Below are 138,277 nucleotides of genomic sequence, written 5' to 3'. Positions count from 1 at the left end.
TTTAGATCGGGTCAAGTTGGATTTCAACTGCTCCATTTCATCTCCAACTCGGTTACAAGCCTACTCCTAGCCTTGAAAGAGTGGTTGTTATTTACTTGGAACACCCTACTATTATTAATGTGGATGAAACTACAGTGCCTAGGAGGGAGAAATTTCCTAGTGCAAGAATTCTAACTGGTGAATTTGAATACGAAGATGAGAGTGATGAACAGTCTAGTTATGAGGCTATAGAAATGAGGAGGTTGAGGTGTGGAGGTTGAAAGCGAAGAAGATGAGAATGAAGATAGTGAAGAAGATGAGGAAGACCCTGAATTTTATGATAGTGCTTATGAGCAAAGTGAAGATGAACAATGCTTCCTGGAGAATGATGATAAAGCATTTGACAACAATGTTGACTACAAAGCTCCAGATATTGACCCAATTGCAGATGAAGAAGAGAAGTCGGATGATATGACTGTAAGTGATGTTAATAGCTTGGATAGCATGTGATGAGGTTGATAGGCTTGTGAGAAAGTGGAAGTGAAAATTGCCTAAGTTTGATGATTTTAGGCCTGACACAGATTTGACTAACCCAATATTTAAGATTAGTCTAAGATTTCCCAATGTCTGTATTTAAGAAAATTGTGAGAAACTATTCAGCATTTAATTGAAGGAAGATTAGGTTATTCAAGAATAATAAAGAAAGGTGATGGTAGTTTGTGTTGGGATTGAGGATGGAAAATGCCCATGATTTGTTTATGCTTCAACTGTAAATGGAAGTAGCATGGTTCAAATTAAGAGTTATGAAAAGGAGCACATATGTGGGACTGTTGAACGCAATGTCCATGCTAACTCATCATGGTTAGGAGAGAGATATTCTACTCATCTTTCTAGAATAATCAATTGGGATGTAGGAGCTTTTAAAGATAGGGTGAATGAAAATTTAAGTGTCATAGGTTCAAGATCACAAATATACTGAGCAAGACAAAAGGCAACTGCTGTAAGTGAGGAGACTTACACAAAACAGTTCGAGTTTCTTTAGGATTATGCTGAGGAGCTAAAAGGACTAATGTGGGAAGTACTGTAATTATTAAGTCCAATTTAGGGGTTGAGAAATCCAGATTTCAAAGGATTTATACATGCTTGGAAGTTACAAAAAAATGGTTTATTGATAGTCTCAGGCCAGTTTTAGGTTTGGATGCTTGTCAATAAAGATATCAAAGGGCAACACCATGGTAAGGGTGATAAAAAAAAAGTAAAAAAATCATCTCAAGGGAGAGAGGGGGGAAGCGAGAGATGGGAGAGGGGAGGAAGGAGTGGAAAGGGCGGGATGGAAGTGAAGAAAGGATGGTGTGGGGAGGAGTAGGTCGGATGTTGGAGTTTTGGGAGGAAGTTGGGGTGACGGGAGTTTGAGATTGTTTTTTTACTCTTTTTTACATAAATATTTAGTATCTATTTAATTTGTTGTCCACTTGACACTATACAAGAAAATTCTTAATAGTATCACATGTATGAAAGTGATATAGAAACTCCAAAATTAACTAAAAAAAACCTTAGGAAATAAAGGCTTCAATCCAGTACACTTCAGGCCATTCCGGCCAGTAACGTGAAAAAAAATTACCATGAATAAACTGTACAAGAATAGGTGTTATCGTGTTTTGTGAATGAATACTAAACCGACCTGTTAGTTATCGTGCCAACCAGAGCCTATAAGAAACACTTTAGGGCCTATTTGGTATTGGATTTGAATCCAATTTTATAAACTCAAAAACAGATTTTAAGTTAAAAGCCAAAAAAACCCATTTGGTAGGTCCATTTTTAAAAATCAAACCCAAAATAAACTCAAAAACACAAAAAAATTAGTTATAAAAATAAAATAATAAGAGTATGAAAAGTACCACTGAATATTAAGAGTAGAATTGAATTTGCTCTTGTGATGTTTACATTGACAGAATTTCTCTCCACATATAGAACTCACTCTATTTTGTTTCCTCTCACTCTTCCTTTCTTCCCTTCCTTTCTTTCCTCTCTTCTCCTTAGTGTGTTCTACAATTGAATGAGCACGCCTATTTATAGGCAAATTGGATGGCTATATTACCCAACATTATCATTAAGCTTTTGACTATTATTTCCTTCTTTTCCTTTATGTGGGCTTCAACACCTTCTTTACAACACTCCCCCTTGGAGACCACATGTTCCTAGATTGGTTGCCTGATTAAAACCTTGCTTGGAAAACCCCAGTGGGAAAAAATCTAAGCGAAAGAAAAAGAGTACAACTTTATGTGGGACATAAGGGTAATGTTAAATGCGCTCATATTGCCTCGTTAAAACCTTGCTAGGAAAAACCCAGTGGGAAAAACCCTAGTCGAAGGAAAAAGAGTACAATGCTCATATGTCCTGTGTTAGAGGACTCTTGAATGCTCCCCCTAATTTTGCATGCTTCAATTTAATTGCTTGCAGAGTTGACGTAATCCGATACCATGCACTAGCTTTTGGAATGTACATTTTGGAAAAGACTTGGTGAAGAGATCTGCCAGGTTATCGCTTGAACGGATTTGTCTGACATTGATTTCTTGACTCTTGATGTGCTTGGTCTTGTCACCCTTGATGTATCCTCCTGTGATATGAGCAATACAAGTTGCATTGTCCTCATTCAGGATTGTTGGATTGTTCGTTTCTGAGGGTAGGGCACATGTGCTTCGGATGTGATGGATCACTGACCTTAACCAAACTCATTCACAACTGGCTTCATGGAGGGCAAGTATTTCTGAGTGATTGGAAGATGTGGCTACTAATGTTTGTTTCGTTAAGAGTCATGAGATTGTAGTTCCTCCACATGTAAACACATACCCAGTTTGTGAGTGTCCTACATATGGATCAGAGAGGTATCCTGCATCAGCATATCCAATAATACTCGGGGCATTAGTTGATTCATTGGAATAGAATAAGCCCATGTCTGCTGTCCCACGAAGATATCGTAGAATATGTTTGATGCTGGTCCAATGTCGGCTTGTTGGAGCAGAGCTGTACCTTGCTAACACTGAAAATGCTATGTCTAGTATGATACATTGTGCTAAGTACAATAAAGCCCTTATCGCACTAAGATATGGTACATCTGGGCCAAGAACCATTTCATCATCCCCTTTTGGACGGTATGGATCTTTCTTACTGTCAAGTGATCGAACGACCATTGGAATGCTAAGTGAATGGGCTTTATCCATGCCAAACCGCTTCAATACTTTTTCAATATAAGTTGATTGATGCACCAAAAATCCATTAGCATTGTGCTCAATCTATAAGCCAAGACAATATTTTGTCTTTCCAAGGTCTTTCATCTCAAATTCACGTTTCAAATCATCAGCAGTCTTTTGGAGCTCTTCAGAGTTCCAATTAGATTCATGTCGTCGACATATATTGCCACTATCGCAAATCTAGACTCTAATTTCTTAATAAACACACATGGGAAAATAGGGTCATTTGTGTATCATTCCTTTAGTAAATATTTACTGAGATGATTTTACCACATTCACCCAGATTGTTTTAGCCCATATAATGATCTTCTCAACTTAATTGAGAACATGCCCCATGGTTTATTCCTGGCTACTTCAAGCAGCTTAAGTCCTTTTAGGACTTTCTTGTATGCGGTAAGGACATCTATAAGTCTCATTTCAAGTTTTCCTAAAACCGTCAAACTTATTAAGTAACGGAACTTAATTGCGTCCATTACTGGAGAGTACGTTTCCACATAATCAATTCCAGGCCTTTGTGAAAAATCTTGCGCAACAAGTCGCGTATTATACCTCCTAATCTCATTTTTCTCATTGCGCTTCTTGTAACCTACAAGGTTCACATTCGGTGGAGTTGGGACAATAGGTCCAAAAACACTCCTTTTCCCAAAGAATTTAATTATGCCTGGATTGCATCTTTCTGCTTAGGCCAATCCTGTCTCTGTGTGCATTCATCAATGGAGCAAGGCTCAATATCATCATCTTTTATGATCTCAGCAGCCACTGAGAATGCAAATATATCATCGATGATCATCTCGTTTCTATTCTACAATTCATTAGTGGATGTTTAATTTATGGAGATTTCTTGAATTTCTGGCACTGCTGCCACTTCAGGGGCGCTTGTCTCACCAAGGAAATTTTCCTTTTTAGGAAGTACCTGTGCCTCTTCCGGGGCATTTGAATTATGAATTGCGGGCTCTCCATTTATTTCATTTGGATTCATTTTGGCCATCGACTTCCTCTGTCGAGGGATCAATGCTTTGAACCCAGTGGTCTACTATGCTTCAGGCGTGCAACGGATGAATCATTTGTTGGCACATTGTTTGTCCATTATGGACATCAATCCTTGCAGGTGCATTTGCAGCTAGGATATGTGATTTCATCACCTTTGTTGCATCATTAAATGCATCTGGCATCTTATTTGCAATACTTTGGAGGTGAACGATCCTTCTCACTTTGTTTTCACATTGAGCGGTATGAGGATCGAGATGAGACAAAATGGGTACATCCCACAATAATTCATGTCGTTCTTCAGGAACGAGTTTACCTTGTTGTTCTTTAGGAATAGATTTTTCTCCCCTTAATAGTGGGAAAATTGTCTCATCAAAATGACAATCCGCAAACCGTGCGGTAAAGATATAGCCCATCAGGAGCTCCAGATATCTGATAATAGATGGTGAATCAAAACCAACATAAATTCCCAATTTGCATTGAGGGCCCATCTTAGTACATTGCGGTGGTGCAATGAGCACATATACCGCATAACCAAAAACTCTTAAATGTGAAATGTTTGGTTGATTACCCAACACGAGTTGTATTTGAGAATACTGATTATTGGCAACAGGCCTCAACCGCACAAATGATGCTGCATATAAAATGACATGTCCCCAGGCAGAAACTGGCAACTTTTTCTTCATTAGCAAAGTGCGAGCTATCAATTGAACATGAGGAACATGATGTTCAATGTCAATGCCTAGTGACATACAGTAGTCATCAAAAGTCTACGATGTAAATTCACCAGCATTATCGAGTTTGATTGACTTAATTATCTGAGCCAAAAGCCTAGCAAATGCCATATTCCGAGTGGACAAAAGGCTAACATGTGACCATCGGGTAGATAACCAAGACCTTAAAGTATCGAAATGGTCCACAAGGAGGATGAATAGGCCCACAAATGTCCTCTTGGATTCTCTGTAAAAATGATGGGGACTCAACATCAACCTTTGGTTGTCATGGTCTGATCACCAACTTCCCCTGTGAATAGGCTTGGCAAGAGCTGTCACTTGATAACATAATGTGTTTTGTCAACAAAGGATGTCCTTTAGAGTTGGTGATGATCCTACACGTCATGGTGGATCCAGGATGACCTAACCGGTCATGCCAAAGCTTAAAAGTATTTGAGTCAATGGACTTCTGGCCCACGACATTATGTGCCTCAATTGTCCATATGGTTGTATAGTATAACCATGATAAAAGCGCACAAAGCTTCTCTAGTATACGCTTCTGGGCATCACAGGAGGTAATGCAAAGATATTCGATATTTTCCTCATTTTTTGTTTCAACATGGTAGCCATTCAAATGTATATCTTTAAAACTCAACAGATTCCTTATGGAGTTAGATGAATGTAAAGTATCTTGAATGGACAGTATTGTTCCATTTGGTAACACAATTTGGGCTATTCCTAAGCCTTCAATCAGATCTGCAGGACCTGATATGGTTGTTACCTTTGCATTTGTAAGCATCAAGTTTGAGAAATACTTTCAATCTCGAAGGATCGTATGAGTAGTCGCATGTCTGTGAGACAAATATCTTTGCTAGAGTTCTTGTTTTGGTAGCATGCATAATTTAAATCTATGCCTTCAAAAATAAGCTGGATCAATAAATAATTATTCAATGTAAAAGAAAGAACACTGCCACTTTTATTGAATGAAAATTAAAAACAGTACTTTAGATAATACAAATGGAACATAAAGGAATTTAGTCTAATTCGGACCTATAAACTCCATTCCCTCTTTCAATAACAAAATTGGAAACATCCAGATGCGTCATGTCCATTTGTGGCTGGCGGATGTGGTATAACATAATTTGTCTCCACTTTTCTGTTCTTAAGTGAAGATTGATAGAAATTCGCCAAATGCTTTGGCGTCCGGCATGTACGCGCCCAATGTCCCTTTGCGCCACATCTATGACAAGCGCCTTCAACATTTCTAGGCACATGGCTTGTCTGTGCTTTCCCCTTATTCAGGGATGCATTTTTGCCACTCGTGGATGGATTACTCCTTGGATCCAAACCATATGAATGGCACCACGATCTTTTCTATTTCCTTGCCAACGGCCACGCTAGCCTCCTCGTCCATGTCTGTGGATACTGCCAAGAGATGAGGTGGCATTCACTTCCTGAGATGCAGCATTTATTTCAGGAAGTGGTGTTGAGCCTATTGGGCGAGATTGGTGATTTTTCAATAAAAGCTCATTATTCTGCTTAGCCAACAAAAGGCAAGATACCAGTTCTGAGTACTTCAGTAAAACCACTATGTCTGTATTGCTGTTGCAGGAGCACATTTAAGGCATGAAAGGTACTTAGAGTTTTCTCAAGCATCCTCCTCAAAGATATTTTCACCACATAATTTCATCAGGAAGGTGATTCTGTGCATTACTGAGTTGTACTTAGACACTGACTTGAAATCTTGGAAACTCAAGTGTGTCCACTCATATTTGGCTCTTGGAAGGGTCACCGTCTTCTGGTGATTGTATCTTTCGCATAAGGCTTTCCATAGAACAAATGGTTCATCCACCACCACATATTCGCTTTTTAGCGCTTCATGAATGTGATGATGAAGAAAAATCATAGCCTTTGCATGTTGCTCAGGTAATGCGTCACTTCCATCTACAATTGTTTTTCCAAGGCCATTGGCACATAGATGGATCTTGGCATCCAGGACCCATGATAGATAGTTGTCCCTGGAAATGTCCAAGGCAGCAAATTCCAGTCTTGGCATCCATGTTCAGGCCCTATAATTGTTTGAGGAACTTCAAGCCCTCATTATTCATGAATATTAATTGATGATAAAAATAAAGTGCTATAAATAAATTTGCTGGTATGGACGATAAACCCGCACCATACTTTATATAAAAGTAAATGTGCGATAAAGTAAATTTCCACACCATACTTTAAATAAAAGTAAATATGCGATAAAGTAAATTGCTTGTTGTATGGACGTTAATTCCGCACCATACTGTAAATAAAAGTAAATGTGTGATAAAGTAAATGTGCTGGCATGTGTACTAATTATACTCCATATTTTAAATAAAAAGTAAAGTCAGTTATGTGGATGATAAACCCGCGCCACACTTTTAAATAAATACTGCCGTATAGGTAGCAAACCTACACCATACAATAAATAAAGTAAATGCTAAATGCAGCTGTGTGGACGATAAATCCACGCCACACTTTTAAATAAATATTGTTGTATAGGTAATAAACCTACACCATACAGTAAATAGGAGAGACTATAGTGCTGATAACGTGTTATAAAAATAAAATAATTAAAGTATGAAAAGTACCACTGAATATTGGGAGTAGAATTGTATTTGCTCTTCTGATGTTTACACTGACATAATTTCCTCCATAGATAGAACTCACTCCATTTTGTTTCCTTTCACTCTTCCTTTCTTTCCTCTCTTCTCGGTGTATTCTACAATTGAATGAGCAAGCCTATTTATAAGCAAATTGGATGGCTTCATTACCCAACATCATCATTAAGCTTTTGACTAAACTTCCAACATCATCATTAAGCTTTTGACTATTATTTCCTTATTTTCCTTTATGTGGGCTTCAACATTTTCTTTACAACAGAAAATAGAAAAAGTCTGTTATTTTCAAAAAAAACAATTATACTCATCTCATCGCTCGAGTGATGTTTGCTCTGAGCTCCTTCTGGTCGAGCTCAAGCTTCAAGCCCCATACCAGAAACTTGAAGCTCTCTTGCTCCCTCTCTCTCTCTCTCTCTCTCTTATTAGTAACTTTAGGGCTAGGCATCCTGAGCACCGCCCTCGTCGGCTCCTCTTGTAACTTGAAGTCTTGACGTCACACGCCACCGAACAGGCGCGCAGCATTGGCTCATCGTGAGCTGGAGTTGCTCATCTCCGATTACTACAATCAGGTAATCTTTAGTTTCATTTTTGTCCTTGTTACTGAATGTTATAACCCGGCCCTAAATAAATTTTTTATCATTAATTTTTTCAGGTAAAATACTATTTTTCCCCTGGAATATTTTATCGGGAGTTTCACTAAAACACCCAAAATGGGGGCTAAAATTATAAAAAAAACCCGACACCCAAAACACTTTATAAACACACTCAAAACCCATTTATAAACACACCCAAAAAATATACAATCGTTGATTTTGGGTGTGTTTCTATGTTTAAATAGTGTTTAGGTTTTTTTATAAATACATGTCTAGGATTGAGTTTATTTATAAATTTGTATATTTTATTAGTATAAAAGTTGACTTTTGATCAGGAAGAAATTTGGAAATTTCTATTGTATTGTTGTGTAGAGCACATCGAGAGGAGTCCGTAGATACGTAGTGGGATCCGAGTTGTAACGAGAGAGATACGATAAGAAATCAAGTATGGGCAAAATCGTAATTTTTTGAAATTGGTTTTTAAAACAAGAAGTTCTCTCTCGTTCCCTGCTAATCCGACCCCCCTCCCCTGACCAGATTTTGCAGCCACCACCTCCGATAGCCACCGCCATGAGACCGGTCCTAAAACAACCGGCTCGGCCCCGCCGCCCTACTCCCACCCTCGACGCCACTGCCCATTCCTCCAGCCACAATAAACATGAAATTTAAGGCCAGTGTTCACCCGATTTTCCTCCTTCGGCCACCGTTTCTAATTTTCCACTCATTGGATTCTCATCTTCTCTTCAAGCTCTACCTGATGGTTGGGTAGGATTTGATCAATTTCTAGCCTAGGTAACCCGATTTACAACCCAAATTTGGCTGGTTTTCAATTTGAATTTTTGGCCACTTACTGTCTGAATTGGACGTTGTCGTACTTGAAGAAAGTGTTCCACTCATCGAGTAGTAGCTATAGCCGGAAGGGTGGCCCATAGTTTGGAGTTTTTCTGGTCACCGGTATCGCTTAGGGCACTCATGCGCTGCCACTGCATGTGGCGGTGAATGGGCACTGTAGCAGAGGTACATTGTGTTCCAATCCAATCTTTCGGGTGTTACGAGCGCATAGGTGTGCTCGGATCTCAATGCGGATGTCGTTTGGCCATCGAATGGATTTACGCCTATTGTGCGTTATCTAGGTTCGATATGTTCGGACCGTTGGATCGGGTCCAAATTAAGATATGTTGGTCTAGGTACTTCTAGGATCGTGTAGGATTTTGTGGATCAAGAATTAGAGCCCCGGATGTCCCGATTCAATAAGTTAAATTTTGCTTTTTACGATAACCGTCCAATCATACGATCGTGAGTGATCCGATCGTTCGATTTGGACCAAACTTGCAGGGTAGGTTTATAAAAGTGTGTTGAACCTATAGGAACTCCCCGGATTGGTGATTGGAGGTCGCGGGCCCATTGACCAAGTCCTGGGCAGTCTGACCCCTTGGATGACCGTGAGTCTTCCGAGGTAGTTTTACCTTTCGAGAAGTATTAAAATGAGCTTGTGAACGAGTCTTGACCAGTAGTCGAGTTATTTTGATTATGTTTGAATTACGAGTTTATGTTATAATGTTTTAATGATATTTTGGGTGATATTGGATTATTCAAATGTTTGTAGGTTATTGGGTAACCACTTTTATTTTCTAAGGATTTTGGTGTGGACGAGGAATTAATTAAATGTTCATTATATGTTTAAATATATATATATATATGTATATAGTATTGTTCAGCCGTTTAATGTTTGCTCCTGTGATGGAAGGATAAAGTTCCCCATTGCCTCGAAAACCATTACTGATCAACAAGTCAACTTTCTTTAGTATGCGAGCGTGCCACTGCTAGCAATAAAAATCCTAGTAGACTTCTTTAAAAATGGATAACTTGCACCCCAAGTTACTGATTTCTAAATAAGCGATTGTGAATTTGGGTGAGGAATATCTCCCAAGTAAGTTATTTTCCTGCCTCAGACTGGTGAAGACTTCACAATTTATCTCAATATAAAATTGGTAGTTCTGGACATAATAGATGATAATAAAGTGGACTGTTCTTAGGCAGAATTGCCTTTTACAAGACTTAGAAGGGAAAAATCAACTTTAGAAAGACAAAAAAAAGGCTGGAATTCCATTTCTATTTGGATAGAAGCTTCGATTTGGGCCGGATCTGGGTGTACTGTCTTTGGATTGGACTGTTCTCAACTTCAATCTGCTAAGCTTCAGCTGCAAATCGATATCAAAGTTTGAGTTTGGCAGAGCTTTAATCTATCTCGAGCCCTGGGGCTTTTGAAGGGGCAGAATTATGGTGAACTTAATATTTACTGAGCTGGAACTGCACTGTGATATCTGTTCTGCTTGGTCAAGGCTTTCCATAAATTTGTTGAGGTTTTCATGTTTATAAAAACTCAAACTCTGCTTGCTTTGGCTTTTGCTGAACTAAATTTGTAACGAGAGAAATCTCTTTTGAATGACTTATTTCCTTGGGTCTGAACTGGAAGTTCTGATTTGTAGCTGGCTTCTTTTGTGGCTCAAATGAGCTTTTGGTTGCTTCAGTTTGTTTAAGGGTTCTCATAGGTCAAGTGATCATTTTGAGTTTTTGTCTTTGGTTGATTTTTGGTTATTTTTTGATTGTGTTTCTGCTCTGTTCACCCTCTCCTATATTTATATGAAATGCTTTGGAGTGGGGCTTCTTTCTTTTAATAATGGGAGGCAAAATTCTCAAAAGCTCTTTCATTTTTTTAAATGCAAAGAAAAAGGGGGTTTTATCAATTCTGGCAAATAAGCCCTCAATGGTTAGTTCTTAAGACAATCACTTCCCTGTTTTTTGAAAGAAAACCTAACCCTTCTTTAATTCCAACTGCCCCTTGTGAGAACTCAAACTGTGATAGTTAGTTTGATTTTTTTCAGTTTGAACAACTTCCTGTTTCCTGCTTATCCTTTTAGAAAACACATCTGCGTATCCCTTAAAAGATGTGCCCTCTTCGGAGTAGAAGCAATATCTCTGAATATATATAAAACGGATTTGATCTTCTGGTGGTAGAGATTCAGAGATGTCCCTTCTTTTCGTCTGCCTTTGTCAACTCCTTATTAACCCAGTTGAAATTGTTGACTTTTCAGAGAGAAAAAAGATTCACGTGGGTCTGTTTCCTTTTGGGCTTCTTCTTCTCCTTTAATCATGCTAAGCCCTTTTTGGAATTCTTCGAAGCCTAAGTCTTTCTTATGGTGGGATAGGTTCTAGGCTGGGCTTTGTTGGTTTTTGGGCCCTTGATTCCTGTTTATTTCGCAAAGCCCAGATTGCTTGGGCCCTGTGGTTTTATTCTGGGCTCTTCCGTGTTGGGCTGGGCGCGCAGAAATTTGACCTAAACAAGTATGTGGTGATAATTCAAAGGTAGTTGAGAACTAATTTTATGGAAGTTAAGAAAAAGGATTTAAAATATGGATTTGTGGAATATGATTTTCAAACCCACTATAGGAGTACCCCCCAAGTTGCCTTGAAACAGTTTGGTTATTTCTGATAATGCCCCACGAGTTTCGGGACGCCTTTGAACAGTGTGTTGCGAGGATTGCGGCTTGGGTTGACTTGTGAAACTGGTACTTAGGTGACGAGGGGTAAATTTAAAAGATATTCAACCAAGAACGCAACAAACTTCACACACTCTAGACTTTGACCAAATACTCTTATGACTAGTCAACTGTCAGATATGAATTATATCAAACAATAACATACACAGAGCATACCAAGATGTACCTGCAAGCCTAGAAAATTACTAGTGACAACCTAGGCACTCAGAAGGACCCATCAATCTAGGCATCCACTGTGCTAGCAACAACTATGGTGAAAGTGTGTGAAGACAGCATAATCAAGCAAACACCAAACAGCGGAAAAAGATGACTAGTCAACCGCACAAACCCAGATGACTAATCAACTATCAAGAACACAAACCCAGAAAATTTACAGAGATGGAAACCAGAAATTGTTCACCCAGAAACCCACCATTGGGAAAAATTGGGGGTCATCAACCAACCAGACAATCCACTAAGTAGAAAAAGCTTCTTACAAAGGAACACAAGCAAGCTCAAGAAAAACCTAGATCTATTTAGGAAGATGAGCTATACCTCATTTGTGTAATCTTCTTCTCCAACTTAGCAAAGCTTGAAGCTCAGTTCTTCATGGCAATGGTAGCTCCTTCTCCAGCTCATTCATCCCATGGCACCAGCTTGCAAGCTCTAACTCAGACAGAAATGAAATTTGGATTCATGGAGAAATGACCAATTTCTTTAAGAAACCATACTCTTGAAGAAATCAATCTTGAATCTGACCTAGATATATATGATAGAGTGTTTGACCTAGCCAGATGAAGTTTTCATATTTCAAATGCAGTTTTCAAAAAGAAACAATTTGGAAAACTCAAAAATGAAAAATATGAAGGTTACTCTTGAAGAAGAAGAAGCGAAAGTTTGCTATGAAACTTTCCAAAACTTGTCCCCCAAAGTGATGGCTACCAAATGAGGAATGCATGCGTTTTTACACAAAAATTCCTAGGTTGGAATTGCACAAGGCAGCAGAGGATTTCGCAGAATAGGACAAAAAAGTAGGTAGGATCCAGCTGGAAACAGTGACCTGGAAAATCTTACTAATGCAAAGGTTGACTAGTCATATGGAGAAAAGATGACTAGTCATAATCTTCAGGAATAGGTTAATGCAACGTGATGCAATGCAAAACATGTTAATGCAATGTGATGCAATGCAAAACATACCTTTGTCTTTGTCAAACACAATGTTGTCCATCATAATGTAGCCAGATAAGAACACACCTAGAGATGAAATTCTTAATCTAAACTTGAGCTTGAGAAAATACAATGATTGTCCTATTACAAACTTGTCAAGGGAAGCCAAAAGAAAATTACAAAATCCATATATTTACAGCTTGGTGTCTCCAAGGCCTATGAGGAATGCGGCTAAGTTAACTTTGTGTTTCCGAGGCCTGTGAGGATGGAATTGACGGAATGTTATTGGAATTGACGGAATGTTATCGAAATTGATGGAATATTAAAGGAATTGATGGAATATGGATGGGGGTGCGTCCAGGTGGAGAGTTTTCTAAGTTTTAAGGATTTTATATAGTTCACAATTAATTTCTTAAGCAATGAGTTTGTTTTATATGTAAAAGAGAAAAATATATGTTTCAGTTAAACTGTTGTTATTGACATTAAGATTTCATATGGTCAAAGTTATTTTAATAATTTTCTTGTTTTCCTACTTATTTGTAATAAATTAATTATAAATCTTTAAATATATATATATGTATGTATTTATAATTGGGTTTTATATGAGTTTCGAAGGAAAGGTTAAAAGTGTCTTCGGCGGTTGTTTGTTTTATTTTTAGTTTTATTTTCATCTTTATTTTTATTATATATATATATATATATATGTATACATATATATATATATTAATCTGAGCAAGTAATACACAATTGATTTATGAAGGAAGTTCAGTGAGTGGCCTACTTATGTTCTGAGTATGAACTGCTTTGAGAATTGGGAAAGTTGAAAGGTATATACTTTAGAGTTTGTGAATAATGGTGAGCATATCACTGACATGAGAACTAGAATTGTTTTCCAATCACATTGAAAGAAAGAACTACGTGTGGCTTGCCCTGGTTAAGGGTACGTAGGGAACCTAGAGTTATTAGGTGCAGCCACGAGTTCAAGTGATTGAAAAGTTATTCAATTAAGTCATTTTGGAAATCTATTGTTGTATTGATGTTGTTTTAAAAATTGGGATCAAATTCAGTTAGCAGAACGATTTATTTGAGTTAATGAGGCCTGAGGCCAAAATGATGTGATGTTTGGTTGCATGAACTCTATTTTTGTGCATGCTGAACGTTTGGGATTATAAAATCATGTTTTATATAGGTAAATTTTTTGGGAAACGAGCGAATTACAAAAGAGGCTCTGTCGAATTTTCGGCAGAAGTCAGACTTGAAGAAAAGAATTTAGGAAACTTAAAAGGGCATTTTGGTCAAGAGTGCCCGTCTGCCAGTGTCGAACACGCACGTGGTTCGCCTCAGATTCCAAAGTGGAATTTGGGTTGGGTTCTGTCACTACAGATTGGACTTTATTTTTCATTTGGGTTATGTTTGATTTATAGCTTATTTATATCTAATTCGATTTTATTTATATGAATTCTTGTGTGTAACCTGATTGATTATTTTTTTCATAGAAAGTGATGAAATGCTTTTAGATTTTGACATTATGGGTCCACTCTGTTTCCTATTCTGGTTATAGAATTCTTTGGTTTCAGTTTTTTCAGTTGTTTTTGTTTGTTTGTTTGTTTGTTTATTTTTATCTCATTTGAAGTCTCTAGTATTCAGAAGTCTGAATGATATTTGCTCAGTGATGCTATTCATATGGGTTACTTGTAATTTCTGAGATCCAGCTTATGTTGAATTGTTCATTTGATGCTTCTCTGCAATTTTTTTTTTCCATTGAAGGCTATTGAAAGTTGTTCTACTGTTATGAAAAATCAAGCTTTGAATAGAGTTGTCATGAGCTTGCCTAAATTAGGTTCTATGAAGGCTTGTTAGACAGAGTCTAAGAAGGAAATATGATAGTGCATACCTTTGAAAGATTTGATGATTGAATGATATTTTGCTTGATTGATTCATCTTCACATAGGAGGTATTTATACAAGATTGATAATAATAAACTAAGAGATAATACAAAGTGGTACATGGTGGATACAACTAATACAAAGATTAACAACATAAAGCTAAGATAGTGGTGGATAATGAGTTGGTGGATTGGTGGATAACATGTGTGGTAGCAATTTTGTATCTCAGGCTCAGCTATATCATGGAATTCTTTATCTGCTATTTCAGTTAGAGACTTGTGAAGATTTATTCTCATTCCAATTTTGCAATTTGGTTATATACATATATGACGGTGTCTGAAGTGACATTATTGGGGCCCTGGAATTTTACACAATTTCAATAATTTCAATAATGTTTATCAACTGTATAAAAATAGTAATGTTTATCAATATCTTAGCTATAAAAAATGAATTAAAAAAAGTTGTTTTCAAGAATTCAACCAAACAAGTTTCCAAATTTTTAAAAATTAAAAAAACTGTTCTTAAGTTGCATACTAAACAAGTTTTTGAATCTTAAAAAATAGATTTGAGAACTCTTTGTTTTTTAAAATAATCAAAGTTTTTGAATTCCCTATTTAGAATACCAAACGAGACCTTAATTTTTTGTACTGCTTTATGTCGAGTTATTGTGGGTCATCGGCCATCACAAACATTTCACTATTGAAGACATTTTCTCCAATTTTGAAAACGTTGTCTATTTTTGTTTTTTCTAAGACGAAATGGTTCTAAGTTATTTTCAAATCCCATTTTAAAAGGCAAAACGTCATTTTTGGTCCATGTAGTTTGACGATTTTACCATAGTTTTAATTGTCAATTTTTATCCTTGTAGTTTTTCCATTTTTTCAATTTTATCCTTGTATTTAGCAATTTAAGGTCACGTTTCAATTTTGGTCAGATTTTTTTCCAATTCCATTAAGGGCATGTTTACGTATCAGTAATGGGTATGGGAGGAAAGAGAATGATTTCCATTCCGACTTCTGCGTTTACTTGCAATTAGGAATGAAAAAATAAGTGGGCCCCACCTCAAAATTGTAATCACATTCCCTCAAACTGGGTATCGATCAACTAGGGGGAGTAGTCGATACGATTCCCATTCCTGTTTTCTCTTATTAACTTCCAAAAATACCCTTACTACTTTACTATAATTCCAAAACAACTCAAACCCTAAAATAAAAAAATAAAAAATTACACGCTAGAAGGAGAATACACGCCAGAAGGAGTTCAAACAACTCAAACCCTCAAGTGCCCAACAACGTGCCCAACAGAAGAGACCCGCACAAGATGTAGCAAGTGGTCCAAGTAATCCTCGTAGGAAGGTAAATGCTTTGAATGAAATGTCTAACAAATTTGGACTTATGGCTGAAGCTGTAGCAGGAATGGCACCTCAGCTTGCAAGCTTGGTTAATGTTCTTTCAACAGAGAAGGATCTTGCTGATATGCAAGCTAAACTTGGTGGTGAATTGAGGAAAATAGAATTCCTATCTCCTTTGCAAGTATTTCGTATCACCAATATTTTAGCCGAAGAGCACGATTTGCTGAGGGTCTTCTTTACCACGACCGATGAAGAAAAAAAAGATTATGTATTTAATCTTATGGAGCATGGCTTACAGTGATTGTTATTGATGAGTAATGGGCAAATGACTTACTAGGTTCATTATATATCTCTTCTTTTGGTAGTATAACTATTATGTATTTAATCGTATGAAGATTATGCAAGTTATTATTATTTGATTGTTTACTAGTTATGTAGGTGAAAGATATTTGTTTATTGGAGTTTATTTTTTCGTATGAAGATTTCTTTGATAACGGATTCCCTCTTACTGATAAATTCAAAACCCCCTTTCCAATAGTTTGGTCTATTCTTTGCATATTTATTGTGAATAGAGAATTGAGATAAATGAGAGAACAGAAAATAGAAAACAGAAAAGCAACACATGCAAATGCAATTCAAAACAGGAACTAGGCAAAGCATCAAAAACCCAAAACACAAATTAGCAAAATTACGATCCATTGATTAAATTAAAAACGAACATGGATGACACTTGACACTCACAGACAGCAACACAATGACACAAACTCACATGTAGAAATATATCCATCACTTTGACTTAGGCACTCTTTATTTATACTACATATGTTGTTGTTCTTTTCCTTCTTCTTTATGTTCATCTCCTCTCCAATGTCTCGAATCCTCAAAGCTTGGCTTGGTCTTCACCGAGGCTCTGCTGCTGCTTCCCCTTACTTCACTTGTCCAAATCATGTTTACACCGCATTATTGAGAATCATATATGTGTTGTAGTGAAAATGTGTAGGGCATTTTAGTAATCAAATTAATTTGGATTCTGATTCATGAAAATTAGTAAACAATAACAATAGGAATCAACCCCATTCCTTAACTAATTCCGTATGTTTAGTAAACAACGTAATGAGAATGATTCTTCCCATACCGATTCAGTAGTTCTCCGATTCCTAAATTCTCTGATTCCTTTCCATACCCTGATACGTAAACATGCCCTAAGTTTTGACCACATGCCCTTCACGTAGAGGGGAATTTTGGTTCACTTGAGCCAAATTCCTCCTAGTTTACCCAAATTTTGATTAGGAGATGTAAATTTTTCCGAAACCCAAAACCCAAAAATCATGCCTGAAGTGAATCAAAAGAACTTAGCTCGTATTTGATCGTTAGACGGGCTCAAGTGAACTGAAATACCCCTACACGTGAGGGGGTGAGGGGCATGTGTTTAAATTTGAACAAAATTTGAAGGAATTTAACAGAAATTTAAACTTGTCTATGAATTGTTCCAAATTAAAACTACAAGGATAAAATTGACAAATTGAAAATACAAGAACCAAAGCAATAAAACCGACAAACTAGAAGGACCAAAGTAAACTTTTACCTTTTAAAAACCATTCTGCCATACACCAATTTCGTTTTTAGAAAAAGAATGATTTGCCTATTCCGCTGCCTTGACAGCTATAAGCAAATAATGCTTGGCTTCTTGAATTCAACAAGACAGGTTGTTTACGAGCCCGAACGACTAAATCTCAAGCTCTGTGAACAAGCCACATTATAAACTAAATTCAGCTTGTCATAAATTAGTGCAAGCGACGTCTAGAGGAGAGAATCTTGTGCAGGACTATCAAGTTAAGGGTTTTTTTTTATAGTCAAGGTAACAAACAAGATTTAACCATAGAGGAAAGAACTCAATTCATCACAATTTGGCTCTAGCTCAATCTTACTCCAAGCTGAACTAAAATTCAATGGAGTTAGGGGCTAATCAGAATTCTATAACAAGCATTGCCTCGGCATTTGTAGGTTCATATACCTTGTATCTTAGGGCTTACCAGGATTTTATAACAAGCATGTGTAAGTTCATCAACATCCTTGTCGCCTTCTACCTCTACATTCAGGACTGAGTTCCATGAGATACAATAATGCGTAAAATTGCATAATCGCTTATGAATGTGAAGATGCACAAAACATATATGTCTGAGCCGATGCTATTTTTTCTTGTTTCCTTTTAACCATGATTGAAGACAATTACTCATCTTTCAACCTACTTCTAAAAATGAAAACGTGCTGAGGGAACCAACTACCGATGGGATTAATACGGATTTGCACCTATGGAATTGCTTACTAAGATATACATTATACAACAGTGCAAAAAAAAAATTATTGGCTAGAGTTGGCCGTTGCAGAATCAGTTACAGTTGGAATTTGATTTGTGTCTCACCCTTCTTCTGAAGGTGCACTCAAGCTGATTATGGATTCAATACCCAACCTGAAATGGAATACAGAATGGCAGATTCAGAATTATGAAATATTACATCTAATCATTTGGAAACTGGTGGGAATAGTTCAAGAAAAGCCAAAAAAACCCAGTGAATAAATTTGCAGAAAGTATGAATAAACGTTGAACATGATTTTGGGAAAGAGATATGTGGAACTAAAAAATCATTCAACAAAAAGAATATTTAAGATGAAAAGGGCATCCTATGGCCGTTGAATCATTAAAAATTCACGTTACTAGTTATCTTCAAATCACATGGGAAAATCCAAGCAACAATTGGTATGTAAAGAATTAGCCTCATATAAATTACGAAAATCGAGCGTCAACCCCTAAAAACTCATATTTATACTAAAGTGCTTGCATGCTATCAAGTGAATTTACCAAGATTAGTGAGTTGGGCGATGTCAGTTGATCCTATACATGATATAGACAGAGTGAATGGATCAGGCTGGTGGCAGTGGACGCCGACAGGTTGGGCACTCCATCTTTATATCCATCCACCTTTGTAAACAACCTGAATGAAAGAAATGGTCGCATGGTGTCACCTGCAAGTGAAATAGGATATTAGATCAAGTACGTATGTCTAGCAACTTGTTACCATATAAAATATCCCAACACTGTACCATGCAATCATTTGAACGCTGTGTGAGATCAACTGCAGTCATGCAAATGACACAGTCTGTGGTGTGATGTGTATCCTGATCGTACCTTCTAAAGTAGCTATATTTTTCAGGTAGAATCTGCAAACCATCAAACAGAATGATATGTACAAGTGACTTTGTCAAGGTAAAATACCAATTACACTTCCACAAGGAAACCTTGCTGCAATAATTGCACCTTAACGAAAGACAATTTAAGTTTAATATATATATATATTCAAACAGCCCTTGCAAACTTCAAATATCTTTGGAAAGAGCAGCAGAGAATCAGACATGTAAACCTCTATAAACACATGCACTGATATAGAAAGAATGCCAAGGTGCTACAAGCTGACATAAAGTATATTATTTTCAAAATACAAAAGAAATTCAAAACTTAATACAAAATTTGTATGTTAATAAAGGGTAGTCTACAGATCTTCAAGATGAAAATTCAAAAATAATTTGGTGACAATTCTTTTTGTAATCATATGTTAATATTCTTATGTGATAACAAGTTGACAACCATGCAACTGCAAGAAGAAATTTGCATTATAGTCCAAAAGAATAAATCTGCTCCTAGCTTGTGGAAGTTCCACAACATGTTAACCATATAATTAACATTCCTTATCAATGCAGCAATTAGCTTGTGAGTGTCATTATGACATAAAAAAGGATGTGAACAAGAATGAATTTCCACGAAAACATAAATGACCAGAGTTGCATCAAACCTGACGAGGAATGAACCACCGAGAGCCAAGATAGTGCTGAAGAAGAAGAATTGATGCTTGCAGTCCAATAAATACACCCAAACAAATACACCAACTCTTGTCAGGCTCAATACGCATGAAGTTGTTAGGGCAACCAAATATGTATAACGGGATTGCAAGCCGAGTAACAGTCATGCCTAAGATGTAATGAGGATGCAATGGTTTCCTCGAATCACGAATAACATTGGTGATTATTTGTGGTATCCAAAATGAGTACATAAGGAGAAGAATAGGTCTCAGGAAGTTATGGAACTCATACATGAACAGAATGCCTCCCAAAAGGATCCCATCTGCAAAATAGTTATACAGTTAGACAAAGCCTGAAGTTTGAAAAAATGAATCATATAATATGATTATTTCAGTCAACAGTTTAAACCTAAAATGGAAATCAGCGAGCACACATCAAGCATAGTGGATATCAATTCCATCTACGATCTATTTTTCTCCATCATGATACCCAAGATTAAGGATGATAACCACGTTATCAATTTAGATAGTATTTGTTCTAACTACATCAGTATCTCAAAGAACTGCATTGATACATTGGATGATAACGACATCATTAGGTATATCAAGTTAGATAGTATTTGTTCTAACTACATCAGTATCTCAGAGAACTGCATTGATACATTGAAAGAATTTATGATCAGTTCGTAAAGAACATCTTCAAGATGCACGGGGCTTGAGGGTTGCACATCTCCAAAGTCACCCCACTCATAGCCTAGGTTGATCATTGTTTCTTGCCATTAAATTAGTCAAGTTTATGAACCATTACATATTTCTTGAAATAACAAGAGATTTTATGAAAACCCTCACCCAATATCTTCCAGTCTCTTTTGGATGGAAAATTTCAACCTTATTATACTGGGTAAAAGTTACCAAACAACTTATCAAACGGCCTTAGAAAATCAGTTAATAAGGGTGTAAATAACCCTAAACCCTATCATTTTTTTCTTTCGAACTTTTGTTTTAAGCTACATACTTCTTCCTAGAGAATATAGAGAGATTTACTTCAAAAATTGGACATTAATGGATATGTAAAACCCATCTGTATATGTGCATCATTCCCAATAAATGCTATTAACTCAAAAGTTAAACCATAAGACGATGAAGTGGCATTCCAGATGAAAACAAAGCATACATTCCAGAATAGCACTTACAGAAACGGCTATATAAAACTGAAAGCTCACGCCTCATTGTCTCCCAACCTTCTCCACTATTTGTCGGCCTACTAGCTTTCCATATAGCAAGAAGATATCTCATCTCAAATATTGAGAAGACAACAAACTTGAAAAAAGCGGCAGTCGCAAAAGCATTAAATAAGGATTCTGTATGAACAAGAAATAAGGCAAAAAGGCACAGTTAATAGGGAGAAACAGGAAATTAAGGTTCAAAAAGACCATCCAATAGGTGAAATTTCAAGTGTCATGAATACATGAGATGACCATAAATGATGTGAGCACAATAACATTAAGCATATTAAGAGACAGCTGCTAAAATAAGAGATGTAGTTTATAAACCTAAGAAATAAAACACATGTATCAGGCTGTAACAAATTAATAATACACCAACGTATGTATTCGCAGTTGACACAAATATTATATGTATGACTTGGCATGGAAAAATAATTAATAATTGTATTTATGCCATGCATAAGTCAAAACGAGTGTCAACATCCACAAACATGTGCACACACAGGGAGGGAGGGAGGGTGAGAGAGATGGATACAATTGTCAGAAGAACTCACTCTCTTTTTGTACAGAAGGGGGAGACACAGAGAGATATAACCCAAAGTATACTTTCAGTTTGCATGCATAATTGAACGGATTCAGTCATTATTCTACTTTTTGTACGGATGGCCTACAGAAAGGGATACTGTCAGAAGGGTTCTGTTCACTCTCTTTGCTGCGAGCATGGTGCCAAGTGGTACCACAACTTTTGAAATGTACTGAAATATATGATGAAAGTGCTCTTCACACTATTTACAATATCAGACATGTTAATTTGCACAAAGTATTAAATATCCTACCCCACCTTCCTGAATAATAACACTAGAAAAAAATACAGAATGGTTAATAGTATCAGAAGGATATGCAAAAATCTTCTAATTCCTGACTCTGTCATGTACTCTTCCTTGGGGTCTTGAGAAAAATTTATTTACGTGAAATTTTGCACTTTGCAGTGCAATTTTAAAGTGCACATCAGGTATTTATGCCCTTCAGAAATCTAGTTTCCAAAAAGCTACTATAAATGAGTGAATTAACCCTTCAAAGTATCCAAAATGCTACTTCTTAGCTATCTGTTGATCCGAATGGCAACTGAGTACCTTAGATGATTACAACAACTTCACCTTGTGTAGTAAGTATAATTGCAACAGCTTCATTGCAACTGTCATACCAGAGTTACTTGGTTTTGCCCATATCCCTTATGACACCTGATCCAGATCGCACAACTCCAAACAGAATGCGTTCAGGACCCAGTTGGATAAGATGATGAAGTTGATGAAGTGTGGCAGGAATAGGAAGATGGTTACCAATCTGGTTGAGGAGTGGTGTGGGTTTGGTGTGAGTTAGATCAGTAAGATCCAAGGAAGAAGATGAAAGGTTGAAATTGAATAGCTCCAAGACTCGTTGAGAAGTGAATACACAGAGCCAGGTAGTATTATGTCTTATGACTATACTGTAACTTCTAAGATTGGAAACATTTACAAACAAGCTGGTAATGATAAATCACTAAACTTACCAACAAGTATTCCTGCGGTCAAATGTAGAAGGCAAAGATAAGCATCCATGATAGCCTGTTGGCCAATCATTAGAATTGAAACTTTGGCAGCCCCCTGCAAAAGGTCACCGTGATTACTTCTGTCAAGTAAGAAAACCGAACTGATAAATACCGTACTTATAATACTAATGACAGCATGAATTACTAAAATCCATATTTTTTCTTTCTGAAAGTATGTTTAGACAAAAATTCTTACCGACTGAGTGTTGCTATGTTCCATTTGGCGAATTAAGAGAAGAACTTGGAGAAAGGAGACCTGAGGAAATACGTTAAGGAATACTCCTACACAAAAATGGCATATAACATTGAAATCAACCTGAAAGACTGATGAATAAAGGATACAAAGGTGACCATCAAGGTATAGTTCACTGCTTTGTTGTAGTACACCTCAACATTGACAGAAGTAGCATTTAGTACCAAGGGTGAGAAGCAATCTCCATCATCATCCACTGCAGGACTCTCCATCAATGCTTCTATGTGGTAACGATCACGATCACCATCTAATGGAAGATATGTAGCCAATTAGTAATAAGTACGGAATTTTCAAAACAAGATAAGAATCAGAAGATGGACATACATGACGATCATAGTTAATTACATACTCTCCATTTGGCAAGCGGGATAGGATCGGATTAGACTAGAAGGATTGGATTATATTTTTAGCATGTTTACTTACTCGGAATGGGTATTGGCTCCCCCTGTGTTTAACACATGGGTAAATTATTCCAATTATTGGCATCCCATGCGCTTAACACATGAGGAATAAAAATTATGTGGGCTCCACATTAAAATCCATAATCCAATACCTGAAAAACCAGGAAATAGATTGATTAGGGTAGTTGATCCCATACCCATTCCTTCTCTCCCCTATTCTTGAATTCCCCGATTCATGATTCCCCCATTCCAAGTAAGTAAACATGTCATCATTGGGATTGATCAGATCTAGCCTTTCACTTGAGATGTGTTTAGATATGGGGGGCGGGGGAGAGGGGAAATTCCATAAGACATGCAATTTTATGCAAAGTAGCTTCTCAATTATCCAAAACTAAATTATTTCTTATCAAGTTGCCAAGAAGTGTGTAAGCACGTTTTACAGATACTGTATTTTTTAAAGTTCTCAGAAAAGGATGGTAAGGAAGCGCATAAAGGAAAGAAAGAATCCATACGCTGAGAAAACTCAAATACCATTATGGGGGGATGAGACGCGTGAAATTTGGCCCGCAATTTCTATATTACAATGTTTCTCCATTTCATAAATTGGAGCTGCAGTAAGAGCAAATGAAATTAATATAACATCATAAAAGCAATATGAAGGTGAGTTCATAGCAGAGTAGGAGAAATTACAATGCTTTTTCCTCCATATCTTATCTCGAGGAGATTCTTGGAAAACCTGGGAAGAGAAAACTCCAAGCTGTTCAAAGAAATCATGTATGTAGCATGTGAGAACTCAAAACCCTCATCAGTAGAAGTATCATGTATATCATACCAAAATCTAAAGTAGTGTAATTAATGGTAGCAGTCTTGGAACATGAAACCAAACCCAGGTGAAACATTCACTGCTTCTTTATTTTACAATATCTCTTTTGGCAATTAATATATGAATTACCATTTAATGAATCTAGTGAAACATTCACTGCTTCTTTATTTTACAATATCTCTTTTGGCAATTAATATATGAATTACCATTTAATGAATCTAGTGAAACATTTTATATTATGAATATATTAATTAAGGACAGCAGATCAAAATAACTTCTAGTTAAATCTAGTGCACTAACAATAAATAAAAATGGATTGATAGTGGGAGAGATTAGAGAATAGAGGAGTGTGGCCGTGTGGGGGATCTAAAATTCAAAGAAAAATACACTAGAATTAGGAAAATAAGATGGAACTCAACTGGATTCGGGAAGGCTGATAGAATAGGGCTTTTCTAAGCGTGTACATGTAATTTTTTTTTGAGAAGAAACGAAAATTATTAAGCAAAAGAACACGGAGGTGGATAAGGCAACCACCACTGAAGAAACAAAAACAAACACAGAGAGAAACAAAACAGCACCAAACCCTCCCAAACTAACAGGGAGGGACAAAACCGAAAAACCACAGAACACACCCCCCAATCTCATCAATTAGTTTTTTTTCCAGGAAAAAAAAAATTAAAGCTTGAGTACAACTCCCCTGGGGCACCATGTACCTCCACCCCTGCCTCTGGCATTCCGGATGACAAAATTCAAGATAAATGTAAACTAACAAGATATGACTAAGCACAGCAAGCTAGCACCATGACAGAATGCATCATAAGATGACAGAAAATCATGTAGAGTTATTAGCCTGCATAACAATGAGCAGAACAAAAGGTGCTACCATATGATACGGATTTGACAACATATAATCCTCTTCTTGACTGGACTCTCCCTCTTTTCCACTGCAAAATGAAAGAGAAAATATGTATAATGGAAAAATTTAATTTCAAACCAGGTGCAAACAACGAAATCAACAAAGAGGAGACGGACTTTGATTAAGAAAAACCATGAAAATTACCTGTTAGCTACCATTCGAAGTTGTCTAAACGGCCATATAAATACACCTTCCACTTTGATTTGAACACCACCAACATTGTGTTCATTGTCGAACACATCATGGAAAATAATTACACCCTGTTGTCAGCCAACAGAAGAAACAGAAATTATTTATTAAAAACCTATGATAATAACTCGAAAAAACAATGCGAAAAACAAATAATAAGAATAAACATCTAGAGGAAGAGTGCTATCAATTGTATATCCTACAATTGAACATGTTCCCAGGAACTACATCTAAATTAAATACTTGATGGCTTCAATATATCTATTAACTCATAAGGCATTGTAAAGCAGGTCATCAAGCTCGACAAGAAATGATAAAGTCCACATAAAGACTGAATCACAAATCAATAGCCACACTTGCTAAATCAAGTTCTAACACTACAAAAACATTTGACTGCTTAAATCATGGAGAACATGTCCCATGAGGAGAAAATTTAATCAGGTTAAAAAAGAATCCCGAGGCATTGCTGCATTGGCCTGTCCACAAGAGAAGGGCCCTCCTAGGTTCATGCCATTAGTGTATATGGAATCATCTGAATTTTAAAATTTTCATACACATACATTTATACAGAACTAAGTTCATTCATACATCAGACAAAAACTCACCCACCCATCACCTGCATGAAGTATGTACAGATGTCAAACTCATCAACAAACAGATAACATGGCGTCTTGCAAATATCATTCATAACAACGGGGACCTTTATCGATAAGCACCTTTTATCTCATGGACCAAGGCATGCTATTTACCACTTGCAGACGTTATTTTGATATGACCATCATTAAGGGTTCAAACTGCTCACCTGCACGTAATGTACGCCAGTTATTTTTGTTTGCGTGCTAACTAATTCGATGATAGAGTTGCCGTCGGATTTTCTAAAATCCGGAAATCTGGAAGAGCTATTTGCAGAATCAGGAAACTTCCAAGTCCCTGCAACTCACATGTAAAGAACACATCTATTCAGGTCAAGATAGAAACACCCAGGCAATGAATGGATTTTAAATTGAAATTTTGAATTTAGGCTCCATTAATTTATAAAATTAAAGCGCTTGAATATAATGTTAACAATGCAGAAAAAGTGTGCACCTATGTGGGAGGAAAGAGAAAGAATACAAGCAGAAAAGATTCACTGTAGTAATAGTTAATTATTTAAAATTTTATATTGAATCCAATCATTTCGAATTTATTTCAAAGACATTTGATCGTATTTTGAATGATATTTCCTAAACAATGTAAACTTATTAAAATTGAAATCCATTCTTTTAAATCTCTCATCCAAATGTAGCATTATAGTGTATTCAACAATTTAAATCAGTTGATGACATTGCGCTACTTGTAGCATGGCAAAAAATTCAGAATGTTTAATCATAATTCCATTTCTTCATGTAAACTGAACCATAAGATGCAAGCACCTATCAGACAAGCATAACGAATTGAAAAATGAAGTGTTCATCCCAATGCATGTGACAAGTACATATCTCTATGCTTCATGTGACAGGCAATTCTAAGGACTCATTCAAATATGTTTTCTCTGCGACTGGGGGTGAAACCAAGTAAGTCTAAGAAAATATTATATCTTCTTGCATCTTCAATTAATTAAGTTTTGTTTGTTTATCACTGTTCCCAAAAAGCTTAAGCTGTTAGTATGTGGAACAATCATTTTAAACTCTTAACAGTCCCCCTCACATGTGGGGGCCTCCTCCACGACTGGGACACATGGAATTCAATGTAATTTGGGAGGTTGCAGTTGCAAATATCAGAACTCAAGATCTTCTGCTCTGATATAATGGTAAGTTTGTTGGCTTACCGCTGTTCTCAAAACCTCAAATTGTTAGGATGTGGAGCAACAATTACTTGTACTTAAACACAACTAAGGGGTTAATGTAAAAACTTGCAATCCAAAGTATCGAAAATTAACCTTCTATGTAAAACTTTATCAAAACATCCATGATTTTGATTGGTATATACAACCTTTTAAGAAAACGAAAACCAATAACATAAGTAATTGTGAAGTTTTTCCAAACATTGTTATTTTAAAATCTTTATTAAGAAAGCACCAATGGGAAGCATTATCTACAAAATCGTACACCTATTAGATGCTAGCAATTGCATTGAGGGTTAAAGAATAGACAAAGGCATTAAATCTGTACCTTCAAACATATAACCAATAAGATCTTAGTTATTGAGTATTAGAAACCCTTAAATTTTTCTGACCAGCACAGTAAGTGATGTAGGATATGGGTGAATTGAGAATTTAGGTAGTTTAGCAGAAGCGAAAACAATGGAAAACAAAAAATAGAACAAATAAAGATAGGTCTGGAATCATTCCAGGGTTTTGGCTTCACACTAAACCTGGCTCTAATACCAAATTTGATGTAGAACATGGGTGAATTGTAGGCTTAAGTAGAGTAGCAGAAGCAAAACAATGAAAAACAGAAAATAGAACAAACAAGGATAGGTCTGGAATCCCTACGGGGGTTTGGCTTTACACCAAATAGTCCCCAATCTCTGGAAAATAAACTTTGCTTTATATCTCAACAACTCAACTCCCAGAATGAATTACATAGAAGGTGTATTTATAATAATCTAACCCTAGAGTGAAAAGGAAAATTAAACTTATTCTAGGAAAGAAATCCTAATCCAAATAAAATAGGAAACTTAGAAATCCTACTGAAATCTGGAAAAACTAAAATCCTACTAAAATCTGGAAAACTTAGAGAACAAGTTAGAAACTAATCGCAGGAATACAAAATTGCCAGATTTGAAGACCAAATTAAATGATTTCCTCTTCCATCTCTTTCTTTTGTAAACCCTAATGGGTTTGACAAAGATGTCCTCATCAGTAAGGCTACAACTTGGGTGGGCAGAACGTAACTAAACAAATGCCAAGAGAAAGTAATAGCCAGCTACGGTAGGGTTTGTTTACGTGTTGACATCAATTAATATCATTTTATCCATGCATGCTTCTATCTATCTCTCAAGTGAGTTTGAAGCCATTTGAATCAGCCAAGTTTTAAGTTATCAAATAGTTTATCGAAGTCCATGAAAATTCCCCTTCAGGAATCATGTATATTCATAATAAAATGGTTAAAGCTACACAATCCCCTAAATTCTATGACTTCCAGTTCTTACCCAATTACCCCAGCAATAAGCTTCATAATACAAAATTCTATGACCAGAGTAATAAGAATATCTTATGATTCAGTTAGTAATCAACAACTTTTGAGCAAGGAATGGCCACAATAAGATCGTACAAAAATATAAAGTGACAAACCTCTGTAAGTTCCTGTTATGTTCCATGTAGAAAATGGACCCAAATCACTTTCATCCTTTCTTACAAATAGCCACTGCAAACAGACAAATGAGGAATTTAATTGGTTTCCTCAATTTTATGACATGAAAAAAATAATATAAAAAAATTGGTCATAAACATGATGAGATTACTTCAGAAAAAGATAATGTCAATGTCTGCAGGTGCTGTAATTGAAAAAATTTATCGGTTAGCAGTAAACAACAAACTAAGCCTTTACATGATTGAACCTTGCCTTTATTTTTCCTGTGGTTACAGATTTAATGAATGTACAAAAATGAAATTGCAAACTTAAACCTTAAGAATCAATACAAATACCTTAAGAATCAATACAAATACCTTAAGAATCAATACAAATATTAGAATAATATGAGTGAGAGAGAGTAGGCCGAATCTAAACAAGATATCTTTGGGCTACCAAAATCGTGTACAAATTATTTTCACTAGAAATAGAATGGAGTTTGTAAGATGCACAGATGAGCTTTATGCTGCCTAAAAATGAACTCTACCAAGGAAGTTACCAGCAAACAGAGACGCTTTCATATTTCTCCTTGTTCATATAATTTAAGTACTAATGGGTGGCTAAATCAACATTCAAATTATATGATACCAACCTACGTAACATAGTTTCAACTGCAGTTAAGTGAGGTAGCTGGATTCACAAAACAGAAGACAACAATAGATTTATGTAAAACTCACTATATCCAACTAAACTAACTTTGAATCATGACAGGCAGCAGAACTCAGAATTTTCCACTAAATAACTCAGAACCATGACTTATTAATCAGCTGGCATTCGAGCCAACTTCATAAAAAGGTTCAGACCATGACCCTTTATGTTTTCTAGCAAGTATGTAGAACTTCTAACACCACTATTGAGCTCCTCCATTAACCTCATGACCTTTGATATAGCAATTATCATCGTATCTCCAGCATTCCCATCAAAATTCACACACATAGCAGCACTTAGCAGATCAAAATCACATTTCCACATTAAAATTCACAGTCTTTACCCTAAAAACATCATACATTTCAATCACAAACAACCAAATACAACCAAATTAAGCACAAAAACAAAAAGAACCAAAAATTCTAATACCAACCTCATCACCCCACGAGCGAGCCCTTTCCCGCAAGGGTCTGAGACCCGCCACCGGCTGAAAAAGCACCAAAGCTACACACAACCAGAATGCAACCCAGTATAGAAACCTCAACTTCCTTCTCTGAGACCACAAAAACCCCAAAATTTTCACGACCCCCATATCCAAACTCAAACAACCCATTCGAGAAATTCAACTCAGAATCTTCCCCACCAAGCCTCTTTGTTGGAAATGCAAGCAAAAGCGAGAAATCAAAGAGAATAGGAGAAAAGCCATTGGAGTACAGAGCTTAAGAGAGAAGGGTTGCTTCAATTAGAGTCAAACATAGGAACTACCAGCCGATCAAACAGAGAAAGAGAAAGCTCAACGACTAATTGACCTCTTAAGCAACAAAACGAATAACGACGGCAACAACAATAGAGGACCTGAACAATTCTTTTTGGGTATTGATTTATATAAATAGTACAACTAATTATTAATTAATTAATTAATTAATTAATTAATTAATAATTATGGGTTTGAGGTTAAGAGAGAAGGGTTTGAGAGCTTATGACAAAAGATACCGTAGGTGGTGTTTGTGTTTATGTTTATGTGTGGAAATGGTGGTTGACATGTCCACTGGTTTTCTTGGTTTTGTGCTCTGGTTTTTGGTAAATGCAGGTCAGAGAGGGGAGGGCTTCTTGTGGGGAAGGTAGGTACGCGCCAAGAGGCACGTGGTACTCACGCCTCAATTGAACCAAATTGGATTTTGATTTTCACAACCTAACTTTTGTTTTTTCTGCACCCTTCGTCTTGTTTCTATCCCCAATACATTTGGTTGAGAAAATTTAAAAATATAAAGAAATTCATAAATAATGGAGTTTAAAATAATGGAAATTAATGTTTTAAAATTTATAAATTTGTAAAGTTTCTTAGTTCATATCAATTTACAAATTCAAACTTTGTCAAAATCCCAAGTTTAATTCACATTGAAGTCATTTTAAAATCCGTTATAATTTTCAATTTCTTCATCCACGGAGGTATGCTTTTGTTTGGTTGGCAACATTTCTAATAAACAATAATAATAAATTATTTATTAGAGCATATATATTCAGTAAGATAAAATAAAACAAATTAAAAGGAAGGCGGCCCTGAACCCTCTCTTCAATACCCAGCAACTTACCACCGAACCACCAAGACACCGCATTGTGTTATACTTCGATAATAAATCCAAGGCATTATACCTTCTCTTAATTCCTCCTAAGCTGCGCCGCACCCTTCTCACTCACTCTCTCTGGTCGACTAATCCACTCTTCAGTCAGCGCCTGTCTCTTGAGGGCCTCTTCTTTGCACCGCCAAACCCAAGCCAATCAAATCCACATCCAGGTTTTCCATTTGAAAATAAACGGCAGCGCCTGTGTCTCTCTCCTCCATGGCTCGGGTCTCTTCTTCCTCCTCTCTCCTTCTATGAGACTTCATGTCTCTCTCTCTCTCTCTCTCTCTCTCTCTCTCTCTCAGACACAAGTCTTTTTTTTTCCTCTTATGATACTGCATTTGCACCACTGTAACAGACTGCCTCCTCTTCTTGACTGCATTTGCTGCTCCATTAAAGTTTAAAAATTGAAAAATTGAAAATCCCGAGCATAAAATAAGCAGAGAAAGCAAGCGAGTGGACTTGAACATGTTGAGATACCTCTCTAAAGAAGATTTTACCCCCGTTTGGTTTATGAGAAAGGGGACTTGAGGATAGGAAATCAATTGTTTTCTCATGATTAGTAAGTCAAGTATGGAAAATTATTGTCTGCATGAAAAGTAGAGGAAAGAAAGTCATCCTCTCAACAGGTTTGTTTTCCTTCTCATGAAAGTTTGGAAAATAATCTAATATTAAATAAACATTTTTCATGACCATTTTGTCCCCATTAATAATTTAGAATTACAATATATCATTAAGAGTAATACTATTTAGACACACAATATTGACCACCTTAACCACCTGATGTGGCTGATGTGCACATGTCAATTAATGAACGTTGTCATGTGTATTCTATTTTTTCTTTTTCTTTTTCAATAATTCTTAAAAAAACAAAAACATTCAAAATTAAAAATCAAATTAAAAAACCCTAACGTCCCTGGCAAGTGGCCTCACGTCGTTCTCAATTCTTCCTCGTGTCTCCATAGCACTCCGTTCCTCCATTATTGTTGCACTCTGATAAGAGTATCACTAGGACGTGGCTGAGAGTTGGAGTCCTCTCAATTACCATATTCTCTCATTCTGCTTCTCATTCTCTACTCTGCTTTTCTCAATAAGAATGAAATTTGCAGTCCTAGGCAATTGGGTGGGTTGAAGAATGGAGAGGTTCACTGGTCTATTCTTCTCCAAAAGCCTGTCTGACAGAGAGGTTGAAGATTGAGTACATACTCAATGTTTAGTGTAATATCCATGTGACAATTCAATTACTTATATGTGTATATGATGTCTGGAATAAAGAAAGATGATTTGAACTGCTTATTGCTGTGATTTTAATCAGGCATCTGAATGGAATTAATCAAGCATCCTTTGTGCGCCCTGCTGTTCTAATAACAGATGCCTATAATGCTTTGAACAATCAGCCTTATAGAAGCCAAAAGGACAAGGAATTTACAGGTACCTTAAGAACAAGGAATTTTAGCTACCTCAAGATTTTTGTCTTAAAAATTGTCATCTACATTAAAATTCATGTTTGCTTGTCTTCTTTATTTTCCTTTTTCCTGTTGAAGAAACATGCATGGAATGAACAAGTATTTATACTCTGTGAATGAATGAGGTTTTGTTATTCTTAGTCTGTATTTTATTTTCTGATTATTATTTAGATACCATAAAGAAGACTCTATGATCTGATGGAAATGTGTTACTACCTGTTGATACTGTTGGCTGAGTTTTGGAACTTGTTCAAATATTAGAATGGGTTAGTAGGGGAGACATTTTAGAAAAAAAAATTAAAAAATTGGTATTGACAACACATAAGTTTTGTGTCAACTATACTGCAATGATTTATATTGGTTCTTCCATTAATTGCAGTGTTGGGCAGATGAAAATTTGAACCATCCCATCTTCTTTCTAACATATGTTGCATCTAGTACAATTGATTATGTTAAAAGTTTCCTTGAGTGGATGAGTGATTCTACTGCAAAGTCGTTTGAGAAGACATGGGAGAATGCTTTTATTTTGAAGTAAGTGGTCTCATTTACTATATATGTTAACTCACGACAATTTGAATCACTAAGTTTAGATACTATTGCAAATTACTGTTGCTGAACAATCACTTACTAGGTATGTTTGCTGAATGTGTATTATTGCAATTTGTTGGAGTCTAGCTAGCGTGTAGTTCATGGGTATTGGGTACTATAATGTCAATTGAATGTGTATTATTGCATATGTATTATAGGAAGTTTATATTAATATTTGGAATCTTCAAGAAGCCATTCAAATTTGGAGATGAGTGAAGAAAATGATGAGGTTGAGATTGGTGAGACTGGACTGGAAAATACAATGAGCCCGGAAGAAACAACACAAGAACCTAAGGTAAATATGATTTTTAACACAGCTGATGAGGTGCTTGATTTTTATAAAAAAATAACACAGCTGATGAAGTGCTTGATTTTTATAAAAAAATATGCAAATCGAGTAGGTTTCCCAATGAAGAAGAGATCATCGAAGAAAGGAGATTGTGGGGAGTTGAAATATGTGACTTTATCATGTTCTCGATCAGGGATCTCGCAAAGTACTGCAAGCAATGTCTTAAAGCCATATCCAAGCATAAAATGCAATTGCAAGGCTCAACTTAGGGCAGGTATATGCTTGGATGGAAGGTGGAAAGTGAATTCGATCAAACTTGATCATAATCATGGATTAAATCCAAACAATGCTCGATATTTTAGAATGAATCGTGCAATAAGTTCATATATGAAAAGGAAGATTGAAGTGAATGATAGAGCTGAAATAAGAGTAAATAAGAATTATAATTCAATGGTAGTTGAAGCCGGAGGGCATGAGAATATGTCATTCATGGAAAAGGATTGTAGAAATTACATTAACAAAGTTAGAAGATTACAACTTGGGGAAGGAGATGCAACTGCAATTCAAAAGTATTTCTTGAAGATGCAAGCTCAAAATGCAAATTTCATGCAATTGATCTAGATGAAAGTGGTCGGTTACGAAATGTGTTTTGGGCAGATTCCAGGAGTAGGGCAGCGAAGTTAAGTGCAATTGTTCCAAGTTTGAGTTTAGGGGAATACTATGCAGACATGCCATTTATGTCTTGATTAAGCATAAGATGGATTTAATTCCAGATAAATACATCTTGCGAAGATGGAGGAAAGATGTGACAAGACGTCATACAGAGATTAAAATTAGCTATAATGAGTCAAATGCCACACTTGAAGCACATCAGTGTGATAAGATGCAGAAGACCTTTGATGAGATTAAGGAGTTGGCAGCTGATTCTGAAGAAAAGTGTGTGATTGTGATGGCTTGGATGCAAAAACTAAAGGAGCAATTGTCTAACCATGACAACGTTTGTGGGAGTACTCAACCAATTCCCAAGTCACCAACTGGTAGGAGCTTTGACAATTGTGTTAATGAAATTTCAAATTCGAAGAAGATACTTACCCCGTTAGCAGTTAGAAGCAAAGGTCGACCACCATTTAAAAGGAAGCAATCTAAAATGGAACAAATCGTTAGAAAGAGAAAAGAAGGAGAAAAGAAGAGCACATCTCAAGAAAAAAATACTAATAAAAGAAAAGGAATGAAGGTATGCAAATAAAATAGCTATTACTTATTTTGTTATGTTAAGTGAGTAAAATATTCATGCTGTACATGTGTTGTATTTGTGTATTTTTAAATTAGTGATGTATTTGAAATTATTTGGTTACTGGATTTGTTTATGTTTTGTGTAGAATAATATGGCATTGTTCATGGGGTTTGCTCAAGCAGATCGTCCACATCACTTGAATGGAGAGTATATGCTAGAAAGCACACGACACCCTCCTGTTGTTTATCTACAACCTCACGAACACATGAAATAAGGAAGTGCTCAAGTCCCATTTTGGTGTCCAGAAGTAATGGAGTTGATCTTGTACTCAACCACAAAATTAGTTTTTTTTTCTTTTCCTTTTCATTCATATATATATCACTATTGTAGCAATTTAATCTACATGGTACTGTTAATCATGTCCATTCATGGATTGGAAATATCATTATTAATTTCTATAGTTCTTCTTCCAATATCAAGTGATGTCTAATTACTTCCAGCATTTCTATTAAGAGTTACTTGGGCCTCCCTGCATTGTTGCCTAAGTGTAGGATGGTTATCATCCAGTCAGAAAGAACCACATTCAAAGAAACGCCAATACTGATCCAAAGAACCAAAACATATAATTCAATGAATTTCCTTACAAAAATATATGAGTGTATACACTTATTCATCAGTGAGCATTTACAATCAAGATAGAGAAACCTATCAGCAATTGTAGGAAAAAAACAAAACAAAACAAAACTTGGGGTTGCAGAATTTGGACTTGTAAAATCACTCAATTTCCTTGTCATTGTAGACCAAGCTATGCAACGTTCAGATTACAGAATGTAAATATACTGCTTAATCCAGTGTCACCTGAGCGACCCCTTGTGTGTAAATATATTGCTACAGAATCCAGTGTCACCTAGATTGAAGTAGAACTTTTCCTGGTAGCCTGCAGCAGAAAAATAGTGGCTTTTATCATAATAAAAAGATGAGATCAAATAAGAGGAACATTATGCAACTTGAATACTTGGTCCGTCTGGGATGTGGGATTTCCTATGAAGTCCAAGATCTGCCCCATCAGCATCAATAATGGCAATTGAGTTGTAATGGGCATTATTTGCCTCTTCAAAGAAACTAACTGGTATTACCACACCCAACTCTTTTGCAAGTTTTTGCATCCTACAGAGAAAGCAATAAAATACATAAGTATTACTGCCAAAAAAGTGTTCCCAAGTCAATTAAGAACCTAATTTTTTTTTCCTCCATTTTTCTTTCTAAAGGTTCTCCTGGTATGTTAGTAGTACGATGCAAAATCCAGGATGAGGACACACTACTACAAAAAGTGAAAAAGACGACCAAAAAAAGACAACGGTAGAAGAAAAAAACCGTCGTTGTATTTAAAAAGATGACGGTAACAAAAAACCATCGTGGATAAGTGACTTAAACAACTAAAAACGGAGGTATTAAATATTTTTTTATAACGACGCACACAAATAAAAAGTGTCGTCTTATTAAAAAGGTTTTCTTCAGAGTTAAAATCGACCAAAAACAACGACATTGGTATGACAAGCGTCGTCTTTTAAAAATCAAGTGTCTTTTTTTCGTAAAGACATGGTTGTTTTGAAAGAACTGTCGTCTATTATATGTAAAGATGATGATTTTTTTATAAAAAGGGTTGTCTATTATGAAGTAAAGATGACGATTTTTTTTTAAAAAGGGTCGTCTATTATATGTAAAGATGATGGTTTGTTTAAAAAAGGGTCGTCTATTTTATGTAAAGATGATGATTTGTTTAAAAAAGGGTCGTCTATTATGAAGTAAAGATGATGTTTTTTTTTACAAATAGGTCGTCTATTATATGTAAAGATGACGATTTTTATACAAACCGTCGTCTATTATATGTAAAGACGACGCTTTTTATAAAAAAACTGTCGTCTATTATATGTAAAGATAACGATTTTTATACAAACCGTCCTCTATTATATGTAAAGATGACGCTTTTTATAAAAACCGTCCTCTATTATATGTAAAGATGACGCTTTTTTTATAAAAACCGTCGTCTATTATATGTAAAGGTGACGCTTTTTATAAAACCCGTCGTCTATTATATGTAAAGATGACGCTTTTATAAAAACCGTAGTCTATTATGAAGTAAAGATGACAGTTTTTTTTTTTAAATGGTCGTCTATTATATATAAAGATGACGCTTTTTATAAAAAATGGTCGTCTATTATATGTAAAAATGATGCTTTTTATATATATAAAAAAAGGGTTGTCTATTATATGTAAAGATGATGGTTTGTTAAAATAACCGTTAAATCATGATTTTTCATTTATAACCGTCGAAATTTTTTGTCATGTTACTTGATCTCTGAATGTTTATTTTTTCCAATTTTTGGTGTATATGATCTCGAAGTATAAACAAACAAGTTTGATGGTTGGATCATTGAAACTAGTTTCTTAGAATGCGTATGCCATCAACATAATATATTCACTAACAATTAAGAGTTTATTTATACTTTCGTTAAATATAACATAAGATTGTGTGGTATTCACTAGTGTAAATATTTTAAATTGAAGATCAAATTTAATCATTGTATTCATATAAGGTCAAGGAGTGTAGCGGTAAAAAAATCATCAAAATCGGGTTAAAATGACTGTTAAATCATGATTTTTCATTTATAACCGTAGAAATTTTTTGTCTTGTAACTTGATCTCTGAATGTTTATTTTTTTCGATTTTTGGCATACATGATCTTGAAGTATAAACAAACAAGTTTGACGGTTGGATCATTGAAACTAGTTTAATGCGTATGCCATCAAAATAATATATTCACTAACAATTAAGAGTTTATTTATACTTTCATTAAATATAACATAAGATTTTGTGGTATCCACTAGTGTAAATATTTTAAATTGAAGATCAAATTCAATCATTGTATTCATGTAGGGTCAAGGAGTGTAGCGGTAAAAAATCATCAAAATCAGAGTTAAAATAACCGTTAAATCATGATTTTTCATTTATAATCGTCGAAATTTTTTATCCCGTCACTTGATCTCTGAATGTTTATTTTTTCCGATTTTTGGCGTATATGATCTCGAAGTATAAACACACAAGTTTGACGGTTGGATCGTTGAAACTAGTTTCTTAAAATGCGTATGCCATCAAAAAAATATATTCACTAACAATTAAGAGTTTATTTATACTTTCGTTAAATATAACATAAGATTTTGTGGTATCTACTAGTGTAAATATTTTAAATTGAAGATCAAATTCAGTCATTGTATTCATATAGGGTTAAGGAGTGTAGCGGTAAAAAATCATCAAAATCGGAGTTAAAATAACCTTTAAATCATGATTTTTCATTTATAACCGTCGAAATTTTTTGTCCCGTTACTTGATCTCTGAATGTTTATTTTTTCCAATTTTTGGCTTATATGATCTCGAAGTATAAACAAATAATTTTGACGGTTAGATCGTTGAAACTATTTTCTTAAAATGCGTATGCCATCAAAACAATATATTCACTAACAATTAAGAGTTTATTTATACTTTCGTTAAATATAACATAAGATTTTGTGGTATCCACTAGTGTCATCTATTATATGTAAAGATAATGGTTTGTTTAAAAAAGGGTTGTCTATTATGAAGTAAAGATGACGCTTTTTATAAAAAAAAATCAGCGTCTATTATATGTAAAGATGACGCTTTTTATAAAAAAAAATTGTCGTCTATTATATGTAAAGATGACGATTTTTATACAAACCGTCGTCTATTATATGTAAAGATGACGCTTTTTATAAAACCGTCGTCTATTATATGTAAAGATGACGGTTTTTATAAAACAATCGTCGTCTATTATATGTAAAGATGATGCTTTTTATAAAAACCATCGTCTATTAAGAAGTAAAGATGACGGTTTTTTTTTTAAAAAGCGTCGTATTTTAAAACACGCTAAAAAATGGTAGCTTAAGTGAATTCGCGCTCGACAAATTTTCAAATTTTCACCCGTCTTTGAAAACCTTATCTCTCATTAACAAGCGTCGTATTTTAAAACACGCTAAAAAAAGGCTACTTAAATGAATTCGCACTCAACAAATTTTCAGATTTTCCCCCGTCTCTGATAACCTTATCTCTCCTTCCTTGAAACCCTCCTGCACTCTCTAAAACACCCTTATAAAACTCTCTACAAAATCATCAACAAATCGATATCAATGAAGGAGTTGAGAGATTGAGGTCTTCGCAGATCTATAAGATATTATGAATTTGAGAATCAAAGCTGGTTGAAAGGTTTGATTTGAAAGTCACCTAATCTCTTAATACCCTTCTATATCTTGCTAGTGAATTATGGATTAGTCTCTTTGCGTTTCTGGTATGTTCTTTGTCTACCTAATTTCAGATTTTGTCTCTCTTGATTTGTCTGGTTTGTTTACATATTTTTTTTATATTTCATGTTTCTTTTTAGATTTTCTGATTTGGTTATCAGGAGATGAGAAGGAAGCTTGCAGATTTATAACTTTTTCTTTTGCAGGTTTTCTATGTGAGTCGTATGTTTTTTTGTTGTTGAAAATTGTGCAGGTTCTCGATGGATCTTTTTTATGCTCATTTTACAAGTTTTCAATGGAAATATGGACCAATGGTAAAATTTCTCTTCCACCTAATTTTTTATGTTTATAATCTTAGCTTTTTTTTTTCCTCTCTTTGTCATTTTGATTTATTTACAGGAATGATGGAAGAGACTTCAGTTGTGCATCATTTGTATATTTGGATGAGGAATGCTTGGATTAGGAGTACGTAGGTCTTGTTAGGAATTATGTTTGTTGTAGAATAAAGATTGGTTAACTATGTAATAAACTATTTATGAAAGAAACTATTTTTGAGTGTATATATTCATTAATAAAGCATTATGGTTGGTTTTCTAGTTAAAATCGTTGTATAGCATCATAGGAAATCAAAAAGAACTAAAATGTAGCAGTTTGGAAACTTATTAGACAACGGTTTTTATAATAAATTATGGTTTTTACAGATAATTAACGACGGTTTTATAAAAAAAGGTCGTCTATTATAGGTAAAGATGACGATTTTTATAAAAAGGGTCGTCCATTATATGTAAAGATGACGATTTTTATACAAACTGTCGTCTATTATATGTAAAGATGACGCTTTTTATACAAACCGTCGTCTATTATAGGTAAAGATGACGCTTTTATAAAAACTGTCGTCTATTATATGTAAAGATGACGCTTTTTATAAAAACACCATAGTCTATTATATGTAAAGATGACGCTTTTTATAAAGAAACCGTCGTCTATTATATGTAAAGATGACAATTTTTATACAAACCGTCGTCTATTATATGTAAAGATGACGCTTTTTATAAAAATCGTCGTCTATTAAGTAGTAAAGATGACGATTTTTTCAAAAAGAGTCGTCTATTATATATAAAGATGAAGGTTTTTTTTTAAAAAAAGTCGTCTATTGTTAAGTAAAGATGACATTTTTAAAAAAGGTCATCTATTAAATGTAAAGATGACGGTTTTTATAAAACAACCGTCGTCTTTATAAACAATCCATGACGGTTTTCATAAAAAATCGTCATCTTTACATATAATACACGACCGTTTTATTAAAAACAGTCGTCTTTTCTCCTATAATTAACAATCTTTACCTCTAAACAACGACGATTTCTTTAAAAACCGTCGTCGTTACAGATAAACAACGACGGTGAAAAGCCGTCGTAGTTTGACACCCAAATAGATGTCGGTCGATTTCACGATGATTTGAAAACCGAATACATGACGGTGAATTCCCGTCGTCTTTTGCCTTTTTTGTAGTAGTGACAGCTAGGAAGATCAAACCAAAATTGAAAAGCTATTGCCTAATGCTTTCACCTAAGAATTGTTGGATGATCTTTGTAAGGCTTTGATCGCTGAAAGAAGTCCTCCCTTTGTGCCTGACAGAAGTAATGTCCCTCAAAAAGTTCCTGCAACAATCCAGCACCAATAAAAAGAAAAGACCACATATAAACTATCACAATTTGCATTCAATCATAAATGTTATGATCTTTATAATTCAAATATTATCACATTCAGTGACATTATAGCCACCCAATACCCACGAACTACATGCTAGCAAGACCCAACTAATTACACTAATCAATTTTTACAACAAATTGCAAATTCAAGAAACAAAAACTAAGAACCTGTACAACAATTTTTACAACAAAATTACTCTAAAAATTGGGTATGTACCTCAATCTTCAACCTTTCTGTCAGATAAGCTTTTGGAGAAGAATAGACAAGTGAACCTCTCCATTCTTCAACCCACCCAATGCAAATTTCATTCTTTTTGAGAAAACTCTAACTCTCACCAACAACAGTGGAGGATGAGGATGGATAAATTTGGTGGAGGAAGTGAGGCAATGAGAGAAGCACAGTAGAGAATACGGGGGGACTCCAACTCTCAGCCATGTTCTAGTGATTCTCTTATCAGAGTGCAGCAACAATGGAGGAAGGGAGTGCTGTGGACATGTGAGGAAGAATTGAGAACGAGATGAGTCCACTTGCCAGGGACGCTATGGGTTTTTCATTTGATTTTTAATTTTTAATGTTTTTGTTTTTTTAAGGATTATTGGAAAAAGAAAAAGAAAAAATAGAATACACATGACAACATTCATTAATTGACATGGCAAGACACATCAGCTGTCACATAAGGTGGTCAGCTAAGGTGGTTAATATTGTGTGTCTAAATGGCACATGTATTCTTTTTTTATTTGATTTAATATGGGTACAATTGAAAATTCATACAAATTTTGTTTTCCATTCCTACTCAAAATAAACATGGAAAATGAAATAAAGTGATATCTCCCAGTTACTTTCCCAGCATTACCAAACGTGGGAAAGGAATCTTCCATTTCTCATTCCTTGGGAAATAACATGGAAAATGATTTCCCCTCAAATTCGTTCCATGAACCAAATAGGGCCTTTGGGTTCTAACTGTCGTGGGAATGGGAATGAGAAATGTAAAAGCCTCTACTACTCTTTTGTATTTTAAATGCAATAATTATCAATATAGCTTATCTTAAGTATGCATCTACTTAAATTTAAAGTTTTTCCCTGTTATATATATATATATATATGCTTGATTTTTTTTTATCCCCAAAATCTTCCTAGGCTACATCTCAATATAGCCATTCCCATTTGGTTCATGGAAAAGGAGACTTGGGGATGAGAAATCAATTGTTTTCCTATGTTTGGTAAGTCCAAGCATGAGAAATCGTTGCTTGGCCCGTGGGAAAGTAAGGGGAAAGTGAAGTCATCCTCCCAACTTGGGTTTTATTTTCCCTTATCATGGAAAAGTTTGGAAAAATGAGCCAATATTAAATAAACATTTTTCATGACCATTTTGTCCCCATTAACAATTTAGAATTACAGTATATCATTAAATGCGTTCTTTTTTTATTTGATTTAATATGGGTATAATTGAAAATTTATACAAATTTTGTTTTTCATTTCTACTCAAAACAAACATAGGAAAGGAAATAAAGTGATATCTCCCGGTTACTTTTCCAGCATTACCAAACGTGAGAAATGAATATTCCATTTCTCATGCCTTAGAAAATGACATGGGAAATAATTTCCCCTCAATTCATTCTGTGAACCAAACAGGGCCTAGGAGTAGTTCCGCCCATGCTTTTTAGCTTGCTCTTTCAACTCATTGGTAAACTTGTGTTTATTTTCCAATTTTGGTTCTTTTAGATTGATGACGACGGGAAGGTCACCATGATTGATTTTCAACAAATGGTATATGTATCATACGTCATAATGCATAAATGTAAGAACTTGCTTCTTAAAAATATCTGCCATTTCTTTTCGTACTGTTTATTGTAACGTCTAATTGTTGATTGTGAAAGTGATTTGATTTGTTTACTTGACGGATAATTTTGTTTATCAAATATCATTTTCTCATTTTATGAAGTTTCCATGTTTTAGGTACATGTAATAATATAAATTTACATGTAATAATGTTTTCACAGGTGGGTTAGCTAAAAGTTATTAGTTTAAAATTTAATGATCTATTTTTTTATTTTTATTTTTGTACATCCAGATTCTATAGTCTTTTTAGAAATAAAAGCACATATTAAATCATATAAACCACACTAGTTCACCAACAAGGTCTAACCTAGTGAGAAAATGGCCTTAATTTGCAGACCATTAGTCTCAGGTTTGAACCTCCATGACACCTTGGTAGTGTGTGCGTGTGAGAAACCCTCCTATCAAGCATGGGATAAGCCCAAAGCAAGCAAGAAGGGATGACTGGGTGAGTCTTCTAAAGGAAGAAGGCAGAGATGAACCTACAGAGGCGCAAGAAGGAGCAGTTGCACCTCCCCTTGTCGTAAATCCTGTGAAAAGGCTGGATTATGCACCTCTGCTGGTCCTAAGGTTCTGCATCTAAGGTGTGTTGTAGGAGGTTTCAAAACGAGGAAGATGACTTGGGCTTTCTGTTTTCAACTTTTTGCAGCGCAAACGACGTCATCTTTGTTATCCTCCAGCTCAAAAGGTGTTTAATGAAACGGGGAGTATTGATTGATGCAATTCTGACTTTCGGCAAAATACCACTTTAACCATCTTATTATCCTGCAGCTCAAAAAATGTTTTAATTATCCCATAATCAATTAACCATGTGAGCAAATTAGGATTCCCTTCCATCTAGAAAACCCACAACCCAAATCTCTCGAAGATTTCTTCAGTGCAAATTTAAGCGCTGATGGGTTAGTCTTGAAGATATATTTTATGAGGTAATATTTCTTGTGGCTTTTACAGGTTATTATTTCTCACTTTTATATTTTGGGATTGCTTATTCTGCTTAGATGAATAAGTACGTATATGTAATTACATTATACTCATTATTATGGGTCAATATTAATTAGTAAATTTATAAATTTTTCTTGTCAAAACAATTGATGCCTCAAAAAACATACTCCTCACCGTTTAAAATTTTAGCTAGCGCCTGCTATGTATTCAACTAAATGTCTCAAAGAGGTTTCCATGTTTTGTTTATACTGTTATTTTTTTCATCAATTATGAGTGACATTAGTATTGTTTAAATTCTAAAGATAATAGTTGTCAAAATTTTGTTTCCAAATTTTTAGTCTTTTAAAAATTGCCCCTTCTCTGAAAATTTTCCGAGTCCGCCATTGGAAGAAGGGATTCACTAATGCCCAGAGAGAAATTAGGGCTTTTTTCGATTATAAACACATAAATCACTCAAGTCTGACCAAATATACAGATACTATAATTTTAACGAGTCTATTTGGCTTTAATCAAATTCAAGTTCAAAATTTCTTAGCTTATATATATGGTAATATTTCTTCAGAAATCGGCCATTGATTGGTGCATCATGGACTCACCCATTTCAGTCACTCAGCTTATAGGCTCCTTCCCCTAAAACTTGATCAAGTGTAAATTTAATCTTAATGACCTTGGCCAAAACGCTCATTTTGGACCAGCGCAATTAAAGTTTTTATTTTATTTTAAGTGGGCTGTGGGGTGAGACCTTTTTGTGCACCATTTACGTTACAATACTGTATATTAAGAGTATCCACAATGGGCTTTCTACACTATTTCACACATCCTTAAACAAATTGCAGCTCAGGTGAGTGAAATTATAAAAATGCAACTCCAACCATGCTCCCTATCCACCTCTTAAAAAAGGGAATTCTCTAGGAGCTCCTAAATCTGAGGAGAGAGAAATGACTTATAGTGGCTTCCTATAATTTAATTTTGCTTTATTTAATAAGTATTTCAAACCTTTATTTAATGCTAACTATTTTTTATTTTATTTTTTTAATAGAGTTATAGCATTTATGACCAATCATATTTTATTTAATGCTAACTATTATTTTGACCAATCAAAAAAGAGTTATAGTATTTATGACTCTCCAAATTAGGGAGTATGGTTGGAGAAATTTTTTAGAGAGCTCCTAAAATAGCTTTCTTATATTTTTAGCTAAATTTTAGTTAAGAAATAGAGAGTATCATTGTGGATGCTCTAAATTAATCAACTTACTCAAAACATACATGTGTAATGTGGATTATGCAAATTTTTCAACCCAAAAAAAAAAAGATCATCAATGAATCCTTTTCTAATTCACTGAAAATATTGGTTTTTTTTTTTTTTTTCATGAATTGTATATGAATTTGTACAAGTGTTTTTTGTCTAAATTTTTTTGGGGAACTTTTAGATGTTGACTCCCCAACAAAATTTTTTTGGATGCACCACTGATTTTAAGGTATTTGATTGTCTAAATTTTTTCGGGGAGCTTTTAACCTTTAAAATATTGTCCCTCCCTTGAAAACTTCATGAATCTACCATTGAATGTATTTACACAAAATCAACTAATTTATTTCATACTATTTTATCTGTGAAAGAAAACCATACATTACATTATTTATGTTTACTACATTAATATTTTTATACAAATTTAGTTTTAGAAAATAAACCCAATCCTAGAGCCCATTGGGCGGGCTGTACCTACTTCATCAAAAAATCAAAACTTAATCTAAGCATTTTAGTCTAAATTTGAGATTAAACTACTTAATTCCAATAGAAACAAACACTCAATAAAGTCAAAATAATAAGATTTTCCACCAAAGTCATTACTTTTTGGGTAAGTGTTTATAAAATGGGTTTTGAGTGTGTGTAATGATTATATTTGGTGGGGTTTTATGTTTGTTATGATATGTTTTGATAATATACTTGGGTTCATCTTATTTATATATATATAATTGTTTATTAATAATTGACACAAATTAACTAATCATCCAATTATAAACAATGAAACAAATTATATATGTGATTTAAGTGATCCTAAACTCCTTATTTTTAATGGTGGCCGAGCTATCGTTTGGGTGGGGGTGGCATTGAGGCCAAATGATGAGGCCTAGGTGGTGAGGAGGGGAGTTGGCCGCGGCCTTGTTGGGTTCCAAGTTTTTTGTTTTTTCTGGAGAAGGAAATTGCTGCTAGTGCCGTTTACTAAGAACCAAGAGGCCTGCAAAATTCAAGTGCCAAATCAGTTGGATCTGCATACCAAAGAGAGGCTGGCAGCACCACATGAAATTTTGTTCTCCTAGTTACAATGGGCCCCAAGGTCCAAAATAGTCACATTTCATGGCTATGGCAGTGTCTATTCATGTAGAGTATGAAATCTTTCTGAATTAAAGTGACATATAATTATAAAATTGTGTCCTCTATTTTCAATAGATAAGTGGCTTGATATCGTTACGATCCAAGTAAAAGATGCAGAGACCAACGATCGTGTCACGTTTGTAGTACTACAAACCGATTGCAAACTCACACTTACTGATATAATGCCAATAATGTTAATCTTCTTCATCCACACCCTTATTTTGCTCCAACACTTCTAGTTCTAGTCCCTGTATTATTCCCAGGTGGGGCTTGGGCTAGGAGCAAATGATGATGGAAGCACAGTTATAGCAAGCTTCTGGCCGCCAACTGCACAATGCTTGGGAGAACACCACAAATGTACCAATTTCTCTCTGGGGTTACAAAGCCCATGTGATAGCGAAGAGCTGGGAAGAAGCCATTATAACTAGTTTTGGAGGTGCTGAGCTTCTTAATTTGTATGAATTTGAATTGCTTCTTCTGCCCATTTACCAGGTTTGTCACCAACATGGAATAGCTAGCTTTCTTCGAGCCCAAGTTTGGTAATCAAAATTAAAAGTCCAACTTCTGTCCTCGCCAACAATACGATCTCTTACCAAAATCGAAAATGAATAGGGTGGCAGGAATAGTGAAGAGGTCATTGCAAATAGAAGTGAGTTTGTTAGCTGCTTCATGTCCATGGATTTAAAATTGAGAGCTTTACTAATATACCCAAAATAAGGGTTGAAATTATGTAAAAAAAACTCCACATGTAATGCACTTTAGAAACACACCTAAAACTCATTTACTACCTAAGAAATTGGTGTTGACGTTCCTATAAATTATGTAACTGCCACTGATCAACTTAAAAGAAGCTCAACACAAAAAACTTAAAAAGCACAAAAAACAAGCCCATCCCAATTTTATAAAAAAAAAAAATCCAAACAATTCATTACAAACAAAGCGCCTCGAAACCCGTAGCTTCATTAATGCGTTATGTTGATTAATTGCTATAATGTTCAAATTTAGGGTAATAACACTGCTACTTTACTGTCATGTTGATTAATGGCTGTAATGTTCCTGTTTGGGCTAATTTGACACACTTAACCCAAAAGAACAAAGCCCATGACAATTTTTGGTTGCCACCAGCGTTCCCTTGTAATTATGCCAAAATTACACACTCATAACACCAAAGGCCTAGAAGGACGAGGCAAAATTAGACCCAGACAGTATGGACTAAAATCGAAATCAAGAGCCCAAGTCAAAAACCCCAGCCCAGGACCTACCAAACCATGAGAAAGACTTGGGCTTTGAAGAAACCCAAAGGGAAAACAGACCCACGTGATTTTTCTAACTTAGAAAGTCAACAATTTCAATTGGACCGAAAAGGCAGGCAATAAGGAGGGGACATCTCTGAAACTTCTGCCACCAGAAGATCGAAACCCTTTTATATATTCAGAGATATTGCTTCTACTCCAAAGAAGGCATCATCTTTCAAAGGATAAGCATACTGTGTTTATCTAAAAAAGATAAGCAGGAAATAGGGAGTTGTTCAAACTGAAAAAATCAAACTAACCATCACGATTTGAGCTCTCACAAGAGGTAGTTGGAATTAAAGAGGGGTTAGGTTCTCTTTCAAAAAACAGAGAAGTGATTGTCTTTTAAAAACTGACTATTGAGAGCTTATCTGCTATAATTAATAAAATCCTTTTTATTTGCATTAAAAAAATGAATGAGAGATCTTTTGAGAATTTTTGCCACCCATGATTAAAAAATTAGAAACCCTACTCCAAGACATTTCTTATAAAAATAAGATAGGGTAAACAAAGCAAAAGGACAATAAAAAAATCAAACCAAAAAATCAACCAAAGGAACAAAACTCAAAGTGATCACTTGATCTCTGAGAAACTTCAAACAAATTGAAGCAACCAAAACTCATTTGAGCCCCAGAAGAAGCCAACTATAAATCAGAACTTCCAATTCAGACTTAAAAGAAATAAGTCATTCAAAACGAGATTTCTCTCATTACAAATTTGGTTCAGCAAAAAACCAAAACAAGCAGAGTTTGAGTTTTTTTTTTTTTTACAAGTATGAAAACCTCAACAAATTTATTGAGAGCCCTGATCAAGGAACATGTACCACAATGCAGCTCAATAATCCGCAAGTCTAGCCACTGCCTTTTAGATTTAAGAGGCCGCAATTCTGCCCATTCAAAAGGTCTCTCATGACTCGAAATAGATTAAAGCTCTACCAAACTCAAACTTTAGTATCAATTTACATTGAAGCTCAAGATTGAAGTTGGGAATAGTCAAATATAGCACAGCATACCCACCCGATCGAAGCTTCTATCTAGAAATGGAATCCAAACCTTCTTTTTATCTTTCTAAAGTTGATTTTTCTCTTTTAAGTTTTGTAAAATGCACTTTTGCCTAAAAACAGTTCACTATCTTAATCATTTATTTTGGCTAGAATTACTAGTTTTGTACTGTGAAAATTGTGAAACCAGTCTAAGACAAGAAAAGAACTTACTTGGGAGATATTCTCACCCAAATTCACAATCGCTTGTTTAGAAATTAATAACTTGGGGCGCAAGTTATCTATTTTTAAGAAGTCTGTTAGAATTTTTATTACTAGCAATGACATGCTTGCACACTAAAGAAAGTTGACATGTTGACTAGTCAATGGTTTTCAAGCCAATTGGGAACTTTACACTTCCATCACAGGAGCAAACACAAAACGGGTGAACAGTTCCAATCTAAGGATAATAACATTGCTAGTTTCCTATGACATCCTATTTCTAATGCATGTCTACTCCTGTAATGTTACAATCTAAGGTAATAACACTGCTAGTTTTATATGACATCCTATTTTCTAAAGCATATCTACCCCTATAATGTTCCAATCCAGAGTAATAACACTGCTAGTTTACTGTCATGTTGATTAATGTATATCATATTACTATTTCTAATGCATGTCTACCAAAGAAAGGATGAAGAAACAACAAATCAGACCAACTCAAAACAAGCTGAGCCCAGATTTTTTAAAAAATACAAATTTATAAATAAACTCAATCCTAGACATGTATTTATAAAAAAACTCAAGCACTATTTAAACATAAAAACACACCGCAAAATCAACCCCAAAGTCAACTTTTTGTGTGTGTTTATAAATGGATTTTGAATGTGTGTAATGATGGATTTTGGGTGTGTTTATATGTTTAAATAGTGCTTGGGTTTTTTTATAATTTCAACCCCTATTTTGGGTGTTTTAGTGAAACTCCCTTTAAAAAAAGCCAAACAATTTGTTAATATTAAAAAAAAAATCGCAAAAACCAACTAAGGGCTCTTCATAGAAGTACATTGTTTAAATATTATATCATAGAATTACGTTGTTGATACTATGTCATAGAACTATCTTGTTAATACTACTATGTCATAGAAGTACATTGTTAATACTCTATCATAGAAGTACATTATTAATACTTTGTCATAGAACTATCTTGTTAATACTTTGTCATACAAGTACATCGTTAAACAAAAATGAGATCTATAACTGAAATAGTAACAAAAGATAAATCGATCATCAAAACTTAAAATACATTTCAAAAATCAACTAAAATCCAAAGAGAAAACACATAATTAAAGCAAAAGATCAAAAATCTCAAGTCCAAACCAAACGATGACGACGTGGCAAAAGAGGATTAGAGCTCGAAGATAAGGAGTAGAGCTATGAGCATCTGATCGAGGTTCCGTACAATCCCAAAAAAAAAAAAAAAAAAGGGAATAGAAGCACGATTTTAGAATAAGAAATCGAAGGTGAAATATTGAAAATTGTAGATCAAAGATGAAGAATTTGAGACTAAGCTTCAATTGAAGCTCATCTTGCTCCAACACCAAGAAAGCACCAGAGAGAAATGAGAAAATGAATATGATTTGGTTTTTGGTAATTTAATATTAGGGAGACTTTGAAAAAACACAAAGGAGAGAGAAAATTTGTAAAAGAAGCCAAAATGGACCAAATTGATTTAATTTTGGAGGAATTTGCATGTTTTTGATTTGAAATGAGATGATTTGGTTTTTTGTTGCTAAAACCTAAATTTACTTTAATATTAATATCAAAATGAACAGTTGGCAGATCTTATTTTTCTCTCTCAATTTCCATACTACAAGGGCAATATAGGTATTTTACACACAAATAAACTAAAAAAAAATAGCTATTTGGGTGTGTTCATAGTTTTCAAATGATACAGGAGTTTCTTTATAAGGCCACTATGTCTAAGATTGAGTATATACCAAGAAAACTTCATTAAAAGTTTACACATTATATTCATTCCCTGGAGCCACGGTAATAGCGTAACTTCAACTCAAATTTTTTATTCATACAATGCACAATGAGATTGAAGTTTTGTTTAGTTTATTGTTTAACGCCGTTTACTTTTCAATTGGGTTTCTATTAGAATCATAATATACTGAAATACTCATGTTTATTGTCATGTATGAACCCTCTGCTTTAGCATTTTCATCCTAAATATTGCTTCATTCGTAAAACTTTCAATTGTTTAGTTTTAAATATCTTGATTCAAACAAGGAATACCAAAAATTTAGAATTTAACAGTTTGAGATCAACTGTTGATCTAAATGCTTCAGTATGCAAACAAGAATAGAACGTAAAGTATTTTCATGCAGGAGAACTTGGTTAATTTGCGAATCTCTACAGACAAAAATCCTCCGGCCAGTAAAAGGAGTCTTAAGCCGACAGTCAATGTGTTCAAGTCCCTTTCCAGTAGTAGCCACGGTATAAGCAGTAGCATATAAAAAGGAAATAGAAATCCATCTAGTCTTCCATGTTTCTCAACTCAAAGAAAATAGGCTAAACTATTACACCTTTGCCACAGCTAAAATTAGTGGAAAGTGTAGGACAATATTACATCAAAGATCGGTCAAGAGTGGTAGCCTTTTGGTACCACAGATTCATGTACAAAGGTCTAACTAAGTTATTGAAGATACAGAGCAATTTCTATTGACAAATCATGGAGATACAAATTTGTACAATGATCACAGCTGTTTAGTTTTGTACAACTTCGAAGATAATGCTTCAACCATCATGTATCTTCTTCTTTCGCTTCTTGAAGTCCAGAAGCACTGTCTCCCTCTCCATAGGAGTGGCAGATATTACCCACTTGCTGAACTCTAGCTCTCCCAAACCCATGAACATAGAAAGGAGGCTATACTGAATCCTTTTCTGATCCTTGCATGAAGGAAAATTCTCCTTTCTAACTATACCATCTAGTCTCTTTCTCCGGGCAACACGAATGTATGGGTCCATGATACCATTGTTCTGAGGGATCATTTCAATCGCCCCTTGACCTCCAGGTCCATAATTCAGGATGTCTTCATTGCGGTGCGCATACACCACACCTAAGGAGTCAAAGACATTTCATTTTTCTTCCAAAAGAGTAATATAAAAAAGAATAAAATATTTTAAAGCAAACCACATTCTCCTGCTTCCCAATATCCTAGCAAATATTAAACCTGTTAATTGAAAAACCATTACATACCTAATATTTAATCCTATTACTTCAACAGGCCGACAATTTGGTTATGACCTCAATTTTAGTCTCTATCCCTCTATTCAGTTTTACCCTTAATTGTTCATTCTTTGTGGTTCAACTCAATCTCAATTACTCGGCCACATTCAAATTTTTATACATATTATTATTATTTTCTTGGCAATGTTTGCTGACAAGGCTGCCACATCTTCGCTAACTTAAAGACTCATATATTGATTTCAATGTCGCACCACTGGCACAGGTTGTTTTCAGTATATCTATTCTCCTTGAAGCCAGTGGTTTACTGTGCACAGCACAAATCTAATTAGGAGCTTCTATAAATGCCTTCATCATATTTGTACCTAAAAAAAATTCCTTGCTGCTGAGCATGAAACGATTGCCCAAAACTGTCATGCCTTGGACTTAAAAAACAGGGTTATATAATGACTACAAATTTACTCTCTTTTTCTTCAAAATTACAGAAATTTGAAGTCCACAATGAGCACAAGGAAGTTGTACATAAATATAACTATGCCAATCCAACAATTCTAAGAGTAATAGAAGACCATAACTCTAATTCAGAAATCTAACTTACCCACATCCTTGAGCACAGGTTGACTTGTTAAACCCTTCTTAGAATTACTGGTTGTTCTGGTCTCAGACAACGATAAGGATGTAACACCAACTTCTTTTAATGAAACACTATTGCTTCCAACATCGGTTGATTGTTGTCTTATACCATACCCTTCTATTTGTCCATCCTTCTCATGCAACTCAAATATTTCGCTGGTAAAGACCTTATCTGAAAGGTCACGAAATAAATTGCAAATTCCGAAAAGCTCCCCTTGAAATTCTTTGCAATCCTGAAATAACCCAATTAAGTGAAGTACAAATATCTTGTAGTTGAATGTCAATTGCAAAGTTCCAGAACAAATGAAAAGCAAAAAAAGATCAGTTTATCTACCTGAACACCTTCAAAATATCTCTTTTCCATTTTTCCAGAAACAGCAATGTTGGATAGCTGCTGTTTGTACACCTGACGTGAATAAACAAGTTCATCAAGGGAGCCAGCAGAAAGAAAGCGGAAAACCACAACATGCCGCTTCTGCCCGAAACGAAATGACCTGTCCTGGGCCTGTAAATCTTGGGCAGGATTCCAACTTGGATCAAATATCACCACACGATTTGCGCTGACAAGATTCAATCCAAGCCCACCAGCTCGAGTTGATATAAGGAAGACCTACGGCAACAAACCACTGTCAAAGAGAATTTAAGCACGAACTTCTGTTGTTATATTTGATTTAAAACATACCTGTTTGCTTGGACTTGAGTTAAAGTCATCAACAATAGACTGGCGCAAGTTGGTTGGTGTAGAACCATCAAGTCTTGAGAAGCAATAGCCTTTACGTATAAGAAATTTTTCCAGTATGTCCAGCATCCTGCAAGAAGAAATTCTAGTTCAGGAGAAAAAAAGATCCTAAGAGAACCTAAAGAAGAAAACATATGCACAGACAATTCATTGACACAGAAAATATTCAGTCCGAGACCATCTTGACTGTATTACACAAAATGTCTTCATGTATTCATTTGTTTCCAGAATCAGTGATAAAGCTTATGTTATATAATCTTCAGTTAAGAGCTCAAATTATTTTGTGCTTAGTCAAAACCTCCACAAATGAAAATCTGTTCAACAGAACATTTTGAATAAATTAATTACAGTTTGTAACCCTGACAGAAGACAAAGAAGAAAAGAGAACTACAGTGCATCACCTGACAGAGTAGCTGAACAACAGAACTTTGTCACTGCATGAAATCCACGAGAACAAGAACTTTTCAAGCGCTCGCATTTTGCCACAATGTTTAACATCACTCAGGCCCATAAAACTCTCATTCTGGGTGTTCCCTCCTACCAGATTAATATCTGTGCCAAACACAGCGGAGGCAAACTCTGCATCTTTCTTTTGCTTATCTGGGTCATCCTTTGGATTAGGCTTAATCAGCTCCAAGTGATTACTTATCTGTAAAGTATCTTCAAAATATAAATACAAACAAATACCAATCCAGTAAAATTATGAAAAGCAATGTAAAATACAAAAATTCATCTCTCTCTCTCTCTCTCTAGACTGAGTTCTAATATATTCCATGTAAGCACTGCTTTTGAAGGTTCTGGATTCTTTAAGTACATGGCTGCTCTAGACGTCTCAAGGTACCAGGAATTCAAGAGGAACATACCTCATGTCTTCTTATCTTGCATAAGGAATATGTGCCTCTTATACATGGTAGACACACAGGATTCAATGAGTTAAAACAGATAATAACAAAGAACGCTAAAAAGTATAAAACAAATAATAGAAGATGGTGTTCTACTATTAAAACAAAGTTTGATTTCATTCAATATCAAGTAATCAAACACCACAACAATCCAAAATACAATGCCAAACCTAAATTCCTGATGCACTTGAAACTCTAGGCAACCAATTTTCTGGGAGGAATCTGAGGCTTGAGATTTCCATCAAGTCAATAACTTTTTCTTTTAGGTAAAAAATAATGCACAGAAAGTGTGAATACTGAAAACACATTGTATTGAAAAATATAATGAATTCAACGTTTGTTTGATTTTAAAGACATATGATGCCTTTCTTCTAGGTAATTTTGTTTTCTGATTCATATTTTTCAATCTCATATTAAGAATATTTGATGATTGGAGACTAAAATAACCATGTAAGACCTGCCTCTACACCACCTTAAATTCATGCTATACCCAATGGAAACACAAATAGCTTTCTTCCAACTCTTCCCCTCAAAGAAACTATAACGTCAACAGTTACAAACTTACGAAGGAAAAAGCGCTTCTACAAAAGAAAGAAAATTCATTCCTAATTTAGCAAAAGGATTGCAGTGCTAAAAGTTATAAAAACTTGAAATATAACTTACCTGTTGGAGCTTGATAAGGCAAGGAAGGACAATGCAAAAGGGGCATGAATCACATCCATCAGGGTTCTCCTTGTGAAGATATGGCCAAATTTTCCCATCCAGGACAGTCCTTTTGCAGCATTCAGCTTGGGTAAGAGGGCTGCCACAACTACATGGGAGGTCCTTATTTATTAGGCATTGAATGTCTGGTAGCTGTAACATTCTTCTATACACCCGTTTTTGCAATTCGCTCATAGCACAGAATATCACATTATCTTCCTTCCCCATCATAAGATGCCCAATGGTTTCCTCTTTTGTCCTTCTTAACATATATTTATGAAGAAGTGCCACTAGGTGTTGTTTTCGCTCATCAGCAACACGAACAAATCTTTCTGGAGCAGTTGACCTTTGGCCATGCTTGAGGGGTTCATCGTAAAACTCTCGAAAATGTTCCCGTGTTCCCAAGGATCCAGGTGCAACCCAATCAAAGAGATTAAAAAGTTCCATGATTTTGTTCTGCATTACAGTTCCAGTGAGGCCAATACGTTTTAAGGTTTTAAATTCTAAACATGCGATATAGAGCTTTGATTTTTCATTCTTAAGCCGATGTGCCTCATCAACAATCACAATCTCCCAATTGACCTCTGACAACTGGCTGCCACAAATCCTGTATGTGTCAAAGCTTGTGATAAGGATCTCAACTTCATGCGCTTCTAACTTATCATAAACCAAATCACGATTTGCACCATGGTAAACAGCAACACTAAAGTTAGCCCACTTAGAGAATTCACTCTCCCAATTGTGGATAACTGAAGAAGGGCAAACTATGAGAACAGGGCCTCTTTCTGCTGTCTGATTCTTCTTCAGTAATGTGGAGTCCATACAATCCCCATCGTTCCCAAACACAGCAGCCAAGAATGCAATAGTTTGGATGGTTTTTCCTAGTCCCCTGTTCGACGTGCAAGAAATATAAAGAACTTACCCACTAGGAACTTCAAAGTGTGAGTGTGTGTATGTGTGTAGGTAATGCTCTCTTGTCAGACTGTCAATCTGTTCAACATGGTCCAAATTGACAGGCTGACAACATGATACTGTAGACTGTCTAGCAAGGTAAGACAAACAAAACATCCTTTTACAATAAGCATTTATAAATAACAGAAGAAAGAAAAGGAATCATTGTAATAAGCAGTTTACAATATAACAACCGAAAAACATAAGGAAACGTTCACATTGTATAAGGGTAAAACCATCCTCATGATAAGTTAATCGGAGTTCCCGGAAGGAGGTCCCACCATTTACTTGACTCTTAGAACGTTCACATTATATATGCACTAGAAAAACTGTCAAATTTTCTACTTCAAGAAGATGGAAGATTAACTTTGCCTCCCTTTCTTTCTTGCTGTCAGAAGATATTTTCTAGGAGAGTGGCAGCTACCTTCCTTGCAAATTAAATCCTGAGTGCCAATGCTACGAACAAATACTATAAGAGTTCCTCATTGCAAATGATCAGGCTTCTCAAGGTTATTCCTAGAAACAATCATGAATTCATCCAGTTCATTTAAAGAAAAAATTCCACAACCAAATTTTTGCCCTAGCACTCCTGTCCAAGTTAGTGCATTCTTAAGTTGTGTACAAACATGTATCTTTGGTTCACAGTCTGATAGATCAGGTGCTTATGTACAGTTTGAACAATGCATAGTAAACTCTGTTGGAGACATGTCTCTGAAACCAATCATTCCATTTTCCACTAAATCAATCATAGCATTGAATGGAAGGGAAAATTCTCAGAATTAAATTCCAAAGCAATTGAATCAAATGACAAAGAAAAGGAAAGGAAAAAAAGAGTCCACAGGACACAACAAAAAGTAATACAAGGAAAGTCAAAACTTTAAGAACTATATTAGATAAAGTTGAGGATAAACTTACATGTCATCACCAAGAATACCTCCATGGTTGTTCTTGTACAGATTATATAGAAACTTCACTCCCTCTCTCTGATGTTCAAGCAATCTGCAGTTAATGGATGCCGGAACCTGCAACCATAAAAAGAAGTGATAACAACACCTATAAAACAATTCCAACAATTTTCATATCTCCTTCGTGCAAACCCTTTCATAAAATTTGATTTCAAGCAACTTATCCCAACCTCTTGTAAAGACCCAAAGCTACATCAATGGCACTTCAACTGTGCCAAAAAGATGAAAATCATTCATTCATGCTTTCTTACAGATCCCTAATAGATGACAAAGATACAAGTATACAGTAGTGTCATCCAATTACTGTCTCAACAAAGTGACCTAAATCAGTTAACAGACTATAAAATGACAAATCATTAAGGAAAATCGTAATCCTTTCTGATGTATTCCATCACTCTTCATTACTATTTTCCTTTCGATCTCATTCACTTCAAACCAAACACCTTCAATCTGGTAATGTTACATAATGACCATACTGCTCTGTCTGTCACACAATTTTGGAACTAAGAAAGAAGGAAAGGGTCAAATAATAATCAATCTTGGATTAAAAGCTGATGTTAGATTTGTACAAATTACTAATGAACCAAAATGCTCTTTCACATACACAATATAAGAACAACAATCCTTTACTATTCCCACCTCCAATAATGCACCTAATTAATTTTTACTATCACATTTGCTTTTAAATTTCAAACACGGGTCGAAACTCTCTCTCTCTCTAATAAATTTTTTTCCCTTTACGTTCCTTATACCGAACGCTTACATTGTGCAAGCTAAAGAAATAATAATCTTCTGATAACATTAATACCAAGAAAAACTAGAGATACATCAACTATATCCCGCCAGTACGAAATTACGCGACACATACACATGCAAATGTGTCGTTAAAGTTCAAAGGAAATTTATAAGCATGTAAAATACCTGTATAACAGGAAATTCTCCCTCTGAGGACAAAACCAACGGTTCATATGGTCCTATGCGATCAAACTCAAACAAACCCACTTTAGGCTTCTCATAATCCAGTGATTCTGGGTCGTCGTCTTTTTCTTCATTCTCATCCTCCTTGCCGTTCTGGTCGTGGGTTTGTTTGGGTTGGCTCTGTGGTTGAATTGGGGGCAGAGACAGAGGATCTTGGAGTCTCAGAAGCTGCTGAGACAAAGAGGATTTCGGGGGCTTTCTAGGGATTGTGGGGTCTTCTAAGGTTTGGGTGAGTGAGGACTGTGATTGGATTGTTGAGGAGGTTAAGGATGATGAGTTTCTGCAGGGTTTAAGGGCTTCTTTGAAGCTGTGTAGAGACATAGGATTTTGCCAAACGGTTTTTCAAAGCAATGGGAATTTTCTTTCGGAGATCTTTAATTTTAAACGGTGCATGCGATGTTTCTGTTTCTACGGTAAATCTTCTTTATCTTTTTTTTTTTAATTTTCACTGGCCCTTGGTACAGGCCTGTGCATTTTATTCGTACCTCAATATTTGTTCTTTGCACCTCACGTTCTCTTTTCACCTCACTAAATTTTAATGAAATTTAAAATTACTCAATACACCTCATTTTTCTTCTTAAATTGCCCTCATGAACCTCATTCCTTAACTTACTTGTGTAAATCTCATCACATCAAACCCCACCCCATCGAAAACTCTCTCCTCTTGCAGACAGACCCCATCGCAAACCCCCTAGCATTTCAAACGCACCCCATCGCACACCCCATTCGATTTGCAACAAATCGCACACCCCAACCCCAATTGCCTCACCCCATCGCAGCTAGGCAATCTCACCCCCATCACAAACCCATATGACCTTAAAATCCTCTGAAAAGCCAATGTTTGATTTCAATTTTGATCTCTATATTTATGTTTGAGTGTTGATTAAGCTAAGGTTTGATTTTAATTTTGAAAAGTCAAGGTTTGATTTCAATTTTGATTTCAACTTTGTGGATGTGTGGTTCGAACCTGGTTTTACGAAAGTAGATGTTACTTTAGGTGGGTTACCACCGAAATCGTTGCATTGTTTCAGTGGTAAGTCCACCGAATTTGAACCTGGTTTTTACGAAAATAGATGTTACTTTCGGTGGGTTACCACCGAAATCGTTACATTGTTTCAGTAGTCTCATCAATTTATTTTGTTTTTCAGTGGATGTCCACCAAATGTATTTTTTTTCAATGGTAGTCTACCGAATCTGTTTCAATTTTTCAGTGATAGTCCACCGAATTTGTTTCCGTTTTTCAATAATAGTCTACTAAATTCGTTTCTTGTTTCAGTGATCATCTACCGAATTTGTTACTAAGTTTGTACTTAATGTTATTTTTAAGATATGAAGAGGATTCGCAGAGGATACCCCTGAGGCTTCATCATCTCGACCTTATGAAGTTTGTCCCACAAAAAAAATATATATATAAGAAAATAAATAGATTTATTAGATTTATAATCTCAATTATGTAGTGGGTGCATTTTCGTCAATCAATAGGATGACCGTATTTGTAATAGCTACATTCTCCACTCTCGGAAGTTGTTGAAATGCATCCACACGCACTTGGTCCTCGAGTACAAATGTGTTACATTGCATATGTCACTTTGTTCATGCCACATTCTAGAAATTGGTGGAATAGGATGATATGGAGACAAATGAACCTACAAAACAAGAATTCATTAATATACGCATAGCATATAATATTAAACTATGTAGCGTAAACAAATAAATTCATACCTGGACATAGTGATCATCATCAACAAAACCAATGGCAATCTCATGTAGCTTGGTTTCGCTTGATTGAACTAAGAAGGGAAGAAATGTAAGGCATTGATGCATGTTTAGAAGGAATAAAACCACATTATAACTTGTGGCAATAATATGCCCCATATCAAACATGGTCATCCAACAAAAGAATGGTGCAAATCCATCACCAAAATAATTTAGCGCTCGCTCAATCTCGTTGTACCATTTGTGCTTACAAATACACTCTTAAAAACAGAAGACATATCACATAGTTGCTGCAACAAATCAATAACAAAGGATCTAATTAGTGAATTAGGAATACAAGGTTATGACCAGACACCATAGCTTAATCATACTTTAGCTAGAATCAATCTGAGAATCAGAATTGAACTTGTTAACTTATTTGCTTGATTTATTTCTTTTCTTCCTTTCTTGTTTTCCGTTCTTTTTTGTTTGTTTTATGTTTTGTACAGGGAATCGAATTGAATCAATCTATCATCAATCCTCATGGGATCGGACCTTGCACTTACATAAGCTATACTATTAAACGGCTCGTGCACTTGCTAGTATCACAAGTTAAGGTTGCGATTTTGGTGTAGCAAAATCGATCACCCAAATCCCCACTTATAACCCAAGCTGAGTCCCAACCAGTCAAACCCAACCCACGGCCTATTCTCCCTATGTTATATATATATATATATATATATATCTCTCTCTCTCTCTCTCCTCCATGACCCAAACGAGTTAGGTATATTGGAGATGGCTTTGGTGGCCTTATAATTGGGGAAGCCTTGGAGTGGACGCCTAGAGGAGAATGATGGAGACGGTAGAGGCAAGAATGAGAGTGATAGAGAGAAGGAAGATTAGGACGAGCTTTTTCTTGCTGTGATTGGACGACGATGTGTTTTTGGTTCGGTTGGCAAGCTAAAGCATGAGAAACTGATCCTATAAAACCTAGCCAAATTAAATTGTTGATTGGAGTGAAATTTTCATAATATGAAAACATCAACAACTTTACAGAGATGCCTTGGTCTCTCAGAATTGCCAGACTAGCTTTTGGATGATTATCCACCACTTCCTGATCGGTGAAAAAATCTCAATTCTACCCATCCAGCAAACCTCCCCATGGCTAGAATAGATTAAACCTGTGCCAATCTTAACATTGGTATCGATTTCCAGCTGAAACTTTTTAGTTGAAGGGCCGACGCTTGAATCCAGTAGTCCACCTAAGTCACAGGCAACAATCTAAGCAGAAATCAAAGCCTAATGTTATGTTGTCATTTCAGACATGGCAGTTCTCTTTTGTTTTAAAGTTACGTAATAGACAATTTTCCTTAAAACAACCTGATTCATTCATTTTTTGTCAGAACTACCAGTTTATTGTGAGAAATTGCGAGTTCTCACCAGTCTGAGGCAAGAAAAGAACTTACTTGGGAGATATTCCTCACCCAAATTCACAATCACTTGTTTAAAGTCAATAACTTGGGGCACAAGTTGTCTATTTTTCATAAATTCTATTAGGGTTTTTTAACTACTAACAGTGGCACGCTCGCACACCAAAGAAAGTTGACTTGTTAACCACAAATGGTTCTCAAACCAATGAGGAACTTTACCCAACCATCACATGACTAAATCCAAACATGTGAACATAGTCATTTTAAACTTTCATGAATATATTTCATAGGGCCTAATTGTAGTAATAGTTCATGAACTTGTGCCCAATTTCAGCCTTTGAATTCATAAAATGGCTTTTGGAGTCCCTCAACTCCATTTTTGTTAGAAGTGTTGGTCCTCCGTTACATTTTTTTTGTTAATTGTAAGCCTATTTCGTAATATAAACTCTAAATATATTAAACCCCAAACTGCTAGAGCCTTAAGTCCAAAATGACCTGGTTCAATAGCACGAAATAAACACCAAAGCACACAAGCAGAGGATCTTATTTTGTCGAGGCTGGCCTTATCCACATGCATGTGTAAATAGATATAGTTATGGTTAACATGTAATGACTTGAATAAAGCACATACAGAGACATAGAGAGTTACTGGACCAAGTTTGAAGAACTTGAGACTTCCACGACAACCGTCTCCTTCAATGTATTTAGCACTCATGAGCATTTCAGGGTTTATTTTGTTAATGATATCATAGTCTATAAATTTCCCATGCTTTCTCTGCAGGGATGCCCAGCATTACCTCTACTTCCATGCTTCTCATCTCTCCCTCTCTTTCTTTGTCTCTTTCTATCAAACGCACCTTATATACATGTATATACACACAAACACATCCACCTTAACCACAAACAGAAGTGTATTTCAATGATGAGAAGGTCTAGGAAGTCGATGCCTATAATTCAACGACCTTAGGGGAATTAATCCTCCGAATTCAGCCATCAAACGTAGATGCCAATCTCTCCATTCATGCACTTAATATTGTTGGAAAAACAACAATTAGTGACTATTTAAAAAAACATCTTCCGACTAAATTTCGTCGGCACATGTCTACTCCCAGCGAAATTTTGTCGGATTAGACCTATATCAACGACATTGCGTTGACATAGATAACTTTTGTCGGGAGAGGTCTAAACCAGCAAATATTTGCCAGTATACACCTGTGCCGATGAAATGTCGTTGAGAGAGGTTTTTTTTTAAATAAAATAAAAATATATATTGATAATATATATATATATATATATAAATCAACGAAATTGTATTTATAACAAATTGTAATTCAGAATATAGTAAAAAAATAATAAATGAAATTGACTTGGATTCGAGATAGAAGCTTGCAGATTTGATTTGATGCGATATCCTAAAGACAGTAATTTCACCCCTTCTCGGTGCTTGAAGTTCTACAGGTGACTGCCTCCCAAGATTCAACTATCTATATTCTGAGCCCTAGCACTAGGACTTAGAATCTGGTGAACTTTGTTTATTTTCCTCTCAGACAAGATGAAATGTGCTTGTAGAATGCTTTTTCATGTGTTTAACAAATGAGATAGTTAATTAAACTAATCCGAATGAATAAAAAATTATTAATTTGAAAATAAAAAATTAATTTAAATCGATTTTGACAATTAAATATTATATATTATTTATATAATATTCAATGCCCAAATTGATTTTGAAGCTCAATTGGTTTCCACTTGGCCCAACTTTCATTTACTAAGTGTGGGACTTCCACACACACTTATAAAGACCTCACTCTTTCTTCTTTCTACCAATGTGAGACAAATGTCCTTGAATTTCATTCAAACTTCCAATAAATATAACCGCAAGGAATTCCTATATATTCTCCCATGCCCAATACCTATAAATCAAGAAAACAGAAATTAAGTTGTGTAGGTGGAATTCAAAAGTAGATGCCAATCTCTCCATATCTTCATATATTTATGTCAAATTGGTGTCCTATGCCTTGGAGACAGTAAATAAACAAGGATTCCCTAATTTACTAATGAAGGCAAAATATGCTCCCACACTAACTAATTAATGGTTTGAGCTGCCTTCCAAAACATTTTTTTTTTCTCTGAATCACCTCAATTAATGATTTGAGGTGAGAAAAAATGTTTTAGAAGGCCTCATTTTTGAATCTGCACAAGGCCCCAAAATTTCAAAACCACCTCTGTGCCAAAGTGTAATATTTATTTCTACAATATTTTTGGTTATCATATTATCAAGAATTTTCTCCTGAATAACTTTTGGCACTTGAAGAATAACCCTATGTTTAGATTGGCATACACCAATTCACTCATGAACAAAGAAATTTAGAATTTCAATATGGACAAAAAAAAAAAAAAAAACCTACCTATAGGTCATAAATTGAAACTTTAATTAGTTATCATTTCTAAAATTCCAAAAGAATGAGAGTTTATTTCATACCATTACCACTACCACCGTGACCTTGTCATAGCCATCACCACCACCACGTCACCACTAGTAGCACAACTACCAATACCGCATATGATGTCACCACCATGGCCACCATCACTAATTTATAGATTGATGTCTCTTTATGACAAATATTAGGGAAATTTGCATAAATACCACTTGACTTCTTAGGTGAGTGCAAGTACCACTTGAACTTCTAATTTTTACCATAAACCACCTGAACTTTATAGTGTTGCAGTATATCATCCACATCTAACTATGTTAACCTTTCCTTTAAATTTAAGGGCATTTCAGTCAATTCTCTATAACTTAAAATTAAAATTTTAAAACCAACATAATTATCACCAAAAAAAAAAAAACATAACCTAATTATTGTTATCCCTGGATTTCCACCACTCCTCCAACCCTCTCCCCCACCATCTGCATACACACTACTTCATATACCAACATCACCTAAAGCTGCAACCTCTTGCATGCAATGATCCATGATTCATGAAATCCATCTCTCAAGTTTATCAAAATTCAAAAAATATATATATATACTCTCTCAAACTAATTTTGCAGGTGAAGCTTCCACTCAGATTTCAATTGTCCTATAATTTATTTTGTTTATAGTTGCTCACACTAGCTTTCGCTTTTACTCAAAGGCTTGGTCTCCAATTCAATGAAAGCTTTTATATTTGAACAAAAAGAACAGTCAGATTGCAGTTTCTCTCTTTCTCCATCCAACGGTCCAAAAAATTTCACCCCAAAAGCTAGAATTTGAACTTTTTAACTGCATTATAACCTTCGGGAATGAATTAGTTGGCTTTCTGCGGCCACCCTCTTACTAGAGACCCCAAAACGCCAGGAATAAATAAGCTGGAATTGCCAAATCAAATTCCAAACAAATGTGAGAATCCCTAAATTCAAAGGAGGTTCTGGAAAAACTGTTCATTTAATTGACTTAAAAATATTAAATAAAGATTGAAAATATATATGTATGTATTGAAAATATATAAAGTATTTACAGGAGATGCCACTCATAACGCCATATACCTTCTAGTGGTTTTACTTGTACAATCAATTAACATTACAACAAATTTACAAATTTGATGAACAATCTGTGTATCAGTAGCAAAAATGTGAAAACAAAAATTACCGCAAACAGGATCATGGTAAAAGCACTCGTTGATCTAATCTAAATGTAGCAACATAGTCCAATGTAGCAACATAGTCCATTGCACAACAACGATGTATTTGTCTCCAGCAAGGTCTCACTTCCAAAAAGATTTCATTCTGAGACCAGCAAGAGAATCTGAGGACAAAGACAGGTAGCCTTCTTGAGTCGATATTTCCTTCACTGTTTCTATAGTTCCATAAACACAATCTGCCAAGAATCACATAAAATATAAGTCGAAATGACCAACCTAGCTAATTGATGGAATGCCTAAAACAAAACTTACTCTGTCAATGCTATGCTCATTTATCTGAAAACTGTATTGACAATGCCCAAAAATTAAGGAGAGAAGCACAATCAAAGTTAATCGCAGTCTGGCACCACTCAGCCAAGGCATTAAGATACCGGAAGTCAAATGTTGTACAAGTCCTATTAAACAACATGGAATCTTAAAATGAAATATTCCTGGCACCCACAATTTGAAGCTATATCTTTGATTGCCTTAATTATCAGGATATTCTTAGTTACCCATGATTTCTATTGTCAGAGCTCCAACTTAACCAGCAGTCAATCCAGGACCCTATGCCCGGGTGGAGGCCTAGACCACCAGCTCGTTCAACATATCTTGAGCTTGACAGGCTTTTTGGTCTTAATTTGGATCAGGTTAAGATCAGGAAAAATTGAGGCTTAGCCTAAGTTGTCAATTATAAAGTTTTTCTCACTCACCTTATCTGTATGAAGACTAATGAAATCGGTTTGAGCATCCATTCATCGAAAATAACTTACTTGCATCCCTCTGTGAGCCTGTGAGTTAAAGCGTGGCTTAGGGTTTTCTTGAGGGTTTTAGGGTGAAGAAATTGAGTGTGCGTGTCACCAATTTTGATGGGGGATATGAACAGCGAATGAAAATGACTTTTCAAATAGCCTTTGTCAATAGTTTGTTCTTTCACAAAAAGGACAGATTTGACATTCAATAAAGTTTTTAGTGGTGTATGAGTAGAAGCACCCATTTGAAAAATATAACTCATTAATCCACAATACGGTGCATTCATATTCAAGATCAGATGCTACAGGATAAATTTTTGAAAGAATTAAATATTTTAACAGTCAACTTGAGATAAAAAGGAATTCATTACCACAATGGAAATATAGGAAGCTATGCATTAGAGGGCTGTGTCTCAGTTAGCTCTGCACTCAACATATGGTGGAGAAGAACATCAATTCTCTGGCTTCGAGATTTGGAGCTGCACAAAATGCAAGATTTGAGTTTAGACTATCTGTAACACTTTTAAGAATAGGCTTAGGTAACAACATGACATTGCCACAATTTTTTAGAAATACGTACCCCAAAGATCGATGTCGATCTTTTGCTCCTTCCACTTCCTAAATAAAGTAAGACAGATTTAAACTCATTTAGTAGCACTGAATTGATAATCACCACAGGTCTATTATATATGACCCCATAAAAGCAGGAAAAATGAAAAACTTCAGGGTTGATTCCAAGCTTCCAACCCAGCAAGAATTTTTTCATCCTAAAATTTCAGGGTTGGCATGAGGTCAACCCCTTATAATGCACAGAAATCATTAAGGCCAAACTCTGTACAAAAAACCAGATCATGTAGAAAACTACTTGTGCTGGCTCTTTATAGAGACCATAAAAGTCAATTCAAAATTAGCCAGCTGTCACATCAACTATTTAATGCATGAATAGTTTTAATCTGACACCAGGGAATTTATGGGTTATAATTTGAAAATGTACATTTGACATATGTTTGACAAGGAGTCCCAACGGCATAAATGAAGACAAAAACAGGGCTCATATGAATAACAACCCAAAGATACTTACCTTCTCATCTCCTTCACATTTTTCTGATATCTCAAGATCCATTTCAGCAAAGAAAGCCTCCAAGACAAAAGCTACTACCTGAAATTACATTTACCAAAAAAAAAAAAATTCAGGTTTACTTTCTGTTATATCTTTAGCGAAACTGAGAGATATGCATGATGAGACACCAAACACCCATGCTAAGTACAAGCCAGCCTCAGTATCTAAGACCACTTTATTCAATCTTTCTGATTAAAGTGTTCCTACAAATGCCAAGATCACACATCATTTCCAACGATTGAGTTTGCATATGGATGTGTAGACTCTCAAATTTCTTTACTTACAACATTTGCTAACCAACAGATAAATAAAAAGCTTAACAACCTCATTTTGATGCTTTAAAACAATAAAATATAGAGAAAAAGATAATCTCTTCTTCTCTTTTTCAAAAAAAATATAATATAAAGAAAAGAAATTGTACTGAGAATGATTCAGTACTCTGAAACATACTGCTCTCTAGTATGCATCTTAGTTTCAAAGGTTTTAGTGCGTATTATAATCAAGAAACAAACTAAAAAAGAAACTAAGAATCCCTTTTGCACGTTGACTGAATTTAATTCATTGAGAACTTTATCCATGCATCGACTGAGTTAATCATAAACCATTTTCTTGTTTGCGGGTACCTTATGCCTATGGACTAAAATTTAGAGTCTTCTGCCAAGTGTTAGGAACTTCGGTAGTATAAAAGCACTTTGATAGGGCACTAGGTGTGGATTTTCCACCAATCCATGTGGTGACTGGGAGAGACCTTGCTCCCCTCACCCCCACCCCCGTCTTTTTTCTCTTCTCTTGCTTCACTCTGCAAAGCACAAGGCCTGCAGTTTACTTGTTATATTTCATCGTCCAACTCCGTATGCTCAGTCCAAATTCGAGTCTGAGTGAGGTGATAGCAGCCTTTTTCCCCAATCATTGTTGGAATGAGCTTATGCTCCTTAGGTAAGGAATGGAACTGGAGCAGAGCTTCCAACTCCCTAGTTGCAATTTTATAATGTTCATAGAAAAGTTTATTCAGAAGAGGGTTGTTTCACCTAATGCGAAATCTGAGGCGTACATTTGTATGCATCAATGTATGAATTGCATGAGCATTCATGCATACAGGATATATTTGCACGCATGCATGTAATAAAGTATAGATGAAATATTGTAGTAACATTTTTGTAGCTCACCAAATTCAATAGCAGTAAGATAGTTATAAGATAAAAGCTGACAAAATATGCCAGGCTCCACCAAGTTCCTGTTAATTCCTTGTAACCCTGAAATAGTAAAACATAAATGATTAGTGACATAATAGCCATTTATTTCTTCTTTGACCAAATATGAGGCAAAAATGATTATAATTGCTTAAAGGCCATGCTTGGTGACTAGGACTAGATTGGATTAGGAGGTAAAATGTATTACATTGGATAGAAAGGATAAATATCATTTATCGGCACTTGTGTCCCAGGTTTGTGTCGCGGTTCCAGGGTCTTGGGTCCAAGGTCAAAAGGGTTGGAGTAGTGGGATTATGTATCCCACCTTTTTGGTAGGGTAAGTTATGCTACAGAAATGCACATAATGGGATTATGGTGGGATTATCCTTTCATCCTATCCACATTCAGTTTTTAGCAGAAAACATAGTATTCGATTAAGCTAATCCAATCCTACTACTTATCCTACCCACCAAATGAGGCCAAAGTGTTCCTGAACAACTTTTAAAAAGTCTGAATTCTGAAATCTGCTCCATGCACCATATGTGGTTCAGCAAATGAAGTGGAATGTTCAAGAAATGTATAATAACAAAATTATGCAATAAATATACAGAAATAAATAAGCTAGAGGCATTAAAGTAAACCAACCCACAGCGAAGGAAACACAGAAGGATGAGCAGGACACATCCAATAGAAAAGCATCCTAAAAAAGTATTGCAAACAAGGATATTCTGCTCTTGATCTATCACCCACAGATTTAAAGTTTAACAGGGTATTTAACATAACCAGTCCAATCTACTATGGACTACAGATAGACAGACCATTTGGATTTCAGTTACGCATGATTTGTTTATGACAGATTCCCAGGATTTTTCATCTCTGCATTCAGATAGGTCCTAAGAATTGCCAAGTTATTAAAAAAAGGGTATTTCTCTTTTCCCCATCCAGTGGGGCTAAGGGGGTAAAATACGGGATATGTTACTAAACAAAATACAAAAAAAAAAAAGGGACATTTATATACCTCTATCCAAATTTGCCAGTTCCCCATGACTAGCAAATTGAAAAGTGTCACCATCCCATTTGGGTAGTCGTTGAAGTTGAAAAGTAAATAGCTGATTATGTCAAGAAAAGTCAATGAATTAACATTTAACAAGGAGATAATAGCAATCCTGTTTGATATTCTACCAAATATCGCAGGTTTGACGAAAGGAGTCCCATCAATGACAAAGGATACTCATTCTCATAAAAATCTGTTCCTTCCAAAGAGGCATTTCCCGCATTAACAATTCCACCAAATACCTACAAATTAGAAAATAAAGAAATCCTTAGGGACTGCTATAAAATTGGTATAAAGGTTGAAGGTTTGATTATACTATAGTTTCAGAAACATAAGTGTATTACGAAGGGGTTTGGAAGACATGCCATGCCATATTATTACAAATGGATTCAGTAACCACTGTCTGCCTTAGACAACATGGAACCTTCCAAACTGAGAATCAAATCATTCAATAAATAAGAATACTAGAGGCACCAAAAGTATTCCTCAATTTTGGTCAAAAAATCATAGGGCAGATAATCACAGTATCTTAGACATTAGACATAAGTTTGATTCAGAGTGGGAACAAATATGAACAATTGAAATGCTGCGACATCAGTTGGTATCCAGAATTCTGATATTTATCTTGGTTTTATAGCAGTACTCTTGAATGAAAATGAGCTTCATTTTTGTGTCTCAAATGGTAAAATATGTAGAAGTTTTCAGCCTTTCTTTACAAATAAGAAAATAATAATAATAATAATAATAATAATAATAATAATATAGGACGGTAGATAATATAGAGAATAGAGTCAATAAGGGTGTGACATCATTCAAGTAAATGGAAAATGTTATCTTTTGTACGACTAAAAAGAACATGTCTTATTGGAAAGCTGTACTGCCTTACAGTATTGTTGTGATAGTTTTTTATTATTATTATTATTATTTTATTTCTTGTAGCTTTTTGGTTGCTATGTTAAATTCTAGAGTTTGCTAGTCTGGTCTGGTGGGCCAGAGGAACCCTTTGTCCTCTTTTTTTAATGAAAGTCCAAAAAGAGTTACAAATGATAGTTTAAAATATACAAATTTATAAATAAACCCAATCTTAGACATGTATTTATAAAAAAACCCAAGCACTATTTAAACATAGAAACACACCCAAAATCAACCCCAAAGTCAACTTTTTGGGTGTGTTTATAAATGGGTTTTGAGTGTGTGTAATGATGGGTTTTGGGTGTGAGTGTTTTGGGTGTTGGGTTTTTTTATAATTTCAAATTTTGTATTTTAGTGTTTAAAATAGCACTGTATTACCTGTACCCCAAGTGTACAATAGATACACATTACACAAAATATGGTCCCAAGGTATGGCATCAAACTTGGTATGAGAGTTAAAAACGTGGCAAGAAATGCTCGGTAACGCTGGACATGCATCAGGATCCTAATCAATCGTAACATTCTTGCAATGAGAAGGTAGCGAATCCTGTGAACAAGAAAGTCAGAAATTCAATTACATTCATTGTCCTACAAAAATCTTGTAATCATGAAAGACTGTCCTATTTGGAGTCATGTGCCTAAACTCTAGGCACAAGAAAGAATCCTGCTTGGAGTCTTGCACCTAAACTTGCAGACACAAGAACTCCGAGCCTACAAGAAATCTCTGGCTTAAAGATAGTTCATCAACAAAAATTAGAACCAGTAAAAAGCGGAAATATAGGAAAGCTAATAGCATAGAGTATAGGAATTAGATTGCCCATACCATTCTCCATTTGAGAAAAAAATTAGTCCGTCAGGAGTCACAAAAGTTATAGTTTCCCCAATAACTGCAAAAGTGATAATATTCGTCATAGATATATTATGCAATCTAATAAAGATAAGAACGATGCACAAAATCCAAATTTAATTAGCCATAGAAATAATATGTTAAAAACATGATTGCACATATCAAGTTAATAAATGTAAATGACATCTTTTTAGTTAGGTTTCTTGCTCCGATGTGTTCCCAGACTGATACCTAGTCCGAAAGTTCAGGTTTACTGCTTTAACTTCCCAGTTCGAAACATGAGATTCTTGGAAAGGTGAAATACCTATGCAATTTGCAGTGAATTACCAAATAGGGAGACGGTAGGGGAGGGCAATGCTTACGAGGAAAGAGACACATAATGTTGAAAGGGGCTACAATAATCAGCGAAAAACATATATGACAGACTTAAAGAATATCATCTTTAAAATTCTTTGCTCTGAACTTGTTGAAAATGAAGGTAAAAATCAATTTGGTCTAATAAAAAGCTGAGAATGCTGAAAGTGGAGAAAATGGGAATTTAATTTATGCATATTATTGTCCAGTACAAGGAGCAAATAGCTATACAGAGGTATAAAATAGGTAAGTAACCCCTTACAATCATCCCACAGTTCTAGATACAGTCCAAAGTCAACCTAAAATTCAGCGAATTACACCCAACATGACGACGTATATACAAAATAGTTAGTGGGGATAATATTGAACAATACTTCGAAGATCTTGATATGTTAGAAATTATTTTTAAGATCATATACCAAATTATAAACAAAACTTCACCATCCAACACCCCCAAAAAAAACCTCTCTTCCTCTTCAATGGCGTTATTGAAGTCCCTTGACTTTATCCAACTCCTCATAGGCTGCCACAGCTCTGTAGCCTTAAGTGCTATTAATTGCCTCTTCCAAGTTGGATTTATTTGCTCTCTGTTGATGGAGTATGCAGAGAGAGAGAGAGAGGTGTCCAGCGAGCAGGGGATTGTTTTGGTTTTTCTATTTTATTTTAAATTTTCTATTTCAACTTAGTATTATTTTGTTTTAATTTTTTTAAAAGATAAGAATTTTCATAAAGAATTTATTAGTAATTGTTTGTCCGCTTGGCGCCAACAAAGATGACATGTAGGCCAAAAAAACCAACCCAGTTGTGCCATGTCATCAAACTTCACAAATTTGTTGAGAGACTTAACGGAGGTGGGAGATGTCAGACATGGAAGTTAAATTCAGGGGTTTAAGTGAGACAAAATAAAATTCAGGGGAGAAAGTGAGATTTGGATGATAGTCTAGGAGGCAAAACAATAAATAAGCTTAAATTAAAATAAAAAGTGAATATTTTCAGATATATGTGTAGTGTAGGTAATGTGAGGTTTTAGAGATGGCATGCTTAGCAAGTAATATGTCCTTCTGGGTCATGCATTTTTGTACTTGTGAGCCACTTGACAGTGCTTCCCATGAAGATTAGGACTGTATCAAGATGTTCCCTACCAAGAGCCTCTTTGGGCCACATGTTGTCTTGAACATTTTTCTTATCCTGTTGCTTAATAAACCAATTCAAGACAATGACCAAACAATAGAATTTATATGAGGGTACACGTGCAAAAGAACTATTTTGGTTTACAATTAAGGCACTTCATTCATCATTAAAGTTTTAAACATTGTATGTGATTTTCTGTACAGGTTACCTATTATCCATGTGACAAGAAAATCAAAGCGATTTTGACCATCCCTCCAATAGTTCTGAAATCCAAAAGAATAGACTTTCAGAGCCATTTCCAGTACATATATCCACCCTGTGGGACACAAAACAAACCATTCGAACAATTTAAAGCTAAGGTCCCCAGAAATAGCTCTCAATAACTGACATCAACAACTGGCTGTGAGAAAACTAAAGAAAATGCATATGGATTGTTAATAACAACCAGATAATGTACTCTAATTATTCATCAGCAATGGAAAACTGGAAATTGAAGTACTTTAACTGGTTGGAATATATGATTGTGCTTTCTTTGATATATATAATAACCCCAGGCCACAAGTTCTAGAACATTTTGAAATTTAGACGGCTATAAACATCTTCAAAACTAAATGCATAATTATTCAACTCCTATTCCAAGGAAGACAGTACCAGAAGAATTAATGCTGTAGGAAGCCCTTACCAAAGACAAACTCTGCCGCTTGCCACGCTTTTGACCAGTATTGTTTTCTATATCAAGCTGAAGCCACCAAATTCAAAATTAACATACATCGCAATACAAGTCGATATATAAATAATAACAGCAATTAATAATGAGCTATAGAATGTTCAAATTATTCAAACCATGGTTAACAAGAAAGTGGCATACCATTCCATTGAACCCTTCGTAAATAATGAAACATGAATGCAGACAAAAACAAAACGTGAAAGAGATAGTTTTCTTGCATTGACAAGAATAGATATCAGTAGTCTTTTTGGTGGAGGGGCACGACAGAGGAGTGTGAGGGTTGTGTGGAGTGGGACGACGACCAGGTGGGCAGAGATGGGGCTAGATCAGGTGGAAGATCTGTGGGATCCGCTGAGGATGGGGCAAATGGGAGCTGGGTGTGGCACGGGGTTGTGGCCTTGGTGGGGAAAGTGGCTGGGGGTTGAGGTGGACATTATGGTAAGTTGTTGTCGGGGGAGGGGGGAGAAAAAGGGAGAAGGGTGATGGCGGCTGCCATAGGCGGGGAGGGGGAGGCTGGCTGGGATGGGATAGTGGTTTCTTTTCCTTTTTAATTATTTAATTTTAAATTTTGTTTTTATTAGTTCAGGCTGTATTTATTTTGTTTTAAGTTGAATTCAAATAGTTATATCTTTTATTTATTTTATAAAAAAATTAAAAGGGAATTTAATGAAATGCACCACATCGCCTGGCAGTTCCAAACCCAAGGACAGAATTTGCAAATTGAAAACACAGGAACCAAGCTGGCCAACATAATAAAACATGGAACCATTTTGGTATTTAACCCTTAAATTTAGTAAAACTTTATTCTCAATTAAAGTTTGACAATTCAAATTTTAATGTTATATAATGATAAATGTTGTATCAATCCACTTCGTAAGAGGGATCCCTAGGGATGAATAGTTGAAAGGGATACCATTGTTGGGAGCACTCTGCATTGTGGTTTTAAGGATCCGAACCTCCTAGTTTTTAGGTCCCCATTTTAGAATCTTCTCAACAAAAAAATAGCAAAATCTGAGATTGTTGGAGCATTTTATTATGATAATGCACATTTCGCTGTTTTAGTGGAAACATTGTGTTCGTCCGTCTGCTATGTTATTGTTAGATGTCTTAATAATTTCAGATTTCAGTGATTTTTTGCAACTATGATCCTTGAATGATGTCCTAGAAATTAAACAGTTCGGATCATCGGATCGCATTGATGGTTGGCCTAACCTGCAATCCCTCTTGGTGAATAGTAAAAGGGGATCTCTCTTTAGAAGCTCCGTATATGAATACATGTGTTTGTGCATGTGTATGTGTGCACACTGATTTATGCAGAGCAGTTGTGTAATTTCGATTGAGTTTCAAGCCATACCGTTGTTTCGACAATAACAGCAACCAGATTGACTATGAGCATGAAGGATATTATGTATCCAAATTTGGGGCTCCGTACGAAGGCCTTCAACTTCTCAGACAATAATGAATGGTAGAGTGAAGGGAATTTTTCGAACAAAGATGGCTGCACCCAAAATTTAAAGTGTCCAGTATAAGAACACTTCACCATCATATTAAATGAACTAGCAACTTTCTTGTGTTTTGGGTCTAAGCAATTCAACTTACAGTATCCTCCTTCGGGAAGCTTAGACCAATGGCATTGCAAAGGTCCGTAAATTCTTCCAAGTTGATCTACCAGTGAAACAGATAAATGTCCAGCAAATAAATCAGGAAGATGCAGAGTTAACAAATGATAGTGACCAAATGAAAATATATAAAGTACACACAAGATACATGCTAACATGCACAAGTATCAAAGGGCAGTATATAGAAAAAATAATAAAAATATCAATCAGAGAGATACTAGCAAAGATATGTTAAACCCAGATCTCATCAGCAGACTCATGATTTAATAGGAGAATTATTTAACTATTTCAAACTCCTTAACAGATTGGATCTGCCAAAAATTTAACAGAAGAAAAAACTGATTTTCCCAAAAGCCCGTAAGAGAAGTGTGAAATGTGTTCCACAGTAAGCCCTCAAAACAAGTTAGTTTGGAATTCACACTGTGGATAGATAATCATGAGCTATAGGAAAATCAGGGCAGTACTTTAGTAACAAATTAACAATAAGCGGGATTAGTGCTGGAACATAATTAAGATCTCCTATTATGAAAGTATGGCATAGCAAGGAGATATAAATCACAAACACTAGTTATTGTGCAATGATCCCAACTGGTGATAAGACTTATCTACAAAGATTGTAGTACAATTTATCTCTACATGGCAAAATGCTGTTGATTCTCAACCAGAAGAGTTGAGACTCTAGATAATACTCCAAGAGTTGCATCAATGGATCGTGAAAAATGTTAATCTTACTCTTGAACTCTCTGTAGTTCATTTGGGTAAGCTAGGATTAGTTTTACCGAAAACATATTTTCTCAAGATGGATCCCACCACCAATTACTACAACAGGGTTAACCACTATATGCAAATTCTGCCACGGGAAGAATAAGATCCCAATTAGTCACATGAAGTGTCTCAACAATCACCCTTCTGTTCACCCACCTTGGATTTTCCCTCAATCTGAGGATGAAAAGGGCTGGAAAGAAAAGTTCAGTATGCAATAGTTTCAACAAAGTTCACCCAAATAGCACATGAACTTCACATCTCAATCACAAACTATGGTTATTGACAGTCCATGTAAATGCAACACCTCTTTGAAGAATATTATGGCGATGTACACTGCATAAAAGTCTTGCTACAGGGAATGAAATGACTAGTTTTAGAAAGTCAGTCTACTATTAGAAAATTGACAGCCTTTGATAGTCATTGTAAGACCCAGAATAAAATCCATACTAATGACCTGCCACAATTCACGTGGAAGAGGCAACCAACCCCTCTTTAGTCGTTTAAATCCCACAACTTTCTCGGACAAAGAATTATGACTCGCTGAATCAACCAGCCTTTTCAATATTATGTTTGAGAATAAAGGTATACTCCTGTTAGAAATAACTCCATCTAGCACATTGGACATTCAACTTCCTGTCCGAATTCAAGTACTTGAGTGCCTCGTGATCAGAATACAAGAATGAACTCCTTATGAACGGTAACACCAATGGTTGAGAGCTTGCACTACTTATCATAAATAGAAAAATATGTTAATCCTCATCCAACTTTTCTCTGTTAGAGGAAATTGGCTTTTTTCTTTTTTCTTTTTTTTTTGAATAGAAACGTTTGTATTGATAATCAAAAGGAAAATATCCTCGATCATACAACAAAAGGGAAACGGAACTCAAAAAACAACAGAATAAGGAAAAAATATAGCTAGCCTACTGCTCTGGAATATATATATCTAAAACTAGAAAACACTTATATAAAATCATCTTAAGACTGCTTCCATATCTCTCAAGATGATGGAGTAGTGATAATCCTTGAACTGCCCAGAAACAGAGGCCCAAAGAGATGCCCAAAATTTAGCTCTATCCCATAAACAGAGGCCCAAAATTGGCTTATTTTCTTGACTAAGAACACGCCCAATTTCTACTTGGAAAGCCAATTATCTTGCTTATAATTGGCATAACTAATTTTTATACCAATTAATTATACATATCAATGTTTGTATCAAATGGGAAAATGATATCCATACAAAAGATTTTAAAAAGTGACATGCTCATTGAGTTGGAATGAGGTGTGTCGCACAACCCCACACCTCCCTTTGGCATGCACCAGTGCATTATTATTAAATTTCACAAGATTACCATAAGGACCGCATTATCATAATGGTGGCTCTCAGGGCACCTAGATAATTCCTCTCTACAACCCTGCATCATTTGCCCTCATTCCTCTTTTTTTTTTTTCTTTTCTTTTTTTTAAATAAATATTTCCCCCTTCTCCCTTCTCCCTACTGTTGGCCAGTCAGGACCCTTTTTCTCCAAATTTTGAATGTTGAAAAAGAAAATTTGAAAAATGGACTATCTGATGGTAAAATGGGCAAGTAAGGGAAACTTTTTAGAGGGCGGGCTAGGAGAGCAATTGTGATGATGTCAGTGGAGCCAAAGTAAAATTTGTAAAACTCATCAAAGTATCACTCACTAAAATTTATGAAACCCTCTACCCATGGGTTATCCACTCAAGCATAACGTTTTGTGTCCACAACCATGGATTGTTGTATTTAGATGTCAAGTGCACACCTTACTAAAAAAGGGCAGTTCTAGTTGAATTATAAATACTAGAAAACAAAATAATCAATCAAATTAATCTAGGTGACGAAAAAATAAAAATAATGAATGTGTCAAATTCATACTAAAGAATAAAAAAAAACTAGTCTAATTAAGAGCCAGAAGAAATTAATCTACCTGGAAATCACCACTGGCATCCAGCTCATCAAATATCAGCCCAAATTCTTCCCTTGACATTTTTGGCAAAGTCCTAAACAAAATTTAAACAAAGAAATAGTTCAACATTTGTGAGGTCGACATCACGAAATAATAAAAATCACAAACTAGCAGTTGACACATGCAAATATTTTACAACACAAGATAGATCAGGACAATGTAACACTGACACAGTATAAGAAATAACTAGTTGGTCTGTGTATGTGAGGCAAGCACGAAAGGGGCAGAGTCAACTTAGTAAGACACTGAGTACTCACTTTCACATTCAAGCAAAAGGACCTCAAAATATACATGGAACATTGACAGCATATGGATGAGATTGAATCATCAATACCTGTATTTATTTAGTTCCTCAAATAGTTGAATGCACTGATCCTTATTGAGAGATCCAACATTCTGGTCAAACACAAAATGATGGAACACTTAGACCAATTATGACATGCAACAAAATGAAAATAGCAGTAGAACATAATCAACACACCACACACAACAGAAGAAACTTCCATATAAATGTAAATATAATTGTGATGATTATGTTTTACCTACAATAGCGGCTAAAGATCTACGGCAGTGCTACAAATTAAATAAACAGTGTTTTCCAGTGGGAAAAAGGAGAAAGAAAAAACCGATAAGGATGGAAGTTCAAGGAAAGAGAACTCACTATAATTACAAAATCTGAGACAAACATGCACATACAAAGCACATTTTTTACAACAAAACTCAGATGGAATAAGTAGTTTTCTTTTGCTTGGCATTCAATAAATCCAACTGGCACTGTAGCAACCCATAAACTTAATTTTCTCCTTTGAAGCTCTCAATTTTCTCATAAATTTGAACCCTCCCCAAACTTGTTCCTCCCCATCTGCCCACCATTTTATAAAACATTTTTTTTGAAGATTGATGTTCAAGCCACATATCTACATGCCTGAAAGGCTTTGGTGATGATCGCCGAACTCACCACCTCTTCAGATTAGAATAGATTAAAAATCATACAATTGATAAAAGCCACTTTGGTGACCACTCTTTCTCTTACATTACTTGGGTAACACTAAATCTGCACCACAATTTACGATAACTTTCTTTATTACCTTCCTTTTCATTGTGCCCCCCAATCTTCATACATTCCAACTAACAATCTTAATGCAAATATGTTTTACTTCCCTCTTCCTTCCTTACCTCTCTTCTCTTGTACCTTATCCAAAACCTAAAATTTTCCGTTCCCTTTTTCCGTTATTTTCTTAAGCATTGAAGGTCTGATAGATGAGAAATCACTAAATATAGAGATGAGAAACTGAATAATAAATGTACAACGGAAGATGCTCATATCTCTTATTTCCTGTATGAAAGAAATCAGCGAAATTTATTGAAAAGCAGTCCAAAGGAAGATCTAAAGGATGAGCGGCAACCATTACTTACATCCTTATCTAATAAATTGAAGGCTTTTTTTAGTATACTTTTCCTTGACCGATCCATCTCAGAAACTTGTTTTGCAAGCTACAAAAAAAAAAAAAAAAAAAAAGATATAAGCATGTGCATTCCATAATTTTTCCATCAACACTGCTAGTGTAGTAAGCTCTAGCAGCAGCTAAACAAGTGAAGACCAAATACAAATACAACAGTTGCAGTCATGTAGTTAAACACATGCATAAGAGTGCAAAGTAGATAAATGAAATACACCTGACTTTTGAAGCTGTCGTATACAACAGCAAGGATCAAATTAGTGACAAAGTAAACTCCCAGCAGCACGTAGAGAATAAAAAACAAGGAATACCAACGTGAAGCCCTAAATAATAAATATAATAACATTTCATTAAATAGTGGCACCAACGAAATAAAAGTGCAAACCATGTAATAAGAAAACATTAATAAAACTGTAAACTACTCTAATACCAATTTGCAGAGGAATAAACAATCTCTAGAAGCTAAAATAAAAGGAAAATGCCAATGTTAAACTTCCAGAAATCCTGATGTGTCCAGAAATGCTATTAAGGCCCCGTTTGGTTCATGGGAAAGGAGGCTTGTGGGATGGGAAATCAATCACTTTCCCATGTTTGGTAAGTCCAAGCATGGGAAATGGTTGCCCAACATATGGGAAAGTAGGGGGGAAAGAGAAGCCCTCTTCCCAACTTGGGTCTTGTTTTCCCTCCTCATGGGAAAGTTTGGGAAAATGAGTCAACATTAAATGCATATTTTTCATGAACATTTTGTCCCCATTAACAATTTAGAATTACAATATATCATTAAATGCATTCTTTTGTTTATTTGATTTAATATGGGTATAATTGGAAAATTATACAAACTTTGTTTTCCATTCCTACTCAGAACAAACATGGGAAAGGAAATAAAGTGATATCTCCCGGTTACTTTCCCGGCATTACCAAACGTGGGAAAGAAATCTTCCATTTCCCATCCCTTGGGAAATGACATGGGAAATGATTTCCCCTCAAATCCGTTCCGTGAACCAAACGGGGCCTAAAAGAACTTAAAAAATAAATCAAGTTCTAAATGCACTACAAGCACTTTAAAGTGCCATCTAAAGAGAAACTTTTCTTCTATGTTTCGACAGGGCTGGATATAGTTTCCTCTTTCTCATGCATTTATGTTGATTTCCCTATTGCTTGACTGATCCCCCTTCACTTTTCGTGGTGACTTTCCTCCTGCTGACTTTTCTCTTGCATTTATGTTGATTTGCTTATTTCTCATTGATTTTTATCCCATAATGTGTCCATAATATGAAAGCAATACCTTCTTGATTTTTTTACATTACCCACATGTTCAAAAATTATTACAGAATAATAAGAAGAAAAAAAACTTCCTCCAAATTTTCATAACAGTTCCAGAAGGATAACTGTCTATAAATAAATTTTGAACCAGCTCAAATGGACCTCTAGATTGACAATAAAGCGATCCGATTCAAGGCTATGGAGAATGGAAAGTGCAGGGGAAATTATTATTTTATAAGAAACATAATTTCCTTAAAAAAAGAAGAGATCAATGAATAAATTGTCCACTAGTTTGGCTAGCACATGCTAGCTAAACAAATAGGCATTTTAGAGACTCGAATGTGCAGGGGAATTTACCTGCAAATCATATTTCAGGCATCTTAGAAAAGGATATTACTGTTTCAAGATTTGAACCAGCTCGGATAAAATGGAAGGCAAAAGACCCTCCCAAGGTCAGAGTTGCTCATGTGAAGCTAAACATGTGTGATCAGCTTCCAACAAAGAAGACCAGCATTTAGCTCCAACCTAGTGAGTGATGTGCAGAGAGCAGGGTGAAATTGTCAATCAAGTCAATCATGGCCCAACTGTTATTTAACTCTGGTTAAAGGTAATAAGGATGATTTGGATGGAAAGGAACAGAAGAAATTTTGAAGAGCATAAAGGGGCAGAGGTGGAAGAGCTGTGTGAAGTTTTGGTCATCCTTGTGGGCCTCTGTATCTAATGGTTTTAGAGATGTAGACTTGTCGGAAATCCTTTTTTCTTTTAGTACACGAAAACAAAATTTTATTAGTGCCCAAAGTCAGTACAAAAACAAAGTGGACGAGAAACCGACCAGCTAGATAACCAGCTAATGAAAGGGGCATCATGCAAAACTTGACAGAAGCATATTAGATTGGAAGGCAACAATAAGTTGGGATTAGTTGTTCTTGTTAAACAAATAACATTTTGTAGGATTTTCACTTTTTCTTCTTTTCCCCTTTTTGTTGGGTTTGATTCTGTATTCTGAAGTGTACTTCTTGTCCACGGATTGTATTGTTTGATTTTTATTAATAAATGTTTCTTCCTCTTCAAAAAGAGGTTTAGGTAATTCAGAATTAAACATAGGGAAGAGAGACAGATATAAATTTTTTTATTGTTTTTAAAGAAGGCAATAGGATTTCAATATTTCCTAATTCCCGTCTATCTCCAAGGAGTTACATACCATCCAAATCAACTCAAATTAAAAATCCCTAAAGCTCCATTTGGATGGAGGGATTCAAAATCTATGGATTTAGATGAGATTATAAGGAAAAACTGTTTGCATAGACTATTACAATCCATGCATGCCAAGATTTGGACAAGAAGGAAGAAAACAAATGGATTTCAAATGATTCCTTGCATGTAGTCATTTCAAATCCATTTCAAATGTACTACATCTAGTTATTTCAAATAAATTCATTCTAATGTGGTAGAGTTTTTGTAGCAAATTTAGCCTTGTTGTCAAATAAAAATCCTTTCTTTCAAATCCTTCCATCTAAATGGAGCCCAAAATAAGGGGAAACGCATGAAAAATATATATATATATATATATATATAGCAAAATTTAACATTTCTCAGCTTGTCAGTAGCAAACCAGACTTTATTGGTTGAAACTCAAAACCAAGAGAAAGAAATAAGAGTAAGATTCTAATCAACTTTCAAGACAACACTTACTTGTAGGCAGGTATCCAGACATCTGGATTGTTGGACGTGGTGAACAAAACAAACATTTGATACAAGGTGGTACCATACGAAGTAAACATTGTTTTCCCCTGTTGGGTATCTTCAAACATGACATAGGCTAACCAACTGGCAAACAGAAGAAATAAAAGCCACAGAGCCTGCAATTGAAAAAAATTAAACAGTGAAAGCCTAAAAAGGAAGTTCATTCATTGAATATTAAAATTCTGAAATTGAAACAGAACCGATGGAACTTTACCATCACAGAAGCCTTAGGAACTGTATAACAGAAAGTAAGAATTTTTTGTTTTGATGGCAACCAGAATAATAGAATTTGGAAAGATGAACAGAATCTAGGGTCAACCTACAAAAACTACAATACATGAACAAAATCTCTCAAACATGAAAAAAACAGAAGCAGCAGCTTCCCAAGATACACTCACGCTCAGTGCAACGCTCTTCCACAATCAAGAAGGATTGCACTAAGAGAAATGTCTCTAAAATGTTTGGACAAAGAGGCAAAAAGTCTTAACTCCATCCAAATTGACTCCAAACCCTCTTCCTTATCTCTAAAGATTCTCTTGTTCAAATCCGAAACCTTAAACCCTTAACCCCTTCATTCATGAAACCCCCTATCAACACAGAGCAGTTTCTAGAGAAAACCCACACCAAGCCAAACACCTCCTGAAATCCTCCAAATCTGAGTAATGAACCTGCAGTGCAGAAAAATGTGGTCTGCGTTCTCCTCATCCAGTTTACACCATGCACCAAGGCAGAGATAACTATACAAAGAATCTGCTCTACAACATGTAACAGGTATTTAATTTTCTATGAGCCACCACCCAAGAGAAAATTTGCACCATAGCTGGCATACAGGCCATCCAAATGATCTTAAATGTCTGAGAGGACGAATCCACTTTTTCTGTACCAATGAAGGAACAATGATTTGCAGGAAAAAGCTACCAGAAGGATGAGTTGAGCATGATCTTTGGTCAAATAGACTCGAGCTCAAGGAGACATTACATAAAGAGAGGACAAATCTGCAAATACTTGGAACTCCCTAGCATTGAAGTTTAGATAAAATTGTAAGTTCAATTAAATAACACCAAGTGAAGAGAGAACTGCCAAAGAAGAGATGGCAGCATTACAATTCAAAGAAGCTCAATACAAAGTGGGAAATAAATAATGAAAAGACGACTTCCCCAACACAATATATTCCCAAAATCTGACTCTCCTCCATTACCCACAACAAGCTTCAGGAGAGGGGACCAATAAAATAAATAAAGGTAGCAGGTAAGACAATAAGAAACTAACAAAATGATGGCACAACAATAACAGCACAACAATAGATAGTTAACAAACCAAGATGTTTAAGTATGTGACAAGCATTCCTGCCAGGATGAGCATGCACGACCGCAACTCCCTATTAATATAAGTAAAAATAATAATCAACACCGCAGCATCAAACTAAATCAAGATAAAGTTGTTTAACAATAAAAAGAACCGTTAATATAAGTACGATATTGGTAATTCATGTCGTGTTAATACTATAAAAAATTAAAAAATAAAAACTGCAGCATCAAACTAACTCTACATCTGATGTTGCCTTAGAGTTACTTAATTTCCTCCATAACGGGTATGTTACCTTAAATAACAATGAGAAAAACCACCTAACGTGATGTCAAAGAGCTAAACCATACAAAAATATTACAGCTCAACCAAATGATCATGTTTGGTCTAATTACAGTCCCTTCAAATAATTTTGTTCAAATTTATATAAGCAAAATTCCTGTGCATATCAAAAAAAATTACATGTCAAGGTTGCACGGTCATCCTTGCTTAAACTGATATAAGTAAATTTCTTGTGCAAAACTAAAGAAAGAACTAAGATGGTTGCATGCTGGAAAAATCTCCCTTCTAGCCCCAGGCTTTTTTTCCACCAAGTTTGAAAGAATCTCCCTGTATGACTATGTACTCCACACTGTATAAACACATGAATCAAGTTTTACACAATACCTAAAGTTTAAGATGAAAAAGATAACTCTGATGTATGGCGCAATCCTGAGAGGAAGGGAATCAAAGGCCGTTGGAGACAAATAGAGAACATAAACCATCAGATCAGCAACCAAAAGTAGTAGGCCCACGACCTGAAAATCAAAATCAAAATCAACCAAATTTATTACTAAAAAGAACAAAATTATCATATGGGTGTTACGGCCCGTGGACAAATCAAAATTTTGAATTCAACCTTGATTTTATCATTTCTACACCAAAACTGCTCTCTTTTCCGAACTCTTTAGAGGGAAAAGCTATCGAATATAACTATTACTGTAGCAAATCGACAATATCGACATACTTTATTTATGCAATATCAAGACTTTCTGGGCCTATTTTCAATCAATACAATCAGTTTATTTGAGAACCATGTTACGGTAAAAGTTCTATTCAAGATCTTTTCCCCAATTTATAAGGCTGAAGATATCAATAGTTAGGTCCAAAAGCACAAAATAAATATTATAATATACATGCCTAGAAAAGATGAACACTACCATTTTAGCAGTTCACTTTTTTCGTACAACTGTGGCCTCTAGAAATAACCATATGTTGTCACAAAGGACAAAAGGCCTAAATCAATTTCTCAAGGATTTTGGGCTGGATGGTTCTTTGCTTAGTTGTCTTTTATAAGAAGATAACTTTCTATCCGTACAAAACCCAGAACCCAGACCATATTTTTCTGCCTTCTATTATGAAGAAAAGGCTAGTATACAGATTTCGAATATTGGATATGAAAGGCATATTGAAGATGTCTTGTGTGATAAAACATGAAAAACATACATACTTTGTAATATTCATGTAAATTCCTTCATGGTTTATATTGCATTCCTAATATAATAAAGAATTGCATAACAGTTAAATAAATCAAAACTTTGACCAAAAAATAAAAACTTGTAAAAAGGGACATTTTGGCCCAAATGTCGAGTTGTACACCAACATTGTAATCCTTGGTTACAGGTAGCACCAACAGTAGCCAGGTCTAACCACCCAAAGCTCCCCTACCCAACACACCAAGTCATCTCAGATTATTTGGATTTGGCAAGCAGCAAATCAAGTAAGCGCGATTTGAATCACATAAACAGTTCTACAAGACCATAATTACAGCCAACTATAAAGCCAAAACCAAACACCCACCTTAAATCGATTAAGATGGTTTTCCCAATAGAGATGGAACCCTTCGTATGAAATTGGAAAGAATGTGTGCACCATGAGTATAATGAGTGTTATGCCCTGCACAGGAAAAGGTAAAATATAAAAAAATTTAAATGATAATAGAAAACTAGCTCTCTAATGCATTAAAAAACAGAAAATAGACACACATAAAACAATAAATAAACAAAATGTCAGAAAAATGAATGTAAGAAGCTCAGGTGGACCACATGAATCTTCAAACAACATCTTTCCAGCACTGATCGGGCAGTCAGGCTACACATAGGAAAAAAGTATTTTCCATATTCAATTTCTGCTAAGTAAACAACAAATATACATTACATAATAAATTGTTTATGCATTCTAACTTTAACTACAGTTTGTTAGAAGATGGAATTTTGTTTGTGCATACTAATGGTATCCAGCCCTACTTGTTAAGGAGTACTGTCATTAAAAGGTACCTCTAAATTCTAACACTGGTTGAGATAAGTTTACAAACTTGAAAATAATAGTCAAACAGTGTTTATAATCAATATCCTTAAACATCTATACCGGTAATGTGAGACCAATGTTCAAAATTATTACCTCACCCACAACCCAATACTATTGGGAAGAAAAGGAAATATATTATTTATTTAGAAAATCCAAAGTTCTGGTTCGAGATAATTCTTTTTTTTTTTCAATAAAACTATAATGCAAGGAGGTGGTATATATGACATTTTCTGTCTGTTGGAAATAGAAATAAAAATATAACCAATTAAGGTTCTAGTATACCCGTATAGAGTTATAATAATTATCTCCCTAATTTATTGATACTGTCTACTGGACTACCAATACTACCACAAGTTCTTGGGGGATTAGACAAAACCTAATTCATCTTCAGAGGAGAACAAAATATCTCAATCGGATAACAAATGTTAGTGTGATCTAATTGCTAAATAATAGAACTAAAGGCAATTGTTATCCAGCGTTATAACAGCTTAAACTTTTGGGATAGTGGTAAACCAACCAACTGTATGTATCAGATCAAGAGACCCTAATTTCTAATGAAAGCAATTACAACCTCCCAATGTCAATTTGAATTCCACATGTTGGGTTTTAATTATCATGATTTAACTATTCCATAAGCACCTTGTGAATGTGAGTGGTGCAAATATTTTTGCAGCACTCCTGGACACAAGGACAGAACATTTTGAAGAACTTCACCTTCCACATATATATATTTTTTTTTAATAAGAAACATTCAATTAAAAAGATAACCAGCCAAATACAACAAAAACAGGTGAAACAGGTGGACAAGAAATCCACTAACACCACCAGAAACAAACAAACAAACAATGAGCTGACAGACAACCAGACAGCTACAAACCCAAACACACAAGATCAGTACATTACAGCCTTCCAACCCAAACCAAACACCCATTTTGAAGAACTTCACCTTCCACATATAGCGTAAGTAAACTAATGAGTTCTAAAGTTTGTAAGGTATTAAAATGGTAAACTTAAAACAACTCATTGAAATCTTTAAAAGCAATGTCCAATGGGGTATCCAACATTTATGATGAACTTTATTTGAAAGTTGAATATGAAACTACAATAGCAAGAGAGTCCAAAAGCTAAAATTACCTCAAAAATAAGCGACTCAACAGCATTTAAGTATGGCAACTCCCCAAGATAGTAGTAGTCTCTGTCACTACATGTATATTCAGTATACCTCGCGCACCATAGAGGTTTCTGCACAGAATTAACCAACACCAAGCAACAATCAAAGGGGATACTAAAATTGGACAAATAAATAACCCCAAATAACTATAAATAAAAATAAAAGCAAAAACTCACCTCAAGGAAATTGAGTATTATGAGAGCAAAATATAGGAAGGCCCAAAGGAAGCTAAATCGAACATAAAGAAAGTAATACTTTGCAGCACTCTGGAAATTTTCTTGATCAAGTATCTGCTCAGGCAAGCCAACGCCATCTTCCGCCTGCAGATTATTTGCAATTTCAGCCATGATTGCAATGCATTTGCAACTCAAAGAGCAAAGAGTAAAGAGCAAGATTGAAAGAAGGTTTTAGGAGAGAGAGTCAGACCAAATCGACGAGTGCGGCAGCTTTCTGATAAGGAGAGCCAAAGGTGATGGCATCGGAGCGGCGTCTGAAGACCGCCGATCGAACGCCGCTGCCCTCGCCTCCGAGCAGAGGCTTCTTCTCCATCTTCTTCGTCGCACTTTTGAGTTTGATCCAAAATAGAAAATGGGTTGCTTCGTTCTGGTTACACTACGTCATTTGCTTTGTCTGCTGCTTAATAATATCTTCTTCTTTTTTTATTCTTTTTTCGGCTGGACTCTTTCCGCGGAAGTATTACGTGTAGGATCGGGGATCGGGTTGTGGTATTATTACGGATGTGACCTTCTGAATCTGTACATTTTGAATATTTTATGTCGGCATGGGCTATGGGGCCCGTGACCACCTGAATAGTCGGCATAGGATATGGCGCGATCTGTAGATTTTGAATGCTTTATGTCGGCAAAGGTTATGGGGCCCGTGATAGTAATAGTATCTCTCACCTCACGACACGTTTACGTTATAAGGAAAAAGTATTTATCCAACAGTAAAACGGGTTACCCATTTAAATCGAATCGAACTCATTTCTTTAAGCGGAGAGAGATGAAAAGGAAAGCGAGAGGTCTGAGCTTCTCTTGTACAAGAGGAAAGCAGAAAGTGGAGAGCGCGAGTTCTTTGAACATAGCGCGACACGAGATCCAAGCGGCAGCTGCAAGCGCAATAAGAAGTCCGTCAAAGCGCCCGCCACCAAGGATCCCAAGAAGAATGATGAAAAGAAGGATGAGGATTTGGTAAGCAATTCTAAGGGTTAGGGATTCGTTCACTGCCTGTTTGTTTCCTGGGAAAATTTCTTAAGCTGAAGTTCTTGCATTACACTATTTCTAACGGTGTAAACTTTAGTGCTTGTACATCTGCCATGGAAGATAGAGTTACAGGACACAAAAGGAAAGGTTCGGCACTTGTCACCCTTATACACTGTAGCAGTTGGTGATAGAACTGTTCGAGTTGATGGCCTCAAGTTACCACGTATACAAGAGCAAACATTCAGTCATGGGTCAGTTCAGAAATCATAAATTAATGCTCAGATATGTGCAGTTACTCTCAACCTAGACTTTGCCAAAAACAAAACAAAAGACATTATAATTCTAAACTACAACTTCACCGCTCAGCAAATAAACTCACCAGTTCCACAGTTTTAGCAACTTTACTGATCAACGTTGGCCTAGAAATGCACAGTTCATCTTTACTGATCAATGTTGCTAAGACAGACTCCAGTAATTTCTCTTCAATGGTTGTGTCTTCAGTTCATCAAAAGCAAATTATAATACAAAACTAAAATAGTTGAGGAAATTATCGATTAAATCTCTAATTGGTTGTTGTAGTACCCCAATTCATCCCTTAACTCTCTGATTTCTTCCTCCAACTCCTGAACACGAATCTCAGCCTCCTTGGAATGCTGATTAGCCTCGTCCCCAAAATCCATCAAAGCCTCCCGGTCATGATAGTAGAGAGAGCACTCTCTCTCTCTCCCATTTGTTGCACTCTGACGCCAACCTCTGATTCTCCTCAACAAACTTCTTCAAAGCTTGTGCATTCAGACTCACTTCGGCCTAAACAACGAAACCATCAAAAACAAAAACACAAAGAAAACAAACTATCAAAACGATTATATGAATATGTAAATACATGAACCCTAGCGCGCTCAAGGACTTGTAATATCCCGAAAAATTCAAGGTGAATTTTCATATTTTAGTAAAAAATAATATTATGGTGGAGAATGATTATGGGTATTTTATCAAGTGATTTTGGATAGAGATTATTAAATTAAGTGTGTTTAATTTCAAGTTGACAAAATGACCAAAATACCTCTATGTGTGAGAGATTACCAAAATACCCTTGTAGGCAACCCAAAAAAAAAACCAAAAACAAAAACAAATAAAACAAATAAAAAATATGAAACGTGGAGGGTATCAAACAACCCTCCTCCCATTCTTCCCCCCTTGCCTCAAGTTTTCAAATCCACCATTTATAAAAGGAATGAGTCACCTATTCTAAATTGATGACTCACCTAGCTTAAGATTCTTCAATCATGAATTTATTCTCTTCCTCCCCATTCATTGTCTCATCACTCTAAGATTTTTCAATCATGAAATTATTCTTATCCTCCTCATTCACCTTATTTTCATCCTCATTCTTTTGTTCCTCTTCAAAATCCAAATTTCGTCACTTCCTTGGAGCAACCAAGAACTCAAATATAGAAAGCTCAAATGAGAAAACTTCCTTCATAAAACTTGTTCATTTATGTGATTCCTATAACATGCTCCATTTTCACCTCAATCCGATTAGTACATACTCTGAAGAGTTGGTATGATCACAGTATGTTTACCATTTTCTGATTTCGCAGTAGTATGCTCGATTTCAATATGTTTCTATGATTTCATGTGCTCAAGTGACTTCGGTTCCTTCTTCAGAGTTGTTCGAAATTCTGTCTATTATATAATATATCAAAAATTTAGATTGATTAGACTTCTATAGCCACCTTGGGAACGTTTTGACAAGACCCGGCCCAAATTTCACTTTGGAATCTGAGCCAAACATCGTGCGTGTCCGACACCTAGCAAGTGCGGGGCACATTTAACCAAATTGCCCTTCTAACCAAAAACCACAAATTAACTTCAAGTTTGACTTATGCAAAAAATCTAGCAGAGTCTCCCTGTAAATACTCGTTTCCCAAAATTTACACCTGTAAGAAAAGCAATTTATAACCACAACCATTCGGCATGCAACACGTTTGAATTCAAACAATCCAACAGTAAAACTTTATGGCATCATGCCTTATAGAAATCCTAGGGCAATTTTAGAGCATTACTAATCTAGTAACTTTACAAAAATAGAATAGTTGCAAGGAAACATCCTACATAGAGAGATAAGGAATGAAGAGTGATGGCCGCCTTGTGGTGGTGCTCTGGTACACGACTACTGCCTGGGGGCGCAAAAAAATTAAAAGTGTGAGTGGACAAAAATAAAGTTTTGGAAAATAGAATATTAACATACTAACCCAATATTAAAACCTTTAGAAAATTTGATTATATTAATGTTTTATATTCGTACCAAAATCAAGCATGTGTATTTACATACATATAACCGATCATGCATTCAATCAAATCATAAAAACCTTTTGAAAGCATTGAAAATAGATAATTTCCTCCCACCTAGGTGTACCCATAATAAATCCATCAATTCCATGATCTTTCACTTAATTCCCACATTATACCGTCAATTCATTCTGTCACATAATTTGACACATCCTCGCAAGTCTCGGAAACACAAAGTCACCCGAGCCGCATTCCTCGCAAGACTCAGGGGACATTTAGTCAAGACTCAGGGGACACTTGTCAACCTGAGCGGCATCCTCGCTCCTCAAGGTCTGGATATCCCTAAGACTCGTGGGGCAATTGTCAAACGTGCACTGACTCAACCGAAAGCAACTAAAATGTCCGTGGACATTAATATAACCGAAGGCAACATATTATCTGAAGGCACCATATTATCCGAAGGCGACATTTTATCCAAAGGCAATAGGTGGTTTAAAAACCTTTCCTGAAAATTTATAATTCTATTTATCAATAAATTCTTTAATCATGTTATCACTTCCTTTCCTACTTTCCAAGCCATTTACACTTTAAACATAAATATAATATAATAAAAGTATTTGAATTCAAATATTTATGCTTAGAAAGTAATAGCCATAAATAATTCATTTAAAATCAATCAATGAAACTTTAATTGCATAAAAGCCATTTATAAATATATAAAAAGTCCACTCACTGAATGTCCGAGCTAGCTTGACCCTTTGAGGGTCCCTCATGCAAGTTCAATGAAGTCTGAGTACCTATTTAAGCAATTAAAAATATTTAATTAATAACATTGCTGAACCATAGATATTTAATCAAAACCTTTACCCCTGGCCTCAAAAGTAAGTGTATGTGACTTACAAAAGTTCCTAGGCCCATTTTCAACATTTCTAATAGGTGGAATGGTTTGAAAAATCTGAGATTAAATAAGCAATTAAATTCCCATATTGGTCAATCCAATACCCCATGGGGTCCCTGACCTCCGATTTCCCATCTAAGAGTTCCTATAGGTTCAACACACTTTACTAAATATGCCCTACAAGTTTGGTTCGAATCGAACGGTCGGATTGACCAATATGGGAACGGCTTGAGTTGCATGATTTGTGTGGATTGATTTACAAATGCTTGTATTGATGCATGGTGGGTTGAAGAAAAGATACGAGATTGAGAGAGGATAAGAGAGCTGAGCGCATTGTCTCATTGACTGGCTTAGCCTTCATGTGGGCAAAATTCTATTGCCCCTTCCTTTTGAATGTATTATTATTTGCAAGTGGCTGCTCTCTTTTCCTTTCATTTGGCATGGCATGCTTTATTTTCTAATTTTCTCTCATTCTCTTCTTTGTTCTTCTTCTTCTTCTTCTCCAAGACCCAAACTCGTGAGTGTTGTTCATCGATATAGAAGTTAGATTTTAGAGGCTCGGATCAGAAAACTTCCTTGATAAAAGTTGTTCATTTGCTCGATTATTTTAGCTTGCAAACATTTGAGAATTGTTTGAATCTTTCTGATGCCTCCAAGTTAGTATGCAACTTCTGTGTTCATCCATGGCTGGTGAGTTTCTGCAGATTCTACTTCTACATGTATTTTTAATTTCTGATGCTCGAATGATTGCACGTGCTTCACAAAATGTGCTCGAAATTATGTTGTTTAAAACATATCCAAAATTGAAGATCATCCAACCATTGTAGTGTTCTCTGCCTTCATTTTTCTGAAGCGTGTTCTTGAATTGATGTTGATGCCTTTGTTGCATGTTTGTTTTTTATGCCTGAATGCTTGAGTTCCTTTGTATTTCCCAGAATTTGTGAACTAGAAATCGAATTCTGCTGTTGAGCTTCTGGTTTAGGATTTTAGGTTGGTGATAAACAAGAGTCATATAAGCTCACATGGGTAATGTATGACAAGTGTTTGTCAAAATATCTCAAAGTAGCTTGTGGGTTATTCTTTGAACTTTCGAAATGTTTCTCTTGGAATCTGAGTTGGACATGAAAATAGACTTCTCAATGGCTGTGTTGGAACTGGTCTTGTGCCATTTGAAGGAAAAATGAATTTTCCTTGCAATTTCAAAGGGGCTAAGCTACTGGAATTGTGCAGTTTTTGCTGCATAGCATGATTTGAGAATCTGTTTGACATGCTTCCCTAGCTCTAAATGCAACGAGATTTTGGAAAAATGAAGCTTGATATGTTTAGTTCTAATCTAGAAAGTTTGGGATTTGTTGGTTGTAAGCTTGATTTCTAGTGATTTTCCAAAGGTAGGATGTTCCAACTAGAATGGTTGGAAAGCTTGTGTATAAGTTTTTCCTAGCATATTGCCTTTTTTTTAGAATTTAGCATGTCCTTTCTCTTGGTATTGAGTGGTGATCTGGTTATTGCTAGAGCATGATCTTGAGCAATATTGTCATGAGAGCGTGATGTTGTATGGTATTGTCGGAAGAGCATGAGTTCTTCAATTTGTTTGAAATCTCTTAATTGCTTGGAATACTTGAATGAAATGTGATTGCTTGGCATTTGAATTGGTATTATGCCATGTGAATTTGTCAAATGCTTGATTGATGAGTTTGCTTGCTGCTCATGCATCATCTTCTACTTTGCAGGAGTTTCTTTAAAGAAAATGAAAGCATGCAAGTGTTGAAGCATTCACTTCCACAAAACGAGCATCTCTGAGAAGAATAATGGTGGTTATGATTTATAAGGGAAATGATAGATTCCAAGGATGAGAAGATATGAGAAGTTTCATGAGGAGGTGATAGTTGTTGGGGTAGGTACGGAAGAATGTAGGAAAAGATATGCTTCAGGCACCTCCTTTTTCTTTTTCTTTTTCTTTTTTCTTTCTACAGTACCTCTCCAGCGTCTAATTCTTAGCTAATGTATCCTTTTCATGCTTGATTAAGAGGCTCCAAAGCATGAGAAGTCTCATTTGCTTGGAGTTTGATAACATGAAGGTGAGTTTTGGTTACTTTCATCTTGACTTGCAATGTGAAGGGTTATGGAAGATTTGAATTGCTTAATTAGAGAGACTTTGGATGAGACAGAGAACAAGCTAGTTGTTGAGGCTGTTTTGAGTTTTCTTTCAGAGATGTAATAAGTTTGTTGTATTGTTGCAAGAATAAATTGAGCTTTGGGGGTTAAGGAGCATATATACTGGCATGATGTTTGAAATAGGGCAAGGGCTAGGAAGGTTTGAAATAAGGCAAGCACCTGGAGAATGTTTAAGATATTAGAAGTGGTGGAAATAATGATGAATGAATGTATATAGCTTGGACTTGGTTGAAGATGTGAATAATGTTGAATCACACAGCTCTTGGAACTAAGGTATAGCTTAGTTTAGCATGAGAAACTTTGAAGTGTCTATGCTTGACTCCTTTTCTTTAATTTTTTTTTTTTTATAATAGATTTGCTTGGCACGAAGCGCCCAAGTATTTTGGAGTTTACATGTGTAGTTCGCTCAATGACATGGATGATGGATTTGCCTAAGCCCCAACCCTAGTACAAGATCTGGTTTTGCTTGAGAATGGAGATCTAAGACACAAGCAAAAGGCACATGTCAATAACCCTTCTTATGCTTGTTTTGTAAAGTGGATACCCAATAAAGGAAAAAAAATGTTCTTATCTTTTTATTTTCTCTGATTTATTGCTTCTGATCTTCTTTTTTGGAGGCATTGGTGAAGATAACGGCCTGATCCCTAGCAGAGTCGCTAATTTATGTAGTGGCTTTTTCGTTCCGGCAGCTAGTAATGGGTCTGGGCTACTATAAAGAGCCAAACATGTGAAATTTCCCCTGAGTGCGAGTTCAAGAATCAGACCTCAAAAGTTTGGCTTTTTACAGCAGCTTGACGAGACGCAATAAACCAAAGAAATTGCCAGAAGAGAATAGGGGAAGAGATGGAGGAATATAGCTCGAAATTGAAGGGTTCCAAGGATGAGAGGTGATGCTTGCTCTTTCTAGATGGGGTTGCTTGCCTTCAATGAGTTTTTTTGCTGGGTAGAAGGTGCCTCCTTTTATAGGCATTGGAAGTTATTTCTTCCCAAGAAACCCTAGCTAGTTCTATCCAAATCAGCCAAGTCTCCCCCTCAATTTCTCTTCTCTTCCTTTGATTCATCCTTATTTTCTAAAATCCTTCTCAATCCAAACACACATAGACAAGATTTTTGGAGGCTCTAGAGCCTTCCTGCAACTATCCCTACGACCATCTCCTATTTTGGGCTACCATTTCTCCTTTTTTTCTCCTTCATTTTATTGCAAGAGCTGGTGGGAGAAATGAGTGGGTAATGGCGCTGGTCTAAAGGGTGTTTTGCTCAAGTATCCTTTGGTTTTTTGGATGGCCTATGTTGGGGTTTGTCTTTGGCCATGTGCTGGAGATTCCCATCAGCCTGTGCAAGTCTCTATCCCTTGGTTTTTTGTCGTGGTTTTGTCTCTAGCCATGTGCTGGAGACTTTCATATTTTTCTAAGTCACTTGGGCCATTCCCTAAGGTAATGGGCTAGTTTACTAAGGGGATAGGTCAACCTTCTAGAGTGATGGACTATTTTTTACTAAGGTGATGGGCCAATTTTCTAAGGTAATGGGCTACTTTTTTCTCTCTTTCATGCTTACCCACATATTTGGGCTCAAGAAATGGACTCGAGTCCCAAGCAGCACAAAACTTCCACTTCTTGGCCCATCAATAGACCTCTTGAATGCCCGTAACCATTCATACCACAACCTGCTCAGCAAGCCTCAGGCATTCGCGTGGCTTGGAACCACTTAAGCTTGTAACGTGGCGTGTTACTTATTTGCTTGGTGTGGCACGTGTGCAAGTGCATATGACGAACTCTTGTGTACCCAAGTTGGGTTTCTTCCCAAGTTAGGTGTCGTACTCGGCTAGAAATATATTTGGGCCCAACCTTGAATTGTTTGGGCATCAACATTAGCCCCCTTGATTATTGGGGCCATGAATGTCTATTGAAATGGTCCAAATAATCAATTTCCAACCGAAAATAAATGGCAGTGGCATGGCATGGCATGGCATGGGTTTAGGAACAACTCAAGGATGACTAGTTAATTGTCTCTAAAATTACAGTCATGTTTTTCCGTGAAGGTTGGAGGGGTCATGATAGTCCCGCTTAAAACTCAATCCTTCTTAAACATCGAGGGTGCTGCCTTGAAGAACTTTCCTAGACATTGTAATTTTGGAGGTCAGCAAGCCCCATCCATTATTGGGCCTCATGAATGCTTGTAACCATTCATACCACAACCTGCTCAGTAAGCCCCAGACATTCGCGTGACTTAGGCCCACTTAAACTTGTAGCGTGGCGTGTTGCTTATTTACTTGGTGTGGCACGTGTGTAAGCGCATATAACGAACTCTTGCGTACCCAAGTTGGGTTTCTTCCCAAGTTAAGTGTCGTACTGGGCTAGAAATATATTTGGGCCCAGCCTTTGATTTTTTGGGCCTCAACAAATGGCAAAGAGTTTATGGCAAATACAACTGCCATCAATAAGAACAAAGAATAACTAAAAAAGAAATGTTAACACAATCGTGATGTAAAGGTTTAAGAATCATTGACGAGTATAATTATAAAGGAAAAAGTGGTTGGGGACTTATATCGTCATCAAGCCAATGCAGAAGAGATTGGTCATGAAGAGTTGTAGGATTATCAATCTTGTTACATCCACAGGATTATCTTCTATTTCATCTTCAAATGCTAAGTTCAAATACTTATCAATTGAAGTCTTTGTTATCTTCTGCTAACCTTTGAAGTATTTCTTCCCAAAATCCAACTCCGACCTTGATGAGTTTGTTGTGCTTGTTAGCTTCTTGCCTCTATTTGGCAAGCCAAAAATTTCAGCTACATCTTTGCTTTTCATCTCACTATTACCATTTTGAAACTTGAATTTCCTCCTTTTTTTGTCATAGTCTTATGAATCTTACAATGTCATAATTAGATTTCATGCACTCTACTTTTGTTAACCTTTTTTTGGATATATGCTTTGATGAAAGTCCAAAAATGTGTTTTTGATAACAGTGTCAAGACATCTTTCCTTTGTTGAAGTTTCTCCCTGATGTTGTTGATCGTTGTTGCAAAAGTGAGTATGTTGCTCTTGATCTACACATAGTTTGGGTCATCCCATTTTTTTGTCTAGGTGTTTTTGGCTTCTTGTTGGTTTTCTTTTTGGATGATGAGGGTTTGCCTTTGGTTTGGATGTTGGTCTATTTTCTTCTTTCTTCATCCTTTTTTCGGTAGACATGCATTAGAAATAGCAACACAGTAAATTAGCAGTATTATTACACTATACTGGAATATGACAGTCGTTAACAAAAAGGTGTGGTTTTTAAAAGTCTTACATTTGAAGCCTTTTTTGCTTGAAATTTTTCTTCTTTTTGTGTTAAATGGTTCTTAATGTTGCTTATCTGTATTTTTTGTGATTTTATAGGTGGAGGGTAGTGGTAGGTGTGGTGGTGGCTTTTGAAAAAAAGATAAAGCTTGGTGGTTATGGAGTTTTTGGTATGCATAGGTCTTGTGGAGTGTTAAAGAAGGAAGGGTCATGGGGCGGGGACAGACGGGTAATGAAGAGACACTGCTACGATTTTCGCAAATTTTTGTTTTTAATAAATTGTCCCTTTTAAAAAATTTTGGACTTGTTTTGAGTTTTTTTTTTTTTTAGTTTTTTGTGTCGGGTATCTTTTAAATTAATTAGTGACAATCACGTAATGTATAGGAACTTTAACACCGAATTCTTACATAATAAATGAATTTTTGGTGTATTTCTAAAGTATATTTCATATTTAAAAAAAATTATTTTATAATTTCACTCAATATTTTGAGTATAATATAGAAGACCTGGGACATTTTGGAAAAAACAAAAGGAGAGAGAAAAATTTTAAAAGAAGCAAAAATGGACAAAAATATCCTTATTTATTTTAGATTTAATCCAAAATTTTGATTTGAAACTTGTTTTGAGTTTTTTTAGTTTTTTTGTATCTTTTAAATTAATTAGTTCACCTTTTTAAAAGTGAAAATTTTGGTGTATGTCTAAAACATTTCATATTTATTAAAATTTCACTCTAGAAGACCCCTTAAAGGTTTTGCTTTTCACGGGAACCACTACTCTGCAGCTGGTCCTGTCTACAGGATGTGGGCCATAATATTCCAACGGTAATGTTCCAGAAGGATTGTTGTCCATTTTTCCTCGACAAAAAATAAAAGAAAAAAACTATTTAAATTAAACGGATATGACTTTGTCTTCATGGAAAAGGTCACTTCTTTGCAACCGTACACGCGTCTTGTTTGACCTTCTTCTTAAACAACTCCCATTAATTTAAGCCATTATTTATTGAGAGTTCTACTAAAATATCCAAAATGAGGGCTGAAATTATTAAAAAAATTCAACACCCAAAACACTTTATAAACACACTCAAAACACATCATTACACACACTCAAAACCCATTTATAAACACACCTAAAAATTATACAATTGTTGATTTTGGGGGATTTTAGGTGTGTTTCTATGTTTAAATAGTGTTTGAGTTTTTTTATAAATAGATGTCTAAGATTGGGTTTATTTATAAATTTGTATTATTTAAATGCAGAAAAACACCTCATACCCTCGGAAGGCATCACATGTCAACATGTCTGGTAAAATCGTTGAACTGCAAATGATCGCAACACTTCCATCTGTTAAAATGACTCCGTGCCAAACGAAAACACCGGAGCACGGCGTTTGCCGATCAAGACCGAAAGTATAGGAGGTCAAAAAATATGAATAAAAAAGCTGCATTTCTGACAAAAGAATAAAAAATGTTTCTAACCATCTCTGGGCAGCTACCACACTAAAACTATACTCAGTATACACACAATGCAAAAAGTTGTACCCTTTGAGATGCAGGAGGTTAACCCCGCATGATGCTAAGAGCTCCCCAATTAGAGATCAGTTGTATCTGTGAGAAAACTTACTAATTACACAAGTAATGAATTGGGAAGATGAAGCCAGCATCAAAGAACAAATGGGTATTTTCCTCTCTCCTCCGTGAATGTAAAATTAATCCGACCACCATGAAACACACACAAGAGGCCCCCGCAAATCAAAACCAAAATCAAACTCCTGCGATCTCTAGAGACTTTCTACACCTCTTGCCGACATCAAACCTGCAAAAAGAATGCAATCCTATTAGTAACATGGAAAACTTATGCATACAAACTCATCGACTGCATATAACAAAAGGTTTAAGCAAACGATAATTTCACCATTCATGCTCAAACAGGGGCAAACCGAATAAATAGAGCACAACTAATTTCTAAAACATTATAACAGCATCATGACTCCAGGAAGCAACTAGGTGAAGTTCCAAAACCAATGTGCAGACATCAATGTCAAAACAGGAAATAAAATAAATTTTGAGAGTTTAAAAGAAATTTGGTAAAACTTCAATTTCTTTGCATCAACCCACAATATCCATGAAGTGCATGGTAAACTTCAGAATCATTACCTTTTCCCCAACCAACAAGAATCTACCACTTATGAAACTCGGAATAACGGCTCCAAATATAACAAGCTAGACAAATTTATCAGTATAATTTAATATTCTAGATACTTGAACCATATCTGATGTCACATTAGTTCAACAATAAGTACAGCAGTAGAAAAGCAAAAAAAATATATGCAAGTTCATCATAATAATTAGTTCTGGCAAGAATTCAAATGCAAACCAATGGAAAACCAGAAATAAACGTGTAGGAAAAATGAGACAGCAGCAGATGCAGAGAGTACGGGGAAATAATCTGAAGGTTTGAAGCAGACACAGAGACTAAAAGAAAATAGACAAATTCCAAAGGTTTGAAGCAGTTGCTTGACAGTACATACTAGCTCAGAAAGCATCCAATCAAGATCAATGGTTCTAACATGACTGAGATATAAAGACATAATAAAAGATAAAATTTTAGATTCATCAGGTAAACAGAACAGACATTTCAAGTAATGACATACTTTATGCCCAGTGCCAAATAAACAAAACAACAGTAGTTTATTATTTAACTGCACAATGTATTGAGCATGACACGATCTGGAATATATTCCTAAATAATAGAAGGAGATGGTAAGATATTCCTAAATATCAATGATTAAAATTTACCTTGTCCCCCTTAGACTTTTTTCCTGTAACAAGCTGGAATATACGAAGGCCCCGGCTGAAAGCTTCATTAAACAATATCCTAGTCTGCATAGACTGAAACCCAGGAAACCATGATAATACTGCAACAGGAGTCATTACAATCACCCCGAACAATACATCATACAGTCGAGCCACAGAAATAACCGCGTTCCAAAGTATAGTGCGCTGTAGCCAGGGCCGGAATACTTGTGCTATCAATATCAATCCCCACCCAGTGGGAATGAATGCCAGAAGACTAGTGAAAATATCCACAAACTTGAACTCTGTGAATTCCAACAGGGCAATTATAACCAGTATTGCAAGTTTAATGACAAGAAATTGGACCAACCGATAGTAAATGTGATCTTTTGCTGCATATCTGTCCCGAGCGTATGCTATTACCACAAAAATTCCAAAAGCCACAAACACAAAGATCCAAGACAACAAGTAAACAGCAATACTGGTACTTCCAGCAGCAATACCAAGCTGGTATACAATCCCATATTGGAAACAGAAGAAGCGGAGGTCTAAGATTATCTCCAAAAACTTTCCCCAGAGGCCAGTTGTCCTTAGATGATCCTGTTCCTCATACCACCATCTTTCCCAGCTCTGTTCAGCTTTTGCAAACACACTGCCACGATACCAAATCCAGTTCATGAAGTCATCAAAGTCCTCTACAGTCTTCAACCAATCAAAGCCAGAAGGATTAAAAATAAAGGGTGCCATAAACCAAGACAAAACCAGGAACCAACTTGTGATGGTCATGGCTATGTAAACAAATGTGGCCTTAGCTACAGGACTATGTGATGCATAAACGATAAGTATCAAACCAAGTTCAATTGCTTTCACAAAATGACTACGAGCATAGAGTCTATAATTCTCTGCAAAACTCTTGTGCTGCACAACAAAGCCACGACCAGTTGCTCGATACTTTGCACCACCATGAAGAATAGTTCGCCCAAAAAAGTGGGTACGAGTTCCCATGGAGAATGTGTAGAAAACTGATGAAAGCTGGAGCTGCATTGTCAAGAAATCCCACACAGCTTGAAGGAACCCATGCTCAAGAGAATTCTCCACTATCATCGGAAGGGCAGTGAACAGACCAAGTTGGATAATGAACTGCTGATTTAAGATTGTACCAAGTGCTCTGTTGCTAGTATCATTTTCCAATATAGAATCTTCAATACCACTAAGAGCCAGATAAAGCCGGCCCCAAAGAAATGCGTACACAGTAAGAACAACCATCATTGTATTAAAAAAGAATCCCACAGTGGTATAAAAGAATGATAGCATCCGCAAGAAATCCAGCCTATGACCCAACCTATAGACATCTCTGCTGAGAACTTGCTCGCCGTTACCACTAGCAACCTTGGCCTCAAACATGGAAATTTGGTTGAACCCAACATCCCTTCCCTTGCCCACTTGAATGTATTCATGGTGTGTGACATTTCCACCACGCAATGTGCAATTAAAGCCAGCAAAAATGTCTTCACTGATGTTAATCACCCTGGAAGCTTTACTGATGCCACCTCGAGTCAAGAACCAAAACCGGTCAAACACATCTGGATGACCATAATGCATTCGAATTTTCAAAGGGTTTGCCAGCACCCGCTGTCCCAATGTGACAAAACTTGTTTCTTGAGCTGACATAAACCAAGCAAGTGATGAGACAGAACCAGTAAAAATATGCTCCCTGACTCCCAAGATCGTAGGCTTCCGTATACCATAATAGCGCCTATATTCTTCCAATAGATTCCGCATTTTAAGTGCCTCCTCAAAATAATTGTCTTGGTTCATATCAATCGTCTGAACTGCATCACCACGAGTGAAGATAATGGCATGATTTTGATTCTCTGGTTTTCCCTCTCCAAGCTTCAAGGGACCAGGCAACTTTATGCGGTAGATTTCAACTTCCTTCTCCAATTTCTGGTCAAACTTCACAAGAACAGAGTAATACTCCTTCTCATCCCTACCAGTTGAAACCTCATCAAGATAGGCAACTCGAAGCGCTTCATTGGTTTTCATCAAATACAAAATTTCGTCAGCATGGGGATCTTTTTTCGCCTTTTGCGTTCCATATATCTGGCAAGCAACCACATATGTATATTTCATCAAAGCAGTTCCATACTCATGACCTTTGTATAACAAGTTCACACGACTGCTTGTTCTACTTAAACTCCGGGAAGAAGGTGACCTCTCCGAGGTCAAACCATCCAAGCTAATGTCTCGCATCATGGAACCAAGCTCTTGTGATCCTTCCCGAATGTCCATCTCTGATGCCGAATCCAGAAAAGCCAACATCTTAAGAGCCCGATAATAATACATCATTCCCCTTACAGTCCGAGTAAGGGTCTGGCCTCTGTAAGATGCCCAAAGCCTGAGATCTCTCAACTTAGTTGTCCATATTTCATCGTCACTCACCATTCCTTCTCGGCGCATCCTCTCCTTAAAATTTTTCCACTCATCAACATAAATTGTCTGCAAATAATACAGGATAGAAATCCCATCTTCATTCTCAGTGCGCAGTTGTTCCTTGTTGTACAATACTTCTTCACTGTAGTAAGGGGTCAGAACACTAAAAGCCATCATTTTCTCAACTTGGGGGGCATGGGGCATGTTCATAAATAAGGAGTTACTGAAGAAGGCAATTCTGCGTCTTGCCTCAAGGTTAACTGGGATATTTTGCATCGAGTCCCGAGAGGTAAGTATTGTGTGCAATCGCCGAACCTGCCGATAGAAGAATAAATTATTAGGATCAGGCAACTCAACGGCATCTTCAAAAAGCAGCCCTCCAGAAGAAGCTGGATTACGAGAAGCCAAACCATCCTCCATCAGCTGTTCAGTAGTTCTTTTCTCCTTAAAAAAATCTCGAATGGCAATCTCATAAATGGCCTGCAGAGCATTTACCACCTGATTAGCATCTTTCTTAGGTTTGCTCAGAAGCTCAACAAGCTTGATCAACTTGGCATGGAGCTGTGGAAGTGCAGTCGTTTTAAATGTTTTCGTGAACTTGTCAATCTGAACAGAGTGATCAATTTCCTGAAACAAGACTGTCATAATGGAATGCTCTTCTGTGTTACGTTTGATAATGTCAAGTAGCAAGTGCTTGATGCAATCATAAGCTTCTAAAACAGCACAGCGCCTGTACTCATTCTTGCATATCTTATACCAGAGCCACTTATCAGGAGCATCTACCAACACTTTGGCCTGACTAAGTGCCAGCAGCAGTTCATTGCACAGAAGAAAACAAGGCCAGCGTATAACCCTGACATTCCAAGAATTCTGTGGCAGCTCTAACAACTCAAGCTCGCAGTCAGAAATTATATCTTCTTCCCTGAAGATCAAAATTATCTCATTCCATATCAAGGCAAACTTGGTTGCCTCAACCTGGTTAGATTCGAGCTTCTTATATGGCCGTCCAAGCCCGTACCTGAGCTTCAACCGGTGGATAGCATCATTAAACTTACTCCTCAAAGTACCCCTTGCATTCAAAAGTTGCTCTTCTGGCATGAGATTAAACTGAATTGCACTTGCAAAGAACTGGAATCTCAGCCTCAATTGCCCAATATTCCGTATCTCACCCAAATGTGCAAACAAGCCCACTCCTGCCCCCACAAGAGAGGAGTAAATCGCATAAAAAATCTGCAAATCCATGAGGTATATCAAAACTATTGGAAGCCACAATAATCCCACCGCGAACTTGTTGCTGTTACCAAAGAACTGATGCCATTCATAGTTCACATCCTTCATTTTTACGAGTGCTTTTGAAGGGCCAATCATGGGTTTAATCTGCATGAAGTAACTGAAAAAAAATTTTGTCGCAAGCACGAAAATCCAGAACAAAGTGTACTTTATATTGTCCACAAGGCCTTCCCTCAAGCCACGGCCAACAAAAGTTCTGCTCTGAAACCACCATGATAAAATGTAAAATATCTTCCAGTTTGTGTTCTCGAGAAAATTCCGAACCCAAGGAAGAATAAACAGGACCAAGGCCAAAAGCTCTGGAAGGATGAAAACCGCTGCCACCAAAAGAAAATTCACCACACGCTTATTTGCCTCGGAGGACCACTGCCTATCCTGATTTCTCTGGGTCCATATCCTCCCATAGAACACCCCAAAAACAATAATCCACCCCGCAGCAACTATGCTCTTCAACACCATTCTCACTCCGAGCCCCAAAGTCTCCCTTGAAACCAGACTATACTGCATTCCCACATCAAGCAAGGACTGCAAAAACCTGAAACCAGCCCAAGTGAAAAACACAGTCAAAACCTTGACCTGCACTTCCCTCTCCTCCAAAGCCTGCCACGGATACTCCCTCTCCTCCCAAGCAACAATAATAGCTGCCTGAAGAAACAAAATCAACATGATCCAAAGCTTGTCAAAGCTCCTAAACAAGTTCCAAAACGACCTCTGCTCCACAAACCCAGTCTTACCCACATGCCTACTCTTACTAGAAGTAACAAAGAAGTTACTCCCAATATCAACAGGCCATTTGAGCTTCTCAAAACACCTCTTACTCCAAAAATACTCATTGATATCATCATAGTTTCTCCAAACACTATGTGGGGCAGTCCCATTCTTGCTACTCTCAACCTCAGCTTTAATGGTCTCATAAATGGGTTTCACAATAGAATTCAAAAAAGCATTTTCCCCAGAAACCGAAGGCATCACGGGCTGACCCGTGTTCTCATCAATATAATCCTCCAAGATCTTGTTCAATTCCATGGCCATATTGTGAAAAATAAAGCACAAACACTCAGGCACAAACCTCAGATTCGCCGCCTCGCCCCAGATCAAGAGATACAGCGACACATACAGGAGCTCACGCCGCTGGTCAGAGGCAGTGTCACGATGCCGGTCGGAAATCCAAATGTTGGACTTTTTCCCCAAATACGAGCACCACTCGGTGTAATTCTTGAGCAGCTTACGGCGGAACTTCCTCAAAACGGCGCCGTCGAGGGTGTCGATATTGTCCGGGGGAGGGTTGAGGCGCATCTGAGCGTTGGCGAGATGGAGGACGATGTGCTCGCGCTGGTTGCGAACGTTGTCGTATTGGAAGCCAAAGAACAAGGCGAGCCAGTCGAGGAGGTCCATGTGGGGCTGCCATTGGGCGTATGGGGGACGCCGGAGGTTTCCGACGGCGCGTAGAGCAGCGGCGGCGGCGCGTACCTCGGGGAAGCGGAGAGAAGGGTGGTCAGCGAGGAGGTTGTGGACGGGGATGATGTTGTAGGGCTCCGAGTCCGGGTCGAAGGAGGAGGATTGAGTACCCTGGCGGATACTCATGGCCTGGAGGTTCGGCAGAGGAGGTAGCCCGGAGAAAGTGTGCGTTGGGCGGTGGTTTTAGTTTTTCTGTTTTCTGCTTGCTGTTTTGGATTCTGATGAGGGAGAGAGAAGGTGGAAGAAGAAGAAGAAGAAGAAGGGGGCAGCTGGAGATGGTTTTTAACGTGCCAAAGGAATTTCTGAGAGAGAGGAAGAGGGTGGAGGGGGCGCGTTTAGGTTGAAACGCTGTCGTTTCATTGCTTTTTCCTTTTTCCGGTCCTCCGCTTTTCTCTCTCTCTTTCTCTTTCTTCTGTCTTACCAGTTACCGTCTAATTTCAAATATTTTGGCTCTTTCCGTTAGCGTTCTTTTTCTTGTTTCTCTCTTTTTTGTGCGTGTGTTTATGGTATGGACATACTTCGAAATTTTCAACTTTGGTATTTACCATTTTTCTGGCATTCACATGTGGGAAGTCCTACTGGTACCTAATTACATGCCAAATCGTGTTATTTTGAGTTAAGTTTTCTTAGACTCTAAGTTTACTCATATATTTTTTATTAATATATGTTAGCATCAAGTTGAATAATGACAATTTTGGATTCAAATAATGATAGTATGAATTACTCTAAATTGATCTCATCTTTGGTGAGGAGGCTTTGAACTTAGGTGAAAGAGGGAGTTCACTGCTTTAGCCAATTATTCTAACCTACATATGATACATGACGTTTTTTGGGTATACATGTTACAAGAAAAGTGGAATAGATTAGTTGACTGACTTGACAATTGAATCGGCAAATGGAGGAAAGAGGGGAATGAACCGCAAAAATGAGTTATTATTAGAGAAGATGGGTCGTGGTGACTTTCAGAAGATAATATGAGACAGAGACTATTTTTCAAAGGACATTGGCATAGTTAAACCTAAAACAATTTGTATGTGACAAAAAATAAAAAATTTGTACTGAATATAGCTACTTATGTGACGAAAAATTAAAAAAAGAAATTGTAGACCGACCCATGAGCTGAAGCACTAATGCCATGATTTATTTGCAAAATTAGGCAAGATTTATTTGCTTGTATATTTGAAGTTCTAGAAAAGGTGACTGGTAAAAGGCAAAAAATAAATAAAGAAAAAGAGAATCTAATACTTTATAAATTAAGAAAATGTTAATTTGCTTCTTTTTAGGCGCTTTTTCCACCTCGCAAGTCGACAATCATTTGTATTCTTCTACTGTGTCTGTATGCGCTGCGCGTCTGGCTGGCAAATATCCCCTCCCCAATCCAACGGCCAATGCTAAGTTAACGTCTAGATCTATGCATTAATTTGGTATTTATGTTAAGGTCAAACGCGGCTTCTTTCTTAAAAGATAAGAAGAGAAATTTCAAATTGAAAGGGTCGTTTTGGTGCTTCTGGAATCTGTCAAGGCCGGATCCTGTCTTCGAAGTTGGAGCTGTATTTGAGGATTTTTTTTTTAAAATAAAGAGGACAGATTTTATTTATAATTAGACAAATTAGTGTATAGTTAGCAAAAATTTATATTATTAGCATTTCATCAAGTTATATTTTCACTTTCATATTAGGTCAACGTCATATTAAACTTAATTGATTTTAAATAATAGGTCATATGCCCATCTTCTAGATACGAAGGTTTCTACAACCTTTCACTTGTCATGTGTTATCACAATATGTTTTCATGTGTCATATCCTATGCCACCTCAACATATCACCGTCATTGCCCATCGCTGACTATCGTTGTCGATCTTTCTGTGGACATGCCCACCGCCACTTGCCACTACCCACTGTAATGGGACAGTATGGTAGATCACATTCAATTAAATTGATGGGTTTTAAACCTATGGCCTCCAACTTTGAATCCAACGAAACTAAATCTCAACTTATGCTCGGTTTTGAGTTTTTATATTATTTATACTGAATCTTAAACATCAATTAAAAGTTTTTTTTTCCTAGAAAAATTATCATTTTCTTTTTATGAAACTAGATAATAGTTGTTCACTCAATAAAATTTTTCTTATTAAAAACCATTTGGAACACATATTTTGCCGATCAATTAAAAGATGACACATGTTGTTTGTACCATATTTGACTGACCTCTCATGCCATAACACGTGGAAAGGATCTGACACCAAGCAAGGCCCTGTGACCCACGCTGGCAAGTCCAATCCCGCAATCGGTAGGCGCCCTCGACACCAACTGTTGATTGCTCACTAGCTAGCCCACAATCGGCAGGTTCCTTAGGTATCCCCTACCGATTCAGCCTCTCAGAATGTATCTTGCATAAATTTCTCAAGTTCCTCACTGGTATGTTCCATAGGACATGTGGCAAACTTTATCATAGCATAAGGAAGTCTTGACTTATTTCTTAACGAGACACATCCCTTGCTCGCGAGGTTGTAGCTTCATCTTTGGAGGACCTCGCATTAGCCTTCTTCATATTGGGGAGTTCAGTTGATGACTCTTCTCGTTCTGCAGGCTAATCATCCAAGTATGAGCCATACTGCTTCCATATCTCAATATCCTTGGCGGGGGCAGGCCACCAGCCTTCTTCCAATACTCGATCAACAGCCAGCGTTATTCGCAAAATAACGCAGAAATGTTCAAGGTCCAGCGGACCTTAGCCATGTCCGGCTCAAGATCTAGTTTCTTGTTGATGTCATTCTTTGCAAGCAGAAGACAAAAGTCAATTATTCGCACATTAAATAATTCAAATAAAATTGAAGCATATCAATTGAGCATGACATATCATCGCAGTAGGTGAGAGAAAGAACAGTAGGTGAGAGAAAGAAGGGGACCGTCGCCAACCTCTCATTCCCACCTTCCGCTGACCTTCAACACATCGACATGCCACTCATGACCTCCTTGGTTGAGATTGTCAAATAGCTTGGCATTGCATACACGAACTTGGGCTTACTTCTCGTAGTGCCTCACCTCGAAGAAGTAAAATAACTTTAGCACCGTCAAATTCAGCTTGAAGAAGCGGTTCATATTATCAAAACAAATGATTGCCCAGTTCCAATTTCAATTATGATGTTCCTTGTACCTCTATGATCATGTAGGAACTTGCAGATCAAGAATCGAAATCCCGGATACTCCAAGTCAATGATTCTAGAGTTAGGTGAACTGATCGTCATCCGATCTTGCGATTGGCTTAATTTAACCATTTAATCAAGAGCAAACCTTCTGGACTTGTTTAGTAGAGTTTGTTGAGTAGATTTTGTTGGACCTATAGGAATTTTTGGATAGGAAATCGGAGGTCGTGGACCCTACGGGCCCAATTCACCAATATGGAAAGTTTGACTGCTCAATTGACCACGAGTCTTCTGAAACCGCCTCATCCTTCGAGAAGTACTATAATGACCTTATAAACCTTCTTAAAGGTTGTGCACACTTTAAGACTCGAAAACTATAGTTTTGAGTTAAAGTTTGTTGTTGGGTAGTTTTATTCACTAAGTTCGTTTATCCTCTCAAATAGGTATTCATTCTTCGCGTACTCCATGAGAAGAGCCCTCTCATGGTTGAGCAGCATTGGACTTTTTGTGAGTAGACATTTGTTTTTAAATGATCATTGTTTTTCAAATATGGAATTGCTTGCATAAATGTGATTTGATTGGAAATTGGTTTATTTTGGGTTAATGAGGTTATGTGATTTTATTATCGGGCTAGTCTTGGCTTTTACAGTGTGATATGGGATTTCCTAGGATGATTATTATTATTATTATTATTAAAGTATATCGATTTGGGTTTTGGACTATGGTGATTTTGCATTTGGTGATATTGGGTTTGTTTATGAAATTTGAACATGGGATTTTGGTTTATATGGTTTTGGAATTTTAAATATGGTGTATTGGATTTTATTATCGTTTTCTTTTAGGATTCTCGGAGGCTGTTATATTTCTTAAGTATATGAATATAGTATTTTGGATATTATTGAAATCAAATGGGTTTATTTTAGTTTTTGGCGTTTTTCTTGATTATGATTTTTTTTTTATGGTTTTCATAAAGGAATTATGGGTGCTATTTTATTATATATTTATTTATGTTATTTGGAAACATATTTTTGGAAATTGGAATTATGGATTGCACCATTACATGTACCTCCCCTTGGATACGATGGATACTTGGATACATTCGGCACACAGTAACTCTTGGAGGTGTGTCAAGACTCGAGCACCCATGACGGGGTGTACCGTAGAGGCCTTAAAGGGGTTGTTTGTGCGCATAAGACTTATTTCAACCGCACGTGTATTGAGGATTTTTCCGTGCGTGTTTGGGGAGCAATAGTCCCCCAATTAGATTGGTCATCCCTAGTCACATGAGTATAGAGGATTCTGCCATGTGGTCTAGTTAAAAACAGTCCTCGTGTTTGATTGTTTTTTCGCGGTACATGACGATTGTGTGGTGAGTGTGTGTGTCCTTGTGTTTGATTGTTTTTTCGCGGTACATGACGATTGTGTGGTGAGTGTGTGTGTGTGTGTGTGTGTGTGTGTGTGTGTGTGTGTGTGTGTGTGTGTGTGTGTGTGTGTGTGTGTGTGTGGATTTATTTCCATGTTGAGGTTTCTTGAGTATGTGCATTGAGAGTTCTTTGCACAAGTATGAACATTTAAAATGAACTTCAGAATTGAGATTGGATATTTGGAAATTACTTGGCATATTGTATTTTTGCATTGGAATGATGGCGGGAAAAAGGATTTTGGTTTTGATGATTATATTTTATATTAACGGGTTTACTTTGGTGGTCTTGAATTTACGATTTTACAATAAGGATTAAATTCTTGAGAAGTATTAATTAAATGGTTTTCCTTATCGTATGTCATGATATGAAATTTTACTGAACTGAAATATTTTCTTGTATTGGATGATATTTCTGTACATTTACCAAAGAAATCTATTGCATGGTGTTTTGGGAATTATTTTCTAAAACGGAGGAGGTTATTTATATTGAATATAAATTATGTTTAACGCTTTGTTTTCGTCCACTCACATTTTCTGTTTTGTGCCCCCCAGATTCTAGGCATCCAAGGTTGAGACCACCATGTCAAGGCATCATTGTTGTCCACTCTGTAGGAATGCGCTACTATCACTCTCTTACCTTTTATTTTTCCCAGGTTGCAAACTAAATCTTTAGTTGCTCTTAGCTGCTCGTTTTTAAGTTCGAGTAGAGAGCCAAAGGCCCATTTAAATAGTTTTAACTGTTGTGCATGTCTTTACCTTGTTCATGCTAGAAGTTGGGTTTGTTCTGGTACTTGTTTGCAAGTATTGTAAATTGGAAAATGTTCCAATTACAGGGAAGACTCTGCCGAAATTTCGGTAGAAGTTGAATTGTCTATAAGATTAAATTAGGGTTAAAGGGCTTTTTAGTAAAGTGGGTCCAACATCAGCTAAATGTTGGACAGACAATAGGGTTCGTCACTAATTCTGAGGGGGAATTCAGGGCGGGTCCTGTCATTTGCCGCCTTGTGAATGATCTTTAAAATTGAGTTTTTGTTATGAAAAATTTTAAGGCATGTGTATGAATCATTCTCTCTTCGGAAAATGTTTGGAAAGATTGTTTTGAGTCTTCTTTTAGTTTTATTTTCGCTCGAGGACTAGCCAAAGATAAGTTTGGGAAGTTTGTTGGGTTCATTTTTATACATGATTTATCATGTCATTCACCCAATGTTTTGAGTTAATCCTTGACTTTTTATAGTCTTCTACTTCTTGTATTTTTGTATATTTGACCTTGGTTAGAATAAATGTGAGCTAAAAGTGCATTATTGAATATAAAATCTGTTTTTGCTAATTTTCGTAGGTCAAATTCTTGGTCTTGGATCAGCATGTTTCGGTACTCAGATGTGGTGAAGTTCTTCATGAAACTTGTTCCAATGGATGTTGACTATAACATATCCGAATTTAAGCTCCATTGAATAAGCATGGACTATCCAACTGATCCACCATCGATCCAAACTCTGGAATTGTGGTTTCGACCATATTTACCTCTTTTGGATGTCACCCTCCATTTTCTACTTGTTACCACACCACTTGGTAATAATGTTTCACTTAGATAAGCTGTAATCTCCCTCAAGATATTGAAAGTCATAGAAATGATGAAAGTGAAGACAAGTGGAGAGAAGGACCAAAGAACTTTGGGTGAAAGGTGAAGTATCATATGGAGTAAGTAGGAAGAAAGAAAGATGAGAAGGTAGCTAAGGGGCAACAGCCAAGCAAGCTCATTCATTCTCTATACTTTACAATTTCTGATTTTTAGAGAATGAGGAGAGCAAGGAATAAACAAAGAGAAGGGAGAATGACATGATAATTGGAGAAAGTCTTGGGGAGCCTCAATGCAAGGATCCAAGAGGTTGAAGATGCAATTCCCTTTCTCTTCCTTGTTTTTAGTTTAGTTTATTTTATTTATTTCTTGTATTTTCTTAGTTTCAATGTAACTTCTTATTTTTCAAAGGCTTAGGTTGAAGCCCTAAACATGATTACACTTTTATTTTGATGCTTTGAGTTTATAGATTTCTAGATGTTGTTGATGAATTCCTTTTCACTAAATTAATATGCTATGTGTAACATCCCACATTGACCAACGAAAATGGGGTGATGTGCCTTATATGTGCATGCCCACCTTCATCTAGCACGAGGCCTTTTGGGAGCTCATTGGCTTCAAAGTCATGGGAACTCCGAAGTTAAGCGAGTTGGGGCTAAAGCAATCCTAGGATGGGTGACCTACTAGAAAGTTGATCGTGAGTTCCCAAAACAAAATCATGAGGGCAGAGAGGGGGGCTCAAAGCGGACAATATTGTGCTACAACTAGGGGTGGGCACGGTCCGGTTCGGTCTGGTGCAGAGCTCGAACCAGAACCAAAACCGATCTGTTCATCCGGTCCGGTCCGGTTCAGTTTTTAGTAAAAACAGTGGAAAAATCAGACCAAACCGAACTGGTTGGCCCGGTCCGATTTTCCGGTTTTCCGGTTTGGGCCTTTTTTTTTGGGTAAAAAATCTGTTTATGTTGTGCTTCAGTAGCATATAAGATAAAGCCCTGTTTCAGATTCATGTAAAAATTTGGCCTCAACTTAAATAATTTCTACATGCCAAGCATATGCATTTTAACTTCCAAATACAAAATGTGGCCATCCAATCCAAACATACAAAACATGGTTATCCAATCCAAACATACAATCTTAAAAATTATACAACCCAATGTAAAAATCGATAATTAAATTACAAACCAAATTAAAAGTTCGAAATATAAGCCAAAAATTAAAACATAACACCAATGAAGACTTCACATATCAAATGATCACCGGAATGTAGAAGGACTTGAGTTGGTAGGTGCCGGTAAAATTGTAAGATCTACAAATAAAAACATAAACACATTAAAACATTAGGCAAACATGCAAACTATATATATAATTATAATATACATCATTAAAATCACATAAAACTAAAAACAAATACCTGACTCAATAGATTCATAAAACTCCATTTCTTGAATGGTTGGCTCATATTGTATGACGGAGATGTCATCGGACCTTAACCAATTTTGAGCACAAATTAAGGCCTCCACAATCCTAGGAGTTAAAGAAGCATGGAAAGAATTAATCACCCGACCACTTGTGCTAAAGCATGATTCCGAAGCCACTGTTGATACGGGAATAGCAAGCACATCCTTTGCAATAAGTGACAAACTTGGATATTTAACCCCATTAAATTTCCACCACTTTAAAATATCGAAGTTGGGAACCATTTTTTCAATTGGGTCGGTTAAGTACCTATCAACTTCATGCTCCAATATCACGGTGTTACTTGCTTGGGATTCCTTTATCCAACCTTCTTCCATTTCCCAAAGGTGCTTTCCTCTTCCTTTTTTGCTAGAACTTGTTCTAGTAATACTACTAGTAGAACTAGTATCACCATTAGCACTAGTGCATTGAGTAGGAGGTGGTGGGATAACATACTCCTCATAAAGCTTCATTAAAAGCTCTTTCACTTCATTTTTCTTCTTAGTAGCATCTTGTGGGTTTTCAAACCTCCTCTTTAATACAAACTCCAAATTCCCCAACTTGTACCGAGGATCAAGAACAAGTGCTACCATCAAAAGTTGGTTCACTTTATCAAGATCACCCCAATACTTTTCAAATTTCACCTTCATGCTACATGCCATATCTTTCAAAACCGTGGAGGTGTGAGTTTCACTTGGTAATTGCTCTCCAAAGAACAAATCACCAATTTCACCCTCAATTGCAATCAAATTATGAAAGGTGGTGTGAGAAGCCGGATGCAAAGAAACACTCATCTTCAATGTCATATCATAAAATACCTTTAAAAAATTGACAAAGGTAAGTGCATTGCTCCAATCTTCCTTAGTTGGTGGCCCTACCCTCTTTTTAGGCCTATGAGATGCAACCATCCCCTCATCTTCCCCAACCGGTTCATCTTCACCAAACTAAGACGCAAATGGGGCATCATCATCTTCTCCCATTCTTACAAAGGCTTTTTCAAACTTCAAAGCGGCATCCAACATCAAATATGTTGAATTCCACCTAGTTGGAACATCCAACACTACAAGCCCTTTGCATTCAATTCGCTCCTTCAAAACACATGTTTTAAATTCCTCTAACCTTTGTGGAGAAGATCTTACATACCTAACTGCATTCCTTATTGCCAATATGCTTTTCTCTAGTTTTTTCAAGCCATCTCGAACAATCAAATTGACAATGTGAGCACAACACCTCACATGCATAAACTTTCCTTCCAATACAAGACTACCATTCTTCCAATGACCCATCTTTGACTTCAAGTAATCTATTGCCTTCGTGTTTGAAGAAGCATTATCGGCCGTGATTGTTGAGTACCTTCTTCAAATCCCAATGAAGCAAACAAGTCTCAAGGAGTTTACCAATTGAGTTTCCCATGTGGTTAGCAATGACACAAAAGTTCAAAATTCTCTTGTGCAAATTTCATTCACCGTCTATAAAGTGTGCTGTGATCACCATATAATTTACGTTTTGAACACTTGTCCAAGTGTCCGTTGTGAGACACACTCTATGTGATGCTAATTCTCATTTCAACTTTTGTTTCATCTCTTCATACATAACTATAAAATGCCTTACAAGTGTCCTACGAGATGGCACTTGGAAATGAGGGTTCAATGATTCACAAAATCTCTTAAACCCTTTACCTTCAACCACGCTAAAAGGCAACTCATCCATCACTACCATTTCTACACAAGACCTTAACCAATCTTCTTTAGTATGCCCGGTTGTTGAAAGACCACCAAGTGCTTGGTCAAACGACAAGGTCTTTTGCCTTTTATCCTTTCCAACACTCCCAGGGAATTTCTTACATATGGACTCAATATGTTTCTTCAAACTTGACGTCCCATTCACATTAGGGTCCGCGGCATAACTAGTAAGGCAATACTTGCACCTAGCTCTCTTTTTACTTGTCAAAGATTTGCTACCATCCTTCTTCACGGTCTCAACCACATCATCATATTTCTCAAAGTGATCCCACACCTCCGATTTTTCTCTTGATGGCTTTCTAGTCTCTAAAGGAGGTAATGGTGGAAGACAACTATGTTGAGAGGGTGTTTGGGCTTGAGGTTGGGTTATTGGTATAGTAGGTGATGGTGATGATGCGGAAGCAGAAGCGGATGCGGAAGAAGAATATACTTCATTACTATTACTAGACAACTGCTCAAATTGGTCCATCGCTCTTTTAATATTTAAAAATCAGCACCTAATTATTTATCAATACAAAAATCAGCAGCATACAATAATATCAATATACAGCATCAATAAACTAATAGAGAGAGAGAGAGAGAGAGAGAGAGATTTAACTTAGAGTTCACACAATATTATGTAATTAAACTAATACAGCAGCAACATACATACAACATAAACTAATACAGCAACAATATTATCTAATTATCTAATTTAACTTACTTCAAACAAGTTATAGTGATTGCTAAGCGTATCCAAAAAAAAAATTGCTGACCAAAGAAGCAACCTACTTTCCAACACAAACACACAGCCCATAGAAATCAAACTGAATGTTAATTGAAAACAACTAACTTCTGACCAGAAACAACTTACAATACTGGAACTATACACCCTTTTCATTTCTATCATAATCAGCAATCACTAAACTATTTTATGATGAATGATCAGCAAGGCAAAAATGAAATTCAAGAACCTCACTCATTGACAAACTGGACAGCTACCAATTCAACGAAAAACCCAATTCAAATCACATTACATCAAAATTACAATAATTAGAAAAATCCTACAAAGCCCATTTAGCTCAAATCCGAACATAATCAGAAGAAAAACAAAATATAAGAAACAACCCATTATTTAAATAAAACAAAAAAGACAAAAAGGGATCAAGCATTATGACAACAGCAAGCTAAAGTCCTACCCATTATAATCTAGCATTATGACAGCAACCCGTTTGTGCAATTTTCAAAAGCCATTATAAAAATTGCACAAACAGCAGCAAGCTTCTACGGGATTGCTTTTCAATGTTTGGGTAATGATTCTAGTTCTACTTGTCTACAGCAAGCTTGAAACACACATCGATCGAACAGTAAATCAATTGAGGGAAACTAGAGCTAAAATTGAACACAGCTGAGCTAAAATTTCACAATATCTCATAAAACAACAGATTAATTTTGGTATTGCAGATATAATGCGTACCTCTTCCTCAAGTTTTGAGAAAGTCAGTCTTTAATGCGTACCCCTACCTTTTTTCAATGTCAATACTCAATATGTGAGGAAGGCCCTTTGCTCATTGCTTCCTCTCAATCACAATATATGTTTCAGAAATTTCAATGCATAACAAAGTCAACCTGAAGAAAAAAAAAAATTTATAAATGTGGGATGTGATTGAGATAGATTGTTAACAGGTTAGTAAGTTCATTCATCCTGAAGAACTCAAAACAGCCGATGTCACAAATTAATCAATACCCAAAGCGTTTTCCTTGTTGAAGCAAAATAAATGTTCATAGATAATTATATTACTGATCTTAGTGAAACATTAACCACACAATGTTTCAGAAGTTACACACAGGTCACTTCTCTATACAACAATGCATTATTTTCTGAATCGATATACAGCACGGTATGCACAGGGAGCTAAAATAACAATAGTAGCACTCAGCAAAACTCCATGTAATCCAAACTTATTCTGATACCTTGAAATGATAAATCTGGATGTTTTTAGTATTCAATTTGGTTTCCCTTTAATTCTTAGCAATAAGCATGACAGCAAAAAAAAGAAAAAAAATTACACAGCAAAGAAAAGGAGAAGAGGAGACATAATAGCAAGCAAATAGAGAGAGAAGAGGAAGATCATGATTTACTTGAGGTCTGCGCTGCGTGATTATCGTTGTCGGCGGCAAGGAGCGGCGACGTGGTGCTGCGTCTGAGAGAAGAGAAGCAGACAGAGTCACAGAGCAATAAGGAGAAGAGGAGGAGAGTCGAGGGGAAAAGCGAAAACCTAATTTGAGTAACTAAAGTGGGCCTGTATCGGATATGGCCAGTTCTATTCTAACAAAATAGAACTGGCCTAATAAAATAATATTTTTTATATTGTACATTATATATAATATATTTTAAAATATATATTAAATACTGGACCGGTCCGGTTCGGTTCGATCGTGCTATCTCGTGTAAAATCGAAATCGGAACCGGTTTGAACGTCGGTCGGTTTTGTTGACTTTTAGTCAACTCGGTTTTTCCGGTTTTTTTCATCCGATTCGGTTCGGTTTTCTAGTTTTTCGGTTTATATGCCCATCCCTAGCTACAACAGAGCCGATCCCGGGATGTGACAACTTGGTATCAGAGCCACTCTACCGTATGGTGCGAGTGTGCTGACGAAGATGTCGGACCCCTAATGGGGGTGGATGGTAACATCCCACATCGACCAACGGAAATGGGGTGATGTGCCTTATATGTGCATGCCCACTTCCATCTAGCACGAGGCTTTTTGGGAGCTCATTGGCTTCAAAGTCATGAGAACTCCGAAGTTAAGTGAGTTGGGGCTAGAGCAATCCCAGAATGGGTGACCCACTTTGAAGTTACTTGTAAGTTTCCAGAAACAAAACCTTGAGGGCAGAGAAGGGGGCCCAAAAAGGAAAATATTGTGATACGGCGGAGTAGATCCTGGGATGTGACACTATGTGTTTGCTTCCTTTGATTAATCACCTTAGGTTGTATGCATTCTAACTAAAGTTGAGAAGTTGTGTAAGATACCTAAGAACATAATTTCTAATTAGCAACAAATGATTGAATCCTTTCTAAGTGAGCATCATGTGAATTGGTTTCTTGACAACAAATGATGAATTCCTCTTCACTAAAATAATTTATTATTGATGTATGTTTTTCTTTGATTGATTACCTTTCAAAGCATGTTTCTTGAGACTGTTGAGATTATATGTACCTTCAATGTTTTCCTAAGCAACTAATGGATGAAGTAAGAATCATCCATATGAATTGGTTTCTTGAATGCCTAATGTAAACACCATGCTATTAGGGTTCTTGTGATGTTCATATTCTCTTCAAACTTAATGGGTTTTTCATATGATTAAATCGAAGTACTAAGCACACATAGATTGATTTTATGGGAATCACGAGTATTGTAGCACTAAACATGCACATTACTTATTTTAGAGAGAATCATGCATCTTGAGCCACTAAACCTGTCTTAATTGCAAATATTTTCAGCAATGTGTCTAGAGTTTATTTGCTTTGAGTATTCAATAACTTGAGTAAAAGTGTGGGGATGACTTTCAAATATTATAGTTTTAGTTGTCTTAGATTACATTTTGTCACTTATGTTTGTTAATCTTCATAGCTAGTATTTCTTTTCATAGGTGTTTCTAGAATTAGTTTCTCATTTCAAAACCCACCACCCCCACAAAAACAAATGTGGTGTGTGTTTAAAGTGTGATTTTAGCATTAGAGTTGTGTGACTTTGTAATTTTGTTTTTCTTTCTTTTTCTTTTCTAATTTTCACTAGGAAATCAAATGGAATTAGGTGATCCAATCTCTATGGGATCGACCCTGCACATACATAGACTTTATTACTAACGGTTTGTGCACTTGTGAGTATAATACGTGTTTTATTTTGCAGGTTGTCTAAAACATCACAATACAAGTCATGAATGTACTTGGTATAAAATTATTACAATTCTTATTGAGACTTGGCAATTGTTAGGACCTCCATCGCACCAAACTCCGTCCCCCTCTCTCTCATCACTCCTCTCTATTTTATCTTCTATCCATGGTAACAGCAAAGCCACATTGTAAAAAAAAAATTACAAACTGAGGGCACATGATTGTTAAAATTAAAACACGAGTACTAACATGCCTTAAGAATACAACTACAAGATATCAATATGAAACTTACCCAAAAAATAATATCTAAGAGTCATTCAAGCACAAGTGTGCAACTCGAGTGGGTTAGAGCATCTCCAGCGCCAGACCTAAATTGGGAGAAAGGCTCCCCTGGCAAGCCCAAGAGACCTCCATAGGAAATCCAGTCGAGCAAGGCGTGGGACCCACCAGCCGGGCAAGCCCACAGCATAAATTGTGGTGTTGCCTCATTGACCCCACCATGGACGTCGAATGATTTTCAAATTTTTTTACTTTTGGACCCACTAGCCCACATTGCCCAATGGTTACAAGCCATGTGGCTTCTCCTGGAGCCTCCGATCAAAAAATCTTGCACAATCCAACGGTTGTCCAATTTTTGGCTAAAAAAAATTTAAATAAATTTAAAAAAATTTAAAAAATATCAAAAAAATATCAAAAAATTATGGAAATTTTTTCTATATATACCTACCAATATTATTCACTTTCCACACCAATTTAATTTCAAAATTTTATCCGAAAATGTTATCTTGATTTTTAGGTGAGGATTTTACGATAAATATTAACACTTGGGAATTGAAAATCTTATCCGTAAAGCTTATCAAAATCAATGTTTTAAGTATAAAAAATAAAAAATAAATTTAAGTGAATAGTAATTACTTTAGACTTGCCCTAGACTTAGCACTCATGGGTGGAACCACAAATGGCAAGGCTAACACTATTCACGTGAATAGTGGCAGCCCTTGCTTGCTCTTACCTTAGACTTAACCCTTGTGGGTGGAGATGCTCTTAGATAGTCAACGCAATCCTAACCCAATCTTCAGAATGCAAGCTAAGCTCAAGATGCGCAGCTTTATCGGGTTGGGCTCAACCCTAGAACACCTTATATTGCAAGATTTTGCTTGCCTATAACTTGATTTACCATCACCATTTTCAATCCTAGATTAATACAAACTCAAAACTCAATTCCACAAACCAACATCCACTCAAAAGTTAAAAAGAAATTAGCATCAGTACTAGTTCCAAAGTTTAAAGCATGCCAAATTGCAATTGAACTACGGAATAACATATAGAAAACAACTCTAGTTCTAAGTTTCAACCTAAAGAAACAGAAAAGCAACACTGTCATCTATTATCCAAATATACATGTAGTTCATATAATATGAAGTGCCCTGGATAATAAGTGTTGGAATGAATTTAGGTTACAAATTGGGTTAAGCATCCAAGGGCAAGCCTCAACCGAGCCGAACTCAACAAATGATTGAGTTGAGGTTGTTTTAGGTTTCGATTCGGGTGAATTTTCGCCATATTTTAACCCACCCAATTGGGTTAAAAGTCGAGTTAGGCACCTTGAGTTTGGGTTGAACCAATCCAAATTGCACACATCGAAATTGTAAGCTCAACAACTTTTCCAAGGCTTATTTGATTACTCATCTAGTTTAATTTAACATTGTAGAAAAGCAATCGACCGCATCATACGGTTATATGAATTTAATATTAAACAAGATCAATCGGCCATTAAGTCTCAATTATTTGAGGTAGTGGTAAGTTACTAAAAGAATATTTTCTTTAATAATGAAGATGACAAATATAACCTGATGCATCAACACGCTGGATGGACCCCACCACCCACCCCATATATCCAAATTCAAATTTTGTCATTTTGAGAATTCTCCGTCAGGATGATTTTACCTGTCGTGTTCATGGAAAAAATAAAGAAGATAGAGAAGCAACTAAAGACAAAATTGGAAAGTATGTGATCTTCTGTGAGCATCTAAATCCTTAGTCTTGCCCAAAATTAAACACTTGGACTGGGAGGGACAAAAACCTGAAAGAGAACCGACTTCCGACTTCTTGTAATGTTCTGTTTCTAAGTAATGAAACTTTTCTCGACCAAAGAGGGCCTTGTAATCTTTAGGGATAATAAGGCGATTCATTGACCATAGCAATCCAATCTAAAAGCTCAACCTCATCAAACACCAGCATAACTTGATAAATATCAACAGGGGTGCATACTTGAGAAAGTATTAGCATCACATATATATATATATATATATATATATATATATCCCAAACATTGAGTTAGACTTCACAGCACCTGCTAATTCTGAATATTTGTTCAGTCATCTGCGCAATATCATGCGAGGTAGGGGAAACAGAGGGAGATCGTGTTACAATTGCTCGACAGCAAAGCATGGCATAAAACAACCATTAAAGTTTTCGAATGAGGTCACAAATATACAATAATCCTAGTATCTCTCAAACCATATATATGAGGACACCATAAGCCTTTATTCAATGCGTAATAAAACACACGCAATGATTGTCACCCAAATGGAAGATAGATAATATGCTGATTCTTTTACCCTGACCATCCCCTCTGAGGACCCCCAGATGAATGTACATTTGACAACCTGTCAATCACGGCATTAAAATCAATGGGTTCCCCCCTTTCCTCCATCCTCTGAATCACACTTAAAACATGATCACTCCTGAAGCCCATGGATGCCAATTTCTCAATCAACTCGCTGTAAGGGTGGTTACGAATGAATTGTGGATTCCGAGCCATAAGATTCGGTGCTGTTGTTGGCTGTGGAGTCTGATGAGAGGCACTTGTCGGAGGATATCCATAATGAGGCACTTGCGCAGAATAATGAGTTCTACCCCCTTCACCATCGTACATCATATATGTACTCCCTGGAGGAAGTCCAGGGTGAGGCCCAGCAGGAGCATATCCCTCACCTGCTTGCGCTCCAAAAGCACCCTTCAATTGCTGAGGTGGAGGCTGCTGTTGTATTGGTCTACCAGCTCCACTGTATCCAAAAGGCATGGCATCAGAACGACCAGGTCCTTGCTGAGGAATACTGGAATATGGCACTTGCATTGACATGCTGCTTGGCACAGCCTCTGGAGGAGATGGGTTTGTCTGTTGACCTGGTGGATAGGAAGGGTATACATTTGTCGTCGATGGGGGCCTCATCTGGGGTTGCATAGAGGACTGTTGGGGAAATTGCACCTGCTGAGGCTGTGGTAATTGCTGATACTGAGGGAAAGATTGGACTTGTGGTGTCTGATTTACTTGAGATTGTGTTGGCTGTGGTGCCACCCTAGGGATGTCTTGCACTTGGGGGGTTCGATACTGAGAATCAGAAGGCAAATATTGATTCTGAGAATGTTGTGGTGGAGGTGGGTTTTGTAACTGGGTTGGAGATAAATAATAAGATGATTGTTGGGTCACATTCTGAGTTGGGGCCTGTGGGGGAGGTGCCACCGGCTGTGGTTGTGGCGCTACTTGATGGGGCAGGGCTAGAGCTAATTGCTGGTTATGTGTCTCAGGCGTGTTGTCAGTCTTCTGACCATCAGAGGTAGGTGGGGAAGCTCTCTCCTCATTGGGCTGGGAATGGGTTGATGAAGCAGATCCCTTCTGTGCAAGCTGAAGCTTGGCTAATTCTTTCTGAGTCTCAGCAAGTTCTTGCTTGTCCCTTAGGATCTGGACAGACCTATGAACCTGAAATGGGTCAATTACACAACAATGAAACAGAATTCTTTGCCATCAAACAATAATTTTCTGGTGTAACTGAGGCTCCAAATCAGTATACATTACACCAAAACTATTTATAAGATTCTAAAACCTTATGTACTGAAAAGCAAAATCAAGACATGATTTTTTGGGCAAGACAAACAAAGTTTATACTCATAAACCCACTTTGAAGACCTCGCATTCCAGATTTCACACTTTATACAAATGAAATCTATTGCCGAAAGTCATATTCCTAAAAGAACTAAGAAAAAGACAGTTCTATCCAAAAAACTATATAGGGCTACAGGATCATCCTCATGTTCCTGCCAATACTTTTCTACCACAGAACCTTTAACACCCAAATAATATAGCATCACTACAGTTGAATACCAAAAGCATCATATCAGCACAATTATGCAGGTGAATAAAAAGACCGATAAACAATGACAACAAGAAAGACATGCAAATCATATTCCAAACTGAACAAATTTAACATAAATCTGAAGATTCTGAAACACTTAATTCAGAGTTGCAACTCACTTCCTGAAGATGTTTCTCAAGAGACTTGAGCTTTGAATCTGCTTCCCCGTGATCACGAACTAAATCAGAACGCATCTCACCAATTGACTTATCAAGATTGTAGCAATACAATTCCAATTGTGAAAGCCGTGAACTAATTCCTTCAAGAAAGCGCATGAGATTGTCAGCATATTTTTTCATGCTCTTTTCAACAGTTGCAATTACATCTTGGTGGAGAGAATCTTCCGGCTGGCTATAGGCAGCAGAAGAGAACATTGATTGTCTCGCCATCCTACTTTTATGAAAATCCTGCTGCTAGTAGAATATAACAGCCACTTGTTAGAAAAAAGAACAAGTTCTACTATACTTGTAATTTAGAGCCTTTTTTAGATTAGGTAACAAGGGTCAGATGCAAGATTTGATGAATGCAATAGATAAAAATGGAACTTTGTAACAAGAGAAGTAGAAAGGTTCTTCAACTTCCAACATAGTGAGTGGTTAAACCAATAACCTTTTGAACTACAAAACTATAGTACTTACTTTGGGTGACAATTATTTTCCCCAACAAAAGGAATAAAACAGTAATTTCCCCAAAAAATGAATAAAACAGTAATTTCCCCAACAAAAGGAATAAAAACCGAACGCTTCTGGTTCATAAATACCATCTTTCTCAGTCCAAAAATACAAGCACGCACAATACCTATCCTCTCTCATCAGCAAGGCAGGTTTATATGTTCTCTACGTGCAATCTCAAGCTTACCCTTCATCTACTACACCAATCAGAACCAAAATTGGCCGTGAGTGACAAAATCAAGCTCGTGTCATTTTATTACCAATTTGCAACACTATCTTAAACCATTGTTCAATTTCATTTTTAGAAAAATAAAGGAAAATAAAGGATTTAAAAAATTATCTCCTTTCCTCGTCCTAAAAAATCAGAGCTTTACCAATACATACCAAATATATATGCTAAATATGCCATATAAAAAATTATCCGCAATTATGCAAAAGATCGGAAATCCTAATCCAATAGGAAGAAAGCCCTTAAAATCCCACGAAATTACTGCGCAATCAGCCAAGCCCTAGATCCGGCAACCTCCAGAACCAAAGCCTCACGACAACGTCCATAGATGAAAGCAGTAAAAGTACCTTGCTGGGATTATTTCCCATCACTGGGTCACTGTGGTTGCCATTGGAGGAGTCCTGGTTGCCGTAGTCCTCATACGAACAGAGAATGTCGTCCGACGCGAAATCGAAGCCCTGTGTGCCTGGGTTGGCCCGACCCGATGATCCAGACGCCATGTTGGGAGTGATCGGAAGTGTAGAGAGGGAAAGTTAGGGTTTTCCAGAAAGAGAAAATCGAGGTGAAGAAGATAGAGAGATGCAGAGAAATATAAAGAGAGAGAAAGAGAGAGACTTTAATTTTTGGTTTTGGGTTTGCCTGCCAAAGCAAGTTTCGTAATAATAAAATGGGAACAGGAATTTTTTAATTTATTTTGCATAAAAATAAGAAACACGAGGAAGATAGTGCTGGAGTTTGCGGTAAGATAAGGATGAGGCTCACCGACCATGCTTTTGATTTTGCAGATATAGGCTTGTATATAAGTCCACTTTTCAACTTCTCTAATTTCTCCCCATATTTCCTTTTATTTTCATAAAATCACCAAACTCAAAGTGTTATATCACAACAATACATTGACTTTGTTTTTGTTCTTCTCTTTCTCTTTTTTAATGAATTAATTACACTTTTGGTTATTGGAATTTGGCTCAAAATTATGTTTAGTCACCATGATTTATTAATTTTCTTAATTTCATTACCGTCATTGCAGTAGTTAACAAATTCAGTACAATGTCTCAATTCCGTCAATTTATTTAATTAAAAATATTTGATATTAAGTTAAAAATAATTAACCTCCATATAAAATTAACAGACTATTATGGCTCAATCTATAACGAAGTCAGAGATGATAGCTCTAGTAATGGCTAGTGAAAGCAACTTGGTTGAAAAACTTACTGGCACCCCTTGTGGGAGAGATCAATACCAATTGTTCTTATCCATTGTAATAGTGGATTACATACGGTCTAATGAGAATTTAGTTGATCCTTTGACGAAATGACTATCATGAGAAAATGTTTGGAAAACCTCAAAAGGAATGGAACTCAAACCCCTAGAAAGTTGAGTCACTTGTGATGGTAACCCAACCTATATACTGGAAATTCCAAGAAATAGGTTCAATGGGTAATAACAAGTCATTTAGTGATATGAGTGGAACATGCTAGTATTGTTCCATATCCATCCTTAGAAGCATGAAATCCCAAAGTGATTTAAGGTTGAGTTATTTATACCTCTTAATGAGTCTCTATATTGATTGGGATATCTAGCTACAGGAATATTCTTGATAGTCTCACCTTTGTGAATGTGGAAGTGAGGCCGCTTTCTATGAAAATTTGGGGGAAATTTTCTAGAGAATTCACTATACCGAGATATAAGCACATGGTCATAACGTGCTGGCTTTTGAACTTCACCTTACTAGGGGTGTGTGTGTGGTGTTGTTAGAGAAAGAGTTCAAAACTATATGTTACTCTTGTATATTATGGAGCTTCATCACTAAGTAAAGGTTCATGAAAAACACCTTCTTATGCACAGTCTTATGATATGTTGCTCAATGAACTTATTTCTAAAATAAACAAGTAGGGGATTGTTCAAATTTGGTATTTTTTTATTAAAAAAATATTTCTCAATAATTACATTAAATTATCTTTAAAAATGAGAGTTAAAATATCTTTAATAGCAGGAATTTAATATGGGCTGATCTTCCTCAATGGCTAGTTTCCTATTATTACCCCACAACGCTTCTGTTTTTTATTTTTGATTTTTACACACTCTATATATAGCTATATAGCATGGTTGAGAAAAAAAACAAAGGATCCTTTTCCATTTTTCATTTTGATTTACATCCTCTTTTTCTTTCACTGCATGTACTGAGATTATGAGCAACATAGTCAAAAATGTGGTTGTATTCAGGTCCTTCCTCAGTGCAAGGAAAAATCTAGACAGAGGAGATTATGGGGCTGTTTTATCCTGGAGACATAGTGGCATTTTCTAAACTGCTTACACAAATTGGATAGCCCCGAAACTTCTTAAAGAGTGCGACTTAGTCCGCGACTCATCCCAAAAGTCGTTCATAGCTACATATTGTATTTTTCGGATAATATTGTTCTCTTATTTTAATTTTTGCACCAACAATTCGCAGTGTGGATGACAGTACATCGAAGGTGAACAAGCAAGCAGTCCACCTAAAATGGAACCGTACACACATTTAAGAGCTAACCATCGTCGCAAAAACAGCTAGAAGAGAATTCAAGTCCACACGAATAAAAACATAACAAAACCCAAATTTGTCTTGTGAAAGGGCAACGGTAAAGATGTGATCCACTATCCCCCTCTTTTTAATGCAGAGAAGCCAACTCTAGTGATGTAATTGTCTACATGAAAAAGATACAAGAGATCCAAATGCACATCGTGATCCTCTCCCCCTCTTTTTAATGCAGAGAAGCCAACTCTAGTGATGTAATTGTCTACATGAAAAAGATACAAGAGATCCAAATGCACTTCTGAGGACTTGAGAGACATTAGGTATTTATATCTTTCTCAGCAGGCAGCATTTTCATGGAAATGGTTTTAAAGCTACTATAAGATAATGAAAGCTTTTAGCTAATGCAAGAATAAAGAAAGAAACATCTATATAGTGTAAGTCTGCAGTATCTCAAGCATTTTCTTTTCTTCTCTTTTGTTCTGTAAAACACAAGCAGGCAGGCACAGACATTCACAAATGGATACATATGCCATCGTTATATCAAGTATATTTTCCATGAAAATTACACAAACTTTCCAGCATTCCATAGTTTATTAGTGAAGGCCTTGTTTGATGTCTCCATGAAAAATAGTTGTGTTGATTACGTTTATTGGTTTATGGCATAAATTAATTCATGGTAAATTGTGTTTTTTGGGTTTCGTATTAGATAATGTAAGGGCCTCGCTTCACACAAGAGCCTCAAATTCTCATAACCGCCCTGCTCAACATATTTAGTTTGAGGTAAGACATTGAAGCTATCAGGGATGACAATATTGCTACGGATGACAACATGGTAATAGGATAGTTATTCAAAATTAACAATTTTTTATTTAAAAAAAATATTCAGGGTTCAAGCATTATGTAACTTTTTGTGTCTCCCTTTTTAATTTTCGGCTTTACCTTTCATTTGGGCCTAGTATGTAAATAATATTTAATTATCAAAAGATTGGGCATGAACTTTGAGGCTCTTTTAAACACCGAGAAAAAGTGAAATTACTAAGGTCATCCCCAATGGTTGGGGCTCTAAGGCCTTCTCCAACTCATGAGAGGCTAAACCCAAATTTTCCCCCTCCAAAAAGTAACTATTTGGGTTTTGCCCGGACTCAAATCGTTTTTTCTTTCAAATTTTAAGTCCGCAACTTTATTAAATTGTTTAATAATGGTTTAAGTCTTTTTTTTTTTGGAAAACTTTTCTTCATTAATCTTTTTAAATAACGTCATAATTTAATTTTTTGAACAATTTGACCCAAAAAAAATTGAAATTTCATAAACTAAATTTTATTCCAAAAGCATGAGAATGAAGAAGATGATGTGCTTGAAATGATATCAAAAGTATGAGAATGGAAGAGATTGATGAAATTGACAAAGGAAAAATAAATTGAGAAATAGAAAAAATATTTTTGGTAGATTAATTGCGAAATGGATGAGTATTTATAGAGTTTGGAGTGAGATTTGGGATTGGATCTGATTTGGATTAATTTAAAATATTATTTTGACCATTGGATTTAAATTTCAGCCGTTGGATCTTCTTTTTTTTATCATTTGTTCACCGTTTGGTGTTTACTCCTGAGATGGAATGGCAAAGTTCCCTTCTGCCTTGGAAACTATCAACTGGTCAACAAGTCGTTTCTTTGGTGTATGAGTGTGCCACTGCTAGCAATGAAGATTCTAGCAGACTTCTTCTAGAATAGATAACTTGTGCCCCAAGTGACTGATCTTTAAAACAAGCGATTGTGAATTGGGTGAGGAAAATGAAGTAATTCAAGGAGACTCCTTGACGAGTTCAAGTGAAATCAAAGTAGTAAAACATGCAATGAAACCATAAGCATAACAAAACCATCAGAAATAGTATATAAACATATACTAACGTATATTTAAGATCTCAAATTCCGTGAATAATGCTTCACGAAACCCACCACTCAACTTAAGAGTCCCGAGAGATTAGACTCTCATAAACGCCGAAGGAACATTCATATATATATATATATATATAAATACATACATACTAATAATATGATGTAACATAATAATAATCATAATAATAGTATATAAATATAAATATTTAACCAATATTTACTTGATTCCACAGCAACACAAGGATGTTCTGAGTTCTAATAATTTCAAAAGTAACCAATATCCGAGATCAGGTGAGGTACATAAATTAGTGCTAACGCACTCCAATTATCAAACATTACATTTCCATAGCTCATATTAGTACCCCATGCATAGCCGCATGTAAATATAGCTTCTCAAAATTCAAATATCATAATAAGTTTTATGAAAACCTCGAATTCCCATTCGAGCGTATATAAAGAATTAATAGGCTTCACGAAACCCACCACTCAACTTAAGACAATACCGAGAAATAGAACGAAGGAACATTCACATATATATAAATATATAAATACATACATACTAATAATATGATGTAACATAATAATAATCATAATAATAGTATATAAATATAACCTACCAGGGAAACAATACTGTTTGACTAGTCCACATGGCAGAGTGGGACTGACTACCCCAAATCTAGGGTCCACAACAACATGCCCTCAAGGATGTTCTGAGTTCTAATAATTTCAAAAGTAACCAATATCCGTAACCAAATTCAAATCCATAAATTAGTGCTTAACGCACTCCAATTAATAGATCAAACATTACCTTTCCATAGCTCATATTAACCACCAAGTACCCCATGCATAGCCGCATGTAAATATAGCTTCTCAAAATTCAAATATCATAATAAGTTTTATGAAAACCTCGAATTCCCATTCGAGCGTATATAAAGAATTAATAGACATAATAAAACAATATGCCATATTTCCATGAATAAAATCATACTGAGTTTCAAAAGAAAAGTCCACTCACAAGTAGTCCCACACACTTGACCCTTTTTAAGAAAATGCGATGAACATCAAGCGCTTCAAAACAGAACTTTAAAATAAAACCCTAACTTCCCGGGTTTCTAGTGAGTACGAGGAAAGACGTGTTCTATGGGTGGTTCCTAATAGGTTGGTGGGGGATCTAGAGCGGGGAAAAGTGGTTCGAAGAGAGAGAGAATCGGGTCGGGAGAGAGAGGCAGGAAAGAGAGAGTGCGCGGGGAGAGAGAGAACGCACGGGAGAGAGAGAAAGAAAAATTGAAAATGAAATTAAAGAATCTGGAATTATTTACTTATTTGATCGGTTATAACTCCGATTTAAGCCTACCGTCTGTCCACGAATTCATCTGTGACTTGTGGTCCCAAAATCCTTTGTTGAGGTTTTCATGTTTGGGAAAATTAAATAAGTCGGGATGTTACACAAACTTTGCTTGTCTTGGCTTTTGCTGAACCAAATTTGTAACGAGAGAGATCTCATTTTAAATGACTTATTTTCTAAGTCTGAACTTTGAGAATTTTGATCTAAAGCTAGTTTCTCTTGGAGTTCGAGTGAGCTTTTGGTTGATTTCTTGTTGTTTGTTTGATTGATGAATTGTGTGTGTTATCCATGTTCACTCCCTCTTGTATTTATAGAAAATGCTTTAGAGTAGGGTTTCTTTCTTTTAAATAATGGGTGGCAATTTCCTAAAAAGATCATTTATTTTTTTAGATGCAAAGAAAGGGGGTTTTATCGATTCGCAGTAAACTCTCAACAGTTCTTAAGATCACTTCCCTTTTTTCTTGAAAGAAAAACCTAACCTTTCTTTAATTCCAACTGCCCCCCTTGTGAGAGCTCAAACCGTGATGGCTATTTTGATTTTCAATTTTGAACAACTCCCTGTCCTCCTACTTATCTCCTTTTGAAAATATGACCTGCTTATCTCTTTGGGAGAATCACCCTTTTTGGAGTAGAAGAAATATCTCTGAATATATTATACATATAAAGTAGGGATTTGATTTTCTGATGGCAGAGATTTAGAGAGGTCTTTTCCTGTTTTGCATGTTTTTTATTAACTCCCTATCAACCCAGTTGAATTTGTTGACAATTCAAAATTTTGGTTCAGATTTAGTCTCGTGGGTCTGTCTCTGATTTCTGGGTTTATTTATGCCGGGCCTAGTTTGAGGCTATAGGGTGATTTCCTTTTTCAAGCCCAAGTTTTCATCTTCCGGGTAGATCCTGGACTAGAGCCTTCAATGTTTTGAGCTGAATGTGTATTCTTGGGCCAATTTCAAAGAAATGTTGGTGGCTGCTAAGAACCAAGATGGGCTTCTATTTCCTTATATTGGATGTGCCAAATTAGGCCCAAACACCATTAAAATAGCATAGATTTAATCCTCATCGTTGATTTAAGTTAAATGTACATTAAAAAAAAAAACAAGCAACATTTGAAACCGTTGGATTCCAATGACAACTCCATGAGATAGCGACAAGTGGCGCAAAGAGAAGACAAAAAGCAAGCTGCAAATTTGGAGGTGGGCCTTACGTCAGAATCTTTGCACATGGGTTGTTTGAGATGTGCAGTGGGCTCCATTAAATAGTGTTGGGTCCAAGCAATACTTGGACCCATATTTAGGTTTTCTCAAATTTTGAGTCCTTCATTTTCTTGGGTTGGAAGAGATTTTGAGCAATATTTTGGATTTGAATCCTTGGGTTGGTGATGGCCTAAAAAGGGTTTATAGAGCCTCATTTAGAGCTCTGATGGAATATTTGAGACTCTAAAGGAATATCTCCTATAATGGGAGACCTTATATTCATGGCGGGCTCTATATTTTTTTTATAATGTAATTTGATTTATGTGGCTTATTTTTTTTGGTTAACTATTTAACTTTAATGTTTGTTCATGGTATGTTAGGATTTTTTTTTTTTTTTTTGGTGAACATTTCAACAACAAAAAATTAAAATTTGGATAATATTTGGAAATCAACATTTTATTTCATAGATACGATACAACATGGTTAAATTAAAACAAGATGCACAACATTTTGGTTTAGCATGCTGAGTAAGCATGTTGTTGACAAAACAAATAAATGGCAAGGCAAGTGAGAGACTGAAAAAGGTGGGCTACAGCTTTTTGGGAAAGACTTTGAAAAACACAAAGGAGAAAAAAATTAAAAGAAGCCAAAATGACAAAATTGCCCTTATTTATTTTTGGATTTCCTAAGAATCTTTTATATTTGCATGTCTTTGATTTGAAAGTTGAGAGGTTTTTTTTTTTTTTAAAGCTTTGACTTTTCCAAAAGTGAAATTTTTTTTTTGCTAAAACCTAAATTTGCTTCAGCTTTTTTTTAATTTGTGAGACCCACTTGGTTTCAAGGGCTTCAACCAAGCAACTACTACTTCAGTTGGGCTTCAAGTTTTAGAGCCCCAAAGTTTGCACTATTGAGAATGCCTTTTTAAAGAGAGTTTGTATTTATAGGAGTCTTGTGATGGTTGAGCCCCAAATAAAGCCTCATTGGGTATAACCTAACTTTAGAACATCGAATCCAGGTCCATGAATATTACGTAATTATGTTGTTTCCAACAGCTTCAAACATATTTTAATTAATTGTAATATTTTGACTGTTTTTTAAATTATCAAAGGGGAGAATTCTAACTCGGACTTTTTTCAATAAAATTTGGCAATTGGTAGATCATTTTTCCAACCTTTACTGTCATAGAACTTCGATGGTTTAAGGACTGTGTTGTAATGGTTTCTCGTTTTAATTAGTTGGTGAGGCAAATGCTTTGCCATCTCTTACCGTTAGTCTTATGTAACTTGCTTTTATTTTCGCTTGGTTTTGGCATTTGTCAACCTATGTATGTTCCTTCCCGGGCTTTTTGACTTTTTCTTGTGCCCCTATTCCTCTGTCTGATGTTACTTTTAGAAAAACCTAAAGATTAGGTACACCCAACATGACTAAGGTCATAGATCTAAAGTTGTAAAAATGCAAGTATATACTCTGTACTCATTTTAATATTGTGAATTATTTGCTAAAAACTTCATCGCTTTTTTAAAAGTGATGTTTGAAATTACTTTAATTTATGGGAGGGGGATTCGGATTCGGATACAAAGGGGCCAAACACACCATTCTAACGAACTAGCCTAACTCACAACTGTAATTTGCTAAAAACTTTTAATTTTGAAAGGTTCAGGAAAATACAATGGAGTTTTTTTTTTTATGCGGAAAGTACAATGGAGTTAATCCAAAGGGAAATTATGATATTGTTCTGTCTAGATTAATATATGAGTAAATGAGTTAACTTATAGCCCGATAGTCAAAACATGTTCTACATGAAAAATGTGTATTTCAATCCTGATGCGTGCGCATGATGATCAATTAGTAATGGTACAGGCTACTTATTTTGCTGTCTCTCTGTCTTCTATAACTCACTGAGAAAGGGGATACGATTGAGTGAGATCTTGACCCCTTGATCAGAACCTAAGTTTTATGCAACAAGAGAGGATCTAGGACATCGTGGATGGCATAAAGAAGCAGCACAGCATATATTAATAGGCCAACAAAGCTTGCGATCAGAGCTCCCTTCACTTGGTCACAGTATTTGGGGACTTGGCCACAAATGGGCAGCCAGCCTGCATATGAATTTCCATGCCTGCCCACACTGCCAATAGCCAAAGCTGCTGAAATGCCTGAGGTGAGTAACATGGTGAGCACCTGATGATTCAAACAAATTAACTGCAGCTTAGTTTATAAGTCCTTTGCCAACTCCTTTCACCAAAAAGATCATATAAATCAAAACAGAAACATTTCTAAAGAAATGTTATATATAAGATCATATTTACCATATCCAAGGCCACGACTAGTCTCCATAGCTGACTCTTAGAAGGAAGAAAAAGGACCAGAAACCCGTATACGGTTACGATAGCATTTGCAATTACAAAGTACCTATAAAAGATAAAGCTATCAGCAACAGGCATAGATACATATCTGAAGAAAATGTGCAATTATGCGAGTCTATAACCCCAGAAAAGAAAACAAAGAAGAGATAATTAGGAATAACTTATACCTGAAGGCTGGTGTATGGTTATACTTTGCTTCAAAAGATAATCCAAGGACGTTGGATCTCTCATGGCTTGTAGCCATGACAACGGCGGCCGAAAGGGTAGCAGCCACAGCCATGAGCCTTAACACAAGGGTGCAGAGTCTCTTTGTATTGGCCATGGATTCTACAATGAGATTTTTGGGTGCACAAGGAAATAGCTATAGCTTGGCTTTGAAATACGCAAAGAGGTTGATGCTGCTTTGTATGGAAGCCTATGTGGGGTAGAGTGTTAGGAAGGAAAATGAGGGGGTGTACGGATTCATACTTTGTCTTTTGTTAGTTGAAATTCTCAACTGTCACCACCACAGTCCAGTAGAAGTTCATCTACTTATGCTGTAAGATTAGACTTTTCAAGTGTAGCCAATGGTGATAATTTGTTGTCTACGAATGAATGGAGAAAAACTTATATATCACTTGGTGAAACGTAATTAGTTGGGGATAATATACAAGTCCTTTTTCTCATGTAGGTTAATCTATCTTGATGTGGGTAATCTGAAAAAGAGCTGTGTCGTAAAGTTGGGCAGATTTAGGAGTTCAACCATACAGAATTTAAGGTATATTTGAAACTCAAAACTAAAGCGTCTAAGTTCTAAGTCCACATCCCAATTGATTAAATTATAAAAAGAAAAGAAAAAGTTTCTAGCTAGGTCCATCTATGTAAATATTAATACAAAACCCTAAACCCTAAACCCTAAACCCTAAACCCTAAAGCAGACCAAAGTACTGTATGAGTGATTTGCTGCCTTATGGCGATGTTGGATATGAAGCCTTCTTGGTTTTTTTGAGCTATGTGTATACTGGAAAGTTGAAGCCTTCTCCCATGGAGGTGTCAACCTGTGTTCACAATGTATGTGGTCTATGTAACTTGTCGGTTTTACCACTTTGGTCTTCGTAGTTTCAATTTTAGCATTGTAGTTTTCAATTCAGAGCAATTTGAGAACTCTTTAATTTATTAAAGCGTCTAAGTTCTAAGTCCACATCCCAATTGATTAAATTATAAAAAGAAAAGAAAAAGTTTCTAGCTAGGTCCATCTATGTAAATATTAATACAAAAATTCAAGACAAAAAAGTTTACTGTTGGTCTATGTAGCTTGTCGGTTTTACCACTTTGGTCTTCGTAGTTTCAATTTTAGCATTGTAGTTTTCAATTCAGAGCAATTTGAGAACTCTTTAATTTTTGTCAAATTCCTCCAAATTTCGTTAAATTTTGATCACATGCCCTTCAATATAATTTTTCAATTTACGAAGCTAATATTTTAACTCGCCCCACCCCACTTGTTTGTCTAAGTCTATTCCTGTAAGTGTGATGTAGAAAAGAAAAGACATGTCCGAAAGGGAGGTATTAATGAACAATAAAACCCATAAATTATGAACAAGATGGGAGCAGGGAGGAGAAAATTCGAAGAGATCACATGAGAGGAGAAGTTGAAAGATACAACTCCCATAAGCTTCGTTACCACTAACGGTGGTTGCATGAGAGTTTCTCTCACAATTCCAGCTCCTAACCCTCAAGTCAAGGGGTTCAATATGAACAGTGCCACAGACATTTAAACAGAATCCACTTCAATATTCTTGAATGATAATGATGACGACAGGTGTTGGTAATTTAGCATCATAACCCATAATCTGCAAACTTTCTTGACTGTGATGGACACAGCTGATCAGTGGTAACGAAGCTTATGGGAGTTGTATCGTTGACGGTAACTAATAACTTTGCTTTGGTGCTTGAGGATCAGGAATCAGCAACTTTGGTGATAATGTCAGTGGCGTAATTGGCGATTCTTGATTCTGGAGATTGCCGAAGCCGTCCAATCACTGAGAACAACTCTGATGAACGGAGGAATTGTCTGCAGGGCGGATGCGAACATATCTTTGCCAATGAAAGGAGAGCTATTTTCAGAGGTGACTCATTTACCGAATCTTTCCTACCTGGGTTCAGTGCTACCACTGAACAGTCCGCCACCAACTTCAGTAAAGACTGCAACGTATATAAACACCTCACAAGTGAATTTCATTGCAAAGTGATTCAATTTCCAAAATCATGGATACTTAAATTATCTAAAACAGAAGGGCATCAAGGCCACAAACCTGCATGGCTCCCTTAGATACAATATCTTCACAAAGTTTGTCGGAGTTGCGGACAAGATTGCTTAGTGCAGCTGCAGCATTTGCTTTAGTCTTGTCTTCTTCGGTTGAAACCAGAAATTTGGCAAGATGGGGTATAGATCTTCGTAGCTCATCATATAACATGTCACTATGGTAGGCAGCATTCCCAATCTGCAGAGAGAGAGATAAGTAGCTGCATATCTGCAAGGCCGCATATGTTTCTTTCTATTTCTTTGGGACTGACTCTACATATGTTTTCAGCCCAAAAACCAAAGTTACATAATTTTGTTTATTGTGGAAGAAACCGAGTTAAACAATTAAGGTCGACACATTTTCTTAATAGCATGCTGAAAAAGAATAGGCTTGCAACAGACAGCTGAAAGCAATATTGCATGGCAAGAGAACTTACAGCAAAGCAAGCAAATTTTCGTGTCCGTTTGTCTGGATCAGAGCATCGATCAATAAGGAGGCCAATAATTTGATGCCTTGCCTATATCATCATATTCTGTTATAAGATACCAAAATAGCAATACAACCTCCTTCATATGTATAGATTGACAGAACCTTAAAACAATATATTGTTCACTACTTACTAGGGCACTATAAAAGTAGGAGCTGTGCCGGCACATATTCCCCAGAGCACTGCAAGCCTTTGACCGCACATTGGGATCTTCATGGGTAAGAAATTCCTTGAAGAACTCCAGTACAGAAGCTCCGTTAATACATCCATAGAATCCCTAAACACCAAAAGTAAGAAATAATAAGAAAACAAGAACTGTTTTATGCATTACTCTTCTTCCATTTAATGGTTTGTTTATCAGACTGTCAAATACGGGACAAAACAAAATCAAGTGAATATTAGATACCCATTCTCAAAAAGTATATGAAATTGGGTTTGGAGATGTCTAATCACAAGTACAGGTCCCCGAAATATGTCATAAAATTTGAGAGAAATTAAAATGGTATTAATAAAAAAAAAAATTTAAATTACTGAGGATGCAATACCACATAGACGAGAAAAAAAGACCACTGAAATCTGACTATTGTGCTTAAATATTTGAGGAACTTAAGGGGAAATATCTGGAAGACAAGAATCCAACAAGATCTGACGTCAATATTGTTTGGTATTACCTAGAAGACAAGGATTCCCCTAAACAATACGATGTTCCTTCCATAGCTCGGACATTTTATAATAAAAAGGAAAGGAGAACATATGTTGACCCAGGATGTTTCATGCAGCAACGATTATTCAATCAAAACCAAATCTGACCTCATCCTTGCGAGCCAAATCAGAAACAATCATCAGAACATCCAGCACCACTTCTCTTGGGCTTGAACAATTGAGCAATCTTCTCATTCTAGTAGGCTCCAACAAGCCTTCTTTACGCACAAGTTGAAGTGCCAATGGTTGGTGACCAATCATTTTAGCAAGAAAGGCCACAGGCCTTCCTATATCCTTTAACTCCAGATGCTCTAAACATCGAAGAATGATGCCTGGCACTCTTACCTGAAAACTTCAGAAGCAATTGAATGAGAAACATATAATCACCTGAGTACATGATGGTATCAAGATTCAGCAAATTAACTCAATCTGCATATCTAATAAAATAATGAGCTATATGCTGTGTATCCTCCAAACGATAATGTCAAGTATCTCACAACACCATCCTGGGAAAAGAATCTAAACGAACCCAGCCACTGGGCCCACAAAGAGGAAAACAAAGGAAAGAAGACCTAACCTCCAAAAGGTTTTTAATATACTTTCCCAGGTCTTCCTCAATTACTTTCACCATGTCTTTGTCTTCCATGCCAACTCTCACACCTGGTGAACCCATGTTGAGAATGGCCCCGCTGTTCACTGAAGCTGTGGCTGATGGAAATCCTGGAGCATTCTGTATGGCCACAAAAGGAAATGCCAAGAGATCAATTACTGTATTTATTATATCTCTCACACCATCCTTCCCTCCACCAGGCCCAACCCAGGACTTTACAAGCTTGAGATGCATATCAGATATCAAGTCAGAGATGTTCTTGATGTGATCACTTCTGAGCAGAACCTGACGAAAAGTTAAGGCTCCACCTGAGAGACAGTGACATATTGACGATATTGTCCACACAACTCCTATAGGGGAAAGCCCAACTTGATCATTTGTGCTGTCAACTTCTTGTCGAGATACATTTTGTTGGTTTTTGGCTAACAAACTGACTAGAAGCAGAGGTATATTGCTTGCACACAGCTGTTTTATGGATAAGGGTCCTCCCCACCTCAGTCTGGACTCCAGCAAGCCAACACATCCATCCCTAAGACCATGCCAGTATGAGAGACCACCATTGGTGTCATTAGGACCCAATTCAATTCCATTGTCTGATGAAAGTTTGAGGTATTCACATAGTGTGGTACTTCGAGGAATCAAAGGCACTGCTACCTCGGAGACAGATGAGCCAACAGAAGCTCCAGATTCAAGCGACAATATGGAAGCCAGTGCCAGCATGGCTGATGCAGTATGAGTTTGAAAGGAAGTGTTTGTGGTCTCATCACAAGAAAAATGATGAGCAAGGACTGAAAGTCGAGAAAGCTGCTTCTTTGGGGAGGTTGTCAACATAAATAATGCAGAATTTCTACCAGTGGCCTTCAAACATTGTGCAATTATTGCAAGGATGAGGCATGAATGCAGAACGAAGGTAGTGGGATTGGTTAATTTGCACTTGAAGTTGGTTGTCTCCATTGCTTGTAGATCTTTATTTTGAGATGAAATGCACAAAGACAACAAAGAGAATATCTCTGAAATAATGGTTCCATCACCCCCATCACTGACAACAGTAGTTACAGGTAGGGAACTAGGCAGGCCACAGAGCATACCGGGAACACTTCCATTATGCAAGCAGCACCTCAACAACAGCTGAAACATGGAAGAAAAATTGCAGTCCTTTATGTCAAATTATGGAGATGTGGGCACAAATGGTAATTGAAAATTTATGGTAAAATTTTCCAAGATAATTGACATCTCATTATTTACAATTTTGAAAGACTAACACATAAATGGCTGTTTACATGGGCAGAGAAATTTTCTTAACATGGTTAGGATGAGAGAAACACCTGAATGCTAGCATACAGTGAAGCCTCAAGTCGTTGATGAAGGCAATAATGGATAGCAACCTGTACTGCTTCTGATCTAAGGAATGCTCCAGTCACTGCAGCAACAAGTTCTGCGGATTCTGTGTCAATTAATGAACTTTGACCTTGATCCCTAATGTCAAATTGGAGTGAAGGACTGCGCAAAGTGGTTAGGGGAAATGAATAGGCATTTCTTTTTGTAGAAATCTTTTCAGATGCATCTATCAGCAACCAAATAGCCCTACATGCTTCACAAGCTGCACACAGCATATTTGAAGAACCTGAAATAAGACTTGACCCTGCAGTAACTAAGCAGAGACAAAGTTGATCCACTAGACCAGATGTTTTAGCGCGATCCAAAATACGTTTCAACGTTCCATTAAGATCAGAACATGCTTTAAGGCCCTGAGTGACTCTTGCTAACACTACAGTAATGCAAGCAACTGACGCATACAGAACTCTTCCAGATGCATCATCACTGCAACCAACAACCTACACATTCAACAAGATGAGAACAGGACCTTTGAATTGTATCCATAAAGCAATATGTACCATATTAAAAAGAACCACACCTGTGAAAAAATATCAGTTAAAGCAACCCAGTGCCTGAAATATGAGTCTCCAGTGCCACTTCCGGCATTGTCTACCAAAAGTTTAATTACTGAGAAGCTCTGCAAAAGTAAATTAAAAGTTGCAAAAGATATAGAAAACACATTTCAGAAGTTAAAGTAGACATGGCAGGGGATGGAGGACATGATAGCCTAGAATCCTTTTTTTTTTCTTTTTCGAAATGTTAATGGATATTGAGAGGTGCAGTGTGCAGATGCAAGGATTAGAACAGATAAGCCTGATAAAGGTACAATTCGAAGTCTGCAAAAAGCACAGTAATTTATTGACAGCCAATGGAAAAACCAATTTCAAGCATAAGGCCATTGGGATGTGCAGACAAAGATTAGAAGTAAGAAATTTCTAATACCTTTGCTTTTAACTCATTTATTTCAGAAGTTTCCATGCTCACAATGACGCCAGTGTAAACAAGAAGTTCATGTATAATTTCATCAAGCAGCGCACTGGAATGGATGGCACCAGCTGCAACTAAATTTGAAAGGATTCTCAAAGACTGGTTAGAATTAAGAATATCTTGATCCCTGTATAAATATGACAACAACCAAGTCTTTCAGATAAAAATTTGGTACGTATCTGGTCATATCATTGTCCAAAAAATAAAGAACCAGCATTGACCAAAAAAAAATTCCAAGAGTTCCAAGAGCTGTATATAACAATCCTAATATTCTATTATTATGTTGAACTTGGTAGCAGCTGTGAAGCAAGAGTGTGCTTCTCTCTTCTGTGCTGCTTCCTCCTCTCTCTGTTTCGGTTTAGTTTTTTGTTTTCTTGTCTTGTTTGGCTGTGGATGCCTTATCCCACCCTCTGTGTTTTGTTCTTCTTTTAATACAACTGTTTCACTTCTATAAAAAAAAACAACCCCAAATGGAGCAGTACTATGTAAAATTGTTATGCCTATATATACACTAATCTGCCATAGTTCTTGTTGGTAACAGTACACATAAGAATGACTTTACACTTGTTTTCTTGCCCATCATTTGACTAGCTACTAGGAGATCTGTTAATTTAAAAATAAGAATAAAACATGTTATGGACCATTTAAAACAAATAAAAGAGCTTAAGCTATCATCATTTACAGAAGCGGTCAAAGCATTCTGCACCGAGTGTGTAGAGCATGGTTCCAAAAATAACTTGACAGGAGA

At 36.2% G+C, this 138,277-nt stretch overlaps 7 protein-coding genes, 1 long non-coding RNA gene, 1 other non-coding gene and 2 pseudogenes across 19 annotated transcripts in view; 1 reads left to right on the top strand and 10 right to left on the bottom strand.

The window, feature by feature from the left end:
- Positions 1 to 5,964: 5,964 nt before the first annotated feature.
- Positions 5,965 to 6,986, bottom strand: LOC148917660 (uncharacterized; annotated as a pseudogene).
- An 11,247-nt stretch (positions 6,987 to 18,233) lies between these two features.
- LOC103328453 (transmembrane E3 ubiquitin-protein ligase FLY2) lies at positions 18,234 to 30,266 on the bottom strand. 2 transcript variants are annotated; one of them, XM_008230846.3, is made up of 15 exons: positions 29,781 to 30,266; positions 28,642 to 28,714; positions 26,170 to 26,297; positions 25,323 to 25,438; positions 25,146 to 25,206; positions 24,130 to 24,196; positions 23,971 to 24,048; positions 23,128 to 23,285; positions 22,982 to 23,041; positions 22,747 to 22,840; positions 21,165 to 21,332; positions 19,966 to 20,294; positions 19,220 to 19,336; positions 18,978 to 19,141; positions 18,234 to 18,587 (listed from the first exon to the last, which is right to left on the bottom strand). In XM_008230846.3, the coding sequence occupies exons 1-14, from the start codon at positions 29,958 to 29,960 to the stop codon at positions 19,040 to 19,042; spliced, it is 1,731 nt and encodes a 576-aa protein (XP_008229068.1). In that variant the 5' UTR covers positions 29,961 to 30,266; the 3' UTR covers positions 18,234 to 18,587; positions 18,978 to 19,039. The 2 variants fall into 2 exon arrangements, with proteins under 2 accessions (XP_008229068.1, XP_088906855.1); XM_089050729.1 differs by having other exon boundaries at positions 24,130 to 24,175; positions 29,781 to 30,111.
- Positions 30,267 to 50,508: 20,242 nt separating this feature from the next.
- SWI2 (switch 2) lies at positions 50,509 to 57,493 on the bottom strand. The gene is made up of 8 exons (XM_008230845.3): positions 57,056 to 57,493; positions 56,085 to 56,191; positions 54,180 to 55,107; positions 53,016 to 53,263; positions 52,558 to 52,684; positions 52,210 to 52,485; positions 51,841 to 52,108; positions 50,509 to 51,114 (listed from the first exon to the last, which is right to left on the bottom strand). The coding sequence occupies exons 1-8, from the start codon at positions 57,431 to 57,433 to the stop codon at positions 50,792 to 50,794; spliced, it is 2,655 nt and encodes an 884-aa protein (XP_008229067.2). The 5' UTR covers positions 57,434 to 57,493; the 3' UTR covers positions 50,509 to 50,791.
- Positions 57,494 to 63,685: 6,192 nt separating this feature from the next.
- On the bottom strand, positions 63,686 to 86,353 carry TPC1 (two-pore channel 1). Its single transcript, XM_008230844.3, is given in 25 exon segments — positions 63,686 to 64,094; positions 65,021 to 65,128; positions 65,230 to 65,267; positions 65,731 to 65,808; positions 66,936 to 67,022; positions 67,978 to 68,068; positions 68,191 to 68,255; positions 69,304 to 69,472; positions 69,749 to 69,812; positions 71,466 to 71,573; positions 71,940 to 71,966; positions 71,969 to 71,996; positions 73,339 to 73,482; positions 73,584 to 73,649; positions 76,315 to 76,387; positions 76,688 to 76,749; positions 77,770 to 77,847; positions 78,031 to 78,136; positions 80,769 to 80,935; positions 82,137 to 82,197; positions 82,791 to 82,921; positions 83,964 to 84,059; positions 85,605 to 85,712; positions 85,818 to 85,961; positions 86,068 to 86,353. Coding segments are annotated over 24 exon segments (2,202 nt in total). The 5' UTR covers positions 86,191 to 86,353; the 3' UTR covers positions 63,686 to 64,094; positions 65,021 to 65,040.
- Positions 86,354 to 86,646: 293 nt separating this feature from the next.
- On the top strand, positions 86,647 to 92,780 carry LOC148917659 (uncharacterized). Its single transcript, XR_016125932.1, has 3 exons — positions 86,647 to 86,831; positions 91,764 to 92,481; positions 92,562 to 92,780. It is a non-coding gene; the product is annotated as an uncharacterized LOC148917659 (long non-coding RNA).
- A 4,129-nt stretch (positions 92,781 to 96,909) lies between these two features.
- On the bottom strand, positions 96,910 to 103,727 carry GSL05 (glucan synthase-like 5). Its single transcript, XM_008230843.3, has 2 exons — positions 98,279 to 103,727; positions 96,910 to 97,295 (listed from the first exon to the last, which is right to left on the bottom strand). The coding sequence occupies exons 1-2, from the start codon at positions 103,580 to 103,582 to the stop codon at positions 97,290 to 97,292; spliced, it is 5,310 nt and encodes a 1,769-aa protein (XP_008229065.2). The 5' UTR covers positions 103,583 to 103,727; the 3' UTR covers positions 96,910 to 97,289.
- On the bottom strand, positions 100,556 to 100,635 carry LOC148917658 (small nucleolar RNA J33). Its single transcript, XR_016126511.1, has one exon. It is a non-coding gene; the product is annotated as a small nucleolar RNA J33 (small nucleolar RNA).
- Positions 103,728 to 110,626: 6,899 nt separating the features above from the next.
- LOC148917657 (zinc finger BED domain-containing protein RICESLEEPER 2-like) lies at positions 110,627 to 113,288 on the bottom strand (annotated as a pseudogene). The gene is made up of 2 exons (XR_016125812.1): positions 111,012 to 113,288; positions 110,627 to 110,906 (listed from the first exon to the last, which is right to left on the bottom strand). The product of XR_016125812.1 is annotated as a zinc finger BED domain-containing protein RICESLEEPER 2-like (transcript).
- A 5,788-nt stretch (positions 113,289 to 119,076) lies between these two features.
- On the bottom strand, positions 119,077 to 122,487 carry LOC103328539 (formin-like protein (DUF1421)). Of its 2 annotated transcripts, none has more exons than XM_008230936.2 (3): positions 122,118 to 122,487; positions 120,990 to 121,280; positions 119,077 to 120,437 (listed from the first exon to the last, which is right to left on the bottom strand). In XM_008230936.2, exons 1-3 carry the CDS (start codon positions 122,268 to 122,270, stop codon positions 119,292 to 119,294), a joined length of 1,590 nt encoding a protein of 529 aa, XP_008229158.1. In that variant the 5' UTR covers positions 122,271 to 122,487; the 3' UTR covers positions 119,077 to 119,291. The 2 variants fall into 2 exon arrangements, with proteins under 2 accessions (XP_008229158.1, XP_008229157.1); XM_008230935.3 differs by having other exon boundaries at positions 120,990 to 121,283; positions 122,118 to 122,485.
- Positions 122,488 to 130,424: 7,937 nt separating this feature from the next.
- Positions 130,425 to 131,424, bottom strand: LOC103328538 (CASP-like protein 1C1). Its single transcript, XM_008230934.2, has 3 exons — positions 131,252 to 131,424; positions 131,028 to 131,130; positions 130,425 to 130,899 (listed from the first exon to the last, which is right to left on the bottom strand). Exons 1-3 carry the CDS (start codon positions 131,404 to 131,406, stop codon positions 130,666 to 130,668), a joined length of 492 nt encoding a protein of 163 aa, XP_008229156.2. The 5' UTR covers positions 131,407 to 131,424; the 3' UTR covers positions 130,425 to 130,665.
- Positions 131,425 to 132,612: 1,188 nt separating this feature from the next.
- LOC103328544 (serine/threonine-protein kinase TIO-like) overlaps positions 132,613 to 138,277 on the bottom strand; it is a 9,373-nt gene continuing 3,708 nt past the window's right edge. For 7 of the 8 annotated variants that reach the window (XM_016793658.2, XM_089051116.1, XM_089051119.1 and 4 more), the window contains 9 exons: positions 137,485 to 137,656; positions 137,081 to 137,179; positions 136,491 to 137,000; positions 135,133 to 136,293; positions 134,664 to 134,900; positions 133,987 to 134,130; positions 133,803 to 133,883; positions 133,376 to 133,564; positions 132,613 to 133,265 (listed from right to left, as the gene is read on the bottom strand). In XM_016793658.2, the coding sequence (XP_016649144.2) occupies positions 133,020 to 133,265; positions 133,376 to 133,564; positions 133,803 to 133,883; positions 133,987 to 134,130; positions 134,664 to 134,900; positions 135,133 to 136,293; positions 136,491 to 137,000; positions 137,081 to 137,179; positions 137,485 to 137,656 (2,839 nt within the window). In that variant the 3' untranslated portion in view covers positions 132,613 to 133,019. Of the gene's footprint in view, positions 133,266 to 133,375; positions 133,565 to 133,802; positions 133,899 to 133,986; positions 134,131 to 134,663; positions 134,901 to 135,132; positions 136,294 to 136,490; positions 137,001 to 137,080; positions 137,180 to 137,484; positions 137,657 to 138,277 lie in introns of those variants that run through there. The other variant, XR_016126363.1, reaches the window with a different exon arrangement.

This window comes from Prunus mume, linkage group LG4, assembly GCF_029339155.1.
Source record: "Prunus mume cultivar Tortuosa linkage group LG4, ASM2933915v1, whole genome shotgun sequence".
Classification (NCBI taxonomy): Eukaryota; Viridiplantae; Streptophyta; class Magnoliopsida; order Rosales; family Rosaceae; genus Prunus; species Prunus mume.
This window is presented reverse-complemented; position numbering and strand designations above follow the sequence as displayed.

Bases quoted from the DNA above. Each gene is read 5' to 3' on its own strand.
- LOC103328453 (XM_008230846.3), bottom strand. From the start codon at position 29,960: ATGGGTTGTTTGAGTTTGGATATGGGGGTCGTGAAAATTTTGGGGTTT. The intron at 25,207-25,322 runs GTAATTTTCATG...TTCATTTTGCAG, and splicing joins CTTCGAATGGTAGCTAACAG to TGGAAAAGAGGGAGAGTCCA. The intron at 23,042-23,127 runs GTATCCTTTATT...GTATTTCCTCAG, and splicing joins ATACCTTGATGGTCACCTTT to GTCTCCTTTCTCCAAGTTCT.
- SWI2 (XM_008230845.3), bottom strand. From the start codon at position 57,433: ATGTCTCTACACAGCTTCAAAGAAGCCCTTAAACCCTGCAGAAACTCA. The intron at 53,264-54,179 runs GTAAGTTATATT...GATACTTTACAG, and splicing joins GCCTTATCAAGCTCCAACAG to ATAAGTAATCACTTGGAGCT. The intron at 52,486-52,557 runs GTATGTTTTAAA...TTGTTGCCGTAG, and splicing joins ACTCAAGTCCAAGCAAACAG to GTCTTCCTTATATCAACTCG.
- GSL05 (XM_008230843.3), bottom strand. From the start codon at position 103,582: ATGAGTATCCGCCAGGGTACTCAATCCTCCTCCTTCGACCCGGACTCG.
- LOC103328539 (XM_008230935.3), bottom strand. From the start codon at position 122,270: ATGGCGTCTGGATCATCGGGTCGGGCCAACCCAGGCACACAGGGCTTC. The intron at 121,284-122,117 runs GTACTTTTACTG...ATATTCTACTAG, and splicing joins TGGGAAATAATCCCAGCAAG to CAGCAGGATTTTCATAAAAG. The intron at 120,438-120,989 runs GTGAGTTGCAAC...GACCCATTTCAG, and splicing joins TTGAGAAACATCTTCAGGAA to GTTCATAGGTCTGTCCAGAT.
- LOC103328538 (XM_008230934.2), bottom strand. From the start codon at position 131,406: ATGGCCAATACAAAGAGACTCTGCACCCTTGTGTTAAGGCTCATGGCT. The intron at 131,131-131,251 runs GTATAAGTTATT...TATCTTTTATAG, and splicing joins AACCATACACCAGCCTTCAG to GTACTTTGTAATTGCAAATG. The intron at 130,900-131,027 runs GTAAATATGATC...TTGAATCATCAG, and splicing joins TAGTCGTGGCCTTGGATATG to GTGCTCACCATGTTACTCAC.